General features: G+C 52.2%; 3 protein-coding genes and 1 non-coding gene across 4 annotated transcripts in view; 3 read left to right on the top strand and 1 right to left on the bottom strand.

Annotated features, from left to right (window-relative positions):
- ACTR1B (actin related protein 1B) overlaps positions 1 to 1,057 on the top strand; it is a 9,826-nt gene extending 8,769 nt beyond the window's left edge. The window contains exon 11 of the mRNA XM_052647710.1: positions 1 to 1,057. This exon is cut by the window's left edge and continues 18 nt beyond it. Coding sequence (XP_052503670.1) covers positions 1 to 85 — 85 coding nt within the window. The 3' untranslated portion in view covers positions 86 to 1,057.
- A 14,398-nt stretch (positions 1,058 to 15,455) lies between these two features.
- LOC128056132 (cytochrome c oxidase subunit 5B, mitochondrial) lies at positions 15,456 to 17,571 on the top strand. The gene is made up of 4 exons (XM_052648815.1): positions 15,456 to 15,614; positions 16,145 to 16,218; positions 16,394 to 16,493; positions 17,373 to 17,571. Exons 1-4 carry the CDS (start codon positions 15,512 to 15,514, stop codon positions 17,483 to 17,485), a joined length of 390 nt encoding a protein of 129 aa, XP_052504775.1. The 5' UTR covers positions 15,456 to 15,511; the 3' UTR covers positions 17,486 to 17,571.
- A 21,556-nt stretch (positions 17,572 to 39,127) lies between these two features.
- Positions 39,128 to 39,234, bottom strand: LOC128057132 (U6 spliceosomal RNA). Its single transcript, XR_008200305.1, has one exon. It is a non-coding gene; the product is annotated as a U6 spliceosomal RNA (small nuclear RNA).
- A 443-nt stretch (positions 39,235 to 39,677) lies between these two features.
- FAM178B (family with sequence similarity 178 member B) lies at positions 39,678 to 135,992 on the top strand. The gene is made up of 16 exons (XM_052649535.1): positions 39,678 to 39,723; positions 39,884 to 40,305; positions 41,268 to 41,329; positions 44,564 to 44,659; positions 49,898 to 50,050; positions 58,515 to 58,620; positions 62,179 to 62,263; positions 83,404 to 83,518; positions 91,488 to 91,569; positions 91,838 to 92,014; positions 92,226 to 92,323; positions 105,655 to 105,742; positions 117,203 to 117,328; positions 133,772 to 133,849; positions 134,147 to 134,299; positions 135,960 to 135,992. The coding sequence occupies exons 1-16, from the start codon at positions 39,678 to 39,680 to the stop codon at positions 135,990 to 135,992; spliced, it is 1,920 nt and encodes a 639-aa protein (XP_052505495.1).
- Positions 135,993 to 140,486: the final 4,494 nt, after the last annotated feature.

Below are 140,486 nucleotides of genomic sequence, written 5' to 3'. Positions count from 1 at the left end.
ACTGGACACTTTTAAGAAGATGTGGGTATCCAAAAAGGAGTATGAAGAGGACGGCTCCCGGGCTATTCATCGAAAAACCTTCTAGTGGCCAAGGAGGAAGGCATAGCTCTGGGAGGAAGGGGGAACCAGAGTCCTTAACCCTCTGTGGTTGGGTTCACAGACGAGGCCTGGACCCCCTGCACGCCCTGAACCCTGGGCAAGTGGTGCAACAGCGCTTCGCTGAAGCCTCCCCTATACACATGTGCACACGCGCACACATAACACACACGCACACACGGTCGCAGTTAGCTGCATGGATGGGAGGCTGGAGCTGGAAGGTAGGAATTGAGGGGCCTAGCTTCGGATGGTTCTGGGTGTCCCCCGTGGCAGAGCCAGTTAGGCCCGTGGTTCTCTGCTTCCCTAAGCTCCAAGGCCAGACACCGGAACGCCCCCATCGCCTCTGACAGAACCCCTCCGAGTGCCTGGATGCCTGCGTGACTAGCCCTGGGGAGTGGGGGGCTCCAGCGGTTCCCTTTGCTGTGTGACTGCTCCTTGTGCCACATTCTTGTCCTGACCCAGCCGAGCAGCCCAGAAGGCCACACCTTGGCGTCCCTGACCCCCTCATGCTCTGTCCTCTCGTCTTTCCACGTGGGCGCTTTGGTGTAGACTGAGTTCTGGGCAGTCTTCCGACCCCAGTGAGGGGGTCTGGGCCAGGGTCCAACCCTGTGGAACCAGGACAGGATGCACGGGGTCTGGGCAGCCACAGTGGGTTGTGCGTTCTCCCCGTCAAAGCACTTCATGGACTTGCTGCTCCCTCTCCTTTACCCCAGTACCTGGGACAGGAAGGGTTAATGGTCTTCATTTGTTGAGGGGAAGCCACTTAATCAGGAGTCAGACCTAGTGGGGGAGAGGGGAGGCACATTTCCTCCTCCCACTTCTCCCACAAAAGAGGTCTTCATTTACCCTATGGCCAGGACCCCCATTCCCTCTCCCACATACGTACAATAACTTAACACAGTTGCCTGAAAAAACTTTTTGTAAGTCATTATAGTAATAATTATGGAAAAGGCCCAGCGCACAGCTCTGTTTTCATGTGTTTCTTTGCACTGTTTGCTCACACACCCCTGGGGACCAAAGCAGTGGGGCTCTGGTGGCAGCTCAGAAGCCTGCGGTCTCAGCGGTTAGTGGGGTGACGCAGCACGGGAGGCCCCGGAGGTTGGGCTCTCAGCCTGGTGGCACAATTCCCCAGGCTCATTACACGCCTGCTGCAGTGCACCAGGAGAAGCAGGTGGCAGGCTGCCCTCCTCCCCCTTATTCCCAGATGGGGCCCTGTGGCAGGTGGGGCTTGGTGGGCCTGTGTTCTCACCTGTTCTGTTTGGAGCACCTCTGCTGCCTGGCTGCGATGAAGCTGAGGCCGACACACCAACACTGATGCAAGTTCCCAGTTCAGACAAGAAGGGCAGGTGATTGGAGACATGTAGAAGGCTATACCTAAGAGCTGGGTTCTGAAGGGAGAAGCTGAGCGGCATGGAGAGGAAGGGCGGTGGAGGGAGAGGGAGCTGTGAGAAGTGAGTTTGGAGTGGCTGCCCTCTACCGCCTCCATCAAGCACTTGAACACATACAGTAGGTCCAGGAAGTGTTATATGTTTGGAGCCAACGGTAAACAAGACATATCTTTGCTCCCCAAAACATACATATCGGGAGAAAGGTAAACAGACTGTTTGAAGACAGAATTGCTGTCTAAGCCAGGAGGTGGGGTAGGCTGACTTGCTTTTGTCCAGGAGGGGTTAGCCAGGTAAATAGGGCATGTTCCTGGGAGAGGTGAGAGTTCAAAGAGATGCCTGGGACCCATGGGGCTAGAAAAAAAGACATGGACCAGCATCATGCCAGAGCAGCAGGGCAGGGTGAGTGGCCTCTGGCTATGATGTGAGGTAAACCAAAGGGGTAGGTTGGAGCGAGCATGTAGGGGCTCTTGAGAGGGCTTTTCGCAGTGTCTTGGGTGATGGGCAGTCAGCTGGGGGTGCACGGTTACCATAGCTGTATGTTGAAGGCAGTGACACCCCAGTAGGAGTAAGCACATAAAATACCCAGATATTGGTTTCTAAATACAATTCTTCAAAGGAAGGAGTCAGAGCTCCTTGGAGAAATTGCAGATCTGGGGCAGAAATCTGAACCTGGGATATCTTGTAGAAGCAAAGTGCTCAGAAAAGATGGGGCTTGTCTAAAGGACTCAGGAACCAACTTGAAGGAGCAACCAGTAGTCAGGTCTGTAATGGATTGTAAGTGATTAATCATGAGTCCAGTCTGAGAAAAATCATTGAATAAATACATACACGGGAGCAGGGGCAGTTCTTTCTTACCGAATTACAGTTAATGAATGTAGAAGGAATAGTAGAAAAAGAAAATCACCCTTAGGCAAACATCCCAGTCACCACTGGTGCAGCAGAAATGGATCCAAAAACTAGTAAGCAAAAGTAAGGACATTCGCATTATCTCAAAGTATATACCCATGAGGTACTTACTAGTTTAAAAAGGAAAAGGTAGTAACTATACAGGGGAGGAACCTAGTAAATATCAAATCATCCAAGTTTAATCCAATTATCCAAGTTTACATCCCAGGTAATGAGTCACTCTCGATGTGATACATTAAGAGGCTGCAATGTCACTTGTGTGTTCTTGGATACCCTCAGTCTAACCAGGAACAAACAGCAGGCAAACCCAAACTGAGGGCATTCTACAAATGAATGGATCAGGCGTCTTGTTCAAAAGTGACAGGATATAAAGACAGACTAAGGAATTGTCACAGGTTGGAGGAGACTAAAGAGGCTGTGATGATGGAATGCAGTGGGTCAGAAAGGACCTTACTGGGAGAGCTGGCAGAATCACTTAACAGTAATGCATCAATGTGAATTTCCTGGTTTCGATCACAGCACTGTGTGTTAATGTCACAGGTTAATGTCAGGGGAAATTGGGTGAAAGATAATCAGGAACTCTGTACTATTTTTGCAACTTTTCTGTAAGTCTAAAATTATTTCAGAATAAAAAGTTAGGGAGGAAAACTCAGGCCTGAGCTAAATGGTCTGGATTCACGATTCTGCTACCATAACTCACTAGCTGCATAATCCTGAGCTGCTCCTAGGTTTCTGTATCTCTAATGTGGGGATGATAATAATAGCACCTACCTCATGGGTTTATTAACAGCCTGGGACATTTTGTGTCAGAGGATAGAAGTGCTACAAGAATGACAGGGACCTGTCAAAAGACCATGGAGCCAGCCTGAAGAAGTTCCACTGGTCAAATCTGGAACAAATTAAACTTCAAAAAATAATGACAGTTATGAATTATAATTTATTGAATATAATGTAAAAGCATGAGTCTATACTGACATAGATTAATAAATTGAAAGTTTGATGAGGAACAGGGTATTGACATCTCAAAGTATTACCCATTCAGTTCAGTTCAGTTCAGTTCAGTCACTCAGTCGTGTCCGACTCTTTGCGACCCCATGAATTGAAGCACGCCAGGCCTCCCTGTCCATCACCAACTCCAGGAGTTGGTCCAGACTCATGTCCATTGAGTCCATGATGCCATCCAGCCATCTCATCCTCTGTCGTCCCCTTCTCCTCCTGCCCCCAATCCCTCCCAGCATCAGTCTTTTCCAATTAGATACTTATTAATAATTAAAGGGCAGGAAAAAACATAAATAAAAAAGATACCTGTACCCCAGTGTTCACTGCAGCACTATTTACAATAGCCAGAACATGGAAGCAACCTAGATGGCCATCAACAGAGGAACGGATAAAGATGTGGTATGTATAGATAATGGAATATCACTCAGCCATAAAAAAAGAACAAAATAATGCCATTTGCAGCAACATGGACGGCCCTCAGTTCAGTTCAGTTCAGTCGCTCAGTCGTGTCCGACTCTTTGCAACCCCATGGATTGCAGCTCACCAGGCCTCCCTGTCCATCACCAACTCCCAGAGTTCACGCAGATTCACGTCCATCAGGTCAGTGATACCATCCAGCCATTTCATCCTCTGTTGTCCCCTTCTCCTCCTGCTCCCAATCCCTCCCAGCATCAGAGTCTTTTCCAATGAGTCAACTCTTCTCATGAGGTGGCCAAACTACTGGAGTCTCAGCTTTAGCATGATTCCTTCGAAAGAAATCCCAGGGTTGATCTCCAGAATGGACTGGTTGGATCTCCTTGCAGTCCAAGGGACTCTCAAGAGTCTTCTCCAACACCACAGTTCAAAAGCATCAATTCTTTGGCGCGCAGCCTTCACAGTCCAACTCTCACATCCATACATGACTACTGGAAAAACCATAGCCTTGACCAGACGGACCTTAGTCGGCAAAGTAATGTCTCTGCTTTTGAGTATGCTATCTAGGTTTGTCATAACTTTTCTTCCAAGGAGTAAGCGTCTTTTAATTGGATGGTCCTAGAGATTATCATACTGAGTGCAGTAAGTCAAGACACAGAAAGACAAAATGAGATATTGCTTATATGTGGAATCTTAAAAAAGGCTACAGTGAAAATATCTACAACACAGAAGTAGAGTCAGATGTAGAAAACCAACATGTTTATTGGGATGGGGGAGGGATAAGCTGGAAGATCAGGACTGACATATACACACTGCTACAGATAAAACCTAACTAGTGAGGACCTACTATACAGCACAGGGAACTCTACTTAATACTCTGTGATGGCGTATGTGGGGAAAGAATCTAAAAAGTGGATATATGTATATGTAAATAAATAGATAACTATTTATAGGTAACAAATAGATAAGTGTTTTCCTAAGTTCTGATAATAGTTAAAAAGCAACTTCACATTGGGGAAACCTGGCAGACATTACTTTAATCAAGTGACCAAAGGGAACACCTCATCAGCAAAATGCTGTGCTTAGTCGCTCAGTTATATCTGACTCTCTGCAACCCCCTGGATGGTAGCCCACCACCCTCCTCTGTCCATGGGATTCTCCAGGCAAGAATACTGGAGTGGGTTGCCATGCCCTCCTCCAGGGGATCTGCCCAACCCAGGGATAGAACCCAGGGATAGAACCCAGGTCTCCCTCATTGCAGGCAGATTCTTTACCATCTGAGCCATCAGGGAAGCCCAAGAATACTGGAGTGGGTAGCCTATCTCTTCCCCAGGGGATCTTCCCGACCCAGGAATTGAATGGGGGTTTCCTGCATTGCAGGCAGATTCTTTACCAGCTGAGCTACCAGGGAAGCCCCGTTCATCAGCAGTGGGACAAATCAACATCACATGCCCACTGAGACAGGTCCAGTATCTCCTCTTGTTACTCATGCCCAAGATACATAACCTGAATCCAATCATGAGGGAACAGCAGACAAAGCCAAGTTATAATTTTTTAAGAACTGAAAGTTGCTCAGTCATGTCCAACTCTCTGCGATCCCATGGACTATCAGTTCAGTTCAGTCGCCCAGTCATGTCCAACTCTTGGCGACCCCGAGGACCACAGCACGCCAGGCCTCCCTGTCCATCACCAACTCCCAGAGTTTACCCAAACTCATGTCCATCGAGTTGGTGATGCCATCCAACCGTCTCACCCTCTGAAGTCCCCTTCACCTCCTCCCCTCAATCAGGGTCTTTTCAAATGAGTCAGCTCTTCACATCAAGTGGCCATAGTACTGGAGTTTCAGCTTCCACATCAATCCTTACAATGAACACTCAGGACTGATCTCATTTAGGATGGACTGGTTGGACCTCCTTGCAGTCCAAGAGACTCTCAAGAGTCTTCTCCAACACCACAGTTCAAAAGCATCAATTCTTCAGCGCTCAGCTTTCTTTAGAGTCCAACTCTCACATCCATACATGACTACTGGAAAAACCACAGCCTTGACTAGACAGATCTTTGTTAACAAAGTAATGTCTCTGCTTTTTAGTATGCTATCTAGGTTCGTCATAACTTTTCTTCCAAGGAGTATGCGTCTTTTAATTTCATGGCTGCAGTCACTATCTGTAGTGACTTTGGAGCCCCAAAAAATAAAGTCAGCCACTGTTTCCACTATTTCCCATGAAGTGATGGGACCAGATGCCATGATCTTCGTTTTCTGAATGTTGAGCTTTAAGCCAACTTTTCACTCTCCTCTTTCACTTTCACCAAGAGGCTCTTTAGTTCTTCACTTTCTACCACAAGAGTGGTGTCATGTGCATATCTGAGGTTATTGATATTTCTCCCAGCAATCTTGATTCCAGCTTGTGCTTCTTCCAGTCCAGGCTTTCTCATGATGTACTCTGTATATAAGTTAAATAAGCATGGTGACAATACACAGCCTTGATGTACTCCTTTTCCTATTTGGAGCCAGTCTGTTTTTCCATGTCCAGTTCTAACTGTTGTTTCTTGACCTGCATACAGATTTCTCAAGAGGCAGGTCAGGTGGTCTGGTATTCCCATCTCTTTCAGACTTTTCCACAGTTTATTGTGAGCCACACAGTCAAAGGCTTTGGCATAGTCAATAAGGCAGAAACAGATGTTTTTCTGGAACTCTCTTGCTTTTTCCATGATCCAGTGGATGTTGGCCATTTGATCTCTGGTTCCTCTGCCTTTTCTAAAAACAGCTTGAACATCTGGAAGTTCAAGTTCACATATTGCTGAAACCTGGCTTGGAGAATTTTGAGCATTACTTTACCAGCATGTGAGATAAGTGCAATTGTGTGGTCATTTGAGCATTCTTTGGCATTGCCTTTCTTTGGGATTAGAATGAAAACTGACCTTTTCCAGTCCTGTGGCCACTGCTGAGTTTTCTGAATTTGCTGGTATATTGAGTGCACCACTTTCACAGCATCATCTTTTAGGATTTGAAATAGCTCAACTGGGAATTCCATCACCTCCACTAGCTTTGTAGTGATGCTTCCTAAGGTCCACTTGACTTTACATTCCAGGATGTCTGGTCTAGGTGAGTTATCATACCATCGTGATTATCTGGGTCGTGAAGATCTTTTTTGTACAGTTCTGTATATTTTTGCCACCTCTTCTTAATATCTTCTGCTTCCTTTAAGTCCATACCATTTCTGTCCTTCATTGTTCCCCTCTTTGCATGAACTGTTCCCTTGGTATCTCTAATCATCTTGAAGAGATCTCTAGTCTTTCCCATTCTATTATTTTCCTCTATTTCTTTGCATTGATCACTGAGGAAGGCTTTCTTATCTCTCCTTGATATTCTTTGGAACTCTGCATTCAAATGGGTATATCTTTCCTTCTCTCCTTTGCTTTTTGCTTCTCTTCTTTCACAGCTATTTGTAAGGCCTCCTCAAACAGCCATTTTGCTTTTTTGCATTTCTTTTTCTTGGGGATGGTCTTGATCCCTGCCTCCTGTACAATGTCACGAACCTCCATCCATAGTTCACCAGGCACTCTGTCTATCAATCAGATCTAGTTCCTTAAATCTGTTTGTCACTTCCACTGTATAATCATAAGGGATTTGATTTAGGTCATACCTGAATGGTCTAGTGATTTTTCCCACTTTCTTCCATTTAAGTCTGAATTTGGCAATAAGGAGTTCACGATCTGAGGCACAGTCAGCTCCCGGCCTTGTTTTTGCTGACTGTATAGAGCTTCTCCATCTTTGGCTGCAAAGAATAGAATCAATCTGATTTCGGTGTTGGCCATCTGGTGATGTCCATGTGTAGAGTCTTGTGTTGTTGGAAGAAAGTGTTTGCTATGATCCGTGCATTCTCTTGGCAAAACTCTATTAGCCTTTGCCCTGCTTCATTCTGTACTCCAAGGCCAAATTTGCTTGTTACTCCAGGTGTGTGTTGACTTCCAGTCACCTATAATGGAAAGGACATCTTTTTTTGGTGTTAGTTCTAAAAGGTCGTGTAGGTCTTCATAGAACCGTTCAACTTCAGCTTCTTCAGCATTATTGGTCAGGGCATAGACTTGGATTACAAACCATATTGAATGGTTTGCCTTGGAAAGAGAGATCATTCTGTCATTTTTGAGACTGCATCCAAGTACTGCATTTCAGACTCTTTTGTTGACTATGATGGCTACTCCATTTCTTCTAAGGGATTCTTGCCCACAGTAGTAGATATAATGGTCATCTGCGTTAAATTCACCCATTCCAGTCCATTTTAGTTTGCTGATTCCTAGAATGTCGACGTTCTTTCTTACCATCGCTTGTTTGACCAATTCCAATTTGCCTTGATTCACAGACATAACATTCCAGGCCCCTATCCAGTATTGCTCTTTACAGCATCGGACTTTGCTTCTCTCACCAGTCCCATCCACAACCAGGTGTTGTTTTCGCTTTGGCTCCATCCCTTCATTCTTTCTGGAGTTATTTCTCCACTGACCTCCAGTAGCATATTGGGCACCTACCCACCTGGGGAGTTCATCTTTCAGTGTCCTATTTTTTTGCCTTTTCATACTGTTCATGGGGTTCTCAAGGCTAGAATACTGAAGTGGTTTGCCATTCTCATATCCAGTGGACCACATTTTGTCAGAACTCTCCACCATGACCTGACCTTCTTGGGTGGCCCTATAAGGCATGGCTTAGTTTCATTGAGTTAGACAAGGCTGTGGTCCATGTGATCAGAGTGGCTAGTTTTCTGTGATTGTGGTTTCAGTCTGTCTAGCCTCTGATGCCCTCTCTCAGCGCCTACCATCTTAGTGGGGTTTCTCTTATGCTGGATATGGGGTATCTCCTCACCACTGCCACTCCTGACCTTGGACGTGGGGTATCTCCTATACAGGCCATGAAATTCTCCACACCAGGATACTGGAGTGGGTAGCTTTCCCCTTCTTCAGAGCATCTTCCCAGGGATTGAATCCAGGTCTCCCGCATTGCAGGCAAATTCTTTACCAGCTGAGCCACAAGGGAAGACCTTAAAAGTGTCAAGGTCATAAGAATCAAGGAAAGGCTGAAGTGTTCCAGTGTGGAGGAGGTTAAAGGGACATGACAACTGAAGGCACCACGAAATGGATTCTTTGCTATAAAAGACATTCTTGGAACATTTAGCACAACTTGAATAGAGTCTGAGGATTAAATGGTAAAAAAGTACAAGTTGTAATATCCTGATTTTGATAGTCATACTGGAGTTACAGAAGAGAACATCTGTAGGAAACACCCACTCTCCTGTGATGGGGCATCCGATCAGTAACTTGCTCAAATGGTTCCAGAAAAAAAAAAAGATCTTTGTTCTGTCTTTGCAGATTGTTTAATAAATACTATTAGAGAGCTGCCTGTGGACTTCCCTGGAGGTCCAGTAGTTAAGAATCTGCCTTCCAATGTGGATTGGAAGACATGGGTTCGATTCTTGGTCCAGGAAGACTCCACGTGGCACGGACAAACTAAGCCAGAGTGCTCTGACTACTGAGCCCGCATGCTGCAACTATTGAAGCCCATGTGCCTATAGCCCATGCTCCACAAGAGAAGACACTGTAATGAGAAGCCGTCACACTGCAACTAGAGAATGCCTGTGTGCAGCCATGATGACCCAGTGCAGCCAAAAATGAATAATAAATATGAAATGAGAGAGCTATCTGCATTCTTGCCTAGGGAGGAGAGATGGGATCCAATTTCTAAGCTGCTAAATGGCCAAGGGTTCAAATGGAGCCCATTTCTATCCAAAAGCATAGGTTTGGTGTTCTTAGTTGGGGTGGGGAGTGGGGGGTAGTTTTACACTTCCTCTCTGACCCCAGGGTCCCAGTTACCAAGAGGGAAGAAAAAGAGCTTCTCCATGCTTTTGTGGCTAGCCTGAGGTGGATGTTCTCTGCCTTGGCTGCATGTTGAAAATACCTGGGAAACTTTAAAGTAATAATGCCTGGATCTCACCCCCGGAAATTCTGCTTGGATGGTCTGGATACGATCTGGGTATTGGGAACAGAAAGAGCTCTAGCTGATTCTAATTAATGTGCAGCTAAATTTGAGACCTGCTAACCCAGGATACAGGAGTTAACTGATCTACTGATGCCATGAAAGCATTACAGTTCTATACAAGTCTGACCTGGGTCTCATGGGCTGAAATCACTATGACAGCCAGGTTTGTGTTTCTTCTTGGAGACTGGGGGAGAATCTTTTCCTTGCTTTTCCCTGCTTCTAGAGGTTAATTGCATTCCTTGACCTGTGATCCCCTTCCTCCATCTTTAAACCAGTAACACTGCATCTCTCTTAACATTCCTCCACAGTCACATCTCCTTCTGACCCTCTTCTGCCTCCCTTGTGATTACTGAGCCCACCTAGATAATCCAGGATACTCTCCCTATTTTCAGGTCAGTTGATTAGCAACCTTAATTGGAATTAAGCATCTGCAACCTTAATAACCTTTTACTGTTCAACTTAACATATTCACAGATTCTGGAATTAGGATATGGACATCCTTTGTTGTTTTTGTTGTTGTTGTTCAGTTGCTAAGTCCCGTCTGACTCTTTGCAACCCCATGGTCTGCAGCACACAAGGCTTCCCTTGTCCTTCACCATCTCCCAGAGTTTGCTCAAATTCATGTCCATTGAGTCGGTGATGCTATTTAACCATCTTATCCTCCGCTGCCTCCTTCTCCTTCTGCCTTCAATCTTTCCCAGCATCAGGGTCTTTTCCAATGCGTCGGCTCTTTGCATCACATGGGCAAAGTACTGGACATCCTTGGGGGACCAGTATTCAGCTACTGCAGTCTGGAAATATATGGAGATTCTTCTTAGCGGAAAACTGGTTAAAATTTTTAAAAGACAGAGAAAAAGAAGGGGTACTTAAATCTACAGACTTACTGCAATCCCTATCAAAATACCAGAGGCATTTTTCACAGAACTAGAACAAATAATTCCAGGATTTTTATGGAACCACAAAAGACCCTGATAGCCAAAACAATCATGGAAAGAACAAAGACAGAGGTATCATGTTCCCTGATTTTAATCTATACTTCAAAGATATAGTAATCATAACAGTATTATACTGGCACAAAAATAGACATATACATCAATGAAACAGGTTTGTATCAACAAAATAAAAAGCAGCCCACTGAATGGGAGGAGATATTTGCAAAAGATATATCCAATAAGGGGTTAATATCCAAGGTACTTGAAGAAATCATACAACTCAACATTTAAAAATAAAAAACTCAATTAAAAAATGGGCAGAGGACCTTAACAGACATTTTCCCAAGACATATAGATGGCCAACAGATGAATGAAAAGATGCTCAGCATCACTAATCATCAGGGAAATGCAAATCAAAACCACAGTGAGATATCACCTCACACATGTCAGAATGGCTATCATCAAAAAGGCAACAAATAACTAGTTTGACAAAGATGTGGAGGAAATGCAAATACTCACTAAACTTATGAAAATAAGTCCAGCTCTCTTAGAGGTCAGGGAACTGAAACGCAGACTCCAGCAGCACCTCAGTTTTCATCCAACAGTGGACAGATTTGGCAAAAGGCGGGTGCCCCTCACACGTGGAGGAGGGCATGGCAACCCGCTCCAGTGTTCTTGCCTGGAGCCTGGCAGGCTACCACTGAAAAGAGTCTGACACGACTGAAGTGACAACACAGCAGGGCACAGCATGGGCAACCCTCACGTGTGGCACTGGGCACTAGGACTCACGTACCCAGCTGGCAGGAGCAGGAACTGCTCCAAACTCTTGGGAACACGGTCTGGCAGAATTTCTTTTTAATCACCATGTAGATTTTTAAGTTATTAATATTCTGTCATATTTTCTTCAAAGCTTTCTTTAAAAAAAAAAAGCTGTACAGATACTATCAAAGCTCTTGACCTGGTTGGAAACACATAAGATTTGTTACCCTGTACAGAAATGTTTGTACTTTTTATATTATATTTTGCAGTAATTTTTAAAAATTTTGACAGAACTTATTGTTATACTTGATGCACACAATTCCTCGGAATTCTGACCCTATTCCTCAGAAATGAAGGCTCCAGAATTTATGGCTATGTAATTGGGCTTCTCAGGTGGCGGCAGTGGTAAAGAACCTACCTGCCAATGCAGGAGAATAAGAGATTTTTGTTTGATCTCTGGACTGGGAAGATCCCCTGGAGGAGGGCATGGCAACCCACTCTTGTATTCTTGCCTGGAGAGTCCCCATGGACTGAGGAGCCTGGTGGGCTACAGTCCATAAGGTTGAAAAGAGTTGGACATGACTGAAGCAACTTTGCATGTACTAGAGATGTGCAGTGCAGCATTGCTTGAGAGGCAAAAATGTATAAACCATCTGAATATCCATCAAGCAGAAAATGATTAGGTAAATTCATAGGTATTACTTTCATAGTAGGGACTACTATGCAGTAATTACATAAAATGAGTTAGGTCTCTATGTATTGATCTGTGATGCCCACAAAATAAAAAGCAACTTATAATTTGTATAGCAGTGATTTTTCTATTTTATATTCATTTACACGTCTGTACGTTTTTAAGAAATGTCTCAATATGTGCATTTGCTTGAGTATGACCATAGGAGCACAGAGTAGAGAGTCTCAATCAGGGGCAACGTTGCCCTCCAGGGGACATAAGGTAATGGCTGAAGGCATTTTTGGAAATGGCAACCCACTCCAGTACTCTTGCCTGGAAAGTCCCATGGACGGAGGAGCCTGGTAGGTTACAGTCCATGGGGTCGCAAAGAGTTGGACACAACTGAGCAACTTCACTATGAACTATGAAGGCATTTTTGGTTGTCACCACTGGGGAGTGCTAATGGTGTAGATGCCGAACATCCTGCAATGCACACAGGAAAGCACCTCCCCTCTCAACACCCTGCAAAGAATTTTCCAGTCCAAAATGTCAACAACACAAAAGTTGAGAAACCCTGGCATAGAGAAAGGAAAAAAAGGATAAACACGAAACTATTAAAAATCAACTTGTTTCTTAAAACATATATGTTGTTTGGTTTATTACAATGAGCATTTATTTTGACCTCTAAGAATTATCCTATAAAGACAAAAAATAATACTCAATAGAAGTTTATTCTTATGGCAAAGACAATGGAGCAGGAAGGAGTGGGAGATTGTTGCCCAAGCCAAGCTGTTTCTCAGGAAGAGATCTAAGGGCAGGAGTGTAAACTGAGGGTAATGAGGGCTGGAGGCAGGAGGGGATGGATGGGGATGCCCTGGAGCCTGGCCCTGACACTGGAGCTCACCAGCTTAGAGTGAACAATCCCAGTGCTTTTGTGAGTTGAACAAGGACCTGCAAAAAATGCCCTATGATTAGGAAAGCCTACTGTGAGAGGGAGAAACAAGCCTCAACTCTATTTCCATTTTATAGGCTTGAATAAACCATTTTATGATCAAGAACTGTAACACATCAGAAGGGAATTTCTCCCTGGTCTGCTGAGAGTTGTATTAGCAGGTATTTCTTGGCAAAGAATGGTCAATTAAGGTGGGAAAACGAAAATAGCGTTCTCTGCTGCAGGTCTAAGCAGAGTCTTTGACATACTAGTGTGTTCATCCCCCAAAGGGCACTTATCAAATGCGGAACTTCCCTATCTTTCACACTAAAGTGTGTGCTCAGTCTCGAAGTCGTGTCCGACTCTGTGCGACCCCATGGACTATAGCCACAAGGTTCCTCTGTCCACAGAATTTTTCAGGCAAGGATACTGAAGTGGGTTGCCATTTCCTCTTCCAGGAGATCTTCCCAACCTAGGGATCAACCCTAGTCTCCTGCATCTCCTGCATCGGCAGGCAGATTGTTTTACCACTGAGCCATCTGGGAAGCCCTCCCTATCTTAACCAAGTCTTTTAAACTGAGAGCATCTTTTGAAACCAGGAATCCATGGAATACACTTCAGGAAATACTAACCTAGTCTAATGATAGTTTTACAGATTAGGAAATGGTGGGCAAAACAAAAAGTGACTGAGTTGGCTGGTGGGTTTCACTCAGAACAGTTGTTTTCCAGACCACTGCTTCTCCCCACCCCAGCATTAAACATCTCACTATAGTTACAAATCAACTATAGATTCTTGGGGAACATCCCTAGGACTTAAGGGATTTTTTTTTACAATTTAATTTCCAAGGGAGAAAGAATGATGGAAGTCATTCAAAGCAAAACTCACCTTTCAATAGAATCAAGACATCTTTGGTCTTAGAGATGTTTTTTTCTCCTTGATGGAGAGGCACCCATGAAGACTGTGCTCATGTGAAGGGATGCTCCACCTGATCCTTTTGAAAATATAAGCTGAACAGGGCAGGTGGGAACACCTGGGACTTCAACCCTCCCCAATTTACCTCAAGTTTATCTCCTTGGGCCAGGGGAAACCCTACAAAACTGATTCTGCAGATTCTCTCTAAGAAATAAATTTACTAAAGTTTCCTCGATCCCCTACATGCTGGGCCTCTGCAAGACACTGAGAATTCAAAGATGAATAGAACATAATTTCTGCTCTAAAGGGTTGTTTTGTTTTTTAAATCAGGTAGGGAAACAGACACTGCATGTAGCCAGACTTACAGGCCTATACTGACCATGGGAATTAGGGCCTAGGAACCCATGAAGAGCAGTGTTTACAAAGCCCACCCGAAGAAGCTTGCACACCCGAGCTCGTGGCCAAGTGGTGGGGGTGGGGGGGAAGCTATGGAAGATGTTTCCAGTTTTCAACAGAGAACTCCCGTCCTAGTACATTCTGGGACTCCATTACCAGTAACAACTCGGCTTCCCGCGGAGGAATCTTGTTTATCTTCTTAGCCAACAGCTTCGGGAGGTAGCCAGCCCTTTACCCCACATCACCAAGGGCTTTGGTTCTGGGTATGCTAAGTCGCTTCAGTCGTGTCCGACTGTGCGATCCTATGGACTGCCACCCACCAGGTTCCTCTGTCCATGGGATTCTCCTGGCAAGAAATACTGGAGTGGGTTGCCGTGCCCTCCTCCAGGGTTGGTTCTGGAAGGGGCCCACAACATGGCCCTACCTTCTTCCCTTTCCTCAGCCTCGCCTCAGACCTGGATCTCATCACCTCAAAGCCACAGCTACAGGAAAATGATGCTAGGTCTGCGAGCAGATTCTGTCCAAGTTCTTACAGGTTGAGCCCCACTTTCACAGTGGCTGTCACACTGCCAGGAGACCCAGCATCAAAATTTGCCCCCATCACAATTAATGCTGTGGCCTTTGGGACGCTACTGCTAAATGGGGACCACTTGATGTGTGGCAAGTATCCTGACAGGCACTGGCTTCACGTCTTCCATCAGCACCCTCCACGTCGCCCGAGCACAATTGTCAGCCAAAAAGCATATGAACTACAGTGGGGTTGCCCCATTCGGACGACGACACTGAGTCTCACAGGCGCAAAACAAGTTCTACCCAACCTCAGCGTTAGCAAACGGCAGGTGTCCAGAAGCCTACAATTGAAACCGTTACTAGCCCCGCCCCTAGCCGGCTGCACGGAGCGGGCAAGGAGGCAGAGTTGCGCCGGCGCAGCCTTTCCTGAGGTCCCGCCCCGGAAAGGTCACGTGAGTAAGGCGGACTCTGGGCCGGAAGGAAGCGGAAGGGAAAAAAAGCCCTCCCCCGGAAATCATTTCTGTTTCAGGAGCCTGCTCCCGGAAGTGCTGGTGTTTGTAGCGGGCGTGATGGCGTCAAGGTTACTCCGTGGAGCTGGAGCTTTGGCCTCCCAGGCCCTGAGGGCCCGGGGTCCAAATGGAGTCTCCGTGGTGCGCTCTATGGCGTCTGGAGGTACTCGCCGGCATCGTGCGCCGTTGCCCTCCCGCGGTGGTGTTAGGTCAGCAAAGGCTGGGGTTGGGGAGGCCTTTCATCTCCTCTGGGCCCCAAAGGCCTGAGGCTCTGCGGACCTCTCCCTGATTCTCGACCGCAGCTGCTGCTGACCACCAAAGTGACCCGGCTGCGAAAAATTCCTAAACGGAGTTGCCGGGTGACCTTGGTGGGCAGGGTTTGCAACCCGGGCATGGAGGGGCCAAGCCGCCCTTCAGACCTGCGCCCGTCTCCAGTTGGATGCACCCCACTAGGACTCTGATTTAACCTGCTTTTAGAAAAAAAAAAGGCAGAAAAATCGGCCTCCGTGGTTGAAGGAAGAAAAGATCACCCCGTGTTCCACTTTTGGGTAACGTGACTGGTTCTTAAGGGACAGTGGGTATGAGTAGACTGTGGGAGCCTGTGGGCCCGCTAAAACTGTAAGCAAAAATTGACTTCTGTGCGCTTTCCTTCTTGATCATTTCAGCCGACATCATCATTTCATTTTCTTTTAGGTGGTGTTCCTACTGATGAAGAGCAGGCGACTGGGCTAGAGAGGGAGGTCATGCTGGCTGCTCGCAAGGGGCAGGTGAGAAGAATGTTCAGTGCCTTGTGGGAGAGTTCATTGCCATGGATGGGATCAGAACAGCCTCCTCTATGGGGAGCCTTCCCTCCAGGAAACATGGCTTCTGGGAACAGTATTGGTAGTCCCTAGAGGGTAGAGATCATTTGGCATAATAGACCCTTTATTTTGTTTTTTTCAGGACCCGTACAATATACTTGCCCCAAAGGCAACCTCAGGTACCAAGGAAGACCCTAATTTAGTCCCCTCCATCAGCAACAAGCGGATAGTGGGCTGCATCTGTAAGTGCTTCTCCACTATTTTCTTACCCTTTTGTTAGTTTGCTGACTTATTTTTTGACTGCAGAATGTGGGATCATAGTTCCCCAACCAGGGATGGAACCCACGCCCCCTGCATTGGAAGCACAGAATCTTAACCATTGAACCGCCTGAAAAGTCTCTATTTATTTACTTATTTTTAATGTTTACTTATTTGGCTCTGCCAGGTCTTAGTTGTGACCTTCAGGATCTTTGTTACTGCTTGTGAGATCTTTTAGTTGCAGCATACAGGATCTAGTTTCCTGACCAAGGATGGAACCCAGGCCCCCTGCTTTGGGAGCACGGATTCTTAATCACTAGACCACCAGGAAGTCTCACCCATTTGTTTAATATGTGTTTTGTAGGGAGGATGTCTACTAGTTTCTTCACATCTGTTGTCTGTGAGTGTATATGTGTAAAGGTATATGGATAAACATTTTAAAGGTTTTGACCCTCAGGCCCCTTTGCCAAAGTAGGTCACCCTTACTGTAAAGAGGCCTGGAACATCAATAATACTGCCTCAGTGGAGAGGTGGCGTGCAGAAATATTCATCTAGAAAATACTGTACTTCTCTTTGCCAAACACCGCATCAGGCACTAGGTGTACATGCCAAAATGGACCCAGCTTTGGGAGTCTACACAGGCAGGGAACTATGAGAACCTAATAGGAACTGATTAGAGGTCACTTTACTCACAGGTAAACTTGGCCTCAGTTCCTTCATCTGAAAAATGGGATCAGCTTGAACTGACCTTAAGGTGTCAGCCATAACTTTGTCTGCATCTCAGAGGTGTCTGAGGGCAGTAGGTTAACGGTGAAAGTCCTTCTTCTAGGCTGCATGGCCTTCAGCTACCTTTTTTCTTTCAGGTGAAGAAGACAACAGTACTGTCATCTGGTTCTGGCTGCACAAAGGCGAGGCCCAGCGATGCCCCAGCTGTGGAACCCATTACAAGCTGGTGCCGCACCAGCTGGCCCACTGAGCTGTTGCACTAATGCACTCAGAATATGATGCGGAATTTCTTCTTTCCAGTAAAGACTAGCCATGACGTTGGCGTCTCCTCCCATAGTTGGCTGGTCTTATTTCTTTCCTGTGTTTATGTCAGAAATAGCTATCTGTTAATATTAGCTTGCCATCCCCTTGCTTTTGTACACTGAGATTGTTGATCCCTAATGCATTGATGGTGACAATCGGTATGGGAAAAACGGAGTCAGGCTGGCTGAACTTGCAATGTTGGCTTCATCATCTAGCTTTGTCGCTGGTATCATGTTCTCTGAGGGTGGGTGGTTGTTTAGTAGCTAAGTTGTATCTTCTTTGTGACCCCATGGACTGTAACCTATCAGGCTCCTCTATCCATGGAATTCTCCAGGCAAGAATACTGGAATGGGTTGCCATTTCCTTCTCCAGGGGATCTTCCCGACCCAGGGATCAAACCCAGGTCGCCTGCATTGCAGACAGATTCTTTACCACTGAGCCACCTGGGAATCCTAGCTGACACTCTAGTGGGAGAGAAAGGTGAATCCACAGCCACCCTTTCAGCATCAAAGGCAGCACAGCCACTCCCATACTTGGCATCAGTTGACCCTCACAACTACCCTGTGAAATGGACCTTTTTCTTTGTGTACTTAATTTCTAAAAATTCAGATATAATTCATATACCGTAAAATTCATTCTCAAAGTCTACAATTCAGTGGTTTCTAGTAAATGCACAAAGTTTTGAAATCATTATCACTACAGAACATTTAAAGTCAGTACCCATTACTACTCATCTCTTCCCCCCCCCCTGCTCCTGACAACCACTAATCTACTTTCTATGAATTTGCCTATTCTGGACATTTCCTATTTGTTGAAAAACTATTTTTCCTGTTGTCTTTGTGCCCTGTTGAATATTGACCACTAATTTGTAGGGTTATTTCTGGCCTCAGATTATCACCTTGCAGAGGTTCGGAGAGGTTAAGCTAATTGGCCAAGGTCTCAGAGCTAGCAAAAACACTAGATCCAAACCCAGCTCCTTAGAATTTGTCTAAAGTGCTGTGAGAATATGTGATGGGGAGGACGATTAACTTCCCACCCCAGGAGGCAGGTGTCAGGACTGGTCCTAAAACCTCCAAAGGGAAAAAGCAGAGAGGCCTTTGGGAAAACAGCAAAGAATAAGTTGTGGTTGGAATGCCAAAGACTTGCAAGGGTATTTGGCATTCATTTATCTGGGAGAAGGGGAGTCCCTGAAGGTTTGTTAGGAGGGAAGACAAGGAGAGGAAGGGGACGCTTGGAGGAGAAAGGTGAGTCTGGATAACTTGATTTTGCAGGCCCTAAAGAATCATGAGGTGCAGATGGGGATGGACAGATTAGCTGGGAAGAGTGGGCTGGAAGCAGAAAGGCTCCAGTGGGACCTGAGTGGTGGAAATGGAGCTGAGATCCAACTTCCAGCAGAGGGAGAAAAGCCAAGAAGAGGCTGAAAGGCAAGGTTGAGGAAGCTTAATTTGGGGAGGCAAGGAGAAGGGTTAACAACAGGAAGGTGTCTTATCAAAACAAGGTTGTAAAGAGAGGCTGGGGCTTGGCACATAGGAGGCCTACAGGATGACAGTTTCAGGGCACGGTGCAAGTGGTTGATGATGCAGACAAAGGGAAGAGGCAGCTTGCCCAAGCAGTCTGGACCGAGAAGACAGATTGAGGGCACAGAGGTACCGTGTGAGAAGCAGACTCCTGTCTCAGCATCCTTGAGGGCCAGCCGAGGGTGCCTGATGCAGAGTGGAGGAACAACCCTGGAGAGGAGAGACCCAGTTTCTCCAAGACCAGAGGGAAGGGGAGAAGGGAGGATCAAAGAGGAGGGAAGGGAGCCTGAGTGAAATACAAGTAGGCAGGGCTGGGGCTTCAGGGTAATGAGCGAAAGAACTGCCAAGCTCCCAACACCAGCGGCTCAGCCAAGGGCAACTGCCACAAGCCTGTCCAAGTGTATGACATTCTCCAGCCACCTTGGAAGCAGGAAAATAGAAGACGCTGGGCAAGGGAGAAAGAAACAGGATGTCAGTGACTGTGGCGGAACCATCTGACCAAGCTGTCCCAGCCGGAGAAACAGGCTGGTCGCTCTCTACGTGATCCTCCAGATCCACCCTCCACCCCTCTCTCTGCCTGGGGAACTGACCTTCATAGCTCTTACCCTCTGGTTGCCAGCGGGGCAGGGAGGAGGATGGAAGGGGAGAGAGACTGGGCAAGAAAACTCCACCCCACCCCTTCTGCCTGGTTCTGGTCAGTGGCACAGCGCCCCCTGCTGCTACAGCCTCACAGGTGCCAATACCACCCAGCCCAGCTGGTCAGAACATCCCACCGAGGCCAGCCCTGGTCCTCACCATCCCCTGGGGCTCCCTAAACCCTGAGCACCGTCTACACACTGGCAGATCCTGTGAGCAGGCCTGGCAGGAGGGTGGGAGATGGAGAGGGAAGGAAGAGATGGGTGGAGAAGAGAGGAATACTAGGACTTCCCTGCTGGGGTCAGGTTCCTGAATAAACAGAGCTCCATGGAGTTGGCAGGGAAATCTGGGTGAGAGAAGGGTCCTGGGAAAAGGAAGGGCAGTAATTCACTTTTCTCCTGTGCGAGCTGTCCTATGCCTCCTGCTTTTGTCTCTTACACAGACACATACACACACACTAAATAAGAAGCCTCCTCAGATCCCTCTGAGCGGCAGTCCCAGCCAGGCCTCATGCTGACAGCGGTTCCAGGTGACCCACTTTGGGTTTGCAGCGTCTACACAAAAACATTTGTCAGACCTGGCTCTTCCTCCAGAAGGGCCCTGGCCCGCACAGCCTACCAGAGGTTCAGCCACTTTGTCACATGGTCCTCAGGCCCCCTGAGGGCTCCAGGGCTCTGAGCTGTCTCTGGTGCAGGATGGGGCGAGCCCTCAACAGCAACGGTCTCCCCCACTCCTGTGATAATTAAAAACTAGCCCTGCCTCTGCTTCTGTAAGAGGTCAGGGCCCCTGGGGTCCAGTCAGAGCTGCTCTTTCTGGTGATAGAAAGGCAGATTAAGTCCTTTATGACCCCATTCCTTCAAGCTTGTGTGAACTTGGTCCAAGTGAAGAACAACCCCCTCTCTTCTACTCTCTTGAGATGGATTCAAGGCAGAGGCCACATTCCACTTCCCCCTCCCCCAACACGTACCCAGAGGCAACTGCTTGTATTGGTTTCCTGTGTATCCTTCCAAAGTTCCTTTCAGTTCAGTTCAGCCGCTCAGTCGTGTCCGACTCCTTGCGACCCCATGAATCCCAGCACGCCAGGCCTCCCTGTCCATCACCATCTCCCGGAGTTCACTCAGACTCACGTCCATCGAGTCCATGATGCCATCCAGCCATCTCATCCTCTGTCGTCCCCTTCTCCTCCTGCCCCCAATCCCTCCCAGCATCAGAGTCTTTTCCAATGAGTCAACTCTTCCCATGAGGTGGCCAAACTACTGGAGTTTCAGCTTTAGCATCATTCCCTCCAAAGAAATCCCAGGGGTGATCACCTTCAGAATGGACTGGTTGGATCTCCTTGCAGTCCAAGGGACTCTCAAGAGTCTTCTCCAACACCACAGTTCAGAAGCATCAATTCTTCGGCACTCAGCCTTCTTCACAGTCCAGCTCTCACATCCATACATGACCACAGGAAAAACCATAGCCTTGACTAGATGGACCTTAGTCGGCAAAGTAATGTCTCTGCTTTCAAATATGCTATCTAGGTTGGTCATAACTTTTCTTCCAAGGAGTAAACGTCATTTAATTTCATGGCTGCAGTCACCATCTGCAGTGATTTTGGAGCCCCAAAAAATAAAGTCTGACATTGTCCACTGTTTCCCCATCTATTTCCCATGAAGTGATGGGACCAGATGCCATGATCTTCGTTTTCTGAATGTTGAGCTTTAAGCCAACTTTTTCACTCTCCTCTTTCACTTTCATCAAGAGGCTTTTTAATTCCTCTTCACTTTCTGCCATAAGGGTGGTGTCATCTGCATATCTGAGGTTATTGATATTTCTCCCAGCAATCTTGATTCCAGCTTGTGTTTCTTCCAGTCCAGTGTTTCTCATGATGTACTCTGCATGTAAGTTAAATAAGCAGGGTGACAATATACAGCCTTGACGTATTCCTTTTCCTATATGGAACCAGTCTGTTGTTCCATGTCCAGTTCTAACTGTTGCTTCCTGACCTGCATACAGATTTCTCAAGAGGCAGTTTAGGTGGTCTGGTATTCCCATCTCTTTCAGAATTTTCCACAGTTTATTGTGATCCACACAGTCAAAGGCTTTGGCATAGTCAATAAAGCAGAAATAGATGTTTTTCTGGAATTCTCTTGCTTTTTCTATGATCCAGCGGATGTTGGCAATTTGATCTCTGGTTCCTCTGCCTTTTCTAAAACCAGCTCGAACATCAGGAAGTTCACAGTTCACGTATTGCTGAAGCCTGGCCTGGAGAATTTTGAGCATTACTTTACTAGCATGTGAGATGAGTGCAACTGTGCGGTAGTTTGAGCATTCTTTGGCATTGCCTTTGTTTGGAATTGGAATGAAAACTGATCTTTTCCAGTCTGTGGCCACTGCTGAGGTTTCCAGATTTGCTGGCATATTGAGTGCAGCACTTTCACAGCATCATCTTTCAGGATTTGAAACAGCTCAACTGGAATTCCATCACCTCCACTAGCTTTGTTCATAGTGATGCTTTCTAAGGCCCACTTGACTTCACATTCCAGGATGTCTGGCTCTAGATTGGTGATCACAGTTCTTTTTTGTACAGTTCTTTCATGTATTCTTGCCACCTCTTAATGTCTTCTGCTTCTGTTAGGTCCATACCATTTCTGTCCTTTATCGAGCCCATCTTTGCATGAAGTGTTCCCTTGGTATCTCTAATTTTCTTGAAGAGATCTCTAGTCTTTCCCATTCTGTCTTTTCCTCTATTTCTTTGCACTGATCGCTGAAGAAGGCTTTCTTATCTCTCCTTGCTATTCTTTGGAACTCTGCATTCAGATGCTTATATCTTTCCTTTTCTCCTTTGCTTTTCACCTCTCTTCTTTTCACACCTATTTGTAAGGCCTCCCCAGACAGCCATTTTGCTTTTTTGCATTTCTTTTCCATGGGGATGGTCTTGATCCCTGTCTCCTGTACAATGTCACGAACCTCATTCCATAGTTCATCAGGCACTCTATCTATCAGATCTAGACACTTAAATCTATTTCTTACTTCCACTGTATAATCATAAGGGATTTGATTTAGGTCATACCTGAATGGTCTAGTGATTTTCCCTACTTTCTTCAATTTAAGTCTGAATTTGGCAATAAGGAGTTCATGATCTGAGCCACAGTCAGCTCCTGGTCTTGTTTTTGTTGACTGTATAGAGCTTCTCCATCTTTGGCTGCAAAGAATATAATCAATCTGATTTCAGTGTTGACCATCTGGTGATGTCCATGTGTAGAGTCTTCTCTTGTGTTGTTGGAAGAGGGTGTTTGCTATGACCAGTGCATTTTCTTGGCAAAACTCTATTAGCCTTTGCCCTGCTTCATTCCGCATTCCAAGGCCAAATTTGCCTGTTACTCCAGGTGTTTCTTGACTTCCTACTTTTGCATTCTAACACCCCCCCCCCAAAAAAAAGAGTTCCTTTAGGTAAATATAAACAACTATGAATACTAATTTAAAATAGTGATTAATGATGAAAATTTTAATTGAAATATAGTTGCTGTACAATATTATACAAGCTATAGATGTATACAGTATAGTGATTCACAATTTTTAAAGGTTATATTGCATTTACTTGGGCTTCCCAGGTGGCGCCAGTGGTAAAGAACCCACCTGCCAATGCAGGAGACATAAAGAGTGGCTGGTTTGATCCCTGGTCGGGAAGATCCCCTGGAGGAGGGCATGGCAACCCACTCCAGAAGAATCCCATGGACAGAGGAGCCTGGTGGGCTACAGATCATAGGGTCATAAAAAGTCGGACATGATTGAAACTATTTAGTGCACATGCACCATTTACAGTTATTATAAAATACTGGCTATATTCCCTGTGTTGTACAGTATATCCTTATATGTTATTATGTATAATCTCCTCCCCCATCTTGCCCCTCCCTCTCCCCCCACCACTGGTAATCACTAGTTTTTTCTGTATATCTGTGTCTGCTTCTTTTTTGTTATATTCACTAGTTTGTTGTATTTTTTAGATTCCAACATGTAAGTGGTATCATACAGTATTTGTCCATCCTTATTGCTTTAAATGGCAAATTTTTGTTCTTTTTTTATGGCTGAGTCATATTCCATTGTGGGTATTTACATCTATTACAATGGACCTCATTTTCTTAATCAATATGATCTCGGGTGGCCTCAGCCTGCAGGGGCTTGAAGTGGGGTTCAGTTCCTGGCCAGAGGTTGAGGTGGGGCCGTGACAGTGAGAGCACCAAATCCTAGCCACTAGATTGGCATCTAATCCTGAGCACTAGCTACTAGACCAGTAGTCAGTGACAAGGCCCTGGCCCTTCAGCTTTGCAGAAAAGAATTCCCACAAAGATGGAAAGTAGTGAAACAAGCAAAGTGTTTATTAGGAGGAAAACGAGTACGGTGTGTGTGGATAGACACGGCCAGCCTCAGAGAGAGTCACTCTCTTGCAGCAGTTTAAATAGCTTTTATGGGGCATTTCTTCCAGGTTTCCTTGGGCCAGTCATTTCGATTTGCCTGGTTCTGAGCCTGTATTTGGTATATCTCAGGATCCTCTAGGAGCCGGCAACAGTCCATGGGGTCACAAAGAGTCGGACACAACTGAGCAACTAAGGACAGCACAGAATCCTTCCACACGTGTGCATGCAACTCTCAGCCAAGACAGAGTCCAGCAAAGCGGCCTGTGGGTTGTTTGGCATCACTTCCCTTTGACCTCCAAGAAGCTTTCTAGTCAGGAAGTTCTTCTTGACTTAGACAAATATGTGATCTCTTCTCTCTGATCTAGGTAGGTCTCAGCCTCCTCTCTGGATTGTCCTGCTGATATTTTGGAGTTTCTGTCCACAGGGAATGAACTCCCACTGCTCACCCTGGGAGGAGTGGGCATCCACCTCCAACTTCACATTCATTTGTTGACGAGCACTTAGGCTGCTTCCATATTTTGGCAATTGTAAATAATCATGCTGTTATGAACACTGGGATGTATCTTTTTGAATTAGTGTGCTTTTTTCTGATATATGCCCAGGAGTGGAATTTCTGGGTCATAGGGTGGGTCTGAATAGACATTTTTTTTTTTTTATGCTAGCACTTACAGTGTATTAGGCATGGTTCTGAGCACTTTGTCCTCAAAACAGCTCCAGAGGTAGGTGCTGTGTCCATTTTTTTAAGATTTCCTTTTTGATGTGGACCATTTTTAAAGTCTTCATTGAATTTGTTACAATATTGCTTCTGTTTTATGTTTCGGTTTTTTGGCTACGAAGTACGTGCAATCTTAGCTCCAAGACCAGGGATCAAACCTGTACCCCTTGCACTGGAAGGCGAAGTCTTAACCACCTGACTGTCAGGGAAGTCCCATTTTAAAGAAAATTAAACTGAACCCAGGAGTTCAGCCCAGGAGTATGAACTCCTCCAGGGTAAGCCCCCTGAACTACATCCTACTTGTTCCTGTCTTTGTCCAAGTGCCAGATTCCAGCATGTAGTTAAGTCTTCAACAAATTCCAGTTGTTGCCATGAAAGACAATTACTCTGTTTCTGTAAGCCAACGGAATACTGCATCATATATAGGCACACCTGTATGTGAATAGAGTGAAAAAATAAGCTCATGAATCCTCAGGGTAACTGGGACAACTCAACTGGACACTTGTTCAGCTCAGAGTAGGGCTTCCCCAGCAGCTCACACAGTAAAGAATCTTCCTGCAATGCTGGAGACCTGGGTTCAATCCCTGGGTCAGGAAGATCCCCTGGAGAAAGGAATGGCAACCCACTCCAGTATTCTTGCCTGGAGAATCCCACAGACAGAGGAGCCTGGGAGGCTAACATCCATGGGGTCACAGAGTCAGACATGACTGAGTGACTAATACTCAGAGTAAGCAGAAGATTCAGTGAAGAAGCTTCAAAAAATTTCTCCTCCCAGAATGACATCAGAGAGCCTGAGCCCAAATCATCTTCTAAATACAGGTCTAAAGGGAAATCCCTGGCATCCAGTGATTAGGACTCCATGCTTCTAATGCAGGGGATTCCGGTTCAGTCCCTTGTCCGGGAGCTAGGATCCTACGTGCCATACAGCCAACAACAAACACTTACAGGTCTAAAGAATTTTTAAAAAAAAAGTGGAAAAGTGATATACCAAGGGTAGCCCATGGTATACACCGTTTATTCAGTCCTCGTCCTCCAATCTCAGTTCTGTCTGGGGAGTGTTTGAGTTTCCCAAATGCTCTGGGTCCATCAGTAGATTCCTGCACAGCGCCACCCTCACCAGTTTTTGTTTTGATATTATACAGTTCACCTACAGGAATAACTTTGTATTAGACTTGACCCCCTGAATACTCTGTGGATCCTTAAAGTTCACCTGGTTGCCAACTGGACTCGTTTTGAGTCCATTCATCCAGGTAGTGGGATCTTTCCTCCGGGCTGACTCACTGGGGTTCCCCTCTCGTCTCTCCCTCTGCCCCCTCCCCCATCAGGCTGTGGCTCTTCCTCAGCAATAGCCCCAGGATGGCCCCTGCTGGAGCCTGCCCACTGACTCCCGTGTGTACTCTTGTAACTACCCTGTTCCCAGCTCCTGCCATCTCTGTTTGGCCTCTGTTCCTTCAGTACTGAATCGAATCCTGCTGGCCCTCCAGGTTCCTGCCAAGAGTCCTGTCCTGCCCTGCTGAGAGGTGACAATTCAGTATTCAGATGCAATATTAGCCTTCATGTCTTTGCACATTCAGTTCCCTTTTCCTTGAATGCCTTATCCCCCTTTTGGAAATAAGTTGCTAATCTAACTCAGACTTCAAGACTATGGGCAAATGCTACCTTGCCTGTGAACCTTGCCCCAAGGCAGGGTATCATCCCATTCGGTTGTACTCCCGAAGCATCGAGGATACCTCCATTACAGTTGATTACACTGCAGGATAATTATCTTTTTTGCATGTGTTTTGCATCTCGGCAGCCAAGGCATGGTGGGTGCTCAGTGTTTATTGAATGATTGCTGAATGGACTAACACATTACACAGGACAATGATTTATCTATCTTTTGCTGCACCTGGTTTTTGAAAACTTTATTCAATTTGTTATGCCATGTCCTTGTATAAAACCCCACATGAGAAATTACTCCTGGGATGGAAAATAAGAGAAAAAATTTATTTCCGGTGACCACAGAGACTCTGTATTATGTAGAGAAGCATGTAGCCCTGCATCTCCCCACACTTTTCTTCTTGCTTCCAAGAAGCTTAAAGACAGATTTAATAGTCATTCACGTAATCACATTAGTCCCCTTGGCCACATTTGGGTCTTCCTCCTCTTTGTGGTTTTGATTTTTAATCTTTTCTCTAATAATTTTGAAATCAGCCAGTGTCGTGTGGAGGAAGAGGTACAGGTGATGGAGTCTGATCTACTAGGGCTTCCCTAGTAGGTCAGACAGTAAAGCACCCACCTGCAATGCAGGAGACCCAGGTTCGATCCCTAGGTAGGGAAGATCCCCTGGAGAAGGAAATGGCAACTCACTCCAATATTCTTGCCTGGAGAATCCCATGGACAGAGAGGAGCCTGGCTGGCTACAATCCATGGGGTCACAAAGAGTTGGACACGACTGACACATAGTAACTAGCAGCTGTATAAAACTTGGGCAACTCACTTAACCTTTTGGAACTTGAAAATCCCCTTTTGCAGGATCTTTAAAAAGGATTAAATTACAATCCATATCATATATGCAGCACCTACTAGAGGATCAATAAATGATAATTACATGAAGTAGAAGCCGTGGATGAATAAAATAATTGAAAATGTCACTCCAGGCTGGCCTTTGAAAGACTAAGCAGCTACTCACATGGCATAACTTGGAAAGAAGCAAGGCCAGCTTCCCTGAGTCAGTCCCTTTACTAGGGTCACTATTCAAAGGACTCTTAGGAACACGGTTTTTTAACTGGGTTAAGAGATCAAATCACTAGAAGGAGGCATGCACAGCAGGTGGTCCCATGGGGTAGGACCTAAGGGAACAGAGATTTCAGGGAGAGGAGATGGAGGAAGAGGAGGAGGTAGACAGGGAGGGGGCCACTGGGCAGGTCCTCAACTGGCGCATGGCCGGGTTCTGCAGAGGTCCTCTCCTGTAGTCCCTGAGCCATTGAAGCATCCTTGTTGGTCAAACCTCCTTTTCTTTCTCAGGGTCCTCTGGGAAGATTGCAGCTGACCTCAAGGACACGGAGCCTGAGTGCAAACAAAGAAGGAGGCCAACAGGCCCCTAAAACAAAGGCAAAACCCTAGGAAATGTGGAGGAAGATAGACCAGAAGCACGGAGCGTCCTGGGCTTCAGTGCTGCCTCTTATAACCCCACTTACGGCCCTGAGCCAAGTTGGTGGCCTCCAAGCCTGTTTCTCCATTTGAATAATGAAAGTAATAATAATGCCCTCCAGCCTGCTGTGAAGAGGTAAAATTGGAGGAAGCATTTATATACTGAAAAGCATTATTCTTGTGTAAGTTATTTTCAATTTTGCCTGTCTATCTTAAACTTAGAAATGATGTTCATTAAAATGGGTCTAAACTATATATGTTTAAAACATTTAAAATAGCAGGGATTCTCAAAAAAAAAAAAACAGTAAGGAATTCAGATAGGATCCTTTGAACCTCCACATTATCCCTTTTGACAACTGGAAGTAAGGTGACTTAAAGGGTCCGAACTCCTAGAGGTGTTGATCAAAGAAAATCAAGAAGCAATGTTGCTGGGAGGGGCTCTCAGCACAGTGGGGCTGCTGTCTCCCCACCCATCACACCCTGGCCCCAGAACAGGGGCTCCCGCAGAGTATGGGCTTCCCCAGAGTTCCAGCAGCAGCTCTACCACCAACCTGTTTTAAAAACCATGCCAGGGGATCATTTTAATAAGTTATTTGTGATGCCTGACTGAGTCCCGCAGAAGAGCAGGATGCGGGTTTTAACTGATGACAGAACTGGCAGAGGATAAAGAGGAATAATGTGTAAATGGCCCAGCTCAGTGCCAGGCACTGGGTTGGGGCTCAATCCATTGTTGAGTGTAAATCTGAGGGCCAGCATTCTCCAAAGTGCACACGGATATTCATACACACTCAGATACATGTGAGGGAATCATAATGTGGTTGGTGGTTATGAGCAGAATGTTCTCAACACACCAGGCCTGTAGGGTCTCACAGTTTAAAAAGGACCAAGGAGGTGGGAAGGGCAGGTCTGTTCTGGAATGAAATCTTGAAGCCACCTCCTTCTGTTTGTGTGCCTTTGGCAAGTGGCCCTCTCCCCCTGGGCCTTGGTGTTCTCAACCGTAAAATGGAAGCCATCGAGCCTAGGATTTGGCGACTTCCTCCGGGATTTGCTCGAGGGGGTGGGGTCTGAGTAGTAGCGGGAGCGAAGCAGGCTGTTGCGAGGAGCCACCAGGGCAGGCGCGCACCCTAGAGGGCGTGCATGTGGCGCACACGTGGCGGGACTGCGCATGCGCGTTGCCAGTGGCGGGGTGAGGGGGCGCCGAGAGCAGCCATGGCGGAGCGTGTGACGCGGGGCTGTTGCTGTGTCCAGGTCAGCGTTGGGCGCGGGGAGGCCCTGGAGACCCGCGCCTGTCCCCACCCGGCCCGCCGGTCCCCCGCCCTCCACCCCCAGCACCCTAGAGGCCTCTACCCACTCCCTTTCCCCAATAGCTGGCCGGGGCCCCTGCCACCAACCAGGCCCTCCCGAGGCCCGCTTACCAGGCCTCCGTGGTGTGGGCTCCCTGTGTGGCCTTCGGTCCTGTGACTCGGGGGGTAGGCTGGTCAGCTCCATTTTACAGGTGAGGAGACTGAGGCTAAGGATCCTCAAGCGGCATGGCAGCCACGGTACCCAACCCCCGCCCCTCCCCCCGCCCCTCCCCCCTCTCCTCCCCCCGCCCCTCCCCCCTCTCCTCCCCCCTCTCCTCCCCCCTCTCCTCCCCCTCTCCTCCCCCGCCCCTGCCCCTCCCTCTCTCCTCCCCCGCCCCTCCCCCCTCTCCTTCCCCCCGCTCCCCCGCCCCCCCCACTTCGCCGCCCCCCCCCCCCCGCCCCTGCCCAACCGCAGTAGGTCCCAAGCCCAGCGCTGGTCAGCTCTCCTCCTGTCTTGTATTTTCATGGATTCCTTTGTTCCACGGGTGTGTTTGCGTGTTTGCGTTTGACTCTGATCTGGTTATAGGGATTGCCTCGACCAAGATGGGCCAGGCCCGCGTCTCCCCCGGTGGCGCAGTCGCCAAGCCACGGTTTGCTTTGCTGGGTGAAATTTCTTTAGACTGATTTGGAATCAGTTTATGTTTTGATTTGATGGTTTGTTGTTGTTTGCTTGTTGTTCATGTTTCCCAGGGCACAAAGGGTCACTGCTGTTTTTCTTCCCAGAAAGGCTAGAACTTCCCAGCCTGTTCCCAGTTTGATGGATGTGTGGTTTATGATGCTGGAGACTGTTTGGCTTTTCTTTGTGGGTAAAACTCATCTCGCTTCATCTTTCACATTGTGAGCTGAGTCCTTGCTGATGGCGGCCTCTGCCCTAACATTCCTGAGCTATTAAATATTTGTTTAAAAGGACAGATAGAAAGCATGGTGTTAGGAATATGGCATCTTGAAGAAGTGATCTTCATAAGAAGCACAGTTATATTCTGAGTTAATCTTGGATCTCTTTATATACCAAAGGCTCAAAACACTTTGGTACCTATAATTATTTGGCCTGGTAGTCACGTTTTAAGACAGATTGTTTTATTTTTCTTGTAGCCTGAAAGGTAAAAGAACAAAAAAAGTGAGGTGATGTGCTGAAATCACACGTGAGAGCATGCTGAAGAGTGGGAGAGGCTGGGAACAGAGGCCAAGCATTAACAGCTTTGGGCTGGGGTTTGAGGGACTTGGGGAAGCACTAACCCTGCAGTGGGGTGTGTTTGGAAGATGGAACCCAGTTCCTGAGCTGGACTGGGGAGGAGGGAGCATGGCTGGACCAGAGGCCCATGCTCGGAGATGGTTTCCTTGTAAAAATATTTATGTATTTGGCCGTGTCAGGTCTTAGTTGCGGCGTGCAGGGTCTTCGATATTCGTTGTAGCATGCACTGCCTTTAGTTGCGGCACGTGGGAGCTTGTTACCTTACCAGGGATTGAACCCAAGCCCCCTGCCTTGGGAACCTGGAGTCTTAGCCACTGGACTACCAGGGAAGTCCCTAAGATGGTTTTCTTAACCTGGAAAGAATATGTGTGAGAACGAGGAGGAACAGGCCCTGGATGTCGGGTGGTGGGAGCTGGGGAGGGAGGCCACAGAAGAAGTAAAGTTTGGACGATGAGTGTGTCTCCCTGTGTGGCTGGCGCACGGCCCTGGCAGCATCGCTTTTGTTCCCCAGTGCGTTCCTGTCTTGACACCTTGTATGCAGTGCTTGGAGCCTGTTGACTAACCATAATTATCGCTTTCATTGATTCTGGAATGCATCTTTGTTCACATTTTCACAGCTCGATGTTGAGCTGGGTCCCATGCTGGATGGTGACTTCCTTTGTGCCGTCGTTCACTTGGCAGCTTTTTATGTTTCTTCGTTGAACAGAAAGTCACGGTGCTTTTCTGTTTGTTTGTTTGTTTGTTTGTTTGCACACAGAGCAACACGTGAGATCTTAGTTCCCTGATCAGGGAGACCAGGGATCAAACCAGTGCCCCTGGTTTGTCTTAACCACCAGACCACCAGGGAAGTCCCAACAGTACTTTTAAAATCAGAATCATCTTAGCTCCGATGAGTTGCAGTTTTCAGAGTTGGCGATTCAAGCAGAAAAGATGACCCCTTATTAGACTTTACCATGGCTCATTTCTGGAGAAGGCAATGGGAGCCCACTCCAGTACTCTTGCCTGGAAAACCCCATGGATGGAGGCGCCTGGTAGGCTGCAGTCCATGGGGTTGCTAACAGTCGGACACGACTGAGCGCCTTCACTTTCACTTTTCACTTTCATGCATTGGAGAAGGAAATGGCAGCCCACTCCAGTGTTCTTGCCTGGAGAATCCCAGGGACTGGGGAGCCTGGTGGGCTGCCGTCTATGGGGTCGCACAGAGTCGGACACGACTGAAAAGACTTAACAGCATCATGGCTCATTTTTTCATTGAAGATGCTAATGTTTTTAAGGAACTGGAGGGAGGGGGCTGGTAAAAGCCAGGAGTGACAGGTACAAGCATGAAAATGTATTCCTTTGTGGGCTGGAGAGGAAAGAAACAGCCGGTGGCTGTGTCTCCTTTAGAGGGAAAGTTGGGCTGCTGTACAACCACTGGCAGTGCAGTAGCTCTGCGTGACAGGTGTTTTGCGGCAACCAGGCTTAGCTGGCCCCTGGGCAGGTGGCCCTAGCCCACGAGCTGCTCACAGCCAGCCAATCTGAATACACCTCTTGGGGGCAGTGGGGCCCAGACTCCATCATCTGCTGGAGTCTTGGTGACCCTGGGTCTGTCTCTTGGCAGACACCTCCACTGCTGCAAGTTCAAGGGCAGAGACCTGCTCTTCCCCTTCCTTGGTGTCTGAGGGCTCAACGCAAGGCCTGATGCATCAGACATGCTAAATTGGGTTTGCTGAGTGGAACTGTACTGGACACGTTGGGGCAAGTTGTCTTCCAGTGCCCAGGTCAGTCTGCATCCCATAGTGATTCCATTCACGGTCCTCAGTCCTCCGTGCAGCTGCTTTCTGGGTTGCTGAGTTTGTGAGCTAACCTGGAGGCTGTCTTTCTCTCCAGCCCTCATCTTTGTTATTTCTAATCCTCAGCTTTCAGAATGAGCTTTTGGGACTTCTTAGTCCACTTACGGGCTTCCCTGGTGACGCAGCAGTAAAAGAAAAGAAAAAGAAAAACACCCCTGCCTGCCAATACAGAAGACTCGGGCTGGATCCCTGGGTCAGCAAGATCCCTGGAGAAGGAAATGGCAACCCCCTCCTGTATTCTTGCCTGGAGAACCGCATGGACAGAGGGGCCTGGTGGGCTACAGTCCGTGGGGTCGCAAAGAGTGTCAGACAAGGCTTAGCGACTAAACAACACAATGAAAGCCCGCTTACAAATCTTAGAACCTGCTTCTATGTCAGTTCGCTTGGTGACTTTGCCCCCAGAGAGCCTGGCTAGTTAAGCCGCAGGAGAGCAGGACTGCAGCTGGTGTAGCAGGTTGTCTGTGCTGGGTTTGGTGTTTGAGCAGATGAGCAGGTCCCAGCCTGGGGAGAACTAAAGACAGGAATGAGACTGTCCTGGAGACATGGACCAAAGTTCATCTTCTTCTTTGTCTTCAGAGGAGACACGAGCTGACCCCAGAGCCCTCCAGATCTGCCACCCTTGATCCTGCCCCCACCCCTGCCCTGGGTGATCTTGTGTGCTGCTTCTAGAATGAGATGCTTTGAGGATTGCCAGACGTCTTTCCTCAGCTTGCACCAGGATTGTCTGCAGGTGTTTGTACAGAAGTGAAGACTTTGAGGAGAGGTGACCTCTGTCTTCTTTGGACGCCTTTCGGGCCTTCAGGGGAGGGTTATACTTTGCCTGAGGATGCAGCCATCTCCAGTGCCACCACCAGTTTGCTGTGTTTTGTTTGTATGTTTGTTTGTTTTTAATCTTTGAAGGGGACTCTGAGAATGTTTTAATGGTAAACGTCTGATGATGGAAGAACTGACTCTTTGGAAAAGACCCTGATGCTGGGAAAGATTGAAGGCAGGAGGAGAAGGGGACGACAGAGGATGAGATGGTTGGATGGCATCACCGACTCTATGGACATGAGTTTGAGTAAGCTCCCGGAGTTGGTGATGGACAGGAAAGCCAGGTGTGCTACAGTCCATGGGGTCACAAAGAGTTGGACATGACTGAATGACTGAACTGTCTAATGATCTTCCAGTTCCCATTTGATTTGTGAGAAGTACTGGTTATTACTGTGGGCTTCCCTGGTGGTTCAGTGGTAAAAGAATCTGCCTGCAATGCAGGAGACACAGGAGACTTGGGTTCAGTCCCTGGGTTGGGGAGATCCCCTGGAGGAGGGCATGGCAACCCACTCCAGTATTTTTGCCTGGAGAATCCCATGGACAGAGGATCCTGGTAGGCTATAGTCCATAGGGTCAGAAAGAGTCAGACATGACTGAAGGGCCTGAGCACACATGCATAGGTTATTACTGTAAGATCTTTGCAAAATGTGAAGTCATTAAAAACAAACACGAGTTTTCAACCGTTCCTGTAAAAGTTGAGATGAGAATCATCAGTTGGTGCTGAAACTAGGAAATGAAAGTATGATGAGAAAGAGGGTGTTTATATAGTCTCAAAGGATCTTCTCATAAGATGTTGATTGATTACAGCAAAAAGAAGATAGTGATATGCTGGTGGAGATACCTGGCAGATATCAGCTTTGCCAGGAGATGAAAGTTATTAATAGCAACGTAATTAATGGAACAAACTGACATCTGTGCGTTCTGATATGAGGCTCTGAAAAGGACATGCCACTGCATCTGTATGTTCCGGCCCCAGACATGTAACCTGAGCCCAGTCATGAGGAAGCGTCACATAAACCCAAATGTATAGAATCTACAAAGTAGCCAGTACTCTTCAGCAGTGTCGAGATCGTGCACGTACACACACACAAGTGCGCACACAAATGTTAGAGGCAGCGATAAAGGAAACATAGTGAAATATTAACCTTGGAGGGATTTGGGTGCAGGTCCTGTGGAATGCCTTGTCTTATTTATGTAAGTTTTGGCTGCGCTGGGTCTTCGCTGCTGCGCTCGGGCTTTCTTCAGTTGCGATGAGCAGGGGCTGCTCTCGAGTTGCGGTGCACAGGCGTCTCCTTACGGTGGCTTCTCGGGTCGCAGAGCAGGGGCTTCAGGCACGTGGGCTTCAGTGGCTGCGGTGCGCGGGCTTAGTTGCCCTGAGGCCTGCGGAATCTTCCCAGACTAGGGGTCAAACGTGTCCCCGGCATTGGCAGGTGGATTCTTAACCACTGGACCGTCAGGGAGGTCCCACCCCTTCTACCTCTTTGTAATCCTCTGACCTTTTCTACCACAAATGAACATAACTGTTCCTGTGACCCATCAATTTGACACCTAGGTGCATTCTCAACAGAAATGCGTGTGGCTGGGTGTGTGGGTATGTGGCTGTGTGTGTACAAAATGCAGGTGTAACAGTGTTCATGGAAGCATTATTCATAGTAGTCAAAACCCGAAATCAATGGCTATGTCCATCTGGAGTAGAAGAGTTGAGCCTGTATCCACACAATGAAACCCTGCAGAGCCGTGAAAACATGGGCCTGAACGAAAGAAGCCGGACACAGAGGAGTCCACGCTGCGTGGCTCGTTCACACGTTACTCGGAAACGGGCAGGCAGGCCTGCGGGGTTAAGCCCTGCCTTTCGAGCGGAGGCTGGAGGCCTGACTGGGAGGGTGTGAGGAGGACTCTGGGTGCTGCTGGGTGCTATTTGTTGGACCTGCTTCATGGTTACCTGGGCTTATCTGGTGGCTCATTGGTAAAGAATCCACCTGCCAATGCGGGAGACATAAGTTTGATCCCTGGGTCGGCAAGATCCCCTGGAGGAGGAATTCTCTGGTATTCTCACCTGGGAAATCCCACGGACAAAGGAGCCTGGTGGGCTGTAGTCCATGAGGTCTCGAAAGAGCTGGACATGACTTAGCAAGTAAACAACAGCGACAACAGCGTGGTTACCTGGGTGTGTTTACTTGGTGAAAGTTCATCGAGCTGTATTTCACTGTGGTTCCCTTTTCTGCGTGTGTATTGTCCATTCAAGTTGATTCATTTGATTGGTACCTAGCCTAGTAATGTTTGATATATTGCATATCACGATGGACTGAACTGTGTCCATCTCCCCCCAAATGCTTGCACTGAAGCCTTCACCCCCAATGTGATATTATTTGGAAATGCGGCTTTTGGGAGGAAATTAGGGTTAGATTAGGTCATGAGGGTGGGACCCCATACTGCAATTAGTGACCTTAGCAAAGGAAGAAACCAGCACCCACACTTAGGTTCCCTTTCTCTCCCTCTCCCTGCCCCGTCCCACTCCCTGTCCCATGAGTCCATAAAAGAGAGGTCAAGAGAGAGGGCAGTCCCGCCACAAAGCACAAAAGCCCTCGGAATGCAGCCTGCCTTGCCAGCACCTGGATCTGCCACTTCTAGCCTCCAGAGCTGTGAGAAATAAATCTGTGGTTTAAGCAAGGCCCCAGCCTATGGTATTTTGTTAAGGCCGCCCAAGCTGACACATAAATGTACGATAGCGTCGACAACCTAGTTTTTTTTCTTTTGGCTGCACTGCGTCTTTGTTGTGGTGCCTGGCTTCTCTTGTTGCACGTGGGCTCAGCAGTTGTGGCACTCATTCTCTAGTTGTGATGTGTGGACTCTAGTTGCAACATGTAGGCTTAGTTGCCCCAAGGCACGTGGGAATCTTAGCTCCCTGACCAGGGATCGAACCCACATCCCCTGCATTTAGGGAGATGCTGAACCACAGGACCACCAGGGAAGTCCGCCTGGTTTTCTGAGCTTCCTTCCGGGCTTGACACTGGAGCATGGAGATACTGTGCACTCGAGTGATGCAGGAAGAGCAAGGACCCCCACCCCACCCCACCCCGGCTCAGTGTGGGGATGAAAGTGCAGCTTCCTCACTCATCAGGATGGCCCACCCCTTGGCAACCCCATCATCCTCCCATCTGCTGAGCTCTCAGGGACCAGAGTGAGCTGCTTGTCATGATCTTGAAAGTGGAATGGCAAAAGCCAGCAACTCTGGACTGGAACAAAGGCTTTGCTGTGTCTCCTAAACTTAGTGAGCTCCGCATTGTTAGGAAGACACAGAAAGCACTTGTGCTCAGAAAAGAAACTGATTTGAAAGAGAGAACATAGCCTCCCCCTCCCACCCCCTCATCCCCCATCCCCTCATTGCACACAGCTTTTTACGTGGAATTGGTCTCCTTGTATCAGCAGTTTCTGATTCTTTCTATATTTTATCTTATCATCTCCATGGACTTCTGAGCACCAAAGCATTTGCTTGGTTTGGGGCGGTTTTCTTGTCCTTAGATATTATAATGCAGTAACTCTGGCTGTGAGTGATAGTGTTCATGTAATGACTTTTCAAAACTATTTTTGTAAGTGAAAGTTGCCCAGTCACGTCCGATTCTTTGTGGCCCCATGCACTATATAGTCCATGGAATTCTCCAGACAAGAATACTGGAGTGGGTAGCCTTTCCCTTCTCTAGGGGCTCTTCCCAAGCCAGTGATTGAACCCAGGTCTCCTGCATTGCAGGCAGGTTCTTTACCATCTGAGCCACCAGGGAAGCCCAAAAGACAATTATTTTGTTGTATGTGGTCAACAAAGTCACTGTTCCTTTAGCTTTATGGCCAGCTGGCGATTTTATAGATTTCCTGAAATGCCTAGAGCCCAAACAATGACGAAACTCTTCCAGGGTCTGCAGGTTGGTTCTGAGTTGGAGTCTCCCTTCCACACTTAGCCAGGCCTGTGGCAACTCTGCCTTACCCTTCACTCCCGAATTACGTGGAGCCTAATGAGTAGTCTCAGTGGTAAAGAATCCGCCTGCCAATGTGGGAGACACAGGTTCGATCCCTGGGTCGGGAAGATCTCCTGAAGGAAATAGCAACCCACTCCAGTATTCTTGCCTAGAAAATCCCACGGTTAGAGGAACCTGGTGGGCTACAGTCGCGTGGGCTGCAAAACAGTCGGACACAACTCTTTTGTTGTTGTTGACCAAACAACAATAACAACAATGAACAGAGGAGAAAGCTTATGGGTTTCCCAAGTCTTTCACTGGCATGCCTTAGTCCTGGGTGTGTGTGTGCTTTCTAGACATTCTGCTCTACATGGGAGCTATTTATTTATTTTGGGGCTTCCCTGGTGGCTCAGACAGTAAAGCGTCTGCCTGCAATGTGTGAGACCGGGGTTTGATTCCTGGGTCGGGAAGATCCCCTGAAGAAGGAAATGGCAATCCACTCCAGCACTCTTGCCTGGAAAATCCCATGGACGGAGGAGCCTGATAGGCTACAGTCAAGGGGTGGAAAAGAGTCGGACACGACTGAACGACTTCACTCACTTTATTTATTTTAGAAATTTGGAATATTTTTCAGTCCAGAATTTTCTCATTTTCTCTCTCTCTCTTTTTTTTTTTTTTTTGTTAATTTATAGTTTAGTTATTAATCCGTTTTTTTTGGCCATACCACACTGGCATGTGGGATCTTAGTTCCAACACCAGAGATCAAATCCATGCCCCCCTGCATCGGAAGTGAGACATCTTAACCACTGGACCCCCTAGGAAGTCCCATGGGACCTTTTTAAAACTTTTTTTTCTCTCCATCATCTGCTTCCTCAGCCCCTTCCTTTTTGGGCCACTTGGTCTCTCTGGCTGCTTGTGCCACCTGTCAATTCCTTGCCCCAGGTGGCTATGACTGGTATGTTTATCTTTAAATGATTTCAACAAATGCCACCCAGGACACTCCAGCCCTAAGAAAGTTCCAGTCGGGGAGTGGGTGTAAAACCAAAGCAAGACCCTGAGTGGATTCTTTTGGGAGCTGCAAAACAGGTCAACACATACAACCACAGTTCTTCAAGAACAAAGTTTCTGTTGCCTTGCTGGCACCAGCAAGCCACACCACTGATGCCGCCCCTGCCACTGCCCTTGACCTGGGAGCTGGGGGTGTTGCGAAGGTCAGATCGAAAGGCAGAGCACAGGCTTACTGACATCTATCAGATCCTTCTTCTTTGAACACTCCTCTCACTGTTGTTAGTTTTTTATTAGATTTCAGAGTTCCGTAAGTGTTGGTCCTGACAGGTTTTTCCAGCTTAATTATTGCATTTGTGGAGGGATAAATTTCCGGGGTTCCTGACTCCCTGATTTGGACATCTCGCAGTGATTTTTGTGTTGTTCAATTACTCTCTAGAAAAAAGATGCCAGTTAGACAGTCATGCAGGTCATGCAGGTCTTCATAGCCATGCCAGCATTCGTTGTTATACATTTTTGAGCTTATTATTGTTTTCTTATTTAATACTACATAGTCATATTGATTTGGGTTTCTGTTATTATTGTTGAGTTTGAACCCTTGTTGAGTGAGTATTGAGCTTTTTTTGTAAACTGTCATTTCCTTTGATCAGTAGTCATTCAGACATTAGCCTTTCATCTGCGTTTCAGGCTGTCTGAGCCCAGGCCTGCTGTGATGAGAGATGTCTGTGTATGTGGCTGGGTCCACCTTAGCTGAGGACAGGCAGCTGCTGACACAGGAGGAGGCCTATTGGAGCCCCAGGGTCTCTTGAAATCATTCATTCATTGAACAGAAATGCACCCAGCCTATCGTGTGCCAGGTCTGTGTTGATGCTGGGGAGGTGGCAGGGACCAGACAGCCCTGTCCAGCCCCTTATTAACAAACAGCCTCACGGGGGCGACACCAAGCAAGCAAGATGCACAGGATGTCGTTTCATCTTTATTTATTTATTTATTTATTTATTTTTTTGCTGCCACACGACAGGAGAATGATTTATTAGAACATGTTCCATGACAAAAAAATATGGAACGCTTCACGAATTTGCGTGTAATCCTTGCGCAGGGGCCATGCTAATCTTCTCTGTATCGTTCCAATTTTAGTATACGTGCTGCCGAAGCGAGCACTCATTTTTATTTTTTATTTTTTGGCCATGCTGCATGGCATATAGGATCTTAGTTCCCCAGCCAGGGGTCGAACCCACACCCCGTGCATTGGAAGCACAGTCTTAACCACTGGAGCATCAGGGAAGTCCCAGGATATCATTTCAGAATATGGCCTTTCGTCTGGGCTGTGCTTGTTTTCATTTCATACAGGTTTTTTAAATGTTGATGTCTGTGCACTTGCACATCACATCCTTGAAATGAGAGGTCAGATGGCGCCTCTTTGACCTTAGCAACTTGCTGTTCACGGAGCACGTGCTGGGTCCTTGGCATGGCGCTGGAGGAGGGCAGTTCCTTCCCAGGCACCCAGGGGCCCAGGGCCCTCTTCTCAAGTGCTCCGCCCTTTCAAAGGCTAGCCTCACCTGACAGGTGGTTCCTTCCAGGAGAAAACTCCGAGAGGCTTGACGATGGCCGGGCCCGAGGAGGCGGTACTAGACCTTCCTTGGAGAGAAGGTAGGTATCTCCCACCTGTACAGGTTTGGGGCCACGAGGGAGTGGAAAACCCAGTTGATAGTCTCCCCTTGCTTGCTGCCCCTTCCTCCATCAGAGTGGCCCAGGGGCTGGGATGGTGGTGGGCCACTGGGGACACCGCAGCTCTGTGTCCCATCCACAGATGACCAGGCCGCCACCACCAGGCCCATCCTCCTGCCCAACCTGAAGGGCAGCTGCTTCGACCATCCCCTGTACCAGGGGCTCCCACACCCCACCCGGCGCCTCTGCAGTCCCACCTCTGCTCCAGCCTCCAAGTCGTCAAAAAAGCCCAAGATGCAGGCCGCCGGGAACACGTTCTCCAATGACTGGAGCCCGCCACCTGTGGAGTTCCTGAACCTGAGCATCCCACAGGCCAACAGGGGGGACCCAGCCACAGGTCCTCGGGCCCTGAGGAGGCTGGCTTACCAGCGCCCTGAGGTGTCAGAGCAGGAGCCCCAGGACCTGGATCGACTAAGAGGCCTGGTCTCACTGGGGGAGCCGTTCTGGAACGTGGCAGGGACCAGCCCAGAGGCTGCAACTCCTGGGATGGGTGCCCACACCTCGGTAAGCCGGGGCCTCCCCTCCTTACCACCCCTCTCTGGCCGCTTCTCCAGAGTCATCGCCAGGCCATCCGTTTGTGGCCAGTCCTCTTCAGCCACACCCCAACTACCCTCCTTCGGCCCCCTCCCCCTGAGCATAGCTTTTTCTCCACACCTTCTGGCCTCACCCCAGGCCCTGGGCCCTCATGACTGGGAGCTTGGGCCCCCGAGGCTGGGCTGTCTCCCCCTTTATTTCTGCCCCTAACTCCTAAAAGAAATGCTTGGGGTGGTGCGGGGCCCCTCAAGGCTTTCGCAGCCCAGGTTGAGGTGATGGATCTGGGCAAGGTCAGGCACAAAGCCTCAGGCTAACTGTGGTCCAGCGACTTGGGAATTCCAAAGTGGAAACTTCAGTGATGAACTTCATTACTGGGAATAAACTGTGGTTGCTGGGAAGACTATGGGGACATTTGAGCGCCCATAGAGCCAGGAAATGTATTCTAAGAACAGGACCTATTTATTTGTAATAGCCCAAGATTGCCAGTAACCAAAATGCCTGTCACTAGGGAACTAGTAAATTACTTCAGAATATCATGGAAGTGGTGGCTTTTTTAAAATCATCTCTTTAGTATTGATATGGAATGACCCTGACTACGTATTGTTAATTGAAAATCAGAGCTCAGGACAGAATAGCGGGCGCACTACACTGCCATTTGTGTTGAAGGAGAGTCTGATGTATTCCTGATTGCTTCTCTGTGTGAACAGGGTCTCCAGCAGTGGACACTGAGGCCACCTGTGGGGAGGGGCCCAAGGGGCCAGGGGTGGCAGTGAAGTCCTTGGGCTGTGTGCCGTTATGCCTTCCTATTGTTTTAATTGAGTGAATATACTGCCTGTTCAGGAAAGTAAACTAAACAGAGGGCTTAACATTGATCAGTTTTTTTTCTCCCTCTGTCTTTGTCTTTGATGCCCATTCCTGTATGGTTTCGCCAGCTCACCTCTGGGAGCTCGGGGTGCTATGTCAACAGCTTGGATTACTTATTGCAAGAGAAGAGGTAAGTGGAAAGGGTCTTCATTTCTTTGAGGTTAGCGGTAATTTTACAGCGTTCGTTTGTACTCGAAGACTCAGGGCAAATTCCTCCCAGGATAAAGCAGCCTACTCCCCTCCCCGCCTCAGCAGGCCTCCCGAGTGAGTGCCCCGTGTGCCCTGGTGAATAACCAGCGCTCGGAGTGGCAGGGGGTCGGAGGACAGCATCTGCAAGGCGGACAGCGCCGCTCCAGACCTCGTCCAGAGACCTCGCTCCCGGTTCTCTCCTCACCTGAGCCCCCTTCTGCCCAGTTCCTGCCAGTCTGGGGCTCACTCAGCTCCCATCCAAGGGCTCGAGGGAAGTGGAGCAAACAGGCGGCTTTGACACTGAGGCGTGCAGCCTGACGATGGCTCTGACAGTGCTGGGGGGTCGTGGACAAGCATAAGGAGCTGGCCTTCCCTGCGCCCTGGCCCAGGCCAGCCCCTCAGCAGTTTTCCTGTAGCGCTTGGTCTAGCTCACCTGCCCTCCCCCTGGGATTACAGTGAGCCTGTCCTCGTGTAGAAGTCGGTTTCTTTTTCCCTTCCTTTTACAAAGGATTTGTTTAGCTATGGCTGTGCTGGGTCTTCACTGCTGCTCACGGGCTTTCTCCCGTTGAGGTGAGAGTCTCCGCGAGCCGGCCTCTCATTGCGGTGGCTTCTCCTGTTGCAGAGTAAGGGCTCTAGGGCACTCAGGCATCCGTAGTCGCGGTTCCCAGGCTCTTGAGCACAGGCTCAGGAGTTGTGGCCGGGCTTAGTTGTCTTGCAGCCTGTGGGATCTTCCTGGGCCAGGGATCGAACCCGTGTGCCCTGCATGGCAGGTGGATTCTTTATCACTGACCTGCCAGGGAAGCCTGAAGTTGGCTTCTTAAAGCGAAAGTCACAGGGGATCAGAACCGGAAGTCCCTTAGGGAGGCACAGTGGGGGGATGGAAACCAGTACAAGTGCTGTTTCTCCCCTGGGAAGCAGATGACGTGGTTGGCTTGCACTGAGGTCCCGTCTGCAGTGAAGAGACTAGAATCCCACGGCTCCGTTGTCCGTGAGGACTGGGCTGGCCTGGGCACAGGTGGGCTTCACCCTGGCCCTGCACTTCGTGTGACAGGAGCGCGTTGACCACAGGCTTATTCTCTGTGTCCTCTTCCCATCTCTCAGGTTGTTTTTGCTCAGTGGCTGCAAGCTCCCTTTGTGGAAGTTACACATAGAAAGAGGCACTGCTGTTGTCGGATGCTCGGGTTCTTATCGGAATAGCATCTCACTGGCCTCTGTTTTTCCCAGCCCCATGTTCTTGCCCCACCGGAGAGGGTTAAACACACGTGTAGCATGCATTATCGTATTTTCCCCTGGAAACTGAACACAGTGATTCTAGTATTTCACAACCCAGGTGGCGCTGGTGGTGAAGAATCTGCCTGTCAGTGCAGGAGACGCAAGAGACATAGGTTCATTCCCTGGATTGGGAAGATCTCCCGGAGTAGGAAATGGCAACCCACCCTAGTATTCTTGCCTGGAGAAGCCCATGGACAGAGGGGACCTCAAAGAGTCGGAACACAGCTGTGTGACTGAGCACACACACAGAGAGGGCTGGAAAAGGAGCACCTAACTCAGCCTGAAGGTTGGGACGGATCCCCAGGGGATCCTTGTCCTTGGACCGTGGAGGATTAGATTTGGGAGAGCAATGGGAACGACCACACATCTAAAGGCATGTCGGGCAGACGGTGCTGGGACTGGAGTACTCTGTGTCAGAGTGTGGGGGCAGGCCAGAGCAGGAGCCGCAACCAAGATGTGAACCGGGGCCTCGTGAACACAAGGTCAATCACGGATTTCAAGTGGGTTTTCCCATGTGTTTAAGATAGATTGCCCAGGCGGCATTGTGGAGAATGGACAGGAAGTGTGAGAGCTGAGGGAGAGTGGTGGTGAGCTGGCTCCCATGGGACCTTTCGCCCCGGGTGGCTGGGGCCTGTGTTGGGAAGAGGAATTCAGAATTGGGCACCTGAGGACCAAGGGCTGTCCACCTTCGGCTGGCAGTCATCCAGCTAGCCCAGTCCAAGACGGCGGCTGGGCAGGAGACAAAACCTTGGAGAACCGAGGACCTGTGAGCAAAGCCAGGGTGAGCACACAGGGCGGGGCGAGGCTGGAGGGGTGGGGCTCCCAGGGCTCCTTTAACAGCGGAGGGAATAAGAATGCAGAAGGTCAGGGCGGGGCCTGGTGCCCCTCGGAGTTTGTGTGTGGTCAGGGCCGAAGGTGAGGGAGCTGATTTCCTGCAAAGTAATGGTCAGCTCACGGGGCTGCAGTGGGGCTGGTTGGAAAGGGAGTTGAGGCGCTCAGGGCTGCGGGAAGAAACAGACTGAAGGGCAAGCATGCGCAGGAAGGAAGGAGCAGCCCTGGGGGCTACTGCCGGGACCGGAGAGGCAGGCCCAGGGCGGCCATGGGCACAGGCCCATGGGGAGCACTGGGCCCAGGGGGAGCAGAGAGGCAAGGTCCAGGCCCCAGTGTGGTGCTGTTCAGTGCTAAGTTGTGTCCGACTCTTTGACCCTCTGGACTGCAGCATGCCAGGCTTCCCTGTCCTTCACCAGCTCCCGGAACTTGCTCAACCTCATGTCCATTGCGGAGAAGGCGATGGCACCCCACTCCAGTACTCTTGCCTGGAAAATCCCATGGACGGAAGAGCCTGGTAGGCTGAAGTCCATGAGGTTGCTAAGAGTCCGATACGACTGAGCGACCTCACTTTCACTTTTCACTTTCATGCATTGGAGAAGGAAATGGCAACCCACTCCAGTGTTCTTGCCTGGAGAATCCCAGGGACAGGGGAGCCTGGTGGGCTGCCGTCTGTGGGGCCACACAGAGTCGGACACAGCTGAAGCGACTTAGCGGCGGCAGCAGCAGCATGTCCATTGAGGTGGTGATGCCATCCAACCATCTCATCCTCTGCTGCCTCCTTCTCCTCTTGCCCTCAATCTTTCCCAGCATCAGGGTCTTTTCCAATGAGTCAGCTCTTCACATTGAAGTTGTGTGGTGTAAATTGTCGTCTTTCAGGCAACGCAGGCCCTCTCCCCTACCCCACTGCTGGAATCTGAGTTTGAGAGCCTCTGTGCAGGGAGACAGGGCCCTGGGCTCCCTGGTCCCCATGCCTGGGCCTGGCTGTGCACCAGGACACCCTTGGGGCCCTGTGACGGAGCTGGATGAACAGGCCCTGGGCTGACCCTGGTTGACACCTCTCACCTCCTTGCAGGGAGCAGGAGCAAGAGAAGCTACTTCTCCTGGACTGTGCTGACGTCAGAGCCTGGGATCTTCATGAAGACGAAGTGCTGCTCACGCCTGAGCACAGGTCGGGGGAGTGGGGACAGGCTGGGGGAGAGGCACCCTCCAGAGGGAGGGCCTACCCGCGCAGGGCCCAGTCCACACACCGCCTCTCCAGACAGAGGGCTCAAGTGCTGCCCTGTCCTTTGTTTTGGACTGCTTTCTTTTTCAATATTTGTCTGTTTGGCTGTGCTGGGTCTTAGTTGCGACCTGCAGGATCTTTGAATTTTGTGGTGTCATGCAACCCACTCCAGTCTGCTTGCCTGGGAAATCCTATGGACAGAGGAGGTCACAAAAGAGCTGGACACGACTGAGCGCAACTGAGCGCACACACAGGCACGTGAGCACACGCACAGGCATGTGAGCACACACACAGGCACGTGGGGTCTTCAGTTGTGGCCTGTGGGATCTGGTTCCCTGACCAGGGATCGAACCTGGGCCCCCCCTGCACTGGGAGAATGGAGTCTTAGCCACTGGACCACCAGGGAAGTCCCTGGGCCGTTTCAACCAGAGGTTTGTGTGCTGTTGATAAGTTCTCAAGCTGCCTCCTCATAATCCCACATCTGTTCATTGATTTGAGAAATGTTTATTCCCCCATTGTGTGTCAGGATCTAGTGTGGGGCTTTGAGGATACACAGGTATAAAACATGGCCTGTTCTTCCCCGACTGTCTGCCCAAACTCGTGGGACCAGATCTCAAGCCACAGTCTAAAAGAACACTGCTTTTGAATGAGAGAATACAGCCATGTGACACCTTTGTCTTCCCCTGTGCAGGGAAGGGAAGTGCTCTCTGTGAGAGGTGTCATCTGGGCTGGAATCTCCTGGCCTATTGGCTGGAACCAGGGCTGGATTCCTCTGTACCACAGAGATGCCTGAGGACCACAGTTGAATCCAGCTTCAGGGCATCTGGTTTTCCATTCATCCATTTGTCTATCTGTCTGTCTCTCCATTTGTCTGTCTATCCAACAAGCATCTATCATGTGCAACTTTGCACAGGCTCTGTGGAGATAGTGAAGGACAGGGAAGCCTGGCGTGCTGCGGTCCATGGGATCACAGAGTCAGACACGACTTAGCGACTGAACAACTGTGCAGACTCTGGGATACAACAGGAACAGAGCCAGACAGAGGTCTCTGCCCTCGCGCTGCTCGGGGTCAGGGCCGGAAACCAGCAGTGCAGTGGTGAATGCAGGAAGCTGGTGGCCAGGGCTAATGAGAAAGGAGACAGTGGGCGTCGGTGGTGTTGGGGGTGCTGTGAGAGTTGGGCGACAGGTCGGGGACTCGGAGAGCAGATAGGTTTTCAGCAGAGACCTGGAGATGGCGAGGGGTGGCCCTGGGAGGGCCTTGCCGTAGGAGCAGTGAGGAAGGGGCGGAGGTGGGGAGTGGAGGTCGGGGGGCTGCGTGAAGCTGGTTGCCACTCAGCTGAGCAGGGTCTTCTGCTGCTGCGTCCAGGGTAGACTCGGGGGGGGAACAGGGGGCCATGATAGTAATCCAAGAGAGTGAGGATGGGTGAGGAGGCAAGTTCTGGGTAGACTTTCAGAGTAGAACTGACAGGGTTGGCTGATGAGCTGGATGGAGGCTGTGGGAGCAAGAGAGGAATCAGAGTGAACCCCCTGAATTGAGGCCTGAGCAGATGGATGGTCGGGGTTGACTCGAATTGGGGAGGGCTGAATGACGCAGGCTGAGGGTGGTGGCAGGCACGGGAACAAGTGTTCACTTGTGGGACCCCTGGGGTGAGACTAAGACAAGGACCTCCTTGTCTGGAGAGGCCAGCTTGGGAATCACCATGTATAGGTGACATTTAAAACCGCAAAACCAGATGAGATCACCAGGAAGTCGGTGTAGAGAGAACGGGCCCGAGGGCGCAGCCTCAAGGTCACGGTAACCTTGACAGGAGCAGCTCCGGTGGGTGACCGGGGCGAGCCTGCCTGGAAAAGGTTCAGAGGAGACCGAGAGGGGAGGGCGAGAGAGGAGATGGGGCGGCAGCTGAGGGGAAAGTGGAGCCGGGACAGACCCTTCTGTCTGTCTGTCTGCCTTCCTTTCCATTCCTCCTTCCTCCCTCCTCCTTGCCCTCCCTCCCTCAGGAGCCGCGTGCCCCCCGCGTGACCCAGGGGCAGGCTGCTCCACAGGCGCTGGGCTGTCCGCCTGTCCAGGCTTCGCGCTCTCTGTGTCTGGGTGACGCTATTCAGGCCTGAGCTGGGCGGTCTGGTTGGAATGCCCACACTGAGTCAGCATCCTGTGTCCACCCACACGCACAGACTCCCTGGGGGCCCCTCTCTCAGGACCCCCGTATGGTTCGCCTCAGATCGGGGCTCAGCAGGTTGTCTGTAAAGCATGTGAACTGTAAAGAGTTCCTTCTGGCTCTGAGGGCCTTTGCAGCCTGCTTGGCTGTGCTGCTTGGTAGCAATGGCGAGCTTGCTTGTGCGGCAGGGAAAGCCTTGTTTACTGCAATGGGCAGGAGGGGGCCGCAGCCTGGATTAGGGACATCTGTCTCCTCACTGGTGGCTCAGTAGTCCAGAATCCACCTGCCAGTGCAGGAGAGGCGGGTTCGACCCCTGGGTCTGCAAGATCCGCTAGAGAAGGGCATGGCAACCCACTGTAGTGTTCTAGCCTGGAGAATCCCATGGACAGAGGAGTCTGGCGGGCTGCAGTCCATGGGGTCGCAGAGAGTCAGACTAAAGAACTAAGCAGCAGCCTTGTAGCTGGCCCCAGTTTCCATGTGCTGCCCAGCGGCAGGGAAAGGGTGCCTGACGGGCACACGGTGACTCCTGGCAGATGGAATCAGCAGGTTTGGGCCAGAGGCTTTGGTGGCATCATGTGTAATGAAGCAATTTTCTCTGTCGGGGCTGGGGATTCACTTCCCGCGGTCCCCACTGACTGGGTGGAGAGCCTTGGAAGTAAATGGTTTAAGACATCTCTGTAGCCTGGATAATCTCCCTAGCTCTTTCCCTTTCTCCTGAGTGCATCCAGGATTTTGGAAGTTGTGGCCTGGATGCTTTTAAAATTCCCCACAGCAAGGGAGTTAACCTGGGCAGCTGGTGCTCCAGGCTTTGAAATTGCTGATAATCCTCTGGGCACGTGACCTTTTGAAGTAGTACTCTGAGACAGCCTCTTCTGACAACAGCCACTTTAAGGTGGTTGTTTTGATGTGTGATCATCTTGATGGGTCAGTACGGTTCTCTGCTTCAAAGAAAATTACTCACTGATGCACAAAGCCCGGCAGCCTCTTCCATCCCTGAGTGGGCCCGGGGTGGGTGGGAGGTGCCATGCAGGAGTATGGGTCCAGAAGGGGTGAGGCCCAAGCCGGAGGGCTGGCCACCATCTGGCAGACAGGTCGCCCGTGACGAGGAGTCACGAAACCCCTCACCCTTGCCTGGCAGAGGAAGGCCCCCCGTCATCCCAAGCTGATCAGCTGCTCCTGCTCCAAGAGTAGCCTGTGTCTTGAACAGACAGCATCCTGCATTCTCTAGCCCTTAAAGTTAAAAGCCCTTTATGTGTGTGCCAGTGCCAGGGAGGGGAGGATATTTATACCACAGCATCATCCTTTATCCTCACTTCTGGGCTGCACAGGAAGTCCTCAATTAGAGTCATCTCAGAGCTCTTAATAATGCACATACATTGTATTTAATATCACAGAACTCCCTTTGAGCGATGGTTTGGGGTCAGGAGCCGAGAGCTTTCTACAGATGAGTCTGGTTCTTACAGACTTTTAATAATCTACTTTTTCTAAAATTATAAAAGCGACCTAAGAAGCCGTTGCTATTGCTCTGTCACCCGGTCATGTCCAACTCTTTGCGGACATAGGAAGCCGTAGATACTCAAAAACTCAAACGGCAAATGAATTAACAAAACAGAAAGTTGTTGTACCATTTGTATGGTGGTTTGCTGAGGCTGTTTCCAAAGTCTGCGAGGTCAGAATCTGTCCGGTTTTCCGATGTCATTCCCATCTGTTGTGCCATTTCACCCTTAGGATGACCTTCCTTACCTTGGGTCATTTGGCCAGAGAGTGACAGGTCCCCCTGGCAGCTGGTGGGCCCCCAGCCCAGCTCGTCCACCTCCGGCATCGGCTGTCAGGCCCCAGACACTCACAGGAGCCCCTGGCCGTGTCCCCTCCATGCTCACTGTCTCAGGGCCCAGCTGGCAGCCTGGGTACTGGCCTTCCTGTGATGAGAAGAAGGGGTGCAGTGCCTGTGGCTTGCTTTATTTTGTTATTATTACTATTGAGTGTATGTTATGTTAGTGCAAAATCAAGCCAAACACTGTTGTTTGAAGTAAACAGGAAATGTCTCCCCTTCCTTCCCCTCCCCCATCCTGTTCCCTCGGGATGACCCTGGACCATGGTTGGGTGTGTCAGATGTGTGCAGGCTGTTGTGTGCATGTCTGTGTACCTGCACCACACACACACACACACACACACACACACACACACACACACACGCACGCACACACTGTTGGTGTTCTGTGGCTAGCTGTGTTCACCCTCTGCGTTCTGTGTAAGAGAGACCCTTCCATCCTGCATGGCACTGCGACTGGCCTCATTTTGAGGGAGTCTTTACCTCCTGCCTTAGACACATCCCCATAGAGCTGGAATGTGTCCCCTCTTCTTCTGCCTGTTCCTTCCCTATCCGTGGGACCTAGCTCTGGTTCACTAAATGACTCTCAGAGCAGCGTGGGCCTGGGCCTCTGCATTTCCCAGGCTCCCTGGGGAGTCCTCCTGCTCACGAGGCCTTGAGGATGCTGCTCAGAGAAAGAGCCCTGACCCCCTCATCATGCTTCAGAGGCCCTCCCTGGCCTGCCGCACCCACCCAGGGCTTCTCTCCCAAGCCTCTCCCCATGCTGTGTGGCTGCTCTGGGGCTGGTCCACTCGCTGGAGGGCCTCCCTGTGATCCCCTTACACTTGTCCTGGCCGAGCACAGGCAGCCCATGCCTGCCTCATCCTTGAGCATCTGGCACCTGCACTTGTGGGCACTCAGTGGACATGGACCAGAGCCCACGAGCGGGGCAGGGTTGGGGATCAGGACTTCTGGCTCCTGCACTAAGGCCCTGAGAGAGGGGTTGGGGTCCGACAGGGAGTGGGAGAGGAGAGAGCCCCTTTGTCTACGTTGGCGGCTCTCCCTCTGTCAGCAGGTGGCGCTGTGCCCCTGGTCTGGTCCCCACTGGGCGGGGGGCTGCGGGGAGGGGGCCGCCGTCTGGCCTTCCCTGGCCTCCCTCCAGACCACAGACAAGGTGTGCCTGCTGATGCCCGGCTCCCCTGCCCCTTCATTTGCCAGGAAGCTGGTGGAGAGGTTCTCCGTGCCACTGCAGGTCATCCCAGCAGTGCATCCGGGCGAGACCGTGTTTCTCCCCAGGCGCCACCCTGTGCCCTGCATCCTGGACAGTTCACAGCTGAAGCCACGGAGCCCCCTGGAAAAGCTGTTCCTCAGGTAAACATCTGTGCGGCTTGACCAGGCCCCTCCCTCGAGGAACCCAGTGGCGAGGACCACCCCAGGGGAGGCCGTCGGAAGTTGTGTTGTGCCAGTGTGGGTGGTCAGCCTTCAGGGAAACGCGCAGTACATGCACGTCTGCCTATGGTACTTTCTTCACTAATTTGGATGTGTAGCCTTCGCAGAATCTCCCCTGTGGCAGGTACTCGACATCTGCTACGTGCTGCCTTCTCCCCACCCCCCCCCCCCAACCCCGTGGCCCCGCTGCATGCTTAGACTCAGCGCACATGCCTTCGGGTTACGTCTCCATCAACACTGGAGCCGCTTTCCTGGCCGTCCAGCAGTTTCCCAGGGCCCGTCACCCCCTCCTCTCCTCCTCCCGGAAGGTTTGTCCCCGGCCACAAGGACAGCTCAGCATAACGTCAGCACAGCTGCCCTGGTCCTCGTCTTGGTGGGACTTGTTCACGGACATTATGACATAACCCGTGACTATGTTTGATTTTTTTAGGGGATTTTTGAAAACTTTAGCACAATAATATGCAACTCTTGCGACTGTGAGTTCACATGTTTAAGAGTGACAAAGCCTGCAGGATTCAAGCTATTGGCCCTCCATTGCAGGCTGGCACCCTACTGGGCCCCGGCCACTTGGGAGATGAAGCTGAGACCACCTGACCTCTCCCCCCGCAGCCCATAAGGCACGTGGAGGTTAGGGACACATTAGGACTTGGACACAAGAGCTTGTTCTCTTTTCCGGCTAGCCCATCTTATTTTATAACAGAAAAATAGTAGTGCGTTGATGTGTTTCCTTTTAAGTTTTTTATCGTGGAAAGTTTCAAACACAAATAGAAGTAAAGGGTACCTATGTGTACCTACCAGTCAACATCAGTTACCGACTCAGAGCCAGTGTTGGTTCTTCCATACACCTGCCCACTCACCCTGTCCCCTCAAGATCATTTTTAAGCAAGTCCCAGACACATACAGTTCCTTTAAGTCCTTTAATCTGGGTCTCTAAAATTCTATCTTTAGACATAACTTCAATACATTATTACACTTAAAGAATATAGACGTGTCTTAATATCATTAATATCGATCAGCATTCAGATTTCTGTGATTGCTTTCTAAGTGTTTTTTTTATATATAGGTTGTTGAAAGAAGAATCTAAATATAAGGCCCAGATGTTGCAATCAGACCAAGTAATGTTAATGTTGAAATTACACCTCACATGTCACTGATGCCCGACATATTTAACCGTCTTCTTCATTTTTCTTGACACGTAGGTGGTCTCCAGCTTCCCCCCATAGAAAACAGTGTCGTAGAGAGTGTCTTTATACAGAAACGTTTGTCAGCAGTTCTGGAATAGATCTCTGGACGTGATGTGAGATGACTGGATCTTAGGGTGTGGACATTGGTAAAGGTTCCCATTGCCAAAGTGAAAAAATATCTAGGGAGTTCCCTGGTGGTCCAGTGGCTAAGACTCCAAGCTCTCAGTGCAGGGGGCCCCTGGTTTGATCCCCGGTCAGGGAACTAAATCCCACATGTTGCAACTAAAGATCCTGCATGCCACAACTAAAGCCCAAGGCAGCCAAATAAATAAAGGTTTTTTAAAAAGCAAATATATCTCATAAAGAGATGATGAAAGGGGGGCAGGGGAAGGAATGAAGGGAAAGAAGACAGATAGTGGACCCAGAGGAAGCACAGGGACAGAGACGCGGCTGGACAGGGAGGACATAAGAGGGGAGAGGCAGGTGGCTTCCTGAGCTGTTTCTCCTCGGGATTTGGTGCCGACGGCAGGTTTTCTGTCCCAGGCTGGATGGCGGGCAGGAAGTGTTTGACAGAGGAGATGGCCTGTGGAGTGGTGGCCTGGGATCAGAGCAGCTGTGCCAAATGGGGCCAGGTGGCCGGCCAGCCTCCTGGAGCGGAGAGTCCAGACCTCCTCCCTCAAGGTTGCTAACGAAGCAGAGCGGAGATGGGGCCTGGGGACAGGAATGTCTGTGCCCTGCCCGAGGCCAGGTCAGGGGACGCCTGCCAGGCGTTGGGGAAGGGCCACTTCCTGAAGGTCGCCCTTTAGCTTGCGGGTCATCCTTCATTTCCTGTTTGTGCTGAAGACCTCAAGTTGAGACAGACAGTGGGAATTACTAGCCATTCAATAATTAGTGCGTTGTGGGCAGCCGGAAATTCGAGGATGGAGGAAGAAGAAAAAGGTTACTTCATCTCTCAAAGAGCAGTATGGTTTGGTTTCTCACCTTTCAGAAAGTGAATCTCACTTTGTGAGATTTCAGGTGACTTTCAGTCTCTTCATTAGACTCCTCTGTATTTTCACACTTTGTGTAATCATTACTGGTTTGGGGGGAGAATGAATACAGTTTTAAAAAATCACTTCTTGGGCTTGCATGCTGGCTCAGTGGTAAAGGATCTGCCTACCAGTGCAGGGGATGCAGGTTCGATCCCTGGAAGTTCCCCTGGAGAAGGAAATGGCTACCCACTCCAAAGATCTTGCCTGGGAAATCCCATGGACAGAGGAGCCTAATGGGATAGAGTCCCTGGGGCTGCAAAGAGTCGGACACGACTTAACCCTGAACGAACTAAAGGTATACAAAAGTGAAAAATCACTTCTTGAAGTAGATTCACCTCTGTGTGCTGTCTGGTGAAGAGGGATGTTATCTTTCTTTCCTGTGTACAGAGTGGGAAATGTTGGCACAGAATAAGCCAGCAGTTCATCTCAAAGCAAGGCCAGGCAGTCTCGGTGTCTAACCCAGCCCTGGTCCTTCCGGGTTGGTTTACGTGCGCCTCTCCTCCCTGAGTAGAGGAGTACGTCAAGGCTGTATAGTGTCACCCTGCTTATTTAACTTTTATGCAGAGTACATCATGAGAAACGCTGGGCTGGAAGAAACACAAGCTGGAATCAAGATTGCCGGGAGAAATATCAGTAACCTCAGATATGCAGATGACACCACCCTTAAGGCAGAAAATGAAGAAGAACTAAAGAGCCTCTCGATGAAACTGAAAGAGGAGAGTGAAAAAGCTGGTTTAAAGCTCAACATTCAGAAAACTAAGATCATGGTATCCGGTCCCGTCACTTCATGGCAAATAGATGGGGAAACAGTGGCTGAGTTTATTTTGGGGGGCTCCAAAATCACTGAAGATGGTGATTGCAGCCATGAAATTAAAAGATGCTTGCTCCTTGAAAAGAAAGTTATAACCAACCTAGGCAGCATAGTAAAAAGCAGAGACATTATTTTGTCAACAAAGGTCCATCTAGTCAAGGCTATGGTTTTTCCAGTGGTCATGTATGGATGTGAGAGTTGGACTATAAAGAAAGCTGAGTGACGAAGAATTGATTCTTTTGAACTTTGGTGTTGGAGAAGACTCTTGAGAGTCCCTTGGACTGCAGGGAGATCCAACCAGTCCATCCTCAAGGAGATCAGTCCTGGGTGTTCTTTGGAAGAACTGATGTTGAAGCTGAAACTCCAGTACTTTGGCCACCTGATGTGAAGAGCTGACTCATTTGAAAAGACCTTGATGCTGGGAAAGATTGAGGGCAGGAGAAGAAGGGGACGACAGAGGATGAGATGGTTGGATGACGTCACCGACTCAATGGATATGAGTTTGGGTAAACTCTGGGAGTTGGTGATGGACAGGGAGGCCTGGTGTGCAGTGGTTCATGGGGTCGCAAAGGGTCGGACGCAACTGAGCGACTGAACTGAACTGAACTCCCTGAACTGCAGCTATAGAACCAGAGGTGGCCCGGACCATCCTCTTTCATTTGTTACCCTGCTGGACATGTGACCTCAGGTCACTTCCCCGAGACCAAAGTCACATGCTGCTGTGACAGAAGCTGGTACGGGGCGGGGGAGTGGGGGAGGGGAGGAGGAGGGCGGCTGAACTCTTTCCTCCTCCCCTGATAGCAGTTTAGCGGGAAATCCAAGCCTCCTGACAAGGCCTAGGGCAGCTAGTGCCCCAGGGCAGCTCTAAGACAGGAACCAGTGCCTCAGGGGTGGAGCTTGCCCCCTGAAGCGCCCTGGGTCCTCCCTTTTCCTCACACTGCCCCCGTGTGTGTGGGGGTGTCAGGACCCACGCTGTCCTCTGGGTGCACCTGCAGTTTACAGTTTGTTCTCAGGACACCGGAAGCACCAGTGGGGACTTTCCTCGGCAATGGCCTCAGCAGGCTGGGGCGGCATGGGTCCAAGTTCAGTGATGTAAATGGGGCTCAGACGTCAGACCTCCCTGAGGCCCAGGCCCCAGCTCCCGTTTTGCCAAGACCTCCTTCCTGGCAGGCAGGGGAAGACCGGGTGAAATAAATCCAGCGGTCCCAGAGCAGGGGCAGCATTCAGCCGCCCCGCTGCCTGGACTTGGCCCCAAATCCAGAGCAAGTGAGAGTGGCCCTCCAGGCAGTTGCTAGGATCCCTGGGCTTTGGACCAGAGGGGCTCTCACTGATTTTTTAAAATCTTTTTTACAAGATGCTTTGTGTATTTGGGGCTGTGCTGGGTCTTCGTTGCTGCACTCAGGCTTTCTGTAGTCGCGGTGCTCAGGCTTCTGTTTGCGGTGGCTTCTCTTGCTGGGGAGCGCGGGGCTCTAGGGCGCACGGGTTCAGCAGTTGTGGCGCGCGGCTTAGTTGCTCCGCGGCTCACAGCATCTTCCTGGACCAGAGAGTGAACCCATGTCCCCGGCACTGGCAGGTGGACTCTTAACCATTGGACCACAGGGAAGCCCTCCGCTCGCTGATCTTTAAACGAAAGAAAAAGAAGAGCACTAGGACCATTACTGATGGCTGGTCTCCCTCGGCGTTTCACTGAAGCTTTCATCTTAGTAGCCTGGCAAAGGCGCAGAAACTGATGCCCTGTAAATAATAACACTCGGTGTTTATCCTTCTGCAGTCCAAGGGACTCTCAAGAGTCTTCTTGGGATTCCCGAGGCATTTAGAGACTTTGCCCCCTGGGACTGCTGCCCGTAAACTAGACCAGAGATGGGGGCTGGGAGATCCTGAGTTGGGGCTTATCAGGAACACACAGTCCAAGCAGAAGATCAGAATTCCGCCTGGAGCCCAGCATGCTGACTGAGGCTGGGGTCTTTGTTCTGTGTGCTTCCCCCTTCTTGCTGATCCCCCGCCACCCCGCACCCTGTCTTCCTTCCTTTTCCCATTGCCCTGTGTCCTTGCCCCCAAGGCTGGAGATTAGCACATTCTGACCGTGGCCACTCCTTGTGGGAGTGGGGACCTCCCCTCCCTGGATCCTCAGGGCTGGCAGCTGGGGCTTTACGCCCAGCTGGGCCTGAGCGGCATCTGCCTCCAAGAGGAGGCTCTGCTCCTCCCTGCTCGCCCCGTGGCATTCTGACATTCTCAGAATAACTTCCAACCTTGGCGCAGGCACAGGCACAGGCACAGGTGCCCGCTTGGATCCCGTGTCAGCATTCTCAGTTTGCCAGGGATTTTTTTGTACATCTAACCCTTATGACAGAAAGTGAAGAGGAACTAAAAAGCCTCTTGAGGAAAGTGAAAGAGGAGAGTGAAAAAGTTGGCTTAAAGCTCAACATTCAGAAAACTAAGATTATGGCATCTGGTCCCATCACTTCATGGGAAATAGATGGGGAAACAGTGGAAACAGTGTCAGACTTTATTTTTGGGGGGCTCCAAAATCACTGCAGATGGTGATTGCAGCCATGAAATCAAAAGACGCTTACTCTTTGGAAGGAAAGTTATGACCAACTTAGCATATTCGAAAGCAGAGGTATTACTTTGCCAACAAAGGTCCATCTAGTCAAGGCTATGGTTTTTCCAGTGGTCATGTATGGAAGTGAGAGGTGGACTGTGAAGAAAGCCGAGTGCCAAAGAATTGATGCTTTTGAACTGTGGTGTTGGAGAAGACTCTTGAGAGTCCCTTGGACTGCAAGGAGGTTCAACCAGTCGATTCTAAAGGAGATCAGTCCTGGGTGTTCATTGGGAGGACTGATGCTGAAGCTGAAACTTCAATACTTTGGCCACCTCATGTGAAGAGTTGACTCATTGGAAAAGACTCATGCTGGGAGGGATTGGAGGCAGGAGGAGAAGGGGACAACCAAGGATGAGACGGCTGGATGGCATCACGGACTCGATGGACATGAGTTTGGGTGAACTTCAGGAGTTGGTGATGGACAGGGAGGCCTGGTGTGCTGCAATTCATGGGGTCACAAAAAGTCGGACACGACTGAGCGACTGAACTGAACTGAACCTCAGTGGATTCTGTAACCCGCTCACCTTCTCCCCCCGGGGCCTCCCCACTTGCAGACCGTTCTCCTCCCTCGGATCAGGGTGGTCTGTGCCTGCCAGGCCTCTCCCTGCCCTTCCACCAAGCAGGAGGTTCCTCCTGCCATCTCTCTATCCTTCCCCTGAAGGGTGGCAGGGCTCGCGGTCCAGCCAAGGTGAGGCAGCAGTGCCCTTTTCACTGAGCACACTCACAAGGAGATTCCTCGCATCTTGTCTAGCTGAATTCTTTGACAGCTGTTTGCTTGCAGGCATGGCTGAACCATGCCCTTTGCTGCCTATCTCTGACCCCTGGTCCTACACACCAAGCCTAACTCAGCAGCAGTGAACCCCGAGGCAGACTGATCCTTCCTCTGGCAGAAACTGCACTGCCAAGCGTGTAGCAGAAGGGAGACATCGTCAACCAAGAGGCGTCTCTCCCTCTGAGCAGCAGTTGGAAATGTGTTGATTTGAGCCGACGGGCTTGTAGAATCCATTCCCCTACAGAGAAGCTGGCGGGTGCCCCCTGAGCAGAACGCCAGAGCCAGCGTCGTCTTGGAGTCCCTGGAGCGCCGGCCTCCTTCCACATGGCCCCCAGCCAGGCCCTGCCAACCTGTGAGGCCCTCCAGACGCGGCTGGCTTGGCTGTAGTCTGCATTTGGGGGTCTGCGCATGAGCCACACAGGCATCGCCGGGTCAGCACATGGAAGTGGCTGTGTGACTGAGCATGTGGGGCAGAAATGGCGTGTGCCAGCAGCCCTGGGGTGCACACGTGTTTGTATGTACAAATAAAGGTCTGTTTTAGAACGGTCAGCTTCATAGACACAGGAACAAAGCTGCTTTCTCCTCTGAACTTAAATGATTTGGGGAGGGGACACAATTTGTAAATTGCCTGGATATACTCAAAGAGACAGCAACTTGGCTTGGAGGAGCATCTTTGTTTTGGAGCATTCTGTTCCTGGCAGATTAAAATATGATGTCCTTTTTAAAAAGGAGGAGGAGGAGGGTGAGCCGACTGAGGAAATTTCTATCTAGAGTCATGACTTTAAAAGCCGTCCGAAATGTTCTTTGCCTGGATTTGGTTGTTAAAAAAAGAAGAATGGACATGAAGTTAACGGTTTCATGTATCTGGAATCCTTATTAATTGCTTTTAGGACATTATCTAGAAAGAGAGTAAAGAGGCATTCACCAGACTCAGAGTATTAGGTGGTTGTTATTCAGTCGCTAAGTCGTGTCGGACTCTGTGACTCCATGGACTTCAGAATGCCAGTCTTCCCTGTCCTGCAGGGAGGATCCAACCCCAAACCCAACTTCCCCAGAATGCCAGGAGTACAGGAGGGGAGTGAAGTCCAGCACCTTCCACCAGAGGCCTGAAAATCACACGAAATCCATCGACTCCTCGTCCAGGGATCTGGGATCCCATGGGTCCAGATGATCTCCCAGGGTGACAGTGAGCTCAAAGCAGAGCTCCTCCCCACGCCAGCAGCTCGGGGCAGGAGGGTGAGGCCTGACAGCCCGCCGTGAAATCGCGGCCCCAGAAGCACGGGGTCCCCCCCACCCCCACCCCCGGTCAGGACCCTCGCCGTTCACATGGTTTCCCAAGACCCCTCTGCCACCCTGTTATTTCCTTCCCCAGATCTCCCCGTCCTGGGCCCCTGTCTGTTCTTTTCCCGTCTTCTCAGGTGTCCCCTTTGTTTTGGAAAAACACAAGATGGGGCAGACATGCTCTGTGTAACCGGACCCAGACACCGGCCCCACAGCGGGTAATCCTCTACCCCAGCTGCAGCCGGGCTAAGAGGCGAGGCTCCCGGGCACGCTCCTCATCACAGCCCAGACCCTTCTCAAAACTGGTCAGCACCTCAGTTTCCCGCTCCATCACGCAGGAAAAACAAACTGTGCTCCCCAGCCCTGTGCGTAAAACTCTGAGAGGGGAATTTCCCTGGCGCTTCCCCTGCCAGGCACCCGGGTTCTAGCCCTGGCGGGGAGACTAAGATGCTGCAAGCCTGGCAGGGCGCGGCCAAAAAAAAAAGCGAACGACATTGTGAGACGTGTTCGTGGACAGCAGATGATTCTGAATGGCGCTGTGGGTTGTTTTCTGTTCCAGCAGCTGCCTGCCCTGAGCGTCTTTGTCCAGAGCGGTGACCGCTTCTAGTCCCGGGAAAGCTCGGACGCCCCCGCTCAGCCTCGCTGAGAGGGTCACGGAGGAGGGTCGCCTCCCTGACCCCCTGCTCTGTCCTTCTGCCCCCGCAGCTCCTCGCCGGCCCGGCAGCTCACCTTCCTGCGCCAGGGCCTCCTGAGCAGCGTCTACCTGCCCGTGGGCGACCGCCCCATGCCCCTGCTCCGGTGGCTGTTACAGGTGAGGACCGCGACTGCCGCTAGGTGGCGGGAGTGAGCCGGCCCAGCACCCGGGGGAGGGCCGCCGGCCGGCGGGGCGGGGCTCCCATCCTCCGGCCTGTGGGGCTGCTGGGTTGGTCCTCGCTGAGGCTGGAGGAGGAAGGGAGACTTGTGGTGATGGAGTCAGGAAGGTGCAGGCACCGGCCTGTAGCCTCACGCCGGGAACCCCCAGCGCGTGTGCCTTGCAGGGTGTTGCCTCTCTGTGATCCCCACTCAACAGGTGCTCCCATTGTGTGCAGGCTGTTCTCCAGGCTCCTGGTCTGGGCCCTCCTCCCTCGTAGATCTGGAGCTGGGGTGCTCGCTGTGGAGTTGTGGTTCAGCTGGAAAAGCCTAGAACAGCTGCTGTCTCCCCCCCCCCCCTCCCTTCCTTTCTGGTCACTGCCAGAACATTTTGCCTTGGCGGAACATGCTTTCTGCCCTAGGCTCAGAACCCTCACATGGAGAAAGACAGTGAGGAGAAGCCAGCAGGGAAAGCCCAGGCACCAGCTGCTGGGATCTGAATGCAGGGCATGGGGATGAGGCCTTGGCCCCCACCCCGGACCACCTCTGCTGGGGACAGCAGGTTCCAAGCTCTAGCTGGTCTCATTCCTGCCAGTTGGAGCCTAGACCCCAGCTGTAAATTAGACCCGCCTTACGAGGCGGATCGTTCTTGGGACTCCTCAGCCTCGGCAGACTGCCTGCCTTCCAGAAACAGCCCTCCAGCTCTCTCTCCTTCCCACTGGGGTCCTTCCCCATTGCCCCTCCCTGCCGCTCCCCCAGGCCCCGGGCGACACAGGGGACACAGTGGCCATTCTTCCCTGTCCTGTCATGCAGCTTCTCTCTGCCTGCACAGCACACGACAGACACAGAGCCGGTCTGAGATGCTGGCCACAGAGGGTCCTTGTGTGACCCTGGCACGGCATGGAGTGCACGAGCCCCCGCCTGGTCTCTCCCCAGCCTCTGTCGCCTGTGGGGGGAGGGGTGCGGCAGCAGAGGACCCCCAGCCCTGCGTCTCCGCCCAGTACTGTGTGACGTGGGCCGTCATTTAACAGCGGCTCTGTGTCTCCGTCTCTCACTCGGTAAACTGGGCTCAGCAATCTCGCGTGAAGGTCGAGTGGGGAACTCCCGTGGCCTGCCTTGTCCTTCTGGTCCTGCCCGCTGCTCTGCTCAGGGCCTGGACACCATCGGGAAGGAATGGTGTCAACCCAGAGGTCAGGCTCTCCATCTTCAGGAAGGAGAAACAAAAGCTGAAGTCGGATCCATGCAAGGGATGCACTTGGCCTTGGGGACGTCTTCTCGGGAAGACCCTGCCCAACATCTCTATCTCTGGAGGGAAGAAGGAGCAGGGCATTGATGTCTGCCACTCACGGGACCATCCCGCAGGCCTTAGGGTGGGCTCTGACGCTTCGCTTCGGAGGTTTAGGTTCTCTTGCCGCTTGGAACTTCTCTTCCCGCAGCAGCAGTAGCACTCGTTGTCTCGCAGACCTCAGCTGAGGCCTGGCTGCGTGCTGAGCTGCAGGGACAGAAAGATTTTGGCAGTGGTGACCCAGGTGTCCATTGAGGGCTTCCCCGGTGGCGCAGTGGTGAAGAATCCACCTGCCAATGCAGGAGACTGGGGTTCCATCCCGGGTCGGGAAGATCCCCTGGAAGAGGAAATGGCAACCCACTCCAGTATTCTTGCTTGGAGAATCCCCGTGGACAGAGGAGCCTGGCAGGCTATGGTCCATGGGGTCTCAAAGTGTCTGACACGGCTGAGTGATTGACATGCACACACACATCTCAGGTAGACATGGCTCCCTGTACTTCACACTGTTGGTGAGGACTCCAGTTCAGAGAAGCGCAAATCCATGGGGGATCCCCGAAGGTGCTGGGGCCCTCCTGTGAAGCTGCAGGGGTGATTCGTGGGATCCAAGGGCTGGGACAGCGCTGGGCCTCACAGGAGCTGGAATCACACTGGAGACAGGTCAGGATCTTAGGACAGACTTCGGCTTCTCTCTATGCCCCAGGCTCTCCATGGTCAAATAAACCCCCAGGAAGAAGAGTTAATTGGCCTATGAGGGGTTAAGGGACCACCCCCAAGCAAAGGCAGCTAGGGGAGCAGGGCCACAGGGCTGCTGAGGGCCCACACACATACCTGGGATTAATTCTACAGTCAGAGGTTGGGGGGTTAGACTTCTCCAACCCTGCTCCCTCAACTGCATCTCCAGAAGGGCCATCCTGAGTCCCCATGGGAACCAGTTCCTGCTGCCTGCCGGCCTCCCTGCTCCCGGGGCTTCGGTGGGGTGAACAGTGGGTACTGGGGGAGTAGGCTTCAGCCTTGCATGCGTGCTCAGTGACTTCAGTTGTGTTCGACTCTTTGCGCCCTTGTGGACTATAGCCCACCGAGCTCCTCTGTCCATGGAATTCTCCAGGCAAGAATACTGGAGTGCCATCCTCCAGGGGAACCTTCCCGACCCGGGAATGGAACCCGCGTCTCCCGCGCTGCAGGTGGATTCTTTTCCGACTGAGCCACCTGGGAAGCTCAGGCTTCAGCTTTAGTGCTCACCAGTTATGTCAGCTCGTCCTCGGAGCTCGAGAGTGGACTTCCCGGGTGAGCCTTGGAGGCCAAAACCTGGAAGCATATGCCGTCACTGAATTCACGTTCTTGCTGGGAAGTGGTCGTGTGTTCAGCTATGAAGAAGTTAGGAGAGAAAGGGAGGCAGAGCTCTGATGCCTTAGATCTCTTGGAAGCAGGCAGCTGCAGCTGTGAGGGAGGGAGGCAGCAGGCGGGGGCAGAGAGGGAAGCTGAGGAGCGAACCTAATGCAAGAGAAGTCACGGCTGGTCCTGGGCGGCGGCGGGGCAGGGGCCCTGGAACTGGGATTACTCTTCAGAGTTGTCCCAGTTGAGACAAGGGTCCTGGCCTTGGAGCCCCTGCATTGGCCAGTTATCAGAGGAAGACTGCACTGGCAGGGAAGGTGTGACCTTGAGTGATTCGAGTGAGGGACTCTCCTTAGACTCAGGGCCCTCGGCTAACGGTACTTCCCAGCCCTTAGGGATGGGAGCCCTGGTCCTGAAAGGTCTCTGCAGAGTCAGAGGTCACCCATGCCTGTGAGATAAGGCACTGACCTGGAAGCCATGTGAGGCTCACAAAGAGGAGCCAACTTGACCTTGTCCAGCTTACTGTAGTTATTGCTTCTGAGCTCTTTCTCTTCCCTACACGGGTGCCTGCCCTGAGGGGCATGGCTGGGGCCTCAGGGCGTGAGCGGCAAAAGGAACAAGACTCCCACACAGGGAGGTGGGCAGAGTAGGAGATGTCAAGTCACCTAGACCTGGGATTGAATCCTGGCTTTGCTCCTTACTTGCTGGGACCCTGGGGAAGTTGCTTGACCTCTCTGAGCTTAGTTTCATCATCAGTTAAAGTGGCAGTAAAGACAGTATCTTTCTACCATGTGGATTTGTAAGCATTAAACGGGACTTGTTTAATATGTAATAAAGGTTTACTACTGTTACTCCATAGTGATGACCCAACTAATTTGTTTTTCTTTTTTTTTCTCCTCCTAGCTGCTGACATGGCCTCCAGAAACTTCTTCGAGAGCCTTTGGTCTCCTGTGGGACCTCAGCCTGGACGGGCTCTTCCGTCAGTCCGGTTAGTTCCTGACAGAAGTGCAGGGTGGCAACTTGCACTCTGGGCGCCCAAGCTGGGGAGCCCACCCAGTGCCTAGCTCTCGCCGCCCCCCGCCCCGCCCCCAGTCCAGCACGCAGGCAGGTGCTGGTGGGGGTGTTGCGTCACTGCGGGGACATGTAGACATCAGGCCCTCTTGGGCTCTGGCTCCACCGTTAGGAAAAAGCTGAGCCAACAGGCTTCTTGCCACCTTATCTGGCCTCAGAATCACATCACAGGGGCCAAGTCCAGGCTGACTTCACAACCTTAGGATCCCAGAACAGTCTGGAAGGGGGGTTCTCTGGATTTATGGGGACAGCTGGCCTCCAGTTTCTTGCTGAGAGCACCAGTTTGCTTGGGAGGGTTGCAGGAGCCTCTGCATAGAATCAGGGAAGCTCTCTGAGTTGGAGTCACCAAGGTGGGGGGTGGTTCCTGCAGCAGAGCCCCCAGCAGCAGTCCTCCTCAGTTCCCAGGGCATCGGCGGAACCCCAAAGTTTGGACCGGGCTGAGGGGAGAGCCTTGAGTCTGTACTTCGGTCCTGACATGTAAGGCGTACACTTAGTCGTTTTTATACTCCTAAGATGTTCAGAGTGCACAGACGCAATTAATTTCCCCTTTAGTGACTGCACCTTTCCCGGCCTGTCATCATTTGGTGCCTGAACCTAGACAGTTTGGCACCAAAAAATATCATGTAACCTATTGAAAGTTGCTTACAGCAGACAGAGAGAGGGACTCGCAGGTGTCCAGACCTCGCCCTTGCCCGCCAGCTGCAGTCCACCCACACTCCCACTAAAACACGGCAGCACCGAGCTCTGAAGGCTGAGGTTATAGACCCATGACGCGCCGTTAACCACCCCCCTACCCCCCCCCACACCCCACCCCACCCCCAGCGGCCCCCAGCCCTTTGGGTTTCTGCCTCTGTGCCTCCCCTCCTGGAGGAGTTGGCTGAGCTGGGGGCCATCTGTCAGATGAGAGCATTCCAGGCTCCTCCGGCTCCCCACGCCCCACCCCCACGCCTGGGACCCCTCTCACTGTGGTCCTTTGAATAGCACCAGTCTCAGCCTCCTCTGCCTTTACATAACCTCTGCCCCTGCAGTCCCGGCTGCCCTTTCGAGCCCCTGGGGCTGCCTCTGCGGCTGGCCTGCCCTTTTGGGGAACAGAGGCCTCCCTTGTCCCACTCTTCTCCTCCGTGCAGTGGTATGTGTCCCCTCAGAGGCAGAGGGGGCGTCCCACTCCTCTCTTTCTTGGCCACATTTTCCCTGATTCGCCCTCGTCGGGAGGGTGGGGCCAGGAACGGCTTCCTGGGTCCCAGTCTCAGCTCAGCTTGGAGTGCCCCTCCACTGCAGAGCAGTTCTCCTGGCATCGTGTGTAAGGGGTGGGGTGGGATGTCTTTTTCCCCTCCCCTTGGAATAGAGACTGGCCCCCAGAATGCCATGCCCAAGGTCAAGATCTTGATTGATTTGGGCAAAGGTCTGGTTCACAAAAAAACTGAAAACAGGGACTGGAGCAACCATCAGCACCCCCGCCACGCCCCACTCCCACCCCGGAGCGTGTTCACAGCAACGAACTCCCCAGGTGGCGCCAGTGGTAAAGAACCCACCTGCCAATGCAGGAGACATAAGAGGCACGGGCTTGAACCCTGGGTCAGGAAGACCCCCTAGAGGAGGGCACAGCAACTCACTGCAGTGTTCTTGCCTGGAGAATCCCACGGACAGAGGGGCCTGGTGGGCTGCAGTCCGTGGGGTCGCAGAGCCGGACACGACTGAGTGACTGAGCACGCACGCCCGCGTGCACGCTCACAGCAGCATCACTCTAGCCCAACGGAGGAAGTGCCCCAAAGCCCGAAATTCCACACGCGTGGATGAGCGAAATGTGGCCTGTGCGTGCAGCAGAGTCTTAATCAGCCTTAAAAAGGAAGGAGGTCCTGTCACGTGCTGTGACATGGATGGACCTGGAGGACATCGTGCCAAGTGGGATGAAGCAGTCACACGCAGATACTGTAGGGTTCCTCTGATGTGAAGTACCTAGAGGAGTCACATTCACAGAGACAGAAGATAGAACAGTGGTTGCCAGGGCCTCGGGGAGGGAGACTGGAAGGGTTAGTGTTTCCTGGGTATGGAGTTTCAGTTTGGGAGGATGAGAAAGTTCTGCAAATGGGTCGTGCTGAAGGCTGCAGAACCATGGGAATGTACTTAACAGTACAGAACTGTGCACTTGAGAATGCCTGAGATGGCAATTTTTATGTTACCTGTTTTTTACATAATTTTGAAAAACAAAAGGCCAATTACAGAGTCAAGAGTCAGGTGCCAGGAGAGAATCTACCAAGAGCTGGAACTGAAAATTAACTACCAGTTCAGGAAGCATTCGTACAGTTAAATTAGACCCAGGCTTGATGCAAAGGGAAATTGTGCTTCTCAGAGTCGTCAGCACCTTGAGGTGCTCTGAGGGTCCCTGTCCCCTGTGGGGGAGCTGCCCTCCAGGGTCTTCGGATCTGTGGCGGGGATGTGAGCTTTCAAGTTGCCTAGCCTTTCTCTTGTAAAACAGAGGGGATTTGTGTGTGTGTAAATTTCCACTTTTTCCTGGAATTTGTGGTTGACCAGAAGTTCTTCCCAGATTATCCCGGGAAAGGTCTTATACAATTGCTTTCATCCCCGCATGCTTCCTGAGCAAGGGACAAATCCGGGCCTCTGGAAGGACCTGGGATCCAGGCTTCAGAGGTGACCGTCATGGGTGTGCCCCAGGTGACTAGGGCTGAGGGCTGAGAGCCCAGAATTCGCTAGACTGTTGGAATAAGGTGGGAATCGTCTTCCCAGATTAAGAAGCAACACATATCACCTGATGAACTTGGAGAGTGGGATATTCTGGAACACTGACATTCTTAATGGTAGGAGTGTTTATTCATTTATTCAGCAAACAGACCTTGAGTGCCTCCCATATATATTCAGGGACTTCACCAGAGAGCAGGAGATACAGGGATGGATAAGGCATGGTTCCTGCCCTCAGAGGCTGACAGTCAAGTGGGAGGGGATTAAATGTCCAGTTACAATAGGAGACAGACAGGAGGGAGAGATTGAACTGCGGCAGAATTACTTCTAGCTGGATGGGGTTGGAGTGGAGGAGGCGGGAATCGGGACGTGCTTTGTAGAAGAGGGAGCGGTTGATTGATCCATCTCTCAACAGACGTGTGGGCAGGGATCGCAGACTTCGTTGCAGTGGGGACCAAGTGAGATCACTAACTAGAGAGCTCCTGCCCTCTCTCAAGAGGCTGGCAGGTACCGTGTTGCCCGATCTCTCCATTTTCAAGAGAAGCTGTGTCTTCGTTGGGATGTGCTCAGACTAAGTAACAGGTGGCCAGTTGAGAGCAGTTTATCACCTCACATGACAGGAAATCCAGAACCAGGTTGTTTCATAGTATGTTCAACAGATTTATCCTCTCAGGGCTCTGGCTTAGCTTGTGTCCCGCTTCTCACCACTCCCCCTCAAGGTTGCAAAATAGCTGTTACTGCTCCAAGCATCATTATGTTCTCACAAGGACAGTATTCAAGGCAGAAAGGACAAGGGTGAAGGATAAGAGGTCATAGCTTCCTGTATGATTTTCTCTCTTTTTGTCAGGACATTGTTTCCATTTTGTTTCATTACACAGAACTGGATCACAGGCTTCAGAGGACCCTTTTCCTGTATTCTAACTACCAACACCCTTTGAACATGGACTAGGTCTGAAGAATTTTCAACCTCGTGAATCCTACACCTCCATGGTAGAATACAGCAGATTCACTTTTTTCCAGCCTCCTTGCAAATATTTGAATTTTTAGTTTTGGAATTTCCATTTAGTTCTTTGTTGTTTCTTTTTTAATAGTTTCTGTTTCTCTACTGGGGTTTCTTATTTGTTCATTCAATATGAGCATATTTTCATTTACCACCTTGAGCATACTTCTAACAGCTGCTTTACAATCTTTGTCTGCAGTTCTGACAGCTGAAGCATCTAATTCATTACATGGAAAATTAAACATGGAAGTGAGTGTTTACTGAGAATGAGTTCGAGAAATCATACTGGATAAATATTAAACCCTGGGAGTCTCAGGGCCTTTTGCGCTCAGTCTCTTTATAGGGTATTTTTCAGAACTGTTCATGTTCACCTGCTGACTGCAGCTCGGCTTCCCTGCCTAGCCTAGAACACTCACAGGGCCATGCAGGTGAGGTGTCCTGGAGCTTAAGCTTCATGAACTTTAAGGTCAGTTGGTTTCTGACATATAATAAAACTGTTTTCTGCTAATACAGCCAGAGCCTTTTGCTGTTGCTGTGACTCAGAGCTTCAGTAGCCACCCTTGGCCATTATCTACAAAGATAAATGGCATGACGTGGTTCCTCCGCTGGGGGTGGACCCACTTTCCCTGAGCAGACACAAGGTGAAACCAGAGTTCCCTTTCTAGGGAAGAAGGGAAGCCTGGCACTTGGATTGACAGCCAACAGAACCTATTGTAGCCAGAATACGTGTGTTTATGCGCAGTCTCCTGGTGGTAACGAATTCAGTTAAAAAAACGAAACCCAGAAAACCCCCATTGTGAGCCCATCTGCAGACTATATTCGACTGAAGGTGGAACCTAGTTCTACTGTTTGCAGCCCTGGGCATAGGCCAGGCTGAGGAGAGATGCAGGGCAAGCTGGGAGCATCAGGCATGAAGATGGGGAAGTGGGGAGAGTGGGCAGAGTAGGAGAGAAGACTGGACGTTTGGGGCCGTCTCTTGGAGGACAGTGGGGGCCGTTGCAGGCATCCTGAAGCTTTATTAACATTTGGCAAGACCAGGACGTGTGGTTGTTGCCGTTGTTATTTAGATACAGTTCATGTGCCATATAATTCACCCTTTTAAAGTGTATGATTCAGTATGATTCAGAGTTGTTCAATCACCACCACTGTCTAATTCCGGAACACTTTCATCACCCCCAGGAGAGACCTCATATATCAGCAGTCACCCCCAACTCCCCTGCAGCCCCTAATGCGTTCTGTCTGGACGGGCTTGCTTATCCCAGACACTTCATGTACATGAAATGACATAATATGGGACCTTTTGTGCCTGCTTCTTTTACTTGGCATGATGTTTTCAAGGTTCATGCATGTTGTAGCATGTAATAGTACTTTATCCCTTTTATAGATGAATAATATTCCATTTTAGGGATATACCGCATTTTATCCATTCATCAGTTGATGGACTGTTGGGTTATTTCCACTTTTAGGCAATTGTGTATAACGCTACTGTGACGGGTGAAGAATCTACCTGCAATGCAGGAGACACAGGAGATGCAGTTTGATCCCTGGGTTGGGAAGATCCCCTGAAGGAGGAAATGGCAGCCCACTCCAGTATTCTTGCCTGAAAAATCCCATGAACAGAGGAGCCTAGCGGGCTGCAGTCCATGGGATTGCAGAGGGTCGGACACAACATGAGCATTCCCATGCAAGTGTATGGGGACATATGTTTTTCGTTCTCCCCAGCATATGCTTAATAGTGGAATTGCTGGCTAATAGGGTGACTCTGTTCAACTTTTTGAAGGACTGCAAAACCGTTTTCCTAATGGGCTGCGTCATTTTACTTTCCCACCAGAAATGTGTGAGAGTTCCAATTCTTTCCCATCCTTGCCAACATCTGTTGTGTCCATCTGTTGATAGGAGTCATCCTAGTGGGTATGAAGTGATACCTCACTGTGGTTTGGGCTTGCATTTCTCCAGTGACTAAGGATGTGGCGCACCTGTTGTGCTTGTTGGCCATCCGTGTATCTTCTTAGAGGAGGTATCTATGCAGTTGCTTCACTCGTTTTTTTATTGGATTATTGGTATTTCTCTGTTGAATTGCAGGAGTTCTTTATATACGCTGGATACTAGACCCTTCCCTGATAGCTCAGCTGGTAAAAGAATACTCCTGCAATGCGGGAGACCTGGGTTCAGTTCCTGGGTTGGGAAGATCCCCTGGAGAAGGGAAAGGCAACCCACTCCAGAATTCTGGCCTGGAGAATTCCATGGACTGTATAGTCCGTAGAGTTGCAAAGAGTCGGACGTGACTGAGCAACTTTGACTGTCACTTACAAGATATGTGATTTGCAAATATTTTCCCCCATCTTGTGGGTTACTTTTTCACTGTTTTGGTGGTGGCCTTTGATGCACAAAAGTTTTTAATTTTGATAAAATCTGATTTAGCTGTTTTCTATTGTTGCCTATGCTTTTGATGTCAAACAAGATACCATTGCTTTGTCTAAGGTCATGAAGGTGTCCTCTTGTGTTTTACTCTGAGAATTCCATAGCTGTAGCCTTTCCATTTAGGCCTTTGATCCATTTTGAGTTGATTTCTGTATACAGTGTGAGATAGGGGTCCAGCTTCAGTCTTTTTCATGGGGAGATGCTCTTGTCCCAGGATCATTTATTGAAAGACTGTGCTTTCCCACAGTGAGTTATCTGGGCACGCTTGTTGAAAATCAGTAAATCAGTTGACCATGGATATATGAGTCTATTTCTGGACTCTCAGGTCTAGTCCATTGATATATATATATATGTATTTGTCCTAATGCCAGTGCCACAAATTCCTGATTATCATCAGTTCAGTTGCTCAGTCATGTCTGACTCTTTGTGACCCCATGGACTGCAGCACACCAGACTTCCCTGTCCATCACCAACTCCTGGAGCTTGCTCAAACTCATGTCCATTGAGTCGGTGATGCCATCCAACCACCTCATGCTCTGTCGTCCCCTTCTCCTCCTTCATAGTTGTAGTCACTTTTGAAATTGAGAAGTGTGACTTCTCCAACTTCACTCTTTTCAAAATCATTTTAGCTATTCTGGGTCACTTGTATTTCCATATTAATTTTAGGATTGGCTAATCAACCAGAAAATTTGGAAAACTCAGCAGTGGCCACAGGACTGGAAAAGGTCAGTTTTCATTCCAATCCCAAAGAAAAGTAATGTCAAAGAATGCTCAAACTACCACACAACTGCACTCATCTCACATGCTAGTAAAGTAATGCTCAAAATTCTCCAAGCCAGGCTTCAGCAGTACGTGAACCGTGAACTTGCAGATGTTCAAGCTGGTTTTAGAAAAGGCAGAGGAACCAGAGATCAAATTGCCAACATCCGCTGGATCATGGAAAAAGGAAGAGAGTTCCAGAAAAACATCTATTTCTGCTTTATTGACTATGCCAAAGCCTTTGACTGTGTGGATCACAAGAAACTGTGGAAAATTCTGAAAGAGATGGGAATACCAGACCACTTGACCTATCTCTTGAGAAACCTATATGCAGGTCAGGAAGCAACAGTCAGAACTGGACATGGAACAACAAACTGGTTCCAAATAGGAAAAAGAGTATGTCAAGGCTGTATATTGTCACCCTGCTTATTTAACTTATATACAGAGTACACCATGAGAAACGCTGGGCTGGAAGAAGCACCAGCTGGAATCAAGACTGCCGGGAGAAATATCAATAACCTCAGATATGCAGATGACACTACCCTTATGGCAGAAAGTGAAGAGGAACTAAAAAACCTCTTGAAAGTGAAAGTGGAGAGTGAAAAAGTTGGCTTAAAGCTCAACATTTAGAAAACGAAGATCATGGCATCTGGTCCCATCACGTTATGGGAAATGGATGGGGAAACAGTGGAAACAGTGTCAGATTTGATTTTGGGGGGGCTCCAGAATCACTGCAGATGGTGGTTGCAGCCATGAAATTAAAAGACGCTTACTCCTTGGAAGGAAAGTTATAACCAACCTAGATAGCATATTGAAAAGCAGAGATATTACTTTGCCAACAAAGGTCCGTCTAGTCAAGGCTATGGTTTTTCCAGTGGTCATGAATGGATGTGAGAGTTGGACTGTGAAGAAAGATGAGCGCCAAAGAATTGATGCTTTTGAACTGTAGTGTTGGAGAAGACTCTTGAGAGCCCCTTGGACTGCAAGGATATCCAACCAGTGCATCCTAAAGGAGACCAGTCCTGGGTGTTCATTGGGAGGACTGATGCTGAAGCTGAAACTCCAGTACTTTGGCCACCTCATGTGAAGACTTGACTCATTGGAAAAGACCCTGATGCTGAGAGGGATTGGGGGCAGGAGGAGAAGGGGTCGACAGAGGATGAGATGGCTGGATGGCATCACCAACTCGATGCACATAAGTTTGGGTGAACCCCGGGAGTTGGTAATGGACAGGGAGGCCTGGCGTGCTGAGATTCATGGGGTCACAAGGAATCGGACACGACTGAGTGACTGAACTGAACTGAACTGAACCAACCTCTGCCAAAAGTGACAGCTGGGTTTTCCATAGTGATTGTGTTGAATCTATATAAATGACTTTGAGAGTTATTACCGTCTTAATAATATTGAGTCTTCTAATCTGTGAACATGGGCTGTCTCTCCATTTCTTTAGATCTTCTTTCATTTCTTTTTAAGAATGTGTTGTAGTTTTTGGTATACAAGTCTTGCACTTCTTTTTGATAAATTTATTCCTACTATTTTCTTCTTTTTGATATTATCATAAGTGGGACTTTCTTCTTCATTTTCTTTTCAGATCATTCCTTCCTAGTGTGTAGAAATACAACAGAGTATTTCTGTATTGACTTTATATCCTGCAACCTTGCTGAACTTGTTTATTAACACTAACAGGTTTTTTGTTTTTTTTTTATAATGGCAGAGTTTGATTTTGAAAGCAAACATGTTCTTGTGCAACTAATTGCTTGTGAGAAATGACCTCATGTTTCTGTAACAAACATGCTTCGGCCATGCCCATGTAGGACTGGCCAGTAACCCAGGGCAAATCACACTGAGTAGGCAGCAGTGCCCGGAGAAGAGGAGCTCCTTCAGTGAGATCGAAACACTGGACAAGAAGTAAAACACGTGTAGCTTCTTTCCCATTAGTTTTCAAGACGGTGTGGTTCATTCTGACCTACTCGTTCCATTCCCTGCCAGCTTCTATGATAGCTGTGTAGGAGGGAGAGAATATATCAAAATAAAGTGACCCTGGCCAGGACATTCTCTGGATATTTTTTTAAGTGGGTGTGACATTTAGCTTTCAGAAGAAATTTGTTTCGTTTTCATGAGCAGTGTCTTCGCAAGCTGTGTCCTGCCTCCCTTGATCACCGCTTTTTCCCTCTGTCCCCAGAGCTCCAGGATCATAGTCACTGGAGCTTTGGGGCTCTCTCGGATTCACCCCATTTTGTGGGTGACTTTTTTCTGTCATTGCTTGCATCCTCTCTCCTTCCACCTTTTCAACCCTCCTTCCTTCGTGCCTCCCAGACAATATCTACAGGATTACTTCTTATAAGGAAAATAACAGGGACTTCCCTGGTGGTCCAGCAGCTAAGACTCCACAGCACTCCCAATACAGGGGGCCCTGGGTTCAATCCCTGGTCGAGCAACTAGATCCCACATGCCCCAACTAAGAGTTTGCACGCTGCCACTAAAGATCTCAGATGCCCTGATGAAGACCAGAAGACCCCGAGTGCTGCAACTGAGATACAGCTCAGCCAAATAAATGACTAAAAAAAAAAAGAATAGTGCCAAAAGATGACCAGTAATCTCAGTAGCCACGGAACCTGTTTTTATTTTCTCAGAAGTGCTCTATGCATCAAGCGTAGAACATTCAAATAGGACAAGAGAAAGGTATTTGAAAAGTGAACGCCAGCTCTCCACCCATTTCCCAGAGCCCGCTCCTCTCCTCATAATCAACAGCTTCTTGTAATGATTTTCGGGAGCAGAATTAATGCACAATCCACTTAGTGTGTGTTCGTGTATTTACAGGTTTATTTACACCATCTTTCTTCTGTCACGTTGACGTTTATCTGCAGTTGCCTCCCGTGGAGAGTTACTCTTGTAAGAGTTTCCCCGCTCTCTCCCGGATATCAGGAGAGGCCACAGGCCACACGGCGCAAGTCAGGCAGGCTTTTCTCCAGAGTGGAGGGAGATGAAACAGCGCCCCCACCACCCCTGGGTGTCAAAAGAAAATATTAACACTTATATTTACATTTTAACTCATCTTTTTACAGTTTTGTTGAGGCATAATTGACATACCTTAACCTATATGCATTCAGCGTGTGCTACTTATGCACAAAACACATAGACCCATAAAACCCTCACCACGGTCAAAATGTCCTTTGTCCCGGGCCCTTAAGCTTTCTGGTGCCTCTTTGTCATTAATCCATTCCTCTCCCCTTTTATACCTAGGAAACGATCCATCTACTTTCTGTCACTCCAGATTAGCTTGCGTTTCCTACGCCCGCGTGCATGCTAAGTCGCTTCTGTCGTGTCCGACTCTCTGCGACCCATGGACCATAGCCCGCCAGGCTCCTTTGTCCATGGGATTCTCCAGGCATTTTCTATAGTTTTATACAAACGGGACCATGCAGTAGGTACTCTTTTTTAGGTCTTGCTTCTTTCTATTACTTTGAAATGCACCAACACCACTGTGTATCAGTAGTTTATGCCAGTCAACAGCTTTGTGGTGCTCCTTTGTGGGGCGGTACCGCAGTGTGCTCGTCCAGTCACCTCTTAGTGGATGTTTCGGTTGCTTTCAGTTTGGGAGCTCTGAAAGTCGACACAAGCGTTCTTGTGTAAGTCTGTGTGTGGACCCTTAGAGTAAACATGCACGTGTGAGTAGGCTAGGCCCTACGGGAGCCGTGTGTTTAAGCTGCCCCGTCTTTCCCTAAAGCTGTCGTGCAGCTTCCCCCAGCCGTGCTCCAGTTGCTCCACGTCTTCCCCACCACTCGGTTTACTCAGTCCTTTTAAGAGGTGTGCAGTGGTAGCTCTGATGACCTTTGCATTGCTTCAGTTGCCGTCTGTATGTCTTCTTCGGGCTCCCCTTGCTATATCCTTCTTCGGGCCTTGGATGGGGAAACCCGTGCAGCAGGTCCGGGCTGCCTCCGGACCCAGGCAGAGTTCGGCGGTCAGGCGTCAAGTCCTCACCTGAGCGGCAGGTGCCGAGCACTGAGCGTTCTCCTCAGCGTTAGTAGTGCGGTGTGGAGAAGACACTCGAGTCTCCTGGACTGCAAGGAGGTAAAAGCAGTGCGTCCTAAAGGAAACCAGCCCTGAACACTGGGAGGACTGAGGCTGGAGCTGAAGCCCCAACATTCTGGCCACCTGATGCGAAGAGCCAGCTCACTGGAAAAGACCCTGATGCTGGGAAAGATTGAAGGCAGGAGGAGAAGAGGACGACAGAGGGTGAGACGGTTGCATGGCATCACCGACGCAATGAACGTGAATTTGAGCAAGTTCCAGGAGATAGTAAAGGACAGGGAAGCCTGGTATGCCGCAGTCCATGGGGTTGCAGAGAGTCAGATACAACTTAGTGACTGAACAATAAGTAATTACATATATGAAGCACCTGGTGTACAGTGGACATTCAGAATGATAGCTAGTATCAAAACAAAATCGAGGAAGTTCCCTGGCTGTCCAGTGGTTGAGACTCCAAGCTGCCAATGCAAGGGTTCAGTCCATGGTGAGGAACTAAGATCCCACATGCCGTGCAGCACAGCCAAAATAAAAAAAATTTAAATATTTCTTTATGAGTCAGAGATCATTTGATAGACCTCAGGAACTAAGCAGCACGAATGTTCTAAATACTTTCTGTACTTCCTCTTAATTTCTGCAGTTTTTTATTTTGGCCATTTATCTCTCACCCTATTCTCGGATGGCTGGATTTTGTTTTTCTTTTTTCTGTTTTCTCACATTTTTAAGCAGTCAAAAACTTCTTAGTCTATAGATCCGGTTGACACTGTCTGCTCTTTGCTGCCTTATGAGTAGTTGCCCTCGCTTCACCTGCTCTGCCTGGCACGGTGGGCTGTGCAGTCTCTGGGTGCAGGGCTGGCAGAGGGTGGGGGGTGGGAAGCAGTCCAATTCAGAGCCTCCTGGAGCTAAGTGGAGGCCCAGCCTGTGGACAGCTGCCCCTTGGGGCCCCCCACAGCCTTGTTACTCGTGGATCACACACACACGGAGCACTTCTGTACTTTGTCCAGGGCCCGCTCTGCGTTGCTATGTGGGTGCCATCTACTCCTGAACTTCTCAGAGCAGCTGCCCCCTCCCCGGGCCCAGAGAGACAAGCCAGGATCCAGTTCTTTTTTAAAGACTTTTTTTTTTATGTGGACCATTTTTTTAAGTTTTATTCAATTTGTTACAATACTGCTTCTGTTGTAGGATTTGGTTTCTTAGCCAGGAGGCACCTGTGATCTTAGCTCACCGACCAGGGATTGAACCCACACCTCCTTGTATTCGAAGGTGAAGTCTTAACCATTTGGCCACCAGGGAAGGCCCTAGGGATCCAGTTCTGTGGGCCCAGCTGCACTTGATCTCCATCCTAACCCTGATGGTGCTGCAAAAGTGTCATGTAGACCCAAATGGGCAGGAAGACACTTTGAGGACCAGCCAGGAGACCCGCCCCCCACTCCCTGGCTCTCTTGAAACTGTCATTGGCTCAGCACAGCCTCTCCAGAGTCTCCAGTTGGAATGCAACAATAATAGTAATTCAGCTTCATAACTGAGCCTCGCTTTTGAAACACATTATTGTCTGTCGTGATGATAAACGTGATTTCATTAAGAACAAGAGCTAACTTTTCTAGAGAGCTCATGCCAGCCCCTGAGCCCCGGCCTCTGCCTGTCTCCTTCAGTCACCACAACCATCCAACAAGTAGATCCTGTCATTTTCCCATTTTACAGGCAGTCAAGGGGCTGGAAGGGGCTTCCTGGGGGCATGGGCAGTAAAGAAGCTTTCCGCAGTGCAGGAGACCCAGGTTCGATCCCTGGGTCAGGAGGATCCCCTGGAGACGGGATTGGCACCTCACTCCAGTATTCTTACCTGGAGAACTCCATGGACAGGGGAGCCTGGCGAGCTACTGTCCATGGGGTCACAGAGTCAGACGCGACTGAGCGACTAACACTTCACTTTCCGGGGGCTGGAAGGACTGAGCTTCATAGTCTTTGTATGAAGTGCAGTCTTCTATGTGGTCAGCCTGACCCCCGATCCAGCTCATTCTATCTTTTTCTCTCACTGTCTGCGCTCCAGCCTCACTGCCCTTTTTTCTCCCCGTTTGTCCTCCTGCTACAGGGCCTTTGTGCATGTCAGTTTCTCCGCCCGGATCTCTCTCCCCACCTGCCAGCAGTTCCCCGGCTTTTGCCTTTCTCACTCCCTCTCTCTGGCACTGCCTCCTCAGGGCGGTCTGTGCCACCCCCACCCCCACCTCCCTTCCTCTCTCATGCTCCTTCCCCAGTCTTCGTGGCTCTGCTTATAGCTGATGTGTAGGTTGTTTGATTCATATCATTTCTCCAAGTGGGCTGTGAGCCCCAGAGCTCAGGGACCATGTCTTCGTTTGTTTCTGTTTTAGCCTTCGCTTGCGTTCCTGGCAGGTCTGAAAGCCGAGCACACAGCAGGACATGGACTAGACCCACTGAATGAGTGGATGCGTCTCAGGGAGCATGTGCATTGCCCACAGCAGACATCTGCATCCCCTCCCACCAGCTCCTCTCATCCCGTGCGGTCAGTGGTTGGAGAGCTGCCGGTCTGCCCCTGCAAGGTCGGGACTCGGGGTCTGCTGGCCCCGTGGAGACCGGATTGCATGTGCGCTCCACCCTCACTCAGCAGCACCTTCCTGGTTGATTCTGACCTATCACCTGTACAGCCAGCTCACAGGGGCCGTGTCAGGAGCTGCTGGGCTCAGCTGGTTTTGCTCCCAGAACACACGTAGAGCAGTACCTGGCACAGGATCTTTTCAGCTCACAGGTGGCTGTAAGGCACAGCCAGGCTGAGAAGGTGCCGGTTGGGAGGACTTTGGCCAAGTGGCAAGCCTGTTGATGGAGCAGAGAGGCCACACATCAGAGGGGCTCATCCTGCTGCCTTAGCTGCTAGGATTCTCAACCCACCTTTTTTAAATGAAGGGGATAGACTCAGATCACTTACGTGTGGTGAGCACACCTGAACGTCTGGCTTCAGACCCTGATCGGAGGATGTCAGCAGCTCCCCAGGACTCAGCTTCTGGCCGCTGCAATTGTTAGCTGTGCCTGAGCTTTACAAAGTGTGGGGCCGGGGTCCCATCCTCCAGTACTGGTCTGGATGCAGCCTGGGCGCAGGGACCTTAACACCTCCCTGGATGATGCCACAGGCAGCAGGCTTGGGTGCAAAGATGGGAGCCCTGGGTGTGATGTGGCGCTGGGCTACCTTCCCTTGATCCCTCCTCTACCCCGCCCACACCATCTGCCGGAGCAGGTGAGGATGGGCCCCATGGTGCCACGGCTCTTCTTAGCTCAGTGGTTCCTGAACTTGGCTGGTATTAGAATCACTTGGGAATTCTTGAAAATTCTACGGCCCAAGCCACACCCATGCTAATTAAACCACAGTCACTGGGGTGGGACACAGGCAGCACTTTTGAAGCTGCTCCCTGATTCCAAACTCTGCAGACAAGTCTGGGAAGCACTGTATTAGGTTCCCAGCGGGGCCCCAATCCAGAACAGACCGCCGTCCCTCCGACCATCGGGCTCTGCTGCTCAAGGTGCTATGTGGGGAGACCTTTTCCTCTCTCGGTTTTGTTTTTTTAGAGTTCTCTGTATTGTTTTGTTTATTTTTTTAGAGTAGTTGTTGTTTAGTTGTTAAGTCACATCCAGCTCTTTTGCAGCCCCATGGACTGTAGCCCGCCAGGCTTCTCTGTCCATGGGATTTTCCAGGCAAGAATACTGGAGTATGTTGCCATGCCCTCCTTCAGGAGATCTTCCTGACCCAGGGATCAAACCCACATTTCCTGCATTGCCGGCAGATTGTTTACCACTGAGCCCCCTGGGAAGCCGTAAGAGTAGTTTTAGGCTTACAGAAAAATTGGTAGGAAAGTACAGAGTTCCCCTCTATTCCCCCACCCCAGTTTCTTTTAGTAACATCTTGCATTCGTGCAGTATAATTTGATCCATTACTGATCCATTGTTATTATTTTTAATAAACGAGAGAACTTAAAATTTTCTTTACTTATTTATTTGGCTCAGTAGGCTTCCCTGGTAGCTCAGATGGTAAAGAATCTGCTTGCATTGGGAGCATGGAGTCTTAGCCACTGGACCACCAGGGAAGTCTCTACTGAGCCATTATTATTAACGGAAATTTGTTGTTTAAATTAAGGTTCGCACTCTGTTGTTCAGCTTATGGCACGTGTCCATCATTACCGTGTCTCTTATCGCACAGAATGCGCGCGTCAGTCGTGTCCGACTCTGTGCAGCCCCAGGTGCTCTAGCCCGCCAGGCTCCTCTGTCCATGGGATTCTCCAGGCAAGAGTACTGGAGTGGGGTGCCATATCCTTCTCCAGGGGATCTTCCTGACCCAGGGATCGATCAAGCCCATGTCTTGCATTGGCAGCTGGGTTCTTTACCACGAGCACCATCATATAGATTAGTTTCACTCTAAAAATCCTCTGTGCCCCTCCCTCCCTACCCCTGGCAACCCCTGATCTTTTTACCGTCTCTGTAGTTTGCCTTTTGCAGAATATCATATGGTTGGAATCATACAGCATGTAGCCTTTGCAGACTGGCGTCTTTCTTGCAGCAATATCCATTGGACGTTTTTCCATGTCTTTCCATAGCTTGATTGTTTATTTTTTTATGGCTCAATGGGTTTCCATTGTCTGGATTTAGTTTATTTGCCTATTGAAGGACATCTTGGTGGCTTTGGTGTGTCATAACTTTTGACAGTTACGAATAAAGCTGCAGCTCTATTCACGTTCAGTTTCTAAGTTCATCTGGATAAATAGCAAGAAGCACGGCTGCTGAGTGGTATGGTAAGAGTATGTTTCATTTTGTAAGCAACTGCCAGGCTGTCCTCCGAATAGGCCTTACCATCTTGTGTTCCTGTCGGCAGCGACTGAGAGCTCCCGTTGCTCCGCATGCTCACCAGCACTTGGTGCTTCTTTATTTAATTCTAGATCTCAGGACCATTCCCACAATAGCAGGCTCAGGAATCCAAAGGTGGAGAGACTCGTGGGCCATGCATTCAGGGATGTTACTAGGAAGCTCTTTTGAGTCTGAATCCATCTCAAATTCTTGCTTTTGAAACTTAAGAGGGCAGTTTGCAGGTGCCTTCCTGACTCACACTGAGGGGCCCTGGCATCCTTACAGGCAACCCAGGGATGCATACTGAAGTGGCAAAGGGAGGAAGTGGTTGCCTGGAGGTGAGATGCAATGGCTGGCCTCTGGCAGCCATCATGGGCCACCAGGTGGTCCCGAGAAGAGGCACCTGCAGAGGACAACAGAGCGGCAAAGCCCTCAACGATCCCACGCGTCAGTCAGGGTCCTGCACAGGGTGGCCCACCCACCTCCAAATTCCCCTTCCATCACAAAGAAATGAAACTCTAGTTTTGTTAAGCCCAGGTGGGTTTTTGCTTTGTTTTGGAGCTCTTTGTTATTTGCAGCTGAAGCTAATTCTAGCAGATACCAGGGGTCTGGTGGTTTGGCACAAAGCAGGTCTGTCTTACACACGGACCTGGAAGGCTCGATAGTGTTAGATGACGGTGACAGTGGTGTGAGTTACAGAGGGCAGCAGGGAGGAGAGGTGGCCTGGGGACGGCCTCACGCGCCCCACAGGCACCCTCAGCTCATGGATCAGGGGACCAGGAGCTGACCGAGCCCTGTCTAGTGTGTGTGTGTGTTGTGGGGTGTGTGTGTGAATAAGTGGTGTGTATACGTGTGTGTGGAGATGTGTGAGTGGTGTGGTGGGGGGGGGTTGCATGTGTGATAAGTGAATAAATGGGTAAAAGTAAATAGATGGGGGGATGTGCGTGTGTGGGGTGTATGTGTGGTGAGTGGATACAGGGATGTATATGATGGAGATTGTGTGAGTGGTGTGGTGTGTGTGGATGCAGTGTGTGGGATGTGTGTGGTGAGGGGATGGATGAGTGTCTGTGTGTGGGAGGGTGGGGATGTGTGTGAGTGGTGTCTGTGCACTATGTGGTGTGTGTGTGGTGGGGTGTGTGTGAGTGGTGTGTGTCTGTGCAGTATGTGGTGAGTGGATGGATGAGCATGTGTGTGTGTGTGGAGGGGCGGGCACAGGCTGTGTTACATGCAGGGAGGCCCTAGGGGGAGAGGGCCTGAGCCCCAGGGGCGCGGTAAGAATTGGGAAGGTGAAGGGGCTGGCCGCGAGGGTTGCAGAGCGCGGGAGAGCAGGAAGGAGACCAGAGCAGAGCAGGTCTGGAGGGGAGGCAGGGGTGTGAGCCGGAATAGCAGCAGTGTGTGGCCTGGGTCTGCGGGGGCTTCCCGAGGCCCTGGGGCATGGTCCTCTGTGCTGAGCCCTGAGGGCAATGAAATGCTGGTGTTTGTGAAATGTGGACTTGATGGGATTTTGTGTTTCTACCACAAACATGGCAGATTCCTCTGATAACATCCCCTTTGTTCTTTGCCCTGGCCCCACAGGAGACAGGCCTGTCCCCTCCCCTCCCACGTCTCCCTGTCCCCGCCTCGCCCTAACCCTGACCCACCCCTGGGCCTCGCACCAGCTCCAGCACCACGGGCTGCTGGCTGGACCCAGGGTCTGCAGGGCACTTCCTTCCGACCATTACCTCACTCTGCATCACGCTGACCTTCCACCCCTGCCTTCCACGCCATTTACACCTCCTGGTGTGGTGTGCTTCGCTTCCACGCACGTGGTTGGTTTCCTCATCAAACCTTCAGCTCCACGAGACCAGAACTTCAGTCATCTGGTGTTCACTTACTGTTTGTTGACTAAATAACATTTTTTTTTTAGCTGCACCGAGTCTTGGTTGTGGCCCCTAGGATCTTTGGTCTTTGTTGCTGCATGCGGGGTCTTTAGTTGCCACATGTGAACTCAATAGTTGCAACATGTGGGCTCCAGTTCCCTGACCAGGGATTGAACCTGGCCCCCCTGCATGGGGAGTTCAGAGTCTCAGACACTGGACCGCCAGGGAAGTCCTCTGAAGAACAGTTTTATGTGACTAAGGCTAGAGCTGAATGGCTAAAGCCCATGATACAGAGCAAGTTTAAATTTAAATACAAAAGTGCTGAGGGAAGTTAAGTGATCCGAGTTGGGAGGATGAAAAAGAGTAAGGTTTTAAGCCTCCCTTTCCCTGGTGGCAAGTTGGTAAAAGAATCCGCCTGCAGTGCAGGAAATGCGAGTTGGATCCCTGGGTGGGGAAGATCCCTGGAGGAGGAAAGGGCAACCCACTCCAGTATTCTTGCCTGGAGAGTCCCATAGACAGAAGAGGCTGGGGGGGTGCAGTCAGACACGACTTCACGACTCGGTGACTAAACAACAATAAAAGAAAAATGTCGTGAGCCCCATGCTCGGGTGTGTGATGGGTCAGTAGCTCACGTTCCTTTGGGAATCAGCACTCCCATTTAAGGCTGATGGGGGCTCCCCTGCTGTGGCCCTGTGTGGTCTCCATGTCCAAAAATTGGGACCCCATCAGATGACGTCACTTGGGTCTCTCCACGGCAACACTCAAGAGTGCGAGTTAGCAGCTTGATTTGGGGGTGGGGCGGGGAGGGGCATGAACAAGGACAGATGTCTGCAGACCCTGCTCCTCTGAGGCCCCGGTGGGACCTGGCAGGTGTCAGGAAGGGGCGAGGAAGCCCCCGCAGAGGGGCTGGAACTGGGAGGCCTGAGGGGCTTGCAGGGATGTGCGTGGTTTCCCCATTGTGCACAGACGGAGCCAGCAGAAGGGTGGCTGCATGAAGTCAAGAGGCTGCTGAGGCGCAGATGGAAAAGTCGCTTTTATTTCCGGCCTGTGCCTCTTTTCCCCGCCCCCGCCCAAGCCTCCGCTCCGTCCCAGGAGAGCTTTCAGACTCAGCCTCTCAGCCGAGCCCAGATGCGCTGGCTGTTGGGGCTGGCATTGGAAGCAGCCCAGGGCCCCGGTGCTCCCCCGGGGGATCACCTCAGATGACCGCGCCGTGGGCGTACAGAAACCAAGTTCTGGAGACTTTTCTTCTGTGTCAGCTCTCCAGAAAACCCTCACTGGGGACGCACAGTGCTCGGGAAAAGCTGAGTGCCTGGCCTACTTACAGGCAGCGTTAATTACGGGCCTGTTGTCACTTAACCAGCTTCCCGGGCTGTCAGTTTGATGGGACTGGTTTATCCCGGGGCCACCCAGACCCCTTTCTCTGGAACTTCTCCTGACCCCTCAGCCCCTGGGGGAGCGGGGGTGTGCAGTAAATGGCCGGGCAGGCACACAGAGAGGGGTGAGGCCTGACTGGGCCCCAGGCCAGCGGGGTCTGTGATGCTGTCAAGGGCTTTTCAGGAGCAGAGGCACCTGCGGGGGCCGCCATGGGGAGGAGGCTTGGAGGCTGCAGGGGCAGGACGTCGCCGCCCAGCCGGGCCTCCCTGGGACCTCGCCCTCAGCCGATTCTCCTGCCACACTGGCCTCCCCTCCCTGGCAAGGTCACTGGCCTCCCACACAGCGCCCCCTCCCACCCACTTCCCCAGCTTGGCTCTGCTCCGGCAGACAGCCCTCTCTCATTGTGTTTCGCAGCCTTCATTCTTCTCAGCTCGTTTGCGACTCGGGCAAGGGGTATTATTACCGTTCTCTGACTTGTTAAGTTGCCCAAGAGGAAAAAAAACAAGAACGTTTTTCCTCCTCCCAGAGTCTCATTACCTGTTGGGTGAGCCTCAACCGATATACGTTTCCAGAGAGAGACACTCAATGCCACCATCCCCGAAGGCACGTCCCTGGCTGAGACTCAGACCCTCAGCCGGCCGCCGCGCGGGACTGTGGCCAAGACATCTCAGTGCCCCGTTTCTGGCTAGATGCACCCACGCTCTTTTATGCTCTCTGCCACTTCCGTCCCTTGGCTGGGCATGGGCTTCGTTTCCTATTACCTGTGCTGTCTGCCCCCTGCCCCAGCCCCTAGTTAAGTCTCTCTCGCCTGAGCAAGTACCCCACCTTTCACCAGCTCTGGGTTTTACGGCAACACACACTCTTGTATTGATTTATCCACCTGGCTTCTCTGCCTCCTAGACCACAAGCTCCCTGAGGTCAAGGGATCTACTGGGTCACCTTTTAGTCTTGGGCGGCTGGCATGGTTCCTACACACGGTGGGGTCCATCAAGGGGTGCCCTTAGGATGGAAGGCTCGCCCTGCGGAATGGTGAAGGTTCAAGCTGGCGCTGCTCTTGGTTCTGCATTCCTGCAGCTCACCCTCCATCAGACCCTTCGTTCATGTTCCCAAACATTGCCAGCCTGTCCTGTGACTTGTTACCAGTCTCCCTCTTAGTCGTCTGCTGCTTGGTCAGGCTTACGTAGGATGCATTCGTTCATTTCATCATCTATCCATCCTTCCATCCATCCGGCTTCCTCCACACACCGGCCTCTCTGAGTGTGCAGGGAGGAACAGCATGGACCTGGCCCCTGTCCTCACGGGATTTACATTCTAATGGGGAGACACAGATGGGCAGCGAGCAGATCAGCAAATACGGTGATGCGGAGGAGGGAGAGAGAGGGGAGAGAGAGGGCCAGTGTGGGGCTGGGGCCGCCGAGGTGCAGCCAGCTTGGGAAGCACACTCCACCCCGTTGCCTTCTGCTTCTCTGTTCTCCCAGTTCGGAAAATATCCTTGAACAGTCTGAAGGAGGAAAGGCCCTCCATTCCGTGAGGTTTTCCCCTTTGTTGAGGAGGTCAGATGATCGCTCCTGTCCTGTTAAGAGAGAACTGTCCTCAAAGCTTGAGCTTGCTGACAAAATGCCTCCAGGACTGTGGGGAGGCTCTCCAGCAGGATCAGTGGACCTGGGAACGCCCAGACGTTGCCCCAAGGATGCTACTGAGAGTCCGTAGTAGGGGCCGATCTGGACTCGGGCCTCAGTGGCGGAGAGTGCAGGGCTGGGGAGCCTCGTGTCTCCTGTCTTGTGGTTTGGAGGCCTCTGGTTGGGGACTCAGCACCTGGCTCAGCTCGGGGCAGCTGATGGAGTGGTGAGGGCGCTGTTCTCCCCAGGCCTGCACGTCAAGGTGGCCGTAGCTTGAAGACAGGAGAATGAGCGTCCAGGTTCCCAGAGCACCCGCGAGTGTCTGAAACCTCTGGAGGCTTCACCCTCCAGGAAACACCTGTGCTGCCCAGGAGAGGCTGGTCCCCATGGCCCCGCCGTGGGCCCAGTGTAGCCCGTCCTGTTCTGCCCCCTAACCCCCCCACCTTCTTTGGTCTGACAGATGGGGACACGAACCTGTGGTGTCCCTCACTGCAAGAGGTCTCGGCCACGTTCCACAGCCTCGGAGCCCACAGCCCTGCTCTGCAGCCCCTGGGGCCCATACAGCACACTGGGAGGTGAGTACGCCTCTCCCTGGTACCCTGCTCACATGGCCACGGCCACTGAAAGCAGTTCAAACCTATCTAATCGTGTCCATTAAATATGTGCAGTACCAATTACACCTCAGGAAAAATGTAAATACATGTATATAAATAGCCCATAAAGGAGACTCTTCTAAACATATTGGGTTGGCCAAAAAGCTCGTTGGTGTTCTTGTGTTACATCTTACGGAAAAACCTGAATGAACTTATCAGCCAACTGAATATATCCATGCGCCTAATGCTCAGTCGCATCCTACTCTTTTGTGACCCGGCAGACTGTAGCCCACTAGGCTCCTCTGTCCATGGGATTCTCCAGGCAAGAATACTGGAGTGGGTTGCCATTTTCTTCTCCAGGGGATGTTCCTGACCCAGGGATCAAACCGTGTCTCTTGCACTGGCAGGTGGCTTCTTTACCACTGCACCACCTGGGAAGCCCACATATTCTTGCTTGGAAACACTAAAATATTTCCTCTTCCATAAATGTAATACACCTGGCCGGTCACTGTACAAAGCTCCATTGTCAGCATTGTTGGTGATAGCGGGGGCTCAATGAGCGTTTTACTAGTTAGAGAAAGGAGAGATTTCTTCTAATGATTATTGGAAATTATGTGCATTTTTTTGAAGTTAAAAGTCACCAGACTGGTGATTGCAGACTCCAGCCCAAAGAGTGAAGCGCAGAGTCTAGGGGCCGCAGTGAACTGTGCGTCACACCACGGGTGATTGGCGTGTGAGTCCCCATGCTCACAGTGCAAGGCAACGAAGGGAAGAACCAGGCACGGCCGGGTCTTAGTGCCCTGGAGACTGACGTTTGCTCCTGCCCCTTCCTGACTCAGAGTGCTTGCTGCCCCTCCTCTTGCAAGATGTGTCCCAGTCCCTTTGGTCTGTCTCCAAGCCCCTCCTGACACATTACCTAATATCAACGCGTGGCCAGCCAGGCACACTTTTGCGTGGAAAGTCTACAATGCCCCATTTCGTGTTGTTGCAGCCCCTGTTGTGCACTGAGTTCAGACTGGGTGGGACAGGGATGCTAATTGGTGCAGTACAGAAACGACTCTTGTTGGATGGACGGCGAACTAGATCTGGGTTGTAAAGGCAAACTTTTTGTTGAGAATTCTCTGAGTAGTCGGTTTGAGACTTGACTCTTTAGGGGGCTTCCCAGGTGATGCTAGTGGTAAAGAACCCACATGCCAATGCAGGAGACATAGGAGATGCTAGTTCGATCCCTGGGTCAAGAAGATCCCCTGGAGGAGGGCATGGCAACCCACTCCAGTGTTCCTGCCTGGAGAATCCCATGGACAGAGGAGCCTGGCGGGCTGCAGTCCATAGGGTCGCAGAGAGTCGGACACAACTGAAGTGATTTAGCACACACCTGTGCACGAGTGTTTAGGACCCTGGACAGGCCGAGCCCCTTCCCTCCTGCCAACTGGCTGTTCTGACACCACATCCGTGGTGGGCGGACGTCCCTCTAGGGTATGGCCGGAGCTTTCTCAAGAACCTGTTCCACCACTGTGTTTGGTAATTGTCTGCCAAGCCAAACCAGACCAAACCACCCTCGCTCTGCTATAAATACCCCGTGCTTGTGCCAGCCTGCCCTGCTCCTGCCCCTCCCCCTCCTTGGCATTCGTACCAGGTGTAATAAGTCACTGTCTCTTCCCCAACACGGAGCTTCAATTGAACCACCTTCTAGGAGGAATCAGGGAGAGAATTACACTCAGAAAAACAAATGTCCATGAAGGGGAGGTCCCGGAGGGCCTGAGGATTCAGAGGAGCTATTTCTGACCGCTTGGAAAGTGGTGCACACCTGGTGTCCACTCGGAAAGTGGGAAGTGGCGCTGGAGGCTCTTAACCTCCCCGTTTACTCTGCAAAGAGCCACACTCCCCTAACTTCCCCCTTCCCCAGGGGCAGGTGATCTGTAGAAGTGTGGCCATTTAAATTCACCATTTCAAATACTTGAGGGTGCTCACTTGAGCGGTAAAGCATCTGCCTGCAATACAGGAGACTCAGGAGACCCGGGTTTGATCCCTGGGTTGGAAAGATCCCCTGGAGGAGGAAAGGGCAGTCTGCTTCAGTATTCTTGCCTGGAGAATCCCACGGACAGAGGAGCCTGGCGGGCTACCGTCCATGGGTTGGCAAAGAATCGGACACAGCTGAGCAACTGAGCACGCTAGCACAAATACTTGAGAGCACAAACCCCAGTATGAAGGCTTCCACTTCTCAGCACCCTGTGGGAGCAAGGCAGAGCCCCATGGTCCTAGGGCAAGGCCCAGAGTGCTGCGGCCCCAGACTGCTGTTCTGACACCCCTGCCTCTTTCCTTGGGCCCCCCACCTTGGGATGGCTGCTGGCCCACGCTCTCCACCGAGGATTCAAAACTAGCCCAGAGCATCTGGCCGATGGATTGCCCCTTTAAGATTGCTTCTGTACAGATTGCAGCTCTATAAGAGGGGCTGGGACCACCCGCCAGGCCACTCAGTCTAGGGACGTTCTTTTGGAAATATAGCCTCCTTTCAAGAAGCAAACAGGTCCAGGAGAGACCTCTCCCATGACCTCCCTGGGGTGGGGGATGGTGAAGTGCTGGCTTGCTTCTGTGTTTGGGAAACTCGGGGTGTCTCAGGGTTGGAAGACTCTTCTAGAGCACTCAGGGAACATCAAGAAAGTTCTGGCATCTCCTCTACCAAGGTTGTGGCATCCTTCACAGCTCCATGGGCCACAAGAGCGTCTTGAGGACAGGCTGCCCTCTCTCCCCTGTCCTCGTCCTCAGAGGCTCGTCCCGTGTCAGTTGGTTCCGCATCAGGTGCTTCTGTGTTGCCCTCCGGGGATGCCCCCATCTAGGGCTCCTCTGAGGCACCCACATGCTGTCAGTGGCCGAGGCTGGAAAGGAGGGCACGTGTGGGCCCACGGCTTGGCCCTCTCTCCAGTCGCTATGAGAAAGATAGGTCTCTCACCAGCTGTTCCTAGTCTCAGATTTCCTTGAAACTCATCACCATCTCATCGAATACTTCAAGATTTCCTTCCAGAAGGAAACAGCCCTGCTGCTGCCGGACCACGTGCATCGTCCGGCGTCTGCATTATTGCAGAGAGAGTTGCCCTCTGCCCTGTGATGAGCCTGGGGAGGGAGACAGCCAGCAGAGGAGGAACCAGAGTGTGAACGCTGGCCGGTAAGCAGATGAGAGTCTGAGCATCCTCAGAGGGGACCAGTGCCACACTCGGCTATACAGACTTTTCATCAGATGTTCCCGGTCTCACCTGGAAAGAGAGGAAGCGGTGGCTGATCTTCCCAGGCTGCTCCCTGATTGCAAAGCCCAGAGGAAGAGCCTTGGTCAGACCATAGGTGTGTGTGCATGCCTAGTTGTGTCCAGCTCTTTTGCGATCCCCTGGACTGTAGCCCACCAGGCTCCTCTGTCCATGGAGCTTTCCAGGCAAGAATACTGGAGTGGGTTGCCATTTGCTACTCCAGAGGATCTTGCCTACCCAGGGATGGAACTCCCATCTCTTGTGTCTCCTGCGCTGGCAGGCAGAGGCTTTACCACTGCACCACCTGGGAAGCACAGACCACAGGTCCAGCCCCTCAGGACCGGCAGCCCGCTGCTGTTGCCTGGTGCTGGTAGCCTTCACCCACTGGGTTCTCTGAGAGGGAGGCCTGGTTGCAGAGGCCAGTGGGCTAAGTAAATGACAATCAGTCCATTGAAAGGGCATCCTGTCAAGTGTGGGGGCGGTAGCCTTGGGACAGAGTAATTGGATCCAGGTAAAAGTTGCTGCCCCCCCCCCCCCCCCCCCCCCGCCATTAGCTCAGCATCAATTCCTCTTCATTGCCTTGACTTCGGTTACTAGAACCCAGCTGACAGCTCTGGTCTGGTTTAGCAGTGCCAGCCCTGGAGCACGCCCTACCCACGGGATGTCTGGTGGGCCCCAGCCCCCAACTAGACCCTCGGTTTTCCCGTCTCCCAAGGAGAAGGAGCAGAGGGTCACTTTGACTTTTTTTTCTTTTCTCAAATAGTAATAGGGGAAAACAAATACAGAAGCCGACACGGTTCTCTTAAGTGTGTCGAACAATGCCTTTGCAACCCAAACTCTAGCTCCTGGGTGCTGGCCACGGGCCAGGGATGGTGGTGGGGGTGGGGAAAAATTGCTTTGCTGGTGAGGCTGGTGATGGGACCCTCCAGCCTGCTGAGTCCAGGAGAGGAGTAGGCTCCTTAGACTGTGAATTCCTCTTCTCCGCGGCGGAGGTCTGAGGATCAGCCGATGCCACTTCCCAGAATAGCAGTCTCAGATGCCACGTTCCAGGCGAGCGGCTCCTCAGAGGCAGGCGGGGAAGGGGGACCCGTTATGTTGCCTGCTGGCTGTTCCCAGCAGAGGCAGCCAGGGGAGACACTGGGGCGCAGTGCGGTGGGGGCGGAGGCGGCAGTAGGGGGAGGCCATGCATCCTTCCCACTTGGAAAGCCTGGCATTCTGTCCATCCCCAGGAGGAGAGACCCTTGTCACAGACACACTTCCCTTCCCCAGCTCCGAGAAGATGAGTCACCAGCTCACAGCTTCTGCTCTCTTTCTCCCACTGGCAGCACAGAACTGTCTGAGAGCCCCCTCCACTGGGGCAGAGTCACAAAGTTGGCTCTGAGGCGCCCCGCCTCTTTGGGCAGTCTAAAAGCGTTCCCTCCCATGCTTGCATGGCCCTATGCACGCTCACGGACTGGTAAAAGCCAGGACTCCCCGGCAGCTCTGACACAGGCCCGGTGCGTGAGCCCCCGTCTCCCCCGCCTGTTCGTGTTCTCTGGGGCTCATAAACGCTGAGGAAGAAAGGCCTGGAAGCGTGGCCCAGCCCAGGCCTATCTAGCGCTCGCCCCACTCCTCCACTCCAGCGGCGATTTGTTGACACCGACTTCCTGGGTACCTAGAGATGGCGTTCTTCTTCCCTCTCTGAGAAGCAGCATAGAGAAGTGAGGAGCGGAGCCTCTTCACTGGCGTGTCTGGGAACCGTGGCCAGGGCGGCGGCCCCAGAGGCTGCTACTGTCGGCATTGTCGCTGTCGTCGCTGGGGACTTCATCTCTAGGGAGTCCCCTGTTATCAGGAGCTCCAGGCTAGTTAGTAAGACTGCAGGAGTGGAAGAGGCGGCACAGGGAGCCTTGCCATTAAAGGCGTCCTACTTGGATTTCCCTGGTGGTCCAGTGTTTAGGAATCTGCCTGCCGATGCAGGGGACATGGATTCAATCCGTGGTCCAGCAAGACCCCACACGGCACGGGGCAGCTGGGCCAGTGCCCGTGGCTGCACCTACTGAAGCCTGTGCCTGGAGCCTGCGCTCTGCATCAAGAGAAGCCCCCACAGTGAGAAGTCCCCGCACTGCAGGAAGACCCAGCCCAGCCAAAAGTAACCAACAAATTGAATTTAAAAGTCACCTCACTTACTTGATGCCAACAATATGCATGTGGCCAGAGAAAGAGCATCATTCAGTAAGGACGCCCGAGCACAGGGTTTCACCCGGGGAGCATGTGCCTGGCAGGTCTGTGCAAAGGGTGATGTGACTCTGCTGTGTTGCCAGCGCCTCCCTTCCTGTAGGGCTCTCGCCAAACTGTGTGTGACTCTGGTCTTTAAAGAGGGTGTTTTAAATGTGACCCTGGCCTCTGGCTTCATCCAGGCTGTTTGCTGTCTAAAAGGAATCTGTTCGTGCCAGGCTTGTCCGTGGACAGCATGGTCGTGGAACCCCTTTGGAGGGGCTGTCGAGGATCTCCCTCAGTCTGATTTCACCTTACTTGCAGACTTTGGAAGCTCACCTGACATAAGCCACAGTGGAGCATGCTTTTCTGTGCTTGCACAGGCTCACCTTACCTGTGTGCACAAAGAATGCTTTCAAATGGATTTTCTTTATTTTAGTTATTTATTTATTGTTATTTACATTTTTAGCTGCACTGGGTTAAAAGCTGCACTTTGTTGCTGCGAGCAGGGTTTCTCTAGTTGCGGCGAGTCGGGGCTCCTCTGTAGTTGCAGTATGCGGGCTTCTCGTTGTGGAGCATGGGCTCTGGGCACAGGCTTCAGGAGTTGTGGCCCTTGGGCCCTGGGCACAGGCTTCAGGAGTTGTGGCCCTTGGGCTCTGGGCACAGGCTTCAGGGGTTGTGGCCCTTGGGCTCTGGGCACAGGCTTCAGGGGTTGTGGCCCTTGGGCTCTGGGCACAGGCTTCAGGGGTTGTGGCCCTTGGGCTCTGGGCACAGGCTCAGGAGTTGGGGCCCTTGGGCTCTGGGCACAGGCTCAGGAGTTGTGGCCCTTGGGCTCTGGGCACAGGCTCAGGAGTTGTGGCCCTTGGACTCTGGAGCACAGGCTCAGGAGTTGTGGCCCTTGGACTCTGGAGCACAGGCTCAGGAGTTGTGGCCCTTGGGCCCTGGGCACAGGCTCAGGAGTTGTGGCCCTTGGGCTCTGGGCACAGGCTCAGGAGTTGTGGTGCTTAATTGCTCTGCAGCATGTGGGATTTTCCCAGACCAGGGATTGAACCCTTGTCCCCTGCATTGCAAGGCAGATTCTTAACCAGTGGACCACCAGGGAAACTCCAAACAACGCTTTTGAGAAATACTTGGCAGGAATCATTGGAGGATGGTTTTTCAGGCTTCCAAGCCCCAGAAAACCAAAGCTAGGGGCCCTCCTGGAGGGCCAGTGTTGGGGTGCCAGCCCCCGAGAGGCACCGGTGGCTCCACATGCTGGGGTTCACCCGCTTTTGCAGCTCTCTCACCCTGAGTCAGGCTGGCCCATGTGGCCAGGGGAGATCACAGAAGCAATGTCACGTCCAAGGTTAGGTTCTAAAAGGTTACAGCCTCCATCTTAGGCGGGCATCTCCTCTCTCTCAGATCACTTACTTTAGAGAAAGTCGGGGCAAGTTAGGGAACCCTGTGGTGAAGCTCATGGAAGGACTGAGGCCGGTGACCCCCAAGTCACCTGAGAAGCAGTTCTTCCAGGCCAGTCAAGCCTATGCTGACAGCAGCCCCCCGCCCCCATGAAAGCCTTGGGGGCAGCCTCCCCAGAGACCCTGAGTTAGAGCCCCCTGGCTAAGCTGCTTCTGGATTCTTGACGCTCGGAAACTGCACAGGATAATATGTATTTGCTGTTTTTAAGCCTCTCCATTTGGGGGGAGTAATTTGTTACGCAGCAGTGGATGACCTTTTCATTGTGTTCATGACATGTGACATTGTGTTCATGGAAACAGTGACATTTTATTGTCATGGGCTCCAAAATCATTGCAGATGGTAACTGCAGCCACAAAATTAAAAGACGCTTGCTCCTTGGAAGAAAAGCTATGATAAACCTAGACAGTGTATTAAAAAGCAAAGACATCACTTTGCCAACAAAGATTCATATAGTTGAAGCTGTGGTTTTTCTGGTAGTTATGTATGGATGTGAGAGTCGGAACATAATGAAAGCTGAGTGTCGAAGAATTGATGCTTTTGAACTGTGGTGTTGGAGAAGACTCATGAAAGTCCCTTGGACTGCAAGGAGATCCAGCCAGTCCATCGTAAAGGAAATCAGTCCTGAATAGTCATTGGAAGGACTGATGCTGAAGCTAAAACTCCAATACTTTGGCCACTCGAGGCAAAGACCTGACTCATTTGGAAAGATCTTGATGCTGAGAAAGATTGAAGGTGGGAGGAGAAGGGGATGACAGAGAATGAGCTGGTTGGATGGCATCACCGATTCAGTGGACATGAGTTTAAGTAAACCCCGGGAGTTGGTGATGGACAGGGAGGCCTGGCGTGCTGCGGTTCATGGGGTCGCAAAGAGTCGGACACGACTGAGCGACTGAACAATAGCAACAAGTGAAAGACCCGCAAACACAGGGCTCCAGGACCCTGGGTTGAATGGATCGTCCAAGAACTCTGTTCTCCAGCAGGCACGGCCTCCCCCTCTGCCTCAGTTCTTCCCTTGTGCCTGCCTCTGACTGCTTCCCTTCCTTTGTTTTTGTCTTACTTAGCGAGGCCAGCCTGAGCCACAGTGAACAGCAGGACACCCTCCAGGAGATGGCCTTGGACAGCAGCCTGAACTACATCTGTAAGGTGAGTCCCCCCCATCCTTGTGCTCGCTCTCAATCCAGACCCACTCAGCATCTAACTCAGGGGGTCCCACTGGGCACCATCACAGGCACTTTGCTGGCTGCCAGGATGGATGCTACAGAAGCTGGCTCCCTCCACGCCTGTGCCTGCCCCTGACGACCCCTGGAGGTTCGACTTCAGGCCTCGTTACTTTTCTCAGCTCCTTCCCAGTACAGCTGGGGGCTCGCAGTGTCAGGGAGGCACCCCTGCCCTAGCGCTCTCTCCTCTCCAGTTCCTGACACTGTGCGCACTGGCCCAGCCAGGGGCCTACACCGACCGGAACCTTCTGGACCTGATTGAGCTGCTATGCCGAGCTGGCCTGGACACCAGACTTCGCCTGCTGCCCAAGACTGATCTCCAGCAGCTCCTGCTCCAGCTCCTGGAGAACATCCGAGAGTGGCCGGGAAAGGTGCTGTGGACCCCTGAGTCAAAGCCCAAGCCCCCTGGCCTCACCTGTGAGGCCGCCAGGGCGTGCTCTTGGGCCCTGGCGGGGCCCACGCTGCTCCAGTGGTCCTCCCCTCTGCTCTCCAGGCCTTCCCACTGAGTGGGCAGGTGGGAGGTCAGGGTAGGAGGCGCCCTGCCTCTGGAAGCCCAGCTGGGTGCCCTCTGTGCCCCCACAGCTCCGGCAGCTGTGCTGCGCCCTGAGTCGAGCGTCTGATCACCACCACAACCTGCTGGCACTAGTGCAGCTCTTCCTGGATGTGACCCCCCGGAGCAGGTGGGTGCTGCCCCACCTCCGTCTCCCCTCCCTCTGAGGTTCATCCTCACCCCCGTGACACCCTTTGGGGTGTGGGGGATCCACCGTCCGCCCTATCAGTCCCCACAGACCTCCCCCTCCCGCCCAGTGTCAAAAACCCAGGAGCAAGAACTAAAATTACAGCTCACTAATGACTTCATTACCAAACGGAAAAAAAAGCCTCATTTTCTTAACACGGTCTTATTAGCAAAACAATTGCCTTGGACAATTAGCCTCAGACTCACAGCACCCCCACCCGCCTTCCAGACTGCTCCCCCCACCCCCCCACCCCCCCGCCCCCCCGCCCCCGCCCGCAGCCCTCATGGAGGTAGGGTTCCTCCTCGCCATTCAGACATCAGCTGCGCAGTGTCCCCCCCATCAATCCCCTTGACACCCCCGCTCAAACTCTCTGTTCATCGTTCTATTCTCTGCGCGGCACTGATCTCGGCCAGAAATTTCTTTATATTTGTTTCCTTTTTTTAAAAATTTAATTAATTTGTGGCTGTGCTGGGTCTTCCTTGCTGAGTGAGGGCTTTCTCTAGTTGCAGTGAGCGGGCTTCTCATTGCGGTGGCCTCTCTCGTTGCAGAGCACAGGCTCTAGGCGCTCAGACGTCAGTAGTTGCAGCTTGAGGGCTCAGTAGTTGCGGCACATGGACATAGTTGCCCTGAGGCATGTGGGATCTTCCCAGACCAGGGATCAAACTCATGTCCCCTGCATTGGCAGGCGAATTCTTAACCCCTGGGCCACCAGGGAAGTCCTGTATGTTCCTTGCTCATGGCTGCCTCTCCTCCTTATCACCTCCAGTGAGCAGGTCCCTTATTGGGGTCACTGTCATATCACCCCTCATCCAGAACAGAGCCTGGCACACTGTTGGCACTTTGTAAATTCTTCTTGAATGAATGAATGTGCCAAACAAACAGAATCAGCCTTCAGGGAGATAAGAACCAATTTTCTGTACCCACTCCAGGCTCCCCTTCTCCCCTCCTTCCTTCTCCTACTTGAGGGCACAGCCCCAGGGAGTCCCTTTCCCTTCCCTGCGCAGGCCTCTCCCCACGTCCCCTCCTCTCCTCTCTAGGTCTATTTGCAGCTGCTCCTACCTAGAATGGCGCTTCCCTGGTGGTGTGGTGGTAAAGAATCTGCCTGCCAGTGCAGGAGACCTGGGTTCGATCCCTGGGTCAAGAAGATGCCCTGGAGAAGGAAATGGCACCCCACTCCAGTGTTCTTGCCTAGAGAACCCCCTGGACAGAGGAGCCTGGTGGGCTACAGTCCACGGGGCGGCGAAGAGTCGGACACAACGCAGCAACTAAACAACAACCATCACCACCTCGAACGACACCTCTTCCCACCTTCCAGCCAGGCTGTCCTGGATCCCCTCCAGGGAGACCCGAAGCCTTCACAGGCACTCCCAGCTCCTCCTCCGCAGCCTGTTTGTTCTGTGGCTGCACGTGACTGTCATGTCTCTGCCGGGCCTTGCTCCCCATCGCCTGCACTGAGGAGTGCAGAGGGCTGAGCCTGGCCTCTGGGCCGCTTGTGGTCCAGCCCCAATTTCCTGTTTGGTCCAACTAGGCCATGTGATTTGTATGGTGATTTTCACTTTTATATGTATGAATATTTACATGTATGGACATGTGTCTGTGTACTGGCAGACCTCGCTGTATTGTACTTCTTCACGTTACTGCGCTTCACAAATACTCCACTTTCTGCAAGTGAGGCTTTGTGGCGGCCCTGCATTGAGCGAGTCTGTCAGGGTCACTTTCCCAGCAGTATCTGCTCACTTTGCGTCTCTGTGTCACCTTTTGGTAATTCTCGAAATATGGCAAGCTTTTTCCTTAGTGTTATATTTGTGATGATGGCCTGTGATCAGTGATCTTGGATGTCACTGTTGTGAAAAGGTTAGGACTCACTCTCTGAAGGCTCAGATGATAGCATTTTTTAACAATGGAAGGTTTTTAATTAAGATAGGTACATTATTATTTCAGACATAATGCTGTGGTACACTGATAGACTACAGAATTAATACAACTTTTGAAAAAATTTTATTGAATTGTAGTTGAGTTGCAATGTTTTGTTTGTTAGTAATTTCTGCTTCACAGAAAAGTGACTCAGTTGTACATATGTATATTCTTTCTCATACTCTTTTTCATTGTGGTTTATCACAAGATAGTAAATATATAAACTGAGCTATACAGTAGGACCTTGGTGTTTATCCATCCCACATATAACAGTTGATATCTGCCAATCCCAGATTTCCAATACTTCGCTCCCCCCAGCTTCCTCCCACTTGGCAACCATAAGTTTGTTCTCTATGTCTGTGAGTCTGTTTTCGGTTGGTAGATATGTTTATTTGTGTCATATTTTAGATTCCACATAAAGTGATACCATGTGGCGTTTGCCTTTGTCTTTCTGACTTACCTCACTTAGTATGGTAATTCTAGGATCATCCATGTTGCTGCCAATGGCATCATTTCCTTCTTTTTTACGGCTGAGTAGTATCCATTGTATATATGTACCATCTCTTTCTTATCTACTCATCTATTGATGGACATTTAGATCGCTTCCGTGTCTTGGCTGTTGTAAATAGTGCTGCCAGTAACATATATCTTTTCCAGTTATAGTTTTGTCTGGATATATCCCCAGGAATGGAATTGGTGGATCATTTGGCAACTCTATTTTTAGTTTTCCGAGGAGCCTCCATGCTGTTTTCCATAGTGGCTGCACCAATTTACATTCCCACCAACCGTGTAGGAGAGTTCTATTTTCTCCACACCCTCTCCAACATTTATTGTTTACAGAATTGCTAACGACGGCCATTATAACTGGTGTGAAGTGGTACCTTGTTGTTGTTTTGATCGGCATTTCTCCATCTTTTCATGTGCCTATTGGCCATCCGCACGGCGTTTCTCCATCTTCTCATGCACCTATTAGCCATCCGTACGGGGTTTCTCTGTCTTCTCATGTGCCTATTGGCCATCTGTATGTCTTCTTTGGAGAAATGTCTCGTTTAGATCTTCAGCCCATTTCTCGATTGGATTGTTTGGGAGTTTTTTGTTGTTGAATTATAGGAGCTGTTTGTATATTTTGGAAATTAAACCCTTGCCAATCACATCATTTGCAAATATTTTCTCCTGGTCTGTACAACTTTTATATGCACTGGAAAATCAGAAGATCCGTGCGGCTTGATTCACTGTAGCATTTGCTTTACTGTGGTGGCCTGGAACCAGACCTGTAATTTCTCCAGGGTGTGCCTGCACGTGTGTGTGTGTGATGGACCGCATCGTTCTCCATAGCTGCATGGTGTTCCCTGGCTGTGCGTGCAGCCAGTCCCTGGTTGTCATATTTGTCCAGCATGGGAGCTTCGATAGGATAAGTTCTTTGAAACTGCCATCCTAAAGTATGAACATTTAAAATTTGGTCTCCGAAAAAGAAGCCATGCTGCTAAGTCACTTCAGTTGTGTCCGACTCTGTGCGACCCCATAGATGGCAGCCCACCAGGCTCCCCCGTCCCTGGGATTCTCCAGGCAAGAACACTGGAGTAGGTTGCCATTTCCTTCTCCAGTGCATGAAAGTGAAAAGTGAAAGTGAAGTCGCTCAGTCATGTCCGACTCTTAGCGACCCCATGGACTGCAGCCCACCAGGCTCCTCGGTCCATGGGATTTTCCAGGCAAGAGTACTGGAGTGGGGTGCCATTGCCTTCTCCCGTCAATAATAGACATGAAAATGCCTGTTTCTCCACTCTCTTATTAGCGCTCTCATTCTCAATGTTGTTTTTAAGTTTTAGTCAATCGGGTAAGTGAAAAGTCTCATCCTGTGATTCTAATTTTCATTTCCCTGGTTGCCAGCGAAACTGAGAATCTTTTTCTGTGTTCCTTTGGTGTAAATTATCTCTTGATATTCCTCACCCATTTTCCTATCCGATAATTTTTCTTCTTCTTCTTTACATATTTATTTATTTGGCTGCCTCTGGTCTTAGTTGAGGCATGTGGGATCCCGGACTCTAGTTGTGGTATGAAGGCTCAGTAGTTTCAGCGTCAGGCTTAGGTGCTCCGCAGCATGTGGGATCTTCGTTCCCCAGCCAGGGATCAAACCTGTATCCCCTGCATGGCAAGGCAGACTCTTAACCACTGGACCACCAGGGAAGTCCCTCTTCTTCTTAATTATATTGATTTGTAGGTTGTTTATTACGTATGTTTTGGGCACCATGTTTTCTCCTAAGCCTGTAAATTGTCCTTTGTAAACCTTTGTGTTTATCCTTTCACGAAATGATTATTTTTCCTTTTCCAGTAAACTTTTCATTTCAGAATAGCTTCAGACTTTCAGAAAAGTTACTGTACATAGTACAGAGGGTTGACTTGTAGTTGAATCTTTCTGGCTTGAAAAGGAAGGCCTTCCCCACCCCAAGAGCATAAAAATATTGTGTTCTATTTTCCTTCAGTACTTATATAACTTTGTTTCTCTTGGCTCCTAATCCCATCTGGAATCCATTTTTTGCAGGTACAAAATGGGGATCTAACTTGATGTTTCTCCCCACCCTCAAAGAGCCAGTGACCCAATACCAGTTCTCTTCAGTCTTAATAATCTGTCCCTTCCCAAAAGATTTGAAACTGCTTTTGTCACACCCTGAATTTGTGACATCCTTCATCTGTTAGCCAAACTGAGACTTCAGATTCCAGAAGTCAGTCTCTTTCAGAGGGTGTCTTTTTGGAGCTCCAGTGCCCTTGGCAGATGCTCCTTGAATACTTGGAGTGAATATCGTGGAACAGACTTAACCTGCTTTTGAACAGACACACCAAGTAGTGCTCAAACCTGCTGTTGAGCACTTTGCTGAGAAAGAGGGCTCCTCCCCGGGGCGGATATCATTTCATTTATTTAGAACTTGTATTTCTTTTTTCTAAATAGATAAAGCACTCCAATTGGACAAAATTCAACAAGGACCAGGGAGCGCCTCTAGAAAATGCGCCCGTCCCCCTCCCCCACGCCTGTGCCACCCAGCCTGTCCCCATTTCTCATCTGCTCTTGCGTACAGCTTGTCCTCCCCGCCCCTCTTTCCACTTCAGCGTAGGTTTTGGCAGCCGTTCCAAACTGGATCGGAAAGAGCTCCTAACTCTCTTCCACAGCTGCCCTGTGTTTCCTGTGGTCTTAGTTAGCTGCCCCCTCCCCTCGCCGTGCCCCCCGTGTTGGTGGCCTTGTCCCCCCTTCCTCTCTGGCGGCTGCGCCACCGGGCTCGGTGCCCAGACCAACCCGGGACGGAGGGCGTACTGTTGTGCGAGGGGCTGCCACTGCCTCTGTCTGTTAAGCACAAACGATCACACCAACACTGCTGTGCCGCCCGCGCTCTCCCCGACCTCCTCAACCAGGGATGCGCTGTTAAGCTGAGGGCAAAGTGCAGCTTAGCAGCGTCCTTCAAGCAGCCCCATCTCCCACAACCGTCGCCTCTCCACGTCACCCTCCAAGGCTGGCTGCAGCTCACTGTCTCCAATCTCTTGCCAGTGTGACCGTCCCCATGCTGTCCGGCGGCGGGATCCTGCTTCTGGTGCACATCTGGCCCTGTCGCTCCTTCGCTTAAAATCCTTCAGACTTATGTGCCCAGGATGAAATTCAAACAGCCCTGCCTGGTGCGCTAGGGCCTTCCTGCCTGCTTTCCAGAACCTTCCATGTCCCTCCACGTTCCCCAGCCCCTCAACCCCTGCAGGCTTCCACGCTCCAGCCCTATCCTGAAGCTGTGCTGCTACCCAAACCCACGAGGAGCAGTTGTCTCGAACGTTTCAACGTCTGTTCCCTCTTTGCCAAAAAACCTCTTTGCCTGGTCAACATTTCCTCACCCCCAAGACTAGGCTCCGAGGAGGCAGCTCCTCTTTGTAGAAACCTCTGGATGCAGAATCCTGGTTGTTGGTGCCCTTCGTTGACCCCTTGGGCTGTGAGTATCCTGAGGACAGGGGCTGTGACTTTGCACTCTGGGTCCCTGGAAGCCTGACACAGGAGAGGGAGCTTGCTGGTGGAGAGCTGGCTTCTGAAGGGCAGATTTCAAAAAGCAGAGAGCGAGAATTTTTTAGTAGCAGAATCCAAAGACAAAGTGGCTTAGGTGGGCCAGGAGATCCTACAGGTAAGACTTTGAACATGGATTGCAAATGGACCCAGTGAGGGAAAAAGCAGGAAGTATTAATATCTAGAGACGGCATGGTCTGCACCCAGAGCTCATCATGCATGAACTCGGATCTTGAAAGATACAGAAGAAAGAAAGAAGGCAAGGCACATGGAAAAATAACAGGAACCAGATGAACCGCTGACAGTTCTTTTGGGAATAGCTAAAGCCCATGGAAGGAGCTTCTGTATACATATATATATTTATATATATATTTTGGCCACACCAAGAGGCAGTGGGATCTTAGTTCCTTGACCAGGGATCGAGCACACACCCCCTGCAGTGGAAGCGTGGAGTCCTAACCACTGGACCACCGGGGATGTCCCCTGTGTGCTTATTTTTGATGCAAGGAGTGCTCTTCTGGGCTGACAGGGAAATGATAACCCTGGTAAAGAGAGAACACCACCATGTAATTCCTGTTTTGTTTCTGTCTTCTTTGTGAAGGAGCCTAATTTTTCATCTGGACTGGATTATTGATCCAAGGGGATTGCAGCCTGTAATAGCAGGGGAAGACGGGATGGCAGCATCTGACTGGGTGGAATGAGTTGAGGTCCCCTCCACATCTGTCTGTCCTGCACGATGTGGGGGTGCCCTGACTCCACAGAGATCTCTGGGGAAGGGAGAGCTCCCCGGGGGATGAAGAAGAAGGGTGCCCTTCTTCACTCAGCGCTGTGGACTTGACGCTTTCCTCAGCAGAACTCCTCAGGGGAAAGCTTGTGAGCGCATACATAGAAAAGGAAGCTCTGCTTTCTAGGATTCCTAAGAATAAATCATACCAGCCTAGCCTCATTTAGTTTTTGATAGGCTAACCAGAAGAATACCCTGGAGAGGGCTGTCTGGGTTCTGCAGGGCATTTGATGGAGACGCACATCCTATCTTGCCACAACATACAGAAGTGTGGGCTGAAGAGTGATGTCCAACTAGACGGACTTGTCGCAGAAGGTGCCACTGGCCATCAGGGTCCGCCTGGAGGACAGGTGCGGGTGCCCCCAGAGCTCTGTCTCCACTGACAGGTGGGCCAGCACAGACCCAAGGTCTTGGACGAGGCCATTAACCGAACAGTGGTCGGGTTCATACCTAACGTGAAGGCAACTGACAGCGAAGATCCCCGAAGATCCCACAAGACAATGATGATGGGCTGAGTGGGAGAGAGACTGAGCTGCACAATGAAGGACAGGATCTAGGAAATGGGATTGGACAGCCAGAGGTGTGAGCTAGACTTTGGGCTCAGCCTGTCAAGAGCGTAGCGTTGAGGGGCTCCCCCCAAAATAAGGGTCCACTTCAGTTCTGAGCGCCTTGCTTGATGAGAACGTCAACAACCTCAAGGGCTTTCAAAAGAACCCACCCAGAATGGCAAAAAGATTCCAAAACACAGAGAAGAGTAGCTGTTACCCTAGGGGGAGGGATAGTATGCACAGTATGCGACTTTTTTCTTTTTTAATATTTATTTATTTGGCTGTGCTGGGTCTTAGTTGCAGCACGTGGAATCTAATTTCCTGATCAGGGATTGAACCCAGGCCCCCTGCTCTCGGAGCGCAGAGTCTCAGCCACTGGACCACCAGGGAAGTCCCTGGAGACTTTTCTTCAAGTATGCGGAGGCCCTGACTGACTGGACGGATATGCGGGTCCCCGGACATGAGACCAGGTGACTTTTCAGGTGTTCTTAGGGGTCTAGGTTTCATCATAATACCAGAAAGAGAGAGAGAGAGGGAGGGAGGAAGGGAGAGAGGAGGATGGCAGTCCGGATGTGGCTGTCATTGTGAACTTTGCTAAGTGGCAGTCACCTTCTTGTTTGGTTGTAATGTACATGCAGGAGAGGACATGTCAGACGTGGACACTGGGCACTGTGCCGGGGCTGTGCCCCACCACTGCGTCACCAGCCAGAAACACCTGCTCCCCTAGAAGGTCCCTGGACCCCTCCCAGGCATTCCCTCTGCGGAAAGAACCACTTTGGCGGCTTTCATCCTGTGGATTTGCTGTGCTGAGCTTCAGACTCGGGTCCCAGTGGGACCATACAGTGTTCTGTCTCCTATCAGGCTCTCCTGGCATGGCCAGTGCTTGTGGGCGTCACTCATGGCAAAGCCAGCGATGATAGACAGCTCCTTCGCATTGCCTGGTGGGAGCCCCCGCGTGGGTCTGAGGCTGTCTGCATGCCGCCTTCTCTTCCTGTCTGCCCTGTGCTGTGTCCACGTTTATGAATGTCCCAGCAGGTGTGAGATGGCCAGGCAGACGGCTGAGGAGGTGACCCCCACCTCTGAGCCCAGGCCCCCATCTGCCTGCCCGGGCAACACGTGCTTACGTGCAGGACAGGAGACTCCAGGGGAAGGACCGAGGGGCAGGTGGCTGAGAGAAGGCAGTGCTGGGTGAGGGGGCCTGAGCGGCCCAGGAGAGGCAGGCCTGCTGACGCCCTGGGGCAGAGTGTTGGGCAGTGTTTCCACCGGGACCGGCAGACTGCTGTGGTTGCTTCCTGAACTGCCCTGGAGACATGGAAAAGGCCGTTCACACCTTTGGCCAGATGCCCAATGGCCTTTCTGGGCAGTTCAGCTTCGGCAGGATCCAGTTCCCATCCGAAGGGGCTCTGCTGACCTGTGTGGTGGTCCTGGCACCCTCCTGGCCTGTGCGGGCATGGGGCCTTTGCTGCCCCCAGAGCCCCAGCAGGCTGCCCCTCACAGGAGCTGGGGGGAGAGGGGCTGGAGGCTGTGAAACAGCGCCTGCGTTCCACGTCCGACCGGGCTCTGCTGTCGGTTTGGAAAAGTCATTTCCAAACCTCCCTGCGCCTTAGGCCCCTCCGTGTGCTGATCCAGCATCCTGGTCTTGCAGCAGCCCGCGGGGGTGGAGGGGGCAGGCTGCTGAAGGGGCCTGGCCTGGTGTGAGCTCAGTGGGCTGAGCCCGTTGCCTTATATGACAGTAGCTGGGAAGGTTCCAGGGCTTTCTGCGTCCTTTGTCCGCCTGTTTTGAGTTCCCGGGAGGCCTCCCGGGTGGGGTCAACCTCCCGAGCCGCAGGCCTCACCCCACTCCTGCCCCCGCCCCTGCTTGCGCCCTGTGCAATTTGGGTGGTGTTTGGGGTGAGTCTTGGCTTTTCCTCCTCTGTCCAGTAACTTCTCAGTGTAAAATTGAAAACCGGTCCTGTCTCCCTGCCTGTGTCCCAGTGGGAACTCAGAGGGCAGGGGACTGTGTTTAGAAGGCAGAGAAGGGCTGTGGGGATGAAAGGCAGTGGGCAAGCAGGGAACGCCGCCCTCAGATGTGGGTTTCTTTCATCCATTCGTCCCCTCGGTGCTCTTTCTCGTGCTTTTCTCTTTATTTTTCACCCCCGGACAACAGCTCTGTCCGCCTCTTCCCTCCTGGAACCAGCCCTGGCTCTGCCTGCACCCCCATCCAGGGTCGGCCCCTCCCCTCCCGCTGTGGGCAAGAGCGCTCCCGAAGGCTCGGATTTAGGTTAATGAAGCCCAGATGCTGGACTTGTGACTCCTGCTGCAAGTTCGCCTTGCAGCAGCGGCTGGAGGGGCTGGAGGGTCCGTCTACCTCCCACTGTGCTCCGGCCCAGCTGTTGCCGGGCCGGGCTGGCGGGGAACAGCTGGAGAGCAGGTTCTGGCCGACAGTGCGGCGGTGGTGGGCGGAGCCCAAGGAGAGACGGGGTGGAGCTCCGGGTGTAGGGCGGGGCCCTGCCTGCCTTCACCGGCAGGAGGCTGGTATGGGAGCGCTGGATGAGGGGCTCTTGCTTTCTGTCTCTTGGCGGAGTACAGATGGGATTGCCTCTCCCCAGGACTCAGGTGGTCGGTAGGAACACTGGCGCGCTCTGCAGAGGGAACCGGGGTCAGAGAGGGCCCCGCTCTGCCTAATGGCAGCTCTTTCCAGTCCAGGATGGCTGATCCCTCTCAGGGAAGCCAGATACAACACAAAGATCTCATGGGAGGAACTCATGCTAAGGGATTATTCCTTGTCTGTAGGATATTATTCCTTATCCATAAGAAATTCAAATTTAACTGGGCATCCTATATCATCCTATAACTCTGGGAGTTACTGAGGAACAGGGAGGCCGGCATGCTGCCAGTCCATGGGGTCACAGAGTTGGACACCACTTAGCGACTGAAGGACAACCACCACCTATATTTTTATTGGCTAAACTGGGCAGTCCTTACCCTACCCCCACCCCCGCCCAGCTGAACTTCTTCAAGTAATGGTTCTATTGAATTGCAGCATACAAACAGAACACCGACTGTAAGTGTGTACTCAGTGAATTTTCACAAGTCCAACACACGCATCACCCAGAAAGAAGGGAGGGGATCCCCCGGCGGTCCAGTGGTTAGGGCTCATCACTTTTCACTGCTGGGCACAGGTTCAGTCCTGGTCGGGGAACTAAGATCCTGCAAGCCATGTGGTGCGACCAAAAAAAACCCAAAAAGAAATAAAATGAAATGCGAACAGAACCAGCCCCCACCAAGGATAGCAGGACCCCCGTTTTTGTACTTAATCACACACACACGTGTAGTCTTTGGTAATGCTTCTTCCGCACAGCGCTGTGAGGTCACCCATGCTGCCGGGTGGGATCCTGGCTCATCCACAGTCGTTGAGTGCTGCAGATGGAGTCCAGTCGTCTGTCCGTTCGTGGACCGACATTGCACGTCTGCCTGTGTGTCTTTTCCTACGTCGTGTCTCTGTGCCGGGGAGGAGGACTGCTGGGTTGTGGGTGGGCACACACACCTCTTCAGCTTGAGCAGGCCTCGCCCGGCAGGTGACCGAGGTGGGTGTACGCATTTGTGTCCCAACCAGCTGTATGGGAACGTCCCCTGCTCTTTCTCATGGCTGCCCTTCTGGTATGGGGCATTGCTGCCTGATGGTGTTTTTTGTTTGTTCTCTTAAATCAAGAGCTTCTTGCATTGTTGATTCCTCTGATTTTCTTGAATAAGAATATAAACAAGGTGCCTGCCTCAGGTACCACCTGCTCAGCCCCATGGGAGGTTGGAGGAGGCCATTCGCACCTCCGTTCGTTCCCCACCAGCCAGGAGCTCCCCCCCCACCACATGAGGCCAGGGTGGGCGCAGGCCCTGAGGGAGTTGCAGGGGTGCCTTCAGCCCCACTGAGGGGGCGCCAGGCTCAGTCCTGCCTCCCCCAAGTGCTTCTTTGGGGAGATGCCATTTCTGAAGACTGCCTGCAGCCTGCCTTCCCCATGCGCCACCCTTCTGTTCCTCTCGGGGTCCTTCCGGGACGGGGGCGGGGTGCCTGCGGGGTCCCTCCAGCAGTGTTGCTACTCGAGGGCGTGTCTCCTCTACGGACCTGGTTCTGACCCAAGTGTTTTCCACCACGTTCCTTCGGTTTCCTCCGGCTTTAGGACCTCACCTTTGGTAATAGCTTTCTGTGGGAATTAGAGATTGTGGCCACAGCAGAATCCATGTCAGGGGCTGACCTCTGCTGCCCGTGTGGGCCACAAATGTGTGGAAGTGTGAGGAATATGTAACCCCCCCACCCCTCCTCCCGTCGCCCCCTCCAGCCTCTCCTGGCCACTGCCACCCCCAGCCCCATCCTCTGGTCTCTACTCCCCTCTTCTCTCTGCCTTTACTCATGCCAGCCCTCAGGGACCCATGAAAGCAGAGCCCGACTAAGTCAAAGGCCTCTCTTGGTAAATGTCACATTGCACTTGGAAATATGTGGGTTATTTTCACTTATCTTTTGGTACTGATTTCTAATGTAATTCCACTGATAACAGACTATGATTTTAGTACCTCTAGACCATGAACATTTTGCACCGTGTTTTATGTCCCTGGATATGTTCCAGTATCTCCTAATTAATCGTCTATGGAAACTTGAATAGAATTTGTATCCTACTTGTGTGAAAATTATGTAAATTTTAATGCTGTTGAATTGGTTCAGGTCTACTGCATCCTTCTACTTTTCTGTATATCCATTCTATTCATTTTTGAGAATTTGATGTTGAAACTCCAATTAAAAATCTTAGTCTACTTAAAAAATAATTGTAATACATAGTGGTGGTGGTGGTTCAGTCACTGCCGTGTCTGACTCTTTGCGACCCCATAGACTGCCAGGCTCCTCTGTCCACGGGATTCTCCACGCAAGAAGGCTAGAGTGGGTTGCCATTTCCTTCTCCAAATATATCACGGAGCTATGTGTAACTTTGTTCTGTATTCTCCAAGTCTCCTGTAAATGTGTTATCATATTTTCATAATTTAAAAAAGTAGAGAAAAAGATCAGAGCCATAACATTAGCATCTGAAATCCCCATTATAAGGCTTTACTCCAGAAGAGAGCCGGTACACTCTCCACCCTGAGGGAGTCAGTCAGGACTGGCGCTAGACTTAGAAGCACAGCTCAGACTTGCTGAAGAAGTCTGAAGGGGACTTCATTGGCTGAGCTACCCGACCCACTGACTGCGTAGGTCTGGGGGTTGGAGGCTTCAGGCAGGGAGAGCTCTATCTCTACTTGCTTCATCCTCCAGCCTCACCCACCCCTGCCCCAGCCCCCCAGAGAGGCAGAGTGGCCACCAGTGACTATAGACGCTCCTCCCAACAGATTAGTGGCCCTGCTGGAAGAGCACGCACTCTGCTCGTCCCAGCCGAGACCCCAAAGCCCCCTCCAGAGGCTTGAACACGGGCTCATGGGCCAGGCCTGGCTCACGTGCCTGCCTGGGAACCCGAATCTGGGCTGGGGGTGAGAGTGAGGGGACTCTCCAGAGAAAAGTCACTGGATACTGGGTGGAAAAAAAAAACAACAAAATGTGGCCTCACCAGCCCCGGTCACCCACCTTCTACCACCTTCCACGGGCTGAAAGATCTTAACGCTGCAAAGGAAAAAAGAAAGACGATGGTCTGTACAGAAGTGGTTGAACAGTATCTCTGTGTAGCACAGACCTATAGAGAAAAAAAAAAACTAAGAAGAAAAACACTACTATGCTAGCCTCTGAAATCACCACCTTTTTTTCATTAATTATTTTCTTTTTGCTTATTTTTAAACTTTCCCATCTGGCATGTTTTTATGACTTCTAAAATAAATCATAAATGCTGGAAACCAAAGGAGAAAGCTAAAATTCCCCAGACAGAGGGGCTCTTCCCTGCTCCCCTCTCGGTGTGTGTCCTACACTTCCCTGCCCACCCCCAGACCTTAACCCCCACCCGCCCAGCAGGGCACACGCCCTCAGTCTCTCTCGCCCTTTCTCCCGCAGGCAGCTTCGAGGCCAGCTCAGCCTCCTGGTCATGGCACGGCTGCTAAAACAGCAAGAGAGGCTCCCTCTCTGGCAGGAGAAGGCCCAGGTAAGTGTTTGCCTCAGCATCCTCTGGGGGCTGGGGGATCCCGGCCAGCCCCTCCTGCCACTTTTCCTGAAGGTTGGGAGCCTCAGGCCAGGGGAATTCAAGGTGGGTTTGCCTTTTCTGTTCACATCCTTGCATCTAACAGTCACTTTCTGCACGCCTACTCTGTGCCAGCCACTGAGGATAAAGCAATGAGTTGGGAGCAGGTATTGCTTTTTTTTAGAGCTGTGGTAAAATATACATAACATAAAATTTACTATTTTAACTTCTTTTTACTACCTCAATTTGTGTGTGTATGTCAGTTACTCAGTCGTGTCCAGCTCTTTGTGTCCCATGGGCTGCAGCCCTGCCCAACTCCTCCGTCCATGGAATTTTCCAGGCAAGGATACTGGAGTGGGTTGCCATTCTCTTCTTCAGAAGATCTTCCTGACCCAGGGATCGAACCCAGGTCTCCTGCACTGCAGGCAGATTCTTTAACCGCCGGGGCCACCAAGGAATATTTATTCGTTTGGCTGCACTGGGCCTTAGGTGCGGATGCTGGATCTTTTTTTTTTCCTCCAAACTTTAAACTTTTTATTTTGTATTGGGGTGTAGCCGATTAACAATGTTGCGGTAGTTTCAGGTGAAGAGCAGAGGGACTCAGCCATAAATATAGATGTTCCCATCCTCCCCCGAAGCCCCCTCCCATCCAGGTTACCACATAACATTAAGCAGAGTTCCACGTGCTATACAGTGGGTCCTTACTGGTTATCCATTTTAAATATAGCACTGTGTACAAATTCACCCGTAACTCCCTAACTGTCCCTTCCCCCCAGCAACTGTATGCAGCATGTTTAATCACAGCATGCAGGATCTAGTTCCCTGACCAGGGATTGAACCCAGGCCCTCTGCCTTGGGAGCTTGGAATCTTAGCCACTTAGCACCAGGGAAGTCCCCATCTTAGCAGTTTTAAGTGTAGAGCTCTAACCATTCTGAAGGACCACTGTCCATCTCCCAAACAGAAACTCTGCACCTGCTGACCTCTGACTCCCATTCCCTCCTCCCCAGCCCCGGCGTCTGTGACATTTTATAGGAGGAAGAACAACAAAGGTGGAAATGAATATGGCTGTGAAGACTGCCTGCTCTCAGCGGCCCTTCTGCCCCATGTCAGGCATGCTGGGCGCTGTAGGGGAGGAAGGGTCTTCTTTTCTCTTCCCTCTTCTCTCCAGAAAGCTCTGATTGCAACCTCTTTGCAGCTCAGAGAGCAGTAGTTTAGGGGCCCTAGAGGCAGCGTGGGTGACAACCAGCCCAGGATGTGTGGTGGGGGAGCCCTGGGGGGGACTTGAGAATGCTCTTACCTGCCTCCAACCCCCGTAGTCTCCTTGGAACCCATAAGACTTGCTGGGGACAGCTGAGCCGTCTAACTCCACCGCATGAGCCAGGCGAGGCGGTCCCAGGGAAAGGCTGAGTCTATAGTCACTGGAGGTGCACAAGGCAAGGCAGCATCACCCCTTGGCCAGAGTGCCGAGAGAATGTTCTGGACCCTCCTGGGGTGGGGTGGCCAGAGAGACCACAGTCACAGTGCAGAAGTTCAGAAAGGTGACCGGTTGGGTGGACTCATCCGCGTGGGCCCTGGCTTTGTCCCGGCTGCCCCCTCTGCCCTTCTCGCTTTTCCCCCAAGACTTAGAAGCGTGGCAGGAGCTTCTGGTCACTCCAGGCCCAGCTGAAGTGTCACCTCCTCCAGGAAGTCTTTCCTGACCACCCAGCCCAAAGTGCCCTGGCATCAGCACCCTGTTTGAAAGTGCTCATGGTGCTCAGCAGGCTTCCCTGGTAGCTCAGCTGGTAAAGGATTTGCCTGCAGGAGACCTGGGTTCGTTCCCTGGGTTGGGAAGATCCCCTGGAGGAGGGAATGGCAAGCCACTCCAGTGTTCTTGCCTGGAGAATCGCATGGACAGAGGAGCCTGGTGAGCTACAGTCCATGGGGCCGCAGAGAACCGGACACGACTGAGCGACTAAGCGCACAGCACATGATGCTCACCTCCTGAGTCTTTTAAAATGTGTTCAGGGTCTATGTTACACACAGAGACACACGCAGACACACACACATCCAACAGCAGCTCCCTGAGTGCAAGGACCAAATGGTTTGTGCTCACTCTTGCCTGTCAGCTCCTAGCACAGTACCTGGCACACACAGGACCTCAGCACACACTCGTGGGCTGAGGGAACCCAGGGCTGAGTTCCAGGGTGTTCAAGGGATGGTTTCCCAGGCAGAGAGCTTGGGAAGGGCAGTGAGGAGCTGAGGAGTGGCCTTCACACAGGGCCTGATGCCAGAGCCTCTGCGAGAAAGGACGGAGGGACCAGACAGGGGCAGGGCAGGCAGAGATGCGGTGGGGATGAGACCAGTGGTCCCAGGAGGCCCCGGGGGACGGGGGCAGCCTAGGAGACAGGCATTGCAGGGCAGCCTCTGAACTCTCCAGAGAAGCGACAGCAGGTGCGAGGCCAGAGTGTCGAGATCCGAAAAGGCAGGACCGGCTGCAGGTGGTGGGTGGGAGTAGCCACCTTCTGGCAGTACTTGGCAGCAACCAGGAAAGCAGGCTGGCTAGAGCATCAGGGCCAGGTCAAGGCTTAGGGTTTTGTTTTGATTTGTTTTTTGGCTGGAGCTTGTGCAGGGGAGAGTGTGGGGAGCGTGATGAAGGCCGGAGAGGGTGAGGAGAGTGGTGTGGGGAGCACTGGGGGTCTGGGCCTGGAGGGGACCCACAGGGGAGGCAGGTGAGCAGGGCTGGGGAGGGCGGGAGGCATGCCTCCCCCAGGGAGAGCTGGCCTGGGCGCTCCCAGCCTGTCTGGCCAGGCCCAGCCCTGCCCCTGTGGGTCCCAGCTCCAAGGCTGTCCTGCCACACCAGTCACCCACCTGCCCGCATGCCCACCGTGCACTCATGAAACCTCAGTGGTGCACCTCCCGTGAGCAGGCTCCGCACCTGGAGACGACCTCAAAGGAGAGGCTTTGAGCGAGCCAGGCTGAGGACACAATGACTAATTCTGGCCCAGGCAGCCAAGTGGCTTCCAGAGACGTCCTGAACCAGGTCTTGAAGGACGAGTCAGTGCTTGTGCAGAGGAGCAGAGACCATCAGCAGGCGGGCAGTGCAGCGCGTGCAGACCCACGCCAGACGGAAGGGGAGGACGGCCCGGCTGGGCTCTGCCTCAGCCGCCCGTCCCGTGCGCTTCCCCGCCTGTCCTCCCTGCAAGCCCAGGGCTGCTGCACGGCCTCCTCCCAGGCCTCCACGCTGCAAGCGCGCCCCTTTCCAGTCGGGCCTGTCAGACGGTTCCTGAGGAGACACGCCTTCAAAGGGGCACCTCGAGCCCAGAGCCACCCACGTCCCGCCCACATGCCCCCTTTCCCCACTTCTCCTCGAAGCCCTGGCTGCCAGGTCTGCCCCGGCCCTCCTCACAGGCCAGCCTGGCCGCCCTCTGCACACGGCTTTGTGCCCAGGGCACCTCTTCCTTTCCACCCATCACATCCCAACCAGAGTGGTGGCTCTAGCATGCCCCGGAGCGCAGCTGAGCCCCGTGCCCGCACAAGACTCGCCTCTCGCAGCAGCCCCAGGCGGTCAGGGCTGGCTCTCTTGCCCCGTTTTGCTGTTGTTCAGTCGCTCAGTCACGTCCCACTCTTGGCAGCCCCATGGACTGAGGCACACCAGGCTTCCCTGTCTTTCACCGTCTACTGGACTTCATTCAGATTCATGTCCATTGAGTCAGTGATGCCATCCACATTTACAGATAGGGAAACGGAGGCAGGTACAACTAGGAAATTTCTCAGGGTCACGAGGTGAGAGAACCGTGGAGCTAGGATGGAAAACCCAGGTGCCCTGACTCCAGAGTCTGTGCCGTCTCTGCTTGCCCTCCCTGCTCGGCTCCCATTGCGGGGACAGCCTGAACCATACCTGCTGCTTCATGCCGATGTGCCCAGCGGGTGCCTTGAACTTTGGTCCCGGACGGCAGACAGGAGGACAAGGGCCAGCGCTCCCACCTCCTTCATCCGTGTATACAGGCTTGATTTTTGCTGTTGCTGTTTAGTCGCTAAGTCATGTCTGACTCTCTTGTGACCTCCATGGACTGTAGCCCTCCAGGCTGCTCTGTCCATGGGATTTCCCAGGCAAGAATACTGGAGCGGGTTGCCATTTCCTCCTCCAAGGGATCTTCCCAACCCAGGGATCGAATCTCTATCTTACTTGCTAGATAAACCTTAGCAGTTGATTCACCAAGAAGGGCAGTTCAAGGGGTGAGAACTGGCTCACCAGAGGAGAGGGTCTGGGCTGAGTGCCCAGGCAGGGGCTTTCAGGGCATTGCTGGGCCGGAGGAGCCCCAGTGCCTGGATGGGTTGCGTTTCTGTCTGAGGCTGCAGCCTAAGGCCCCAGGAGCAGAAGCAGGTGCTGGAGAACTGAATCTGAGGGACAGGACTTCAGTAGGTGGTCGGAATGCACCAACCCCAAGGCTTGCGTCTTCCAGGAGAGTCTTAAGATCAAACTGCTTCTTTCTTGTTCCTGCGAATCCTGAGAATATCCCAGAAACAGCAGGGTTTGGACCCCAGGCACCCCTGTGCTCCAGACACAGCTCAGGGCGTGGAAGACACAGCCCTGAACAGAGCTCAGTCCCTCCCTCCTAGAACTCAGCGGGAGACAGACACAGGCACCAAGAGAGAAGCAAATCTTTGGCATTTCAGATGGTGCTAAGTGCTGTGGAGAAAAATAAAGCCCGATAAAGAGGAGAAGGGAGGGGAAGGGAGTGTTGGGAGAAGACGCTACTTCATAGTAGTGAGCAGAGAAGGGGACGTCTGAGCACAGACCTGAAGAAGCCACACAGGTTTCTCGGGGGAGGCACATTCCAGGCAGAGCGAACAGCATGTGTAAAGGCACTGGGGCAGAAAAAAGCCTCTTAGGTTAGAGAGAAAGCAAGGCCAGTGTGGCTGGAGCAGAGGGCTGAGAGTGCAGTGAGAGGCGGTGAGGCCAGAGGGGTGAGTGGGGACTCAGGAGAGAGCTTGACTTCCATGCCAAAGTGGAGCGTCGCTGGAAGTTATTGATAACAGGAGAGACATAGCTTGATTCATAAAAATCTTTCACAATTACTCTGGCTGCTGCATTGAGACTAGACTGTTAGGGGTGGGGTGTATGCGTGCTGAGCCACTTCAGTCATGTCCAACTCAGTGTCACTCCATGGACTGCAGCCTGCCAGGCTCCTCTGTCCATGGGATTCTCCAGGCAAGAATACTGGAGTGGGTTGCCATGCTCTCTTCCAGGGGATCTTCCAGACCCAGGGATGGAACCTGCATCTCTTTTGTCTCTTGAATTGGCAGGTGGGTTCTTTACCACTAGCGCCTCTAGGGTAGGGTAGAAGAAGACAGTTGCAGTAATCCTGGTAAGAGCTGTGGCGATGTGGCCTGGGGAGATGGTGACGGAGGTGGTGAGCAGTGGTGAGGTTCTTGGTGCGTTTCCCAAGTACAGCCAGCGGGAAGTAGAATGTAAGAGAAAGGAGACGTGGAGGGCTCCAGAACCTCTGCTGGCAGGATGGAGAAGCCCTTTACAAAGACAGGCGAGACACAGGCAGAACAGGTTTGGAGAGAAATCGGGAGTTTCTTCCTTATCCCAGGCCACCTCTTGGAACACCATAAGTCTCTAAGCCATGCCTTCTAGTCTGGAGCTTGGAAAATATAGGCTTCAGATGACTGAAATCAAGGGGGACAAAGAGTTGCATCTACTACGGAAAGATCAGCTGCAGACCTGACCTGCTCTTCATTTGTTCATTCATTTAGCAAATAGGTATTAAGCATATACAGTAGCCCCTGCGGTCCACGGGAGATACAGTTCAAGCTGCTTGTGGGCGCCTGACTGAGCCAGGTCATAGTTGCAGCATGCAAACTCTAACTTGTGGCATATGGGATCTAGTTCCCTGACCTGGGATCGAACCCCATGCCCCTTGCATTGAGAACCCCGTCTTAGCCACTGGACCCCTAGGGAAGTCCCACAAATTGTTTATTTCTGGAATTTTCCATTTAACATTTTCAGATCTTGGTTGACCACGGGTATCTGAAACCATGGAGACTGAAACTGGATAAGGGGGTACAGCTGTGCCAGGCGCCATTGCTATATGAGGCTCTGGGAAGACTGCAGGGACCACCCCTGCCCTCATGGAGCTGACATCCTAGTAGGGACAGGCGAGCAGATAATAATAAACATAGCAAACAAGTAAATGCCGTCAGATATCAGAAGGTGCTAGTTCAGTTCAGCCCCTCGGTCGTGTCTGACTCTGCAACCCCATGGACTGCAGCACAGGAGGCTTCCCTGTCCATTACCAACTCCCACAGCTTACTCAAACTCATGTCCATTGAGTCTGTGGTGCCATCCAACCATCGCATCCTCTGTCATCCCCTTCTGCTCCCACCTTCAGTCTTTCCCAGCATCAAGGTCTTTTCAAATGAGTCAGTTTTTGGTATCAGGTGGTTCAAAGTATTGGAGTTTCAGCTTCACATCAGTCCTTCCGATGAATATTCAGGACTGATTTCCTTTAGGATAGACTGGTTGGACCTCCTTGCTGTCCAAGGGACTCTCAAGAGTCTTCTCCAACACCACAGTTCAAAAGCATCGATTCTTCGGTGCTCAGCTTTCTTTATAGTCCAACTTTCACACCTGTACATGACTACTGGAAAAACCATAGCTTTGACTAGATGGATCTTTGTTGGCAAAGTAATGTCTCTGCTTTTTAATATGCTGTCTAGGTTGGTCATCGGAGAAGGCAATGGCAACCCACTCCAGTGGGTTGCCTAGCAAATCCCATGGATGGAGGAGCCTGGTAGGCTGCAGTCCATGGGGTCGCTAGCAGTCAGACACGACTGAATGACTTCACTTTCACTTTTCAGTTTCATGCATTGGAGAAGGAAATGGCAACCCACTCCAGTGTTCTTGCCTAGAGAATCCCAGGGACGGGGGAGCCGGGTGGGCTGCCGTCTCTGGGGTCACACAGAGTCGGACATGACTGAAGCGACTTAGCAGCAACAGCAGCAGCAGCAGGTTGGTCATAACTTTTCTTCCAAGGAGCAAGCATCTTTTAATTTCATGGCTGCAGTCACCATCTGCAGTGATTTTGGAGCCCCCCAAAATAAAGTCTGACACTGTTTCCATTGTTTCCCCATCTATTTGCCATGATGTTAGTTTTCTGAAAGTTGAGCTTCAAGCCAACTTTTTCACTCTCCTCTTTCACTTTCATCAAGAGGCTCTTTAGTTCTTCTTCACTTTCTGCCTTAAGGCTGGGGTCATCTGCATATCTGAGGTTATTGATATTTCTCCCGGCAGTCTTGATTCCAGCTTGTGCTTCATCCAGTCCAGCATTTCTGATGATGTATTCTGCATATAAGTTAAATAAGCAGGGTGACATTACAAAGCCTTGACGTACTCCTTTCCCAATTTAGAACCAGTCCGTTGTTCCATGTCCAGTTCTAACTGTTGCTTCTTGACCTGCATACAGGTTTCTCAGGAGGCAGAATTCCCATCTGGAATTCTGGAGGTCTGGTATTCCCATCTCTTTCAGAATTTTCCACAGTTTAGTGTGATCCACACAGTCATAGGCTTTGGCATAGTCAATAAAGCAGAAATAGATGTTTTTCTGGAACTCTCTCACTTTTTCGATGATCCAACGGATGTTGGCAATTTGATCTCTGATTCCTCTGCCTTTTCTAAATCTGGCTTGAACATCTGGAAGTTCACGGTTCACATACTGCTGAAGCCTGGCTTGAAGAATTTTGAGCATTACATTGCTAGCATGTGAAATGAGTGCAACTGTGCGGTAGTTTGAGCATTCTTTGACATTGCCTTTCTTTGGGATTGGAATGAAAACTGACCTTTTCCAGTCCTGTGGCCACTGCTGAGTTTTCCAAATTTGCTGGCATATTGAGTGCAGCGCTTTCAAAGCATCATCTTTTAGGATTTGAAACAGCTCACCTGGAATTCCATCACCTCCACTGGCTTTGTAGTGATGCTTCCTAAGGCCCACTTGACTTCACACTCCAGGATGTCTGGCTCTAGGTGAGTGATCACACCATCATGATTATTTGAGTCATGAAGATCTTTTTTGTATAGTTCTGTGTATTCTTGCCATCTCTCCTTAATATCTTCTGCTTCTGCTGCTGCTGCCAAGTCGCTTCAGTCATGTCCGACTCTGTGCGACCCCAGAGACAGCAGCCCACCAGGCTCCCCTGTCCCTGGGATTCTCCAGGCAAGAACACTGGAGTGGGTTGCCATTGCCTTCTCCCCTGCTTGTGTTAGGTCCATACCATTTCTGTCCTTTATCGAGCCCATCTTCGCATGAAATGTTCCCTCAGTGTCTCTAATTTTCTTGAAGAGATCTCTAGTCTTTCCCATTTGATTGTTTTCCTCTATTTCTTTGGATTGATGACTGAGGAAGGCTTTCTTATCTCTCCTTGCTGTTCTTTGGAACTCTGCATTCAAATGGGTATATCTTTCCTTTTCTCCATTGCCTTTCTTTTCACAGCTATTTGTAAGACCTCCTCAGACAGCCATTTTGCCTTTTTGCATTTCTTTTCCCGGGGATGGTCTTGATCACTGCCTCCTGTCCAGTGTCAGAAGGTGCTAACTGCTTGGAAAACAAAAGTCATGCCCAGAAGGGGATTAGCGAGTGCAGGTGCTGTGGGCCCGCAGGATAGATGGGAGGGGGAGGCGGCAGAAGGCTGGAAGAAGGTGGGGGCAGCCATGCAGTGTCGAGTCAGAAGGTCCAGGTGGGGCACAGGCTCCAGGGAACAGTAGGGGCACCTTGGGCCTTGAGGATTTTTGCAGAAACTAGTTCCTGTGGCCTTAGCTTCTGATAAGTGAATATTGAAACTTTTGCAGCTCATAAAGGTCAGGTATCAACAGACATATGAATACGTCTCTGGTCAATAATGTGTTTAGCTCCTGGTCTTCTCCACTGAGTAACAGAAGCAGCTGCCGGGGTCTGAGCACAGGAGTGACCGCTGTGTGGACAGTGGCCTGGCTGGGAATGGTCTGCCGCCTCTGGCCAGACGAACCACCGAGGCCAGTGGAGGCCTGCCTTTTTGGGTGATAGTTTGCTTCTTGCCCGGGGACGTCTGTCCTGAAGGGCTGACTGTTGGCAGAGACAGCTCCCAGCAGTAGGGGTGGAGCAGGGATACGTGCTGGTCAGAGCCTGGCCCTGCTGGGGACCCGTGCGGCCCAAATAAGTCCTCATCCCAGAGAAGGGTGTGTCTGCTGGAGAGGGAATGGCTGGGGCTGCCAGAGCTTGGAACAAAAGAGAATAAGCAATCAGAAGGCAGCAGCTTGCCACGCCGAGCAGAGCGAGGCTGTTTTCCTGGAGTGAGAGGAAAAACGTGGGAGCAGCCAGCCCGCTGCCCTGTGGGCCCCTGCCTGCCCCCGCCCCTGCCCAGGGTCCGGGCTGGGGCGGAGCTGCCCGCCGGAGGGCTGCTTCTGGGGCTGTGGGCTGCTGAGCTCGCCCTGTGCGTGCAGAGCTGTGAGCCCGGAGCAGGCAGGACTGTTGTGGAAACTATCCGCAGACTTGGAAGGCCCGAGCAAGGCAGCGCAGCCCCGGTTTTGGTGAGAATCCAGATGGTGCCTGTCTTCGCCCAGAACCTCCCCACTCTGTCTCCCTGCTGCCCGCTCTCCCTTTCTGCAGGGATCAGACGCTCAGCCAAGAAGCCCTGGCCGCCTTCCAGCAGCCAAGGGCCCCGGGCCTGACTCCTAGCCCTCACCCAGCCCAGCTGCTCCTGTGACTGGCCGAGGTGCTGAGCAGGTGTCTGCGGCTGAGCTGGGGAGGAAGCCAGGTGTGCCGGGCAGGGCTGTGATGGGCGGGAGCTGGCCCAGGGCTTAGCCCTCGCCCTTTGGGCCAGCCTACACCTGCTACATCTGAAGAGATGGTGCCTTCGTGAACCTCCCTGGCCCCGCACCTTCGTTCTGGGTCCTCCCTCCCCAGGGCTATAGGCAGCCTCAGAGGGGCCCAAGACTTAGAGCCTGCCTGCCTTCTGGAGCCCCAGCCTTCAGTCAGCCCTGGAGCAGCTGGTGTCCTTGCTGGGGCCCAGTCGAGACTGCCGAGACCAGGCGCAAGGGCTGGGCAGGAAGGGTGGCCTGCTGCAGACCCCTGACTTACGAGGCCGCGTGTGCCCACATTCACAGAGGGTGGGGGGTTTAGGTGCAGGCCAGGGCGGCTAGCAGGCCCAGTGTCATGATAACCAGAGGGCACCGTGTGGACCTCCTGGGGAATCCCATTCCAACAAAACAGCTGCGTGCGGACATTGTTGAGACCATCAGAGAAACCCGAGCATGGGTGTGGGGTCGTGTAAGGAATGTTTGTTAGTTGTATTGGGCAAGAGAAAAATGTGATTACTTTACAAGGGGAAAAACATCCTTATCCTTTTCTGTTAGAAGATCTTTGTGGGTAAAACGATCTGAGGTTTAGATTTGCTTTTAAATTCTCTGGAAGGAAAGAGATTGGAGGGGTTGGGGGGGATGTGATGGATGCAGTCATCATTCACATTCAGACGTGGGCTTGGGGGCAGTTCTCACCTCTCTTCTTTCAAGAGCATTGAAAATCCCTGCGGTGGTGTTGTTCAGTTTCTAGGTCATGTCTTAGCGACCCCATGGACTGCAACACGCCAGGCCTCCCTGTCCATCACCAACTCCCAGAGCTCACTCAGACTCATGTCTATCGAGTTGGTGATGCCGTCCAACCACCTCATCCTCCGTCGTCCCCTTCTCTTGCCTTCAGTCTTTGCCAGCATCAAGGTCTTTTCCAGTCAGTCAGCTCTTTGCATCAGGAGGCCAAAGTATTAATGCTTCAGCACTAGTCTTTCCAATGAATACTGAGTTGATTCCCGTAGGATTGACAACCCCCATAGTAACCAGTGGGCTTGAGCAGCAGCAGCTCAGAGTTGGGTAGGTCTTGTCAAGACCCTCTTTCTGGTCTTGCTTCTTCTAAACCCTGAGTGTCTGCTCAGTCCCAGGATGTGGATTAAAGCACGTAAGTCCTTGTTCACTTGTCTAAAGCAGCAGTCCCCAACCCTTTTGGCACCAGGAACCAGTTTTGTGGAAGACAGTTTTTCCATGGACTGGTTGGATTGTCGGGGGGGTGGTTGGGGATGACTTGAATGTGTCACGTTTATTATGCACTTTATTTCTATTATTCTTACATCAGCGCCACCTCGGATCATCAGACATTAGATCCCAGAGGTTGGGCCCCCTGGTCTCAAGGATGCTCGCCCTGTGCCAGGCCCTGTGAGCACGTGAGCCTCCTCCCCCAGGAAGAATGGGGGAGCTAGTCTCCACTCCACAGCTGGGGACAGGCTCCAAGAGGCCACACGGCTCCCAAGGGAGAGGAGCCAACGGGCTGGCTCCAGAGCCAGCCGGAGTATCCCAGCCACGCATCCCCGAAGCGCCCCAAGCACTCGTGAGTGACGGCCCCCTTTCTCCTCCCCAGCTGTCCTCGCTCTGCCAGCTCCTGAGCCTCATGAGGCCGTCATCCCTGAGGCAGTACCTGAGCCCTGAGACCGTGATGCCTGGCCAGGAGCAACAGCCAAAAGCCAGTGCCCAGCTCGACCACAAGGTGAGCACCCAGCCCCTGCCCACCTTCACCAGGGTGCCACCCCAGGGATGGCAGGGCTGTCCACACGGCACAGCCTCGGGGGCTTAAGGCTGCCATTCCCAAAACCCCTGCCGCACAGGACCACGCCCAGCCAGCTGCTCCTGCCCACCTCTGCAGAGCCTGTGCCTGGCGCCCCTCACAGAGGTGGTGCGCTGTGGGCACAGGCACGCAGGCTTGTGGGTTTCGCTGTGTCCTTTGCAGCCTGGCATGGCTTTGCTGGAGAAGACACAGGGACTGGACTGCTGGTGAGGGGAGTGGGGTGGAAAGGAGTGCCGCAGACGAGCAGCACAGGGGATGCTCCCACGCACGAGGCCACCTGTCTCCGGCGATCAGAGCCGGGCCTAGCTCCCTGTTGCTGTTCCCTGTGGCCCTCACTAAGGCCGAGTCCTAAGCTTTCCCAGTTCTTCCGGAGCGCCTTCCCAGACCTCACTCGGCTTGCCTGAAAGTCACGCTTGGAGGGAGTCAGGAGCAACGAGGAGCCCCAGAGCCTGCAGGTGGTGGGGCTTGGAATTGTCAGGCCCGTGGCCTCTGGGCTGAATGTCAAGCCGGGGTGGCTGTGTAGGGCCTTCAGGCTGGGATCCCCAAGCTGGGCTCCCTCAGTGAGCGCCCCCACCCCTCCATCCCTGGGGAGTGGGGGATGAAGGGTGCAGATAGACATCTTCTAATTTTGGAAGGTGGTTAATTCCAAAAGCTCTCCTGGAGGTTGGATGTTAACGATCAGGAGGCCAGCCTTTGGGCACATTCTGCAAATCAGATAAGTGAATTAATTACCTAATGAACACAAATGAACTATTAAGAAGATGTGATCACCCCCAGGTGTACACTTCTCTCCTGGAACACGGAGGGAAGGTTCTCAGCTGAGCCTGACGTGAGCATACTTCTGAGGCTGCTGCCTCCCAGGAGAGCCTGTCTTCTTCCCGGTCCCTTTTCCCCGAATCTGGAGCCTGTTACGGAGACTGAGTTTGGCTGTTCAGGGATGAGGGGTGCAGGGTCGAGAACACAGGTGGGGTCAGCCCTTGGGGATGGGACGTCTGAGCAGAACACAAGCGGGCAGGCCCCAGGCCTGGGCTAGAGAAAGGGAAAAAGTGACAGAAAGAAACGAAGGTTGAGAAAGAAGAGTGGAGGCTTGTGTCTGGTCTGGCCAAGGCACCTTGGGGCCACCCCTGGGCCTCACCTGCCTCGCAGAGGTGGTGTCATTGCCTGGCCAGAGGGTACCATGTGGCTCACTGCATTCCAGAGCGCATCTGGTAGGAGACGTCCCTTCAAAAGCCCAGGAAGAGAGGGGAGTAGCGGGCTCAGGGTATCCTTTTATACTTGAGGATTGTTTTCATGCATGTAATCCTGGCGGCTCAGACGGTAAACCATCTGTCTGCAGTGAAGGAGACCTGGGTTCAACCCCTGGGTCAGGAAGATCCCCTGGAGAAGGGAACAGCTACCCACTCCAGTATTCTTGCCTGGAGAATCCCATGGACAGTAGAGCTTGGCGGGCTACAGTCCATGGGTCGCAGAATGTTAGACAGGACTGAGCATCTAACACACTCACATGTGAAGGGTGCTGTGGAGTGTCCCCTTGGTTGGCTGCCATATTGAAAATGACCATGTGGCTGGGAAACACGGGGGGCAGGCATGTCTCTGCCAGGTGCCCCACACGTGTAGGGTGTGCTGGTCTAGGGAGGCCAAGGCGGCTCTCGCATGCCTCTGTTGTAGCTCGAGCCCGTGGGATTGATCCTGGCCCAAGAGGTGGGGAGCCTACACCAGAGGAGGGGCAGGGCTGGGGGGGGACACGGGGGTCTGCACAGCAATGTGAAGCGTCCTGTTTCCCTGGGCCGGGGACTGTTCTGACTGGGAGGGGCTAGGTGGGGCAGGTGACTGGACTCCCGCCGCCCAGCCCCACTCCCCACTCAGCTGACTGACTCCTCATTAGGCCCCAGCGTGTTTCATCTTCAAAGGTGATCAGGCTGCTCACCAGCCAAAAGAAGCAGTGGCGTCATCCGCCCTGTTTTACAGGGAGTAGTGGTCGGGGCTCGCTGAGCTTTTATCCGCAGAGCTCAAAGTCTCTGCCTTCTTTCTCCCTGGGGTGCAGAGGGGAAACTAAGGCCAGAGTGAGGCTGGCCCAAGGCAACCCAGCCTGGAGAAAAGGGGGGCAGGCCCTTCCCAGCGCTGGGCCGCATCCCCTGGGCTCCCACTCCCTCCTGTCTAGGAGATTTCCTGCCCAAGACTGCTGGGTCACAGCCCTTCTCCAGCGCTGCAGATAAACACTTGTGCCAGCCCCCATCCCACCTCCCCCATCCTGTCTCTGCCTGAGGCCTTGGCCCAGCTCCTGCTTCCCCTGGGAAGCTCCTTCCCAAGAGGCTGGGTGCTCAGATGCCCATGGCATGACTCTCTCTCCTCTCTGATTCCCTGGCTTTGCAGTTGTCCTTTGACTTGTCTGTTTCCCCAGCTAGACTGTGGGCACAGCTGCTGTGCCAGCATCGCCTGCTGTGTTTGGCACTAGATGATGGAATGAGTGAAGAAGTGAATGAAGGCAGTTGTCAGTCTCCCTGTCTGAGCTCTCTTCTTCTACCCCCTCTGGGCCTCCCACCCCTCCGCTGGAAAGCACCCTCCCTCTGCATGCCCTCCACCCTCAGACCAGCCTTTACCCGCAGGCCCCCTTGTCTTCTCATGTCCTCATTTCATTAAGGCTACAAGGGTTGATGGCCTGGGCTTCTTCTGTGGGAGGCCCTTGACTTCATAAGTGCCACCAGCTTATGAGAAAACCAATCACAGCCATTGTTTGTAATTATAAGCTAGTAAGATTCCTGCCCAGGGCTTCCCAGGTGGTTCAGTGGGTAAAGAACCCACCTGGCAATGCAGGAGACACAGGAGACACGAGTTTGATCCCTGGGTCGGGTAGCCATGGAATAAAACCTGGCAGCCCACTCCAGTATTCTTGCCTGGAGAATCCCAGGGACAGAGGAGCCAGGCGGGCTGCTCTCCACAGGGTCACAACGAATTGGACACGACTGAGCGACTTGGCATGATTAAGTGTTGTGATCCTTTCAGATGCGCAGCAGAGCAGCTCACCCATCCACACACACCTATCCACTCTCCCCCATCCAGGCCACCACGTAACATTGAGCAGAGTGCCCTGTGCTGTGCAGTAGGCCCTTGTTGGTTGTCTGTTTTAAATATGGCAGTGTGTACATGTCCATCCCTAAGTACCCCTCCCCACATCCTTCCCCACCGGCAGCCGTAAGTTCGCTGAGTCTGTGAGTCTGACTCTGTTTTGTAAGTTCATTTGCATCATCTCTCTGTAGATTCCACATATAAGTGATGTCATACGATATTTAAAGTGCTTTTGGATAAAGAAGTTGCTCAGCCCCTGGGTGCTTTTAGGCGGGGGGCGCTGGGCTTGCCTGGTTTGAGAAGGCGGGGTCTCCCAGAGAAGGATCGTTGAGGTCAAAGTGCTGCTCTGGGCCCTGCATGGGCCGGGGCCCTGCGTGTCTGCGAGGTGGGAGAGGGTGTCCCAGTGCTGGTGTGTGCTCTGGAGTTGGCCTCCAGGTGCTTCCCTCTGGTCCAGGGGCACCAATTCAACAAGCGGCCTCCATGTGTCTGAGGCTGTCCTTTCAGCTCCTGTGCAGACAGACTTCCCGTAACTGGACTCTGAGCAACCAGCTCAGCCGCACAGCTCGGAAGCAAGGGTTTCCTGGGGGCTTTCTGTTTTCTTGTAGCTGACGTGTGTAAACCAAATTTGGCCAGACTGACTGACTCACTTTTATCCAGATGACGACGCTCTGGTCTTGTTAAACCTCCGCTACGTGTGATGTTCCCATTGATGGCACTCCCCTGCCCTTTCTGGCTTCTCTCCAGGGCTGTCTTCTGCATCGATGCTACCGTGAAGGAATGTGGGGTTCTGTTTTCCCCCTAGGGATTCAGAAAGTCTGTAGAACTGAGAGGGCTTCCCAGGCGGCACTGGTGGTAAAGAACCCGCCTGCCAGCGCAGGAGAAGCCAGAGCCGCAGGTTCGATCCCTGAAGGAGGGCGTGGCAGCCCACTCCAGTACTCTTGCCTGAGAATCCCATGGACAGAGGAGCCTGGTGGGCTGCAGCCCATAGGGTTGTACAGTTGGACGCAAGTGAGGTGACTTAGCACACACAGCACGTGGAACCAGGATCCTTATGGTGGGGTGGAGGTTTACCCCTCGGTTTGGTTAAACTTGGAGGTTTCCAGGAAGTTAACTATCTCTCGTTGTGTAGAAAGAAAACCAAAGGCCATGGAGCCAGGTGTCCCAGGGTTGGGGCTGCATGGAGGCGCCAGGAGCCAGTCCCGTCTCCTCTTCTGCCTCCAGGCTGCGTCCTCCTCATGGTCTGACAGTGTCCTCACAGGACAGACCACCTAGGACCCACTGGAGGCTCTGCCTCTGTGATGGTCCCTGTCCCCCAGGGCCCAGCTGCAAGAAGCCACCCCACCCAAACTGAGCCTGGCAGTTGCAGGCAGCCCCCGTCAGGGTCCTCACTGGGCACGGGCCCTTCAGTCCGTGTCTGGGCTCACGAGGCTTAGGGACGGCTTGTTTATAGGAGAAGTGCGTTCATGGAGAGGTGACGGGGCGGGCTGTGCTCTGAGCGTGGGTAATGCTCTGGGGTGGACCCCACCCCACTGCATGGGTGCCTTTGAACTCACTGCTGGGGTTTCTGCACCTCTGAGTATCTCTGCACATCTTCTGCAAAGGGCACGGGCCTGCCACGGATGCGTGTGCACGTATGTCTTGTGTGTGCGCATGTGCATGTGTGTGTGTCCTGGGATCTCCTATATGTATATCTTCATGGTGTGCCCAGGTGTTAATGGAGTTGACAGACAAGTTATACCACTTTTGCTCCTGCGCTGGCCTGTCCCTGTGTCAGGTGACCCTGCCAAGAACAGCCTTAAGTGACTGGGGTGTGGTTGGGGAGTTTGGAGAGAGGAAGGGAGGGTGCCGCTGCCCTCCGGCTCTCCAAGCCGCCTCTGCACCCTGCACTCTCCCGCAGGCAGTGAGCACCAGCAGGGGCACGTGGGCTCCCTCAGGCTTGGCTGGGGCACAGGCATCAAGCCCTGTGTCGCCCAGAAGGACAGGTGGAGGGGAAGCCCTCCCTTCCCTCCACTGTCTGTCTCTCCCTGCACTTCCTGCCCCGTGCCCTGCACCACAGGCAGAGCCGTGCCCGCAGGGCTGGGGACCTTGACCTTGGTCAGGCCAAGAGGAGGCAGCTTGGGAAGAACTGGCTGGTTTTGAAGAATGGGCAGTGGCTATTCTGGATTCCTGAATCCCTCCCCTGGCTAGTCTGTTGTGGGTTCCTCCTCACTTTCTCCCAGATGAGGAACATCTGACATCTTTGAAATAAACTTCGAAGAGGTGGCTTCCGGGCAGCTGACCCTAAGGGGAGGCCCGTGCCCCGGCCCCACGTCACAGCCACCTGGGCAGCTGCAGGCCTCTTCAGAGCAGGTACCTCTGAGCATCTGAAGGCACATGGGGCCAGGGCTGAGACCAGCTTTGAATTCCAGCTCCCAGGAATCCTGGCTTCTTTGCAAGTGTGTGAGCAGGGCTTCAAGTGATGTTATTGAGTGGGGAGGAGAGGCGTGGATTCTGCAGGCAGCTGTTGCCAAGCCCAGCCAGCTGGCCTCCTCGGCAGCTTCTGGGCCTGCTGTCTGCCCTGCCCCACCCTGGGCTCAGTTCTCCTGAGGACCCTTCAAGGGTCCCTCCTTGGCCTCAGTCCTCATCCCAGGCGGGTGACTCATGGGCTTCTGACCTAACAGCCCACTTCCATCTGCTCCTCCTTCAAGTCCTCCTGGACAACTCTGTGATCGTCTTCCTCCTATTCTTTCTCAGGAAAAAGTGAGCCTGAGCGCCTGTCACATCACATTCAAACCCTGCTATCCACGGGCTTTGTCAGCTCACCCTACTCCACCCATGCAGTTCTTCTCCTGTGAATCAAACCGCCCCGCTTGATTCCGAGCGATGGGTGCCTTTGCCCGAAACCTGCCGTTCTTTGGCCGTTGTCTTTGCTCCTGCTGGTCCTCCTTCCTGGTGATGCCTGGCCCGTCTCTTCTGTCCTTGGTGATCATTGCAGTCTGTTTATTCAGCCCTTGCCGTCCACCCATTTCTTCACACGCCTGAACAGAGTTGCCTTTGAGGGCAGGGGCTAGGGTCTGATGCGCTCACTGAAACGCCTGCCTTGAGCAGGTACAGTCTGGTGAGGAACCCTTCCCCATCTCTGTATACCCAGCCCCACCCACCAGTCTTGAGAATGCCAGTGGAGGGGAGCAGTGCTGGCTTGCAGGGTCTTAGTTCCCTAACCAAGGATCAAACCCAGGGCCTGGCAATGAGAGCACAAGGTCCTAACCACTGGACCGCCAGGGAGTTCAGCGTGTGGCTTCTAAGAACCATGTCTAAGCAACTTAGGCTCCACTCACACCACCATACACCTGGTGGGGGGGCCAGGGTCCCCCACTGGCTGTGCTCGGTTGGGAGGAGCCTGGCAGACCACAGCCCTCTCTGCTGCTCTCCTGCTCCCCACCTTTCCTGTCCCTTCTCACCCTGTGCCAGGACCCTGTAGTGACACAAACATGTCCCAAAAGGTCTGGGACAGCTCATCGGGCTTAACTGGGCCAGAGCCGAGCAGTGTCCCCAGCCTCGGTGCTGCTCTCTGCCTCTCTCGCCTCCGCCCTCTGGTGCCTTCCCAGGCAGCTTTGCTGCTGCCCCTGAGACATTCCAAGGCTTATATCCTTCCCGCCGCAACCCTTGTTTCTGTCCGGTCACCAAGTCGCATCCAGCTCTTCGCGACCCCATGGACTGTAGCACACCAGGCTTCCCTGTTCCTCACCATTTCCTGGAGTTTGCCCAAATTCATGTCTATTGAGTCAGTGACACTATCCAACCATCTCATCTTCTGTTGCCCTCTTCTTCTGCCTCAGTCTTTCCCAGCATCAGGGTCTTTTCCAATGAATCAGCCGTTCTCATTAGGTGGCCAAAGTATTAGAGCTTTAGCTTCAGCATCAGTCCTTCCAAAGAGTATTCAGAGTTGATTTCCTTCAAGATTGACTGGTTTGATCTCCTTGCTGTCCAAGGGACTCTCAAGAGTCTTCACTAACTCCACAGTTCAAAAGCATCAATTCTTCAGTCCTCAGCCTTCTTTATTGTCCAGCTCTCATATCCATACATGACTGCTGGAAAGATCATAGCCTTGACTATACAGACCTCCGTCAGCAAAGTGATGTCTTTGCTTTTTAACACACTGGCTAGGTTTGTCGTAACTTTCCTGCCAAGAAGCAATCGTCTTCTAATCTGATGGCTACAGTCACCATCCACAGTGATTTTAGAGCCGAAGAAGAGGAAATCTGTCACTGCTTCCACCTTTTTCCCTTCTGTTTGCCATGAAGCAGTGGGGTCGGATGCCATGATCGTAGTTGTTTTAATACAGACTTTTAAGCTGACTCCCTAGCCAGGGGGAAGAAGGAGCTTCTGTGCTACATCCTAACAGAGTCCCAGAGCTGAGTGTGGCTGGCTTGGCTTGAGTCGTGTGCTCCCCTCTCAGCCAGTCCCATAGCCAGGCATACCGTGATTGGCAGGCCTGGACTACTGGGCTTCCCTTGGAGTCAGGTCTGAAGTCCCCACTATGGGGCACCTTGGCCTGGTGTTGGGGACAGGAGGCTGGGACTTGACAGAAGGAGGGGATGGGATCCTGGGCACTGGGAAACCTTAGTGTCCGCAGCATCCCTCTGGCCTTCAGAGCCCCATGTGGGAAGTGTAAGGAGGGCAGTGCTTCCCAACAACTCAGTGAGTGAGAAAGATAAGAAAGAGAAGGCAGGAAGCCACTGCTCCAAGGGGCCTCTCCAGCCCCTGGAGGAGGCCTTTACCAACACCCCGGCTGGTCTCAGGGGCTCCCCGCAGTGCACCCATGCACTGATGCACTTGTGCACACCCAGACATAGATTCCCAAACAGAGGCACTGAGAATCCCATGCTTCTCAGGGCAGCCAGCAGAGCTGGACCTCGGTTCCAGATCCCCCTGGGGCCAGGGTCTCTGTCCCAGCCAAGGAGCAGGAAGGGCCGCCAGTCCCTGCCTGTCATCTCCCCTCACCCCATGGCCAGCAGGAAGCCAGAAGGGAAGAGTAGGCTGGGTTTGCCTGCAGCCCCCTCGTTCCTCTCACCCGTGGACACTGGAAGGGGCAGATGCGCCGAGATGACCCCCTGCCGCAGACCCACAGGAACAAAAAGCCCTCAGCCTTCCCCCTTTGCCTCAGCTTATCTCTTTCACAGGGCCTCCGGGTGGCTCAGACAGTAAGGAATCCGCCTGCAACGCTGAAGACCCAGGTTCAGTCCCCGGGTCAGGAAGATCCTCTGGAGAAGGGAACAGCAACCCGCTCCAGTATTCATGCCTGGAGAATCCCATGGACAGAGGAGCCTGGCGGGCTACAGTCCATAGGGTCTCAAAGAGTCGGACACGACTGAGCATCTAACACACTCATCTTCCCACCTGGCCCACCACGGCCCCCAGTTCCCTCTGTATCCTCACTGCTGAGCCCAGGGGCCAGGGCCACTCCAGGTCCAATTCCAAGTTCAGGATACAGCTGAAAAAGGAACCCTCCATCCCTTTCCAGTGAGCTCAGGGTCTCAGGTCTGTGAACATACTTCCTGTGGACAGCTAAAAGAGTAGGTGAGGGGCTCATCTTCTGAGGAATCTGTAGAGGGGACCCAGGCTGGGCCCCGGGGTCCTCTCGCAGCCTCAGCAGAGACATCATATCACATCTCTCTGCCCAGCTGGGCCTTGAGAGCAGCTCTCTAGGAAGTGGCCATTCCTGAGCCAGAAGTTCTAGCCCCACCCAGAGGCTGCCCGCCCATCTCCCATCACCCGGTCGGCCTCATCCTGCTCCTTGTTGAGGGTTCCACCCACGCCCTTGCCTAAAGAGGCGCTCTCATTTACGGAATCGAGTGTCTGGCCTCGCAGGCCCCCGGGCTGAGTCTGGCAGGCCCTGCGCCTGTGACGTCTACTCTCCGGCCTCTGTGCCCTGGGCCCTCAGGGACCCTGGGCTAGGAAGAGGTGCCGTGTCGTCATGCCATTTCCTGGTGATGGTGCATGCGTCCTTGCCATTTCCTTCTCTCTGGGACTTGTGACCGGTGACCTGCCCTGGTCAGAGTCACTTCCAAACTTGGCTTTCCTTTGGGCACTGCCCTCCACTTGCTGCTTCTGGGGCTTACCAAAGCCAAGGCCAGAGAGTGTGACCTTGGAGCAGGAACAGCCTGAGCAAGAAGAATAAATCTCGCAGTTAACTTGTTGGGCGGAAGAAGATAGGAAGAAACAGCACCCTAGAGGTGTTGGAAGGCGCCACCCTCCAGGACAGGTCCAGAAGCGGCTCGCCCGGGGAAGTGCATCCCCTCTTATCTTTAGTCTGTCACTACGCTGAGGCTCTCGGCCTGGGACCCTGCACATAACCCTCCCTCAGGGTTGTGGTTTAGTTGCTAAGTCATGTCCGACTCTTCGCGACGCCTCAGTTGTGTCCGATCTTCGCGACCCCATGGACTGCAGCCCGCCAGGCTCCTCTGTCCATGTGATTTCCTAGGCAAGAATACTGGGGTGGGTTGCCATTTCCTCCTCCAGGGGATCTTCTGGCCTAAGGATCAAACTCACATCTCCTGCACTCCAGGTAGATTCTTTACCACTGAGCCACCAGGGAAGCCCACTTCAGGATTATTCATGACTAGTTATTTTTGTTGTTATTTGCCCAGCCTCTCCTGGGGCTCTGGCCTGCAGCCCCCAGGGTTAAATCTGTTAGGAAACATTCACAGCTTGTCCAGCTTAAGGGAGCGTGTACGCACATCTGTTTCACTCCTAAGCCTTACTGGAGATAGTCATGCAGTCAGGGGACCTCTCTAAGCTCAGCTTCCACATCTACTGTGGCCTCTGTGGGAGTGTGCTGGGTCAGGGTACTGTGCAGTGGGGCTGTAGGGCTCAGTTTGATAAATGGAGAAAGCAAGGAAGAGAATTCATTAGGACCCAGCTCTAGCCTTGGGTTTGAAATGGTTCAGTCTTTCCCAGACTTCACTGGTTCTAGAACCAACCTTCAGCATGTGTGTGTCTCCAAGATCAAAGCCCCCGAGAGGACCCACAGGTGGTAGCCATGGGACCTACGGCACAGGTGTTCCAGCTGGGGCTGAGAGCAGAGCGGACTGGGCCCCAGGACAGCCTCTCTCCCAGAGCCTGTGAGCATGGAGCGGCGAGCCCAGGGGAGCTGCTCTGGGGTCCTGGCACCCCAGGCGGGGACCCGGGCAGCAGGCGGCTTTGAAGGCCAGCTTGCTGAACCACACCTGTGCGTCGTGTGCTCCTGGGCCCCAGCAGGCTGGCTAGAAGGTCCTTTGAGTCAGTCTGGCCTTCCCAGCCTCCACAGCAGCTGCCCCAGAGCCTGGCTGGATTGCTCCTGAAGGATCCCCCAACCAAGGGCAAGGTCTCCCATACCCCACCCTCACCCGGGCCCCAGGCTGGCAGCGTCTGGGGAGGGGGCTGGGTTCAAAGGGTTACCTCGGGTGATCCTAGACTCTTGATCAGACCCGAGGTGGGAGAAACTGTACAGTTCTCGAGGCTTGCTGGGACGTCCTCTCCCTCCCCCTCTGCCCTTTCTTAGGGGAAATAACCCACAGCCAGCTCCCTTGGCATTAGCTAGAGGGGAATTTTCTAAAGCATGAATTTCCTGGGAAACGTCCACCCTTTCTCCCTCCGTCTTATGACGAAAGCTCTACAAACGGAGACTTGGCCAGCAGTTCCCGGGCTGGAACTAGCTGGACCAGAAAAGGAGGCAGTGGCCTTCCCCTCCCCCAGCCCCCTCACGGTGACAAGCCCTGTGGGCCTGTCTCCTATCCCTCTGCCTTGTCATCCTTCCCCAGGGGGAGGACAGGGCCCGCCTCCAGGCTCTAGAGCCGGGAAGGAGGCATCCAGCACAGTCCTTCTCAGAAAAGCCCGCCCACCAGACCCAGAAGATGGAAGCTGCAGGCTCCGCTGGCAGCGGTGGAAAGGGACCGTCCTTTCTTGTCAGCATTGGGTTCAGGCACGTCCTATGCCTCAGACTCTGCCTCTCCCCAAGTTGTTGACTGAGGTTTCCAGGCCCTGTTTCCCATGGGGGCTTCCCAGCCTCCACTCACGGCCAGTCTGGAGGGACTGGGTGGCCTGAGCTGTGGAGATGGGGAGGGGCCCATTCTACAGACAAGATGTCCGGGCTTGGACGGACACAACCCCCTACCAGGGGCATGACCCCCGCACTGCTGGGTAACCCTGAAGCCACACCGACCCCTATCCCGCATACACACACACACCTGCCCTTGAGGACCTGGGCTTCCTAGGTGACTCAGGGCTAAAGAACACTCCTGCTAACCCAGGAAACTCAGGTTCGATCCCTGGATCTGGGAAGACCCCCTGCAGAAGGAAGTGGCAACCCACTCCAGTGTTCTTGACTGGAGAATCCCAAGGAGAGAGGAGGCTGGTGGGCTACAGTCCGCGGGGTCGCAAACAGCCAGGCACCACTGAGCGACTAAACAACCACAAACAAAGGGGCCGCAGGCTGGAGGGAGGGCCCCCAAGCGCTTGCGGCCCTGGCCCTGCCGAGGCTTGGCCTCTGCCCAGCTTCCCTTCCCTACGTCTCTGTGGTGCCAGCGGGACAGGATGGGGCTTGCTGAGTTCAGGAATTGGTCACAGCTCAAATGGAGCAGGAAACGCAGCCCTCACACCTGGCAGTTTACTGAGCGGCAGGCCCTGTCTCCTGCCCAACCCGAACCACCCACCTCCCCAGAGGGCCTCCCCCAGCCTCCCGGAGTCCCCGTCACGCTCATGTTCTGCCCTTCACAGAAACAGGGCAGGGGAGAGGAGCCTGGGGGAGGCTGGGGGTTCAGGAGAATCCTGGCAGGCCCCCAGTACCCTGGTCTGTCCCTGTGTCTGAACCAGAGGACACACACTGCCTTACCTTTCCTCGTCCTCTCGAAGCAGAGACTGCGGGTGGGGGATATGAGGGGAGGAACGGTCTAGGCAACTCTGCTGCTAACAAAGTGCTTTTTTCTAGAGTGTTCAGCCGCTCAGTCACGTCTGACTCTTTGCAACCCTATGGACTGTAGCCTGCCAGGCTCTTCTGTCCATGGGATTCTCTAGGCAAGAATTCTGGAGTGGGTTGCCGTGCCCTGCCCAGGGACTGAACCCAGGGATTGAACCCTGGTCTCCCACATTGCAGACAGATTCTTTACTGTCTGAGCTATCAGGGAAGCCCCGTTTTTCCTAAAAGCACCACTGTCAAGACTGCTGTCTGGGTCCTGATTTCTGACCACAGGTGGTTCCTTATCCCTTTCAATCAGAGCAGTCTTTCCTAAAGGGCTCACTTAGGCCCACCTGCAGGGGTCACTCTCGTGTGCTCCCAGTCATCCTTCCAGGTAGGTGTTGTCATTTGGAAAATCGACTTACAAAAGGTGACTTAAAGGCCTTTTCTTCAGAATTACTTATTCCTTCTTGCTGTTCCCACACGTTAGTCCAGTTCAGTCTCTCAGTCATGTCCAGCTCTTTGTGATTCCATGGACTGCAGCATGCCAGACTTCCCTGTCCATCACCAACTCCCAGAGCTTACTCAAACTCACGTCCATCGAGTCGGTGATGCCATCCAACCATCTCATCCTCTGTTGTCCCCTTCTCCTCCCACCTTCAATCTTTCCCAGCATCAGGGTCTTTTCTAGCGAGTCAGTTCTTTGCATCAGGTGGCCGAAGTATTGGAGTTTCAGCTTCAGCATCAGTCCTTCCAATGAACACCCAGGTCTGATCTCCTTTAGGATGGACTGGTTGGATCTCCTTGCAGTCCAAGAGACTCGCAAGAGTCTTCTCCGACACCACAGTTCAAAAGCATCAATTCTTTGGCGCTCAGCTTTCCTTATAGTCCAACTCTCACATCCATACATGACTACTGGAAAAACCATAGCTTTGACTCGACGGATCTTTGTTGGCAAAGTAATGTCTCTGCTTTTGAATATGCTGTCTAGATTGTTCATAGCTTTCCTTCCAAGAGCAAGTGTCTTTTAATTTCATGGCTGCAGTCACCATCTGCAGTGATTTTGGAGCCCGAAAAAATAAAGACTCTCCCCGTTTCCATTGTTTCCCCATCTATTTGCCATAAAGTGATTGGAGCGGATGCCATGATGTTAGTTTTCTGAATGTTGAGTTTTAAGCCAACTTTTTCACTCTCCTCTTTCAAGAGACTCTTTAGTTCTTTGCTTTCTGCCATAAGGGTGGTGTCATCTGCATGTCTGAGGTTATATTCCAGCTTGTGCTTCATTCAGCATTTCTCATGATGTACTCTGCATATACGTTAAATAAGCAGGGTGACAATAAAGGCAAAGGAGAAAAGGAAAGATATACCCATTTAAATGCAGAGTTCCAAAGAATAGCAAGGAGAGATAAGAAAGCCTTCCTCAGTGATCAATGCAAAAAAATAGAGGAAAACAATAGAATGAGAAAGACTAGAGATCTCTCCAAGAAAATTAGAGATACCAAGGGAAAACATTTCATGCAAAGACGGGCTCAATAAAGGACAGAAATGGTATGGACCTAACAGAAGCAGAAGATATTAAGAAGAAGTGGCAAGAATACACAGAAGAAATGTACAAAAAAGATCTTCATGACCCAGATAATCACGATGGTGTGATCACTCACCTAGAGCCAGACATCCTGGAATGCGAAGTCAAGTGAGCCTTAGGAAACATCACTATGAATAAAGCTAGTGCAGGTGATGGAATTCCAGCTGAGCTATTTGAAATCCTAAAAGACGATGCTGTGAAAGTGCTGCACTCAATATGCCAGCAAATTTGGAAAACTCAGCAGTGGCCACAGGACTGGAAAAGGTCAGCTTTCCTTCCAATCCCTCACCTACCCCGCTGCTGGGATTTTCCCTCCAGATTCAATGATGGGAATCGGCATAAGAATGAAATTGTGAAACCTGTTCTCAGTAATTCCCCACTGTACAGACTTCCCTCCAGGGCTTTCTTCAGATCCCAGGCCCACCCTCACCACGCCTCCCAGCCAGGAAGATAGTTCAGAGAGGAGTAGGGGGTCAGGGGCGGGTGGAAGGCATGTCCAGCTGGCATGTCACCTGTAAGCAAGTAAATGTTTACAAGCCTCAGGCCCTCTCTGCCCTCTTCCACACCCGCTTTCAAGCTTGCCCCTCCCAGCCGCCCTCCCTGCAGTCATTGCCCCTGGATGTTTTCCTTGGCATCCCCCCTTCTCAGCTTCTCCCTCCACTGCTCAAAGCCCCTCTCCAAGACCAGCCTCGGGCTCCGTGCTTTCCAAGGTCTCCGCCCTCTCCCCTGCCCCACACCCACCCCAGACCCAACTGGACAGAGTCAGTTATAATTGGCATTGTCTCTTTTAAAATTAATGTAAAATTTTTTCATTATATTCTGATTATATGAGGAAATCACACACAGTGTAGAGAAATAATCTTTAAAAAAAAAAAGATGGAGGAGCTGTAATTCTTCTCAGAGTGGTGGTTCCGCTTGGGTGGATTCTGTCCCAACAGATTCTAGTGCCTGCTCTCCCCACGTGCCCCCTAACCCCCTCTGTCCCCACCGCGCCGTCTCCCCGCTCCAGAGCAGCTCTGAGTGGCCTCCACTGCCCGCTGTCTGACCCCTCTGCCGCCAGCCAGCCCTGTTCCCAGGGCGCCCTCCCTCCCTCTGCTCCAGCCCAGCTGGTCCCCCAGCAGCGGTCAGTCCCCCAGAAGTGAGCCCTGCCTCAGCTTCTTGCATCAGCCCCTGGGGTCTGTCAGGTGGTGTGATCCCGCCCCCTCAAGGCTATCTTCACCTCAAATCCTACTGCTCCTCTGGGGCCTGGTCAGGTTTAGTCACTTCCTCCCCGAAGCCTTCAGAACTACACATCATCACCGTGGCCTCCCACCCTGAAAGCTGGAAGGACCCTTTCTCCTTCCGGGCCAAGGCAAAGCTGAGATTCATTCAGTATTCATGGGCCAGACAATTGCCTTCCTGAAGTACCTTTTCCCCTCTAGCGTCTGGGTGTTTGTGGCAGTGTCTTAGTCAGGGTACAGTGTCTGGTACACAGGCCTGAGCCTGCTCTCTGGGGCTGGGGTGGCGGGAAAGAGCCGTTTGCCAGGACTGCAGAGCTCAGGAGTTCTAAGTGCCCTGGGCCTCCGAGGGCAAGGCCAGGCTGGGGAGGGGGATCCTGCAGATGGAGCTGGCTAGGGATGCTGGATCAGTCCCCAACACCCCCGGGGGCATCACGGCCTGGAGGCACACCCAGTGGGCTCCTGCTTTTCCCCTGCTGCGAGGTGTCAAGTCCCAACCCGGCCAGCCCATGGCATTAGCCACCTGCAGGCCTCAGATGTTGACTAAAGAACGGGCTGGGTCCTGGGCATCACAGGTGCTGCTGGAGGAGTGGGGCGGGTGGCCTGTGTCCTCGGGATTTTGCACATGGTATTTGAGGGGGAGAAGAGTGTGTACACTGCAGAGTGTCTGGTGTCCTCAAACATGGCCCCAGCTTCTGCCCCTAGGAGGCCGCCGCCTCTGTGCAGAGACTGTCACTATTCTGGAGCACCGCCAGATGCTGTAAAGGGGGAGGGTGATAAGGGCAGGGGAAGTGGGGGAACAGGGGAACCTTGGCTGACTCTGACCTCCCACCCCATTATCACCAAGCTGGAGCCCGGCTGGCCATCTCTGGAGCCTGCCTCTCCCCTCCCAGCACAGCCTCGGGGTGGGTTATCTGCCCGGGGCACCACGGTGGGGTGTTTCCTGCCACCCTTCCTATCTTAGAAGGAGCCTGAAGGGGACGAGGCAGTGGGAGCCTCTGAGTTGGGGAGGGGTGTGCCCGCTGGGTGCCAGGAGCCGGCTGTCTTCCCAGCAGGAGCCTCGCCCGTCTTCGGGGCAGGTGCGCCCCGCCCTTCATTCCCTCTGTGCAGCAGGTGAATGTCCCATGAACGAATGGGCCCCAACAGCCCTCCAAGGGCACCAGGGGATCAAAGCCTCCTCTTATCGGATAGAACTGGCCTTGGTCCTGCGTTCACCCCTGGTTGTCCAGGGGGCAAGAGCAAAGGCATGAGTAGGTGGGTGAGGGGGCAAATGTTCAACCAGACTTCCTTCCCTCTGCACCGCCTCGGGTCAGCACAGCGAGGGTGTCCGGACTGACTCGCACATCTGTCTGTGAAGGGGTGTCCACGGGAGCCTCAGGGCTGGGGGACGGTGTGGATTTCCAGGTGACAGAGAGTTCTTCCTTTTCTGAAGGGAGAGAGGATGGTCATTCATCAGGGCCCTAGAGAGCGCTGAGTGACTGGGGCCCAGAGCCCTCTTGGAAGACGCCTTCCGGACACTGTGGGCGCAGGAAACCCGGGCTGGGCTTGCGGCAGTGGAGTCAAGGAAGCCCGTCTCTCCCCAGGTCTGCTACCTGTGCCACAGCCTCCTGACCCTGGCCGGGGTGGTGGTCAGCTGCCAGGACATTACTCCAGACCAGTGGGTGAGTCTCCCAGGAGAGGCTGGGCTGGGCCTGGCAGTGGAGGAGCCCAGCCCACTGCCAGGAACTGGAAAGAGTGGGAGGCTGAGGAAAAAGCAGGCCTGGGGAAGCCGGCCTCATCCTCCTCCCAGCAGGCCCTCCGAAGGGATACTGACCCATGCCCCCAGTTGCCCATGCCTCCCCTCCCTTTCCTGCCCCACTGCTGAGCAGTCACTCAGACCAGCCTCCTCTTTCTCTAACTCCGTGCTCCCCTCCCCCACCCCGTGGCCCGCCCGCCCTGCCCTCCCGTGGCCTCTGCAGGGAGAGCTGCAGCTGCTCTGCACGCAGTTGGACCGCCACATCAATACCCATATCCGGGAGAGCCCCCAGGCCATGCATCGGACCACTCTCAAGGACCTAGCTGCCCAGACCTACATCCGCTGGCAGGAGCTGCTGGCACACTGCCAGCCCCAGGTGGTGCCCCCGCCCCACCCGCCCCCAGGCTTGGAAGGGGAGGGAAGTGGTCAGTTAACTGACCAGAGCCGGCAGAGCATCTGCCCTCTCTGCAGCTGCCAGGCTCCTGGCTGGGAGATGGGAGAGGGCAGTGGGGGGTAGGGGGGAGATGCATCTTGGTGGATCATCATCTTTCTCATCAAGGGTCAAACGCCCAGGGTAGGGGTGCAGTGAGGGGGACACAGACAAGCTGGCTCCTGGGTAAAGGCAAAGAGAAACTTCACCCCAGAAAGAGGGAGGCGCCTAGACCAGAGGGCCGGTTTGTCGAGAGCGGTGCCAGGAAGGGACACCAGAGGCACCAGCTGTCCACCCTCTGCCCAGCTGTCCTGCAGGCTTGAGGTTGGCCTCCTACTCTGCTGGGAGGAACACACCCAGGTGACCCTGGTTCCTCTTAATTTTTGTAGCAACGACCCTGCGCTCCTGATTTTTCAGACTCTCTGGGTAATAATTGTTCAGTCACTCAGTCGTGTTAAACAAACTCTTTGCATGTGACCCCATGGGCTGCAGCAAGTCAGGCGTTCCCATCCTTCACTATCTCCGAGAGTTTGCTCAAACTCATGTCCGTTGAGTCAGTGATGCCATCCAGCCATCTGTTCCTCTGTCGCCCCCTTCTCCTGCCCTCAGTCTTTCCCCACATCAGGGTCTTTTCCAGTGAGTCAGCTCTTCACATCAGGTGGCCAAAGTATTGGAGCTTCAGCTTCAGCGTCAGTCCTTCCAGTTAATATTCAGGGTTGATTTCCTTTAGGATTGGCTTGTGATAATATTCATAGCTAATATTTATTGAATAAAGATCCTCTTCTACATGAGTCCACATAACCGCCCCCTCCACAAGGCAGGTATTGTTGTGATCCCATTTTACAGATGGACAAGCTAGCTAAGAGTTGCTGAGAGGTTAAACAGCTTGCTCCATCACACAGGCTGTGGCTTGCAAATATCAAGACCAGGGCACCAAGCCAGCCTGACTTGCACGCCTGCAGAATTAAGCACGGTCCAGCCCCTCTCTCTGGCGGCCTGGCTTCTGGCCTCTGTTGGTTCCACCAACAAGCAGCCGTCCCACCCCCAGCCCCTGATAGAGATGAGCTGGGTCTCCTAAGAACTCTGTCTCCAACTCCCCTCACACTGCCCCTGAGCCCCCTTTCCTTCCCCTCCGTGCCCCACCCCCCAGCGGCCTGTGACCTCTGACTTGGGGCTGACACATCAGCCCCAGGCTGTGGCTTGGGTCTCAGATTGCACACATCTCTGAGAAAGCTGGAAAGCAGCCCTCACCCTCCACCCCTGAGGAACTGGAACACACTGGTCTCTGGTGGGAAGCGGTGTGCTTGTCGTGAAAAGAAGGGAAAATGATTCGCAGCCTGGCCGAGCCAGGGCCAGGCCCCAGCTTCCTCTCACACTGCCTGGGCCTGCGAGCTGGCAGTAGAGGGAAGCAAGGCAGAGCTGTGGCCGGGGGGCCTATTGACCTGCCGCATCCTCACCTGGACAGGAGCCCCCGGAGCCTGTGGCTTAGCAAGTGGCAGGAGGAGGCCTTGGTGGATGTTCAGGGGGCGCTGGAGAGTCGGGGAACATCAGGTCCGTGGGGCCCATGGGCCCAGACCATCACACCATGCCCTTCTCTTTGCTGCAGGCCCAGTACTTCCGCCTCTGGGAGGGCATCTAATGGAGCAGGGCAAGGGTGGCCCTGCGCTCCTGGCTCTGGCAAGCAGTGAACACAGCCTAGGCAACGAGTCATGGAGAATGGCGGCCAGGGGAAGACCAACCAGCCGAAGCGAGCGCCCGCCTCCCCCGCTGCCCTGAGGCCCGCTGGGCAAGGGTTCTGCCTCGCACGGCTCCATCCCTTCCCCATCGTCTCCACTCCCCAAGGCCATCGTCTCCAAAACTCGGGTTTCCCTGGGCCTCCCGAGCCCCGCAGCCACCCTCCTCCCCACCTTCCTCCACTTCTCTGTGTGTCATTTATGTGAGGGTTCTTTGTGCACACTAAAGTCTCAGCATCAGTGGTTTAGAAGAGTTCCTCTGGTCCCTTACTGAGGGCCTGTGCCCAGCGTCCAGTTTCCTGATTTCTCCGCTTGTGCTTTGCAGAATTCTCACCGGGGGCCAGTTGCGTGACTGGGTCTCAGGCCCTGCCCTGCCCCCTGCGGCAGAGGACTGTTTATTAAACCTTCAGGGTTTATGAACAGTCTTGGCTATGGCCTGAAAGCTGTCAGAAATCCTGGCAGCAGGGGTAGGGAACATCCATTTGGACCAGTCTGAAACCACCCCCCTGCAGCCACTGGGGAAGAGCCATGGGGTGAAATGGTGAGGGCTGTAATTACCCTTAATTCGGTTTATTGTTGAGCTCTGAAATCAACTCCCAGACTTAGCAGTTGGGAGCGGGGGTGGTTAGCTCCCAGTACTTTTTGTTTTCTCTTGGCCTTACCCAAGATCAGGTTTTGTCGGCCCTGATCCCTAAAGGGGTGCTAGATGTCTTCGACCTGCTCCCTTTGAGAGCAGGTATCCTTCGGCACCCCCAGGGTATCCATGGGTATCACTTTTTCTCTCTGCCCTGAGAATCCACTGCTAGTCTCTGGCCCTTCCCCAGCCTTTCTAGGTTGGGAGGGGTTTTGCAGGGGCCACAGGAGTTGAAGAGGAAGTAGCCCTGCGCACTGGGCCCATGCCCGTGATCCAGCTCAGCCCCTAGCATCTGCCTGCGTTCACCATGGCTGTGTTTGTGACTTTGTTTATTTGTCCCTCTTCTTTGTTCTGTCATGCCAAGTTAAGGCCAGTTAAGTAGGAGAGAGACTCCCCCGAAATAAAGGACCTTCCAGGCCAAGTGCCTCAGTTTGCAGACCCGAAGGGCAGCCCATCATTCCCTGGGCCTGTTGAAGGTCCTCACTGGGTCCGAAGAATGCTGGGAGCCGGTGTGTGGTCTCAATCGTTCAGTTGCGTCAGACTCTTTGCGACCCTATGGACTAGCTCACCAGGCTCCTCTGTCCATGGGATTCTCCAGGCTAGAATGCTGGAGTGGGTTGCCATTCCCTATTCCAGGGGATCTTCCCGACCCCGGGATCATTGGCAAGTGTGTTCTTTACCACTGCACCACCTGGGAAGCTGCTGGGAGTCGGGGGCATCTATAATTCAAAGGGCGCGAGCTCACAGCAGGGCACCAGGCACCATGCAGGTTGTCTCCCTGCCTTTGCCAGGTGAGAGGTAGAGAAGCTGTCTGCCAGGGAGGCTTGGAGGCCCAGGCAGCTTGCCTGGGAGTTCTGGTTTCTTTTCCTGGCCACGTCACAGGCCCCCTCGGCCAGGGTGCCTCTGAGGCCCCAGCAGAATCAAGTAGGCCTGAGATCCTCAGGTAACATAGCGGCGGCTGCGGGAAGCCACCTCCCTCAATCCCCCTTCAGGGTGACCCGGGCTCCTGACACTGAACATCCTGACGGTTATGCTCGGCTGTTCAGTTTGCTCTGGAAACCTGGAAATCACCTTTGAAATTTCCCTTCTTTGTTCTCGCTGCCAAGGGTGGCCTAAGAAACTGAAGTGGGGATTTTTCCAAATTCTTGAGGCTGCCCCTACTGGGCTCAGAGAAAGGGCTTGAGCATCCAGCTCAGGATCCTTCCTCTCCAGGCCGCGCTCTTGTGCACAGCCCTCTCCCCTCAAACACACCCCCGAGAGAGAAACAGACACCAAGGAGGGAGGAGGTGTGGGTGATGCTCAGGCCCTCCAGAGGCCTCACTGTAACCTGAGCAGAGGTGTGCACTCTGAGGTCACCCAAGGGCGTGCAGTATCCCTCAGGACGTGTAATGGGCCCTCTCTGGAACTGGTTTGGAGCTGACCAAATCTTCTAAAACCAGTCCAAGACCAGTGAAAGCCTCCTCGAGGCCAGAAATTCACAGTGATGCTGGCTACTTCACCACTCACCGTTTCCAGATCCCTGAGCGCCTGGGAAAAGGCTGGGGGATATCCTGATGGAGGCCACTGGAAACGCAGCATCCGGGGCTGTGATGACGGATGCTTTCCTGCTTCCTTCGGTGATGGTGGAAGGGAAGGGCTTCCCAGGTGGACGGCTTTGATAACCCTCCTTCAGGAGGAAGTGGAGGGAGGAAGTCCTTTTCCTCTGTCCCCACTCACCTCGGTCCCCAGGCCCCCAGATCCCTGAAGGGAGGCTGACCCAGGCTGTTTCATTTCCCCCCTGTGGGTTGACGACAGCTCCTGACTGCCTTGGAAGTTGGCCAAGCAGTGTGGACTAGAGAACCCCACTGTGAACCCTGGGCCTTGCTCCTGGCAAAAGGCAGCCTCTGGTGAGCTGGAGTTAAAAGGAAGGGGCACCATGGCGGGTAACCAAAACATGGGGACAAGGGGGCCCTAGCTATCTAGATAAGACTCCCAGATCTGTCTCTAGGGCCAGCATGAGCTGCCAGTGGGTCCTTAGGGAACCTGGCGGCTGGGGTGGGGGGAGCAGGTGGTGCGGCATTTAGTCCATCTGCCTTTTCTTGGCCACAAGCAGTTAAACAAATGGGGTAAGTAAGAGGGTCTGTGAAGGCCTAAGGTGTGAACGCTGGGCCCCTTCCATGTGAGTGTGGTCAGTCACTTCAGTTGCACTGAAGTACAACTTTGCACTTCATTCCGACTCTGCACGACCCCATGGACTGTAGCCCCGCCAGCCACCTCTGTCCATCGGATTTCCCAGGCAAGAATACTGGAGTGGGTTGCCATGCCCTCCAGGGGATCTTCCTGATCCAGAGATCCAACCCGTATCTCCTGCATTGGCAGGCGGATTCTGTACCATCTGAGCCACCAGGGAAACCCTCATTTTAAAGTATGAATCACGAGCAAACAGGCATGCAGGAAACTTTACCCCCTGCCCACCCACCCACGGAAAAGGCGAGCACTGGAAAGGAACAGAATCCAGCAGGAAATGAGCAAGGTAGAAAGGGGAGCAGGCAAGGAGCATTGGAAAGGGAAGAGCTGTGTGATGAGGAACCACGAAGCCTGCCTCGAGCTACAGAAGACATCCCTGCCAGTGAAACCAAACCCTTCAGAGACTTTCCGCTGGGGCCAGTCTTGCAGGTGGGGCCAGGAGCTCAGGTCTTGGCCTGGTAACCCTCACACCTAGAGGTGAGGAAAGACAGCAGAAAACGAAGTGTCTGTGGCCTAAACGTCGGGATATCCCATAACTTAGTGGAAAGATGGGATCAGGAGTCTCAAAGCCTGATTTAACATTCTGACCTTGCTAGTTATCAGTGTGACTTTGGGCAGGTTATGCTTTCCTGCCACTCATCTGATCTATAAAATGAGAGAAGCAATGCCTACTTTGTAAAGGGTGGTCGTGAGGGCAGAGTGAAGGCGGGTTGCAAAGTCTAAAGCACAGACCCAAATATGAGGGTACTCGCCTGTGGATTTACCTGCCCTTAAGGAAGCAAGGTCTAACTGGGACAAGGGGGTCGCACATCATCTCCCACCCTGTCAACTGGAACAGAGCCTTCCCTGCCCACCCCTGCTGATTCACTGCCTCAACCCCTATCTCCAGTATCTCCAAGGCCTCAGCTTTTTTTTTTTTTTTTTTTCTTTTTCTGGTGCAAAGGAGCTGGGAAATGCTGTGGCCAGTGCGGGAGAAGGGGCCTTTATGTATACCACCAAAGACCCAATTGTTACTGAATCCAAACTGGGCTGCTTTTCCCAATTATCTCCACTACTCTTCTGGTCTCTACTTTTTCTGATGCCAAGTTTTAACCCAGAACAAAAGCTCCTGTCGGGACTGATTTATAATCCAGATCTGCTGACAAGGCCCTAAAGGGTCCCTCCCCTCCAGGGCTGCACCATGCTTAAAGTCACCACTCAAGCCACTGGGCCACCAGTCTCTTCACCTCTGCCCTTTGTCCCTAGCTAGGAGGTGGCATCTGTCTCCAGGTCCCAGTAGGGTAGCCTCCCTGGGGTTCCTCTGTTCACCCGCCCAGCTCCGAGGACTAGCTGGCAAGGAGGACAGCCCAGCACAGCCCAGGAGGCCAGAGCTACAAGGTATTTCTAGGAGCGGCTGTGGGCGGAGGCTCCAGACCTCCTCCAGCGAGGCTCCCCTCAGCCCCTTTCATCTGAACATCAGGGCTCATGTCACTTGCTATTCAGCCTTCTAGCGGCACCAGGAGGAGTCATTTCCTGAGGGTACGCTCAGCACAACTGGAGT

The sequence above is a fragment of the Budorcas taxicolor genome, chromosome 11 (assembly GCF_023091745.1).
Source record: "Budorcas taxicolor isolate Tak-1 chromosome 11, Takin1.1, whole genome shotgun sequence".
Lineage (NCBI taxonomy): Eukaryota > Metazoa > Chordata > Mammalia > Artiodactyla > Bovidae > Budorcas > Budorcas taxicolor.
Note: the sequence above shows the minus strand (reverse complement) of the source record. Positions and strands in the feature narration are given on the sequence as shown.

Bases quoted from the DNA above. Each gene is read 5' to 3' on its own strand.
- LOC128056132 (XM_052648815.1), top strand. From the start codon at position 15,512: ATGGCGTCAAGGTTACTCCGTGGAGCTGGAGCTTTGGCCTCCCAGGCC. The intron at 15,615-16,144 runs GTACTCGCCGGC...ATTTTCTTTTAG, and splicing joins GCGCTCTATGGCGTCTGGAG to GTGGTGTTCCTACTGATGAA. The intron at 16,219-16,393 runs GTGAGAAGAATG...TGTTTTTTTCAG, and splicing joins TGGCTGCTCGCAAGGGGCAG to GACCCGTACAATATACTTGC.
- FAM178B (XM_052649535.1), top strand. From the start codon at position 39,678: ATGGCCGGGCCCGAGGAGGCGGTACTAGACCTTCCTTGGAGAGAAG. The intron at 50,051-58,514 runs GTAAACATCTGT...CTGCCCCCGCAG, and splicing joins CTGGAAAAGCTGTTCCTCAG to CTCCTCGCCGGCCCGGCAGC. The intron at 62,264-83,403 runs GTTAGTTCCTGA...TTGGTCTGACAG, and splicing joins CGGGCTCTTCCGTCAGTCCG to ATGGGGACACGAACCTGTGG.